The sequence below is a fragment of the Phalacrocorax aristotelis genome, chromosome 6, assembly GCF_949628215.1.
Source record: "Phalacrocorax aristotelis chromosome 6, bGulAri2.1, whole genome shotgun sequence".
Taxonomy (NCBI): Eukaryota; Metazoa; Chordata; class Aves; order Suliformes; family Phalacrocoracidae; genus Phalacrocorax; species Phalacrocorax aristotelis.
In genome coordinates this window covers 25,278,257-25,422,435 of record NC_134281.1, presented here as the reverse complement: position 1 = coordinate 25,422,435, position 144,179 = coordinate 25,278,257, and the positions used below count along the sequence as shown (strand labels likewise).

General features: G+C 38.5%; 4 protein-coding genes across 6 annotated transcripts in view; 1 reads left to right on the top strand and 3 right to left on the bottom strand.

Annotated features, from left to right (window-relative positions):
• LOC142058828 (haloacid dehalogenase-like hydrolase domain-containing 5) overlaps nucleotides 1-9,710 on the top strand; it is a 13,328-nt gene extending 3,618 nt beyond the window's left edge. Inside the window, exons 3-8 of the mRNA XM_075096718.1 lie at nucleotides 211-323; nucleotides 2,150-2,243; nucleotides 3,429-3,462; nucleotides 4,334-4,508; nucleotides 6,581-6,769; nucleotides 7,591-9,710. Coding sequence (XP_074952819.1) covers nucleotides 211-323; nucleotides 2,150-2,243; nucleotides 3,429-3,462; nucleotides 4,334-4,508; nucleotides 6,581-6,769; nucleotides 7,591-7,987 — 1,002 coding nt within the window. The 3' untranslated portion in view covers nucleotides 7,988-9,710. The remainder of the gene's footprint in view (nucleotides 1-210; nucleotides 324-2,149; nucleotides 2,244-3,428; nucleotides 3,463-4,333; nucleotides 4,509-6,580; nucleotides 6,770-7,590) is intronic.
• A 7,321-nt stretch (nucleotides 9,711-17,031) lies between these two features.
• On the bottom strand, nucleotides 17,032-36,754 carry RAB43 (RAB43, member RAS oncogene family). The gene is made up of 3 exons (XM_075096706.1): nucleotides 36,434-36,754; nucleotides 26,216-26,399; nucleotides 17,032-25,305 (listed from the first exon to the last, which is right to left on the bottom strand). Exons 1-3 carry the CDS (start codon nucleotides 36,656-36,658, stop codon nucleotides 25,052-25,054), a joined length of 663 nt encoding a protein of 220 aa, XP_074952807.1. The 5' UTR covers nucleotides 36,659-36,754; the 3' UTR covers nucleotides 17,032-25,051.
• Nucleotides 36,755-53,366: 16,612 nt separating this feature from the next.
• Nucleotides 53,367-57,074, bottom strand: GP9 (glycoprotein IX platelet). Its single transcript, XM_075096705.1, has 2 exons — nucleotides 56,985-57,074; nucleotides 53,367-55,102 (listed from the first exon to the last, which is right to left on the bottom strand). Exon 2 carries the CDS (start codon nucleotides 55,093-55,095, stop codon nucleotides 54,511-54,513), a length of 585 nt encoding a protein of 194 aa, XP_074952806.1. The 5' UTR covers nucleotides 55,096-55,102; nucleotides 56,985-57,074; the 3' UTR covers nucleotides 53,367-54,510.
• A 26,125-nt stretch (nucleotides 57,075-83,199) lies between these two features.
• EFCC1 (EF-hand and coiled-coil domain containing 1) lies at nucleotides 83,200-136,717 on the bottom strand. 3 transcript variants are annotated; one of them, XM_075096702.1, is made up of 8 exons: nucleotides 135,936-136,717; nucleotides 134,214-134,620; nucleotides 97,753-97,895; nucleotides 94,833-94,965; nucleotides 94,364-94,529; nucleotides 87,727-87,885; nucleotides 85,357-85,426; nucleotides 83,200-83,666 (listed from the first exon to the last, which is right to left on the bottom strand). In XM_075096702.1, exons 1-8 carry the CDS (start codon nucleotides 136,620-136,622, stop codon nucleotides 83,533-83,535), a joined length of 1,899 nt encoding a protein of 632 aa, XP_074952803.1. In that variant the 5' UTR covers nucleotides 136,623-136,717; the 3' UTR covers nucleotides 83,200-83,532. The 3 variants fall into 3 exon arrangements, with proteins under 3 accessions (XP_074952803.1, XP_074952804.1, XP_074952805.1); XM_075096703.1 differs by lacking the exon at nucleotides 87,727-87,885 and having other exon boundaries at nucleotides 83,201-83,666; XM_075096704.1 differs by lacking the exons at nucleotides 85,357-85,426; nucleotides 87,727-87,885 and having other exon boundaries at nucleotides 83,210-83,666.
• Nucleotides 136,718-144,179: the final 7,462 nt, after the last annotated feature.

The window sequence follows — 144,179 nt, the reverse complement described above, 5'->3', positions numbered from 1 at the left end:
TACGACAATTTGGCAGTAATGTATTTTTTTCTGGCATATTATCAATATGTTGTCTGTGAAACTTAGGAGAAAATGATATGGTAGGGTTTTAAGTAGACATGTATGATTGGTTTGTAACTCACAGAATGCGTCACATCTGTTAACTAAATCTACATATAAATAACTTGTCTGAAAAACAACAGATTCTTTTTGGTTTTAAATCCCAAACAGATTTCACAAGATCAAGTGATGATGTCACACAGTCCTCTGCGGATGTTCAAGCGTTATCATGAAAAATGTGTTCTTGTATCTGGACAAGGACCACTTCTTGATATTGCTCAAGAGTATCTTTCAAAAAAAAAAAAACCACAAACAACCCAACCCCCCCCCAACTTCCTGTTTAAGTACTTTCCTTAATCAAGCTCAGGGGATCCTGTGGGTCAAGTGAAGACCAAATATTTCAACACTACAAATCCAGTAGTAAGGAATTCCTACTATGATGTCATATTTATGTTTTGATGTGTTGATATTTGCTTCACTTTTTTTCCTTCCTTGTTAAAAACAGAACAAAGAGAAATTATTTTTTTTTTACTCATATGTAAATGACGCTTTAGCTTTATGCTTTACTTTTGAGACTTTCAGATTTTTAGACTTTGGACTTCTACGTTAGTTTTAGTGTTTACTTCAAACACTACTTTTTAGCATTTACTTTAAACACTTTAGGCTTGTGCTCTCCTGAGGATAAGAGCGTGTCATTCTACCTATTATTTATTACATCTGACTTTTAGCTCAGTGTCTGAAGATCTGCTTGTAACCATGTGCTTGAGGATATGGTTTAGTGGTGGACTTGGCAGTGATGGGTTAGTGGTTGGACTCGATGACCTTAAGGGTCTTTTCTAACCTTAACGATTCTATGGTTCTATGAGGCCAGGCCAGGTCACATTGTTTTTGTAACCAACACCTAGAGTAGAACTATACTTGAAAGTATTTTGCTGCTTCTATACTAACTGCCCCCCAAAAACCTTGAATTATGTTGAAATAATGAGCTATCAAAGCTTCAAACTGTAATTTAATGACCTTAACTTTTGCATAATCTTTGCTTATGCTTCCATTAACTCTCTTCTTCACTTCTTCCTTTATTGAGATTTTAATTAAAGTTGGTGTAAATCAGAAGTTGTAAAAAATGGATATGCAACTTTTAAGTCTAAGCTTTATTTCAAATACAATGGTGAGAAGAAGTTACTGAAGGAACATTCCACTTAACTGTCAAAATTTGTTAGGCGTGGCTAAGAGAAAAGTATATTACAAGACTGAATACAAGATATAAAACCCGTATTTCTGTTAGATAGCATTTTCATACGGGATAAGGTTATCTTACAATGACTTTACAAATGGCCTGTGGTATTAATTTCAATACAAAATCAGGTGGCTTAGTTTGTATAACTGAGATATTTCAAGCTCTTATTTTCACTTGCATTGTAAGATTGCATTGTCGTCTTATTGAGAGTAGCACCACAACTACTTTTTACACAAATGAGCAGTTTTAGTTTGATTACCTCTTGTTAACTAAGTTTAAATTAATGGGATATATCAGCATTTAAGAGCACTACTATGCAAATCAGCAGGTTATTTTTTCGCCTTTTTCTCCTTTCCTTTTTTAATGTGTTTTGGTATTTATCTTAACTGCCTGTAGAGTATAATTAACCCTGACTGGTCAGTCCACCATTTTGCAAGAGGCTGAACTTTACAGTATTTATCTAGCAATACGTTTGCAGCTATAATGGCCTAAGGCAAGCACAGTTTGTGGGACAGTATTTTTTCCTCAGCTAGCTCATATTTCTTTCCTATTACACAAGATGTTGCCTTGCTGTCCGATAAATTTCTTGTGCTTATGTAAATATGATCTTGGAGCATTGCAGGTATAAAGCGGCTTCTTACTTTTAATCTCTCATTTTGAGGAAGATTTATGTATAATTTAAGATTTCAGACACACGGGTCTCCCATTTATAAATAATGGGCTGATCATCTTTTTATCTCATATAAGAAAAAGTCAGTCTTTGATATGTTGCTTTCATTCCTACATAACTTGCTTTACCAGATGAATGGAATTACCAATTTTTACAATCTTTTAATATAAGCAATTCTGTATCCTTAACTGGTATTTGCCCAGCCTTGGTTTCTGTCAGCCTATTACCATTGAAACACTGCGGGAGAAACGCCCTTTGCTAGATGCAGTTGACCATGACAGAAGACCTAACGTTCTGGTGAGTATTTTTGTTTAAAAATTCTTTGTTTGCTCATTAGGTTATATTCTGTAATAGGGGTCAATATTTAAACTACCAAGCTAATGCTGTGGTTCTTAGGTTGTATTTTGACATTGCTTTTCTGCTTCTTTATTTGTTTTGTTACAGCATTTTCAAGAACAACTGTATAGACTTTTTTTTTAAATCAGTGGTAATTCTTTAACATAATCTTTGGTTTTGTAACTTCCTGTTGTGGGAAAACTTAAAATTTAGTACAGATACCTAATTCAAAAGCTGTGTTGGAAAGCTTACTAGCTTCCTCAGATGTGTGAAAGATAAAACGAGCTTTTTCCTTCACTATAGCATTGCTTTGGTATTGTTTCTAGGCTGTGAGGTCGCTTTGATTGTAAATTAATGCTTTGCAGATAACTAATTTTTCTGCAGAGGACTCCCTTTCCTCTTTATACCATTATTTAAATATTAACAGTGTGTACAGTATAGTTTCAACTGAGTTGTGCAGAATTTCAGGAAAAGTGAACTCATACACAGTAAATACATGCATGTATTGTACATATTCAGAGTCAATACATAGAATGGATTTTTTCCATGTGAAGTGAAGAAATGCTTTGTGGTTCATAGAATCCGTAACTCAGTTACACTATCACCTTTTGCCTTGCTTCTCAACTGTGCAGATGTAGAAGTTCAAGAAACTGTTAATGTATTTGTCACCAGAGGGGATAAATCATGAAGTGGAAACTTTTATTTCTTTAGCAAATGTATGACAATGTATTTTTCTTTCTTAGCAGTGTTAAAGAAATAAATTTCAAAAACTATTTTTTAAATAGTATCTTGTTGATACTAGAGGCCTCTTCTCCTGTGGAAAATTAAACGGCTGTACTTTCATATACAAATAAATCAATCAATCAGCTGAAGCTTTATTACTTGCCGGGGTAGTTAAGTAGTTAAGTAGGAGGCTAGCGAATGTAGAACACACTAACTTATCTGCTGTCGATTTGCCATTAGATTTCGCTTCAGAACTGAAATACAGGTTTCTAAGTAAGCTGACATCGAGTGTATACAAAAATAGAGAGTGCATTTCCTCTCGGTGCAGAAGGCAACTGTGGGAGCTATATTTGAATTTATTCTGTTAAGAATAGTAAGAGATGTTTAATCTTGTAGAAAACTTTCACTTTTTTCTTATTGCAGTATCCCTCTGCCGTGGAGCTTCCCAAGATTGAGGGTCAGTTATCTTTATTTAACTTGCAACTATCCATTAATAGATGAAATATCTTTATTGTACTTTATAACTAGAATTAATTTTCAGATTGCTGGGCACTTCAGAGAGTTGGCTGAGGCAATTCTAAAATTTCCTTGTTAGTGGCATCTGTCATTAATTTGGAATGTATCACGTGTGATAAAGCTGTTTTTTCTAATGTGTGCGGTTTTTTAAGTTTTGGAAGTAGGTGAGGTCTGTTTTCCTTTTCACCTGCCTTTAACAGGCTATTGTTGCCTTCCTTTCAGAAATGAGGAATGAACTGGCATGTGTTCAGAAATAATTGGTCTTGTTCTTAGAGTAGTCAGGATGGTCATTTCTGAGCTGTAGTGTGAGAAGCATCTTGTTTGAACACACTATATGCACTCTCATCTCATCTGAAGTACAGGAAAATAGAAACCAGACTTCAGGATTTAAAAATATCCATGTTTATTGCTGCAGGCCAGAAAAATGTCTAAAAACAACATTAACATTTTCTTTTAAGGTTAATAGGGTAACATCTCTGATGGATTATTTAAATACTGCATGTAAACATAGAATTCAGAGAGGTATGGAAGACTTAGAAAAACAATTTAGATTTTAATATTTTGTGGTACTATGGAGAAACTTAGCCAATAAAAAAAAATTCTTAAACCTGTAGATTTTTGCAGTGGGGTCTTGTTACTTCTGAGATCTTCTGTGAATGAATGGGTATGTAATATATTAAAACCCTAAGTTAATGTGACTATTTCATCGGTTCATGGTTAAATCAAATTACTTGTTCAGTCTCTTTAGACCAAGTTCTAGTGTCAGAGATTTGGTGCCCAGTTAACTAATTCCATAATCCTTGTTCTCATAGCTGTTGTTTTGTTTGGGGAGCCAGTCAGATGGGAAACCAACCTTCAGTTGATAATAGATGTTTTGCTCACAAGTGGCTATCCTGGAAATCCCTATCACCATGAAAATTACCCTCACATTCCAGTACTTGCTTGTAATATGGATCTGATGTGGGTAGCTGAAGCACAGTCTCCAAGGTAAGTGCAATTATAAGGTGATGTATCTGGGGTTTCCTCATTTCTTCAGTGGAATTCAGAGTCGCTACTTTTATACAAAACGCTTGCTATAGCTTCACAGTAGGTCTCAGCTTTGAATACAATGTCTCTAAAGGAATGCACATTCAGCAAATACTGCCTTATTCCTGTCTATGGTATTGCATTCAGGAAATCAGTTACTCACGATAGAAACTGCTTTTCAGTTCTAAACCTTTTTGTTTCCCCACTCCCGGAAGAGTAGGTTTTTGCCTGAGGGCCTCAGAGTCTCAGTTCGAAGGAAAAAAGATACAAAATTATCAAGGCTGTTGTTACATTTCATTAGGTCTTTCTTTGGTATTTTTCTTTTCCACCCTACAGTTTCTGCTAGTGTAAAGAATTGACCCTGCTAGTTGAAAGCAGAGAGTGGCTTTGAGCTGAGGACAATATAGTGAGCGCTTTAAGGAACATAAAAAACAAGTAACACACACAGGGCAAGGTGGCATGACCTCTGATAGTGGTTTTCTTTGATTTTGTTTTCAACAGAAGGTAGTTCTTTAATAGTTTTGTTCCCCGCTCCCCAGTCTAAAATTTGAACATATGCTGAAATTGTTGTTATCGTGACCGGACTGCTGCCTTGATCTTGGATCAACGATCTTGTCAGATAGCCTTACTTGGATGCAAAGACTATCTCTAATTAGCACATTGGCAAAATACATTTGTGTGATAGTTTCAGGCTCAAGTAAGGCCACCAATATATCTACAATGAATAAGATACGTCATTTCAGTTGTGTCCTTTGGGAAAGATCCAATATAAAGTTCATTTTTTCCTTTGGGTTTGACAGGATGATGAGTTTGTATCTGTCAGTGTTGTTACCTTCATTATTGGAATATAATGCCTTGACTAAGTTGTTTTAAGCTGTTGGTAATAATTACTGGAAATAGTTTTATCTTTATTTATTGGTATTTCATAATACAAAGCAACAAACAGGGTGGAGAGAGGGAACAAAGGGTTAATTCAGAATTCAGAAAAGCTAATTCTGTCCCACATGTAAAAGTGGTACAGCTGCTGCCTCCTTTGTAGCATTTTTCCTTAAAAGACTATTTTGATTTCTAGGCCACTGAGATTTCTTTATTCATACATCTATCTCTGTTGGTTTCTGATTCTCATTATATTAGTGTTTTGGGGTTGTTTTTTTTTTTTTTTAGGCTGTAGACACCTGGTTTGAGCAGCTGTACCAATCTGTGTTCATTAGATGTAGGATTGTTGTATAGCAACCTTTTATTCTTCTTTTGTGTTTTTGATAATTCCATATTTCTCAAGTGATACACATTAATTCATCTCTAATCCCACACCCTGACTTCAGTAGTGAAGTAAAACTGCTTTTTTCATCATAAGATTACATATTCTGAATTGCTGAATTACTGGCTTGGTTGATGACCCATCATCACTCATTCCACCTTGATCAGAATAACTGAGTTATCGAAAGCGTGCTGTAAAATTAGAGTTTGTTCCTTGATCCTCCTTTGCATCTGTTTTTTGGAGAAACCCATGAAGGTGTTTTGTTTCCATATTACAAGTGGGTTTTGGTATTCCCTTGTGTTTAAGGAGAGATTAATTTTCCTTCTGTCTGATCCTAACTTTCCATTTCTCCTCTTTGTTAGTGTAGCTGATTCTGTTAGCTCACTGCAGAGAGTAGGCTAGGCATTGTTTCAAGAAGCATTGGTTTTATAACTAGGGTATCTACTTAAATGCAAGTAACGCTAATACAAACCATTGCTACATTTTAAAAATAGATAACTCTTGTGCTCTCCCAGTCATGTGTGTTTATTGCAGTGTTTATTGTTAAGCTAATTGTTCAGCTAATTTTCAGTGAAACAGCTGTGGAAATGTTGCGTGCAAATGGCAGGAAATTTGGTAGTTACAGGATATGGCTTACTCCTAAAAGATCATGAAATAAAAAAGGCTTGCTTTTTAAAATCTGTACTTAATATAGAAGCATTTAAGTTGGAAAAGACCTTTAGATCATTGAGTCCAACCATTAACCTAACACTGATTTGTCTTTATCTCTGTGTAGGTTTGGGCATGGAACATTCATGGTTTGTTTGGAAAACATTTACAAGAAGATCACTGGCAAAGATCTGAAGTACGAGGCTTTAGTGGGCAAACCTAGTAAGCTGACCTACCAGTATGCAGAATACCTCGTCAGGGCTCAAGCAGCAGAAAGGCAATGGAAGCAGCCTATTCAAACTCTTTATGCTGTCGGGTAAGACATCATAAATCATAAATTTCCTGGTTCATCAGGAAATTACTCGCAACATAAATGCCAGCAGTGAAAAATAACACAACTCCAACAGCTTTGTTTCTCATACCATTGGGACCACCGAACATTCTTGGTGCTATGGTATACTTTTTGTAACGTTTTTGAGCCTCACTATTTCTAATCTTGAAAAGTAATAATAACGTGCGCTTTCTGTGCGTAATTTCTGTAGAAGCACAAAAGGTTTATATGCAACTAAGATTTCTCCTAGGTTTTTTTTTCTGTAACAGGCTGTGTAAATCTAACAAGAAGAATTTGCATAGGTATTTTGTTAGGTTTACTGGTGTAACACCAACAAGCTTTGAGTGAATGATGGTTATTAGGGAATGCAGAGCTAGAATTTATTTGTGAGGTTGTTAATCTTGGTCATACGCTACTGTGTGTCCTGCCACATCATAGAATCCTTTTCACAGAAAGAGATAAAGCTGTATTGTATTAAAGACTGTCCCAGGATCTGCAAGACGTTTGGTAATATAATAAGCTCATTCATGGACTGCTAGTACCTATCCTTTACTTCCTCTCCCCCTGCCCCATTGTGCAATTTCAATATGGAGAGTTATTAACTTTTATCGTATGTCATGCTTACTGAAAATGGTGTAATAAAATAACTATAGGATTGGATTTCTTTCTATCTGCATACTTCCACATAAAGTTATGTAAAGTATAAAATAAACTCTTAAATTGAAACCATAAGAATGCCTTTCACAAGATTGAAATTTGGCAACTAAAGTTGCACTGTCGACTAAACTTTCTTCTTCTATTTCCAGAGATAATATCATGACTGATGTCTATGGTGCTAACCTTTACAATCGCTATCTCAAAGAGAACTCCAGAAAATGTTCAAAATCACGGATTCAGGCCAAAGTTGCTAGTGGCAGAGGATCTGCTGCGCTCTCTCAGGATGATGAAATAGACAACAGTTGGGAGACGGAATTAGCGTCTGCAGCTGCTGCCCACTGTAGGTCTGTTCTGGTTTGTACTGGGGTTTACAACCCTCACACAGAGGTGCCCTTGGATACCACCGAGAGCATAACTGAAACGGTGTTCCATGGCCACAGAGATTTTAGATTTGATCCTGGTTTAGTAGAACCAGATCATATTGTGCCAGATGTTGATGCTGCTGTAGACCTGGTCTTCCAGCTGGAGAACTTTGCACCTAATTGAGATGATGTGATTTCTTAAGGACTACTCTGTGCTATGCCTTTCTTCCCCAAAAAAATAAAACTGTCCTTTAAAATTATGCCACAAACTGCTGCTTTCTAAAACTTTTAAATTTTAAATTAATACAGTCTTATATTAAGTATATTAATAAACCTAGGTATATTTATATACTTAAAGTATATTAAATATCAATAATGCTTTTTAAAGTACTTCAAAATATATAATTTCTTGTTTTAGTTGCCCTTCATTGTCCTGTTCATTATGTTAGGTATTCTAATAGCAATTTTTCAGAGTGGTTTATGGATGTTACTGGTTCTTAAATTCCCACATGATAGTCCATTCTTTTGTTTGCTGAAAGATTTAGCTTCTAGGTATTGGGAATCTTGAGGATATTGGATTGTGGTGCTGGGGTCATTGACGCAGTTACAAATTGGCTGGTACAGAGCACAACATGTATTACTGCTTGGTATTCTGCAAGTAATAAGCACTCTTTCCAATTAGAGCAAAGCACAAGCCTGTTCTGCTACTCTGTACTTGCTCATGTCTAACCCCACAGCCTTTCTTTTTATCCATTTTCCCCTGTGTCTGGAGCTGCTCTTGCTTCTCTCTACTCTGATATGTAAAGCCTTAATAGAATTGCCCATCTAAGATGGAGAAGGCTGACTTGTTAACACCATTTTTGGAACTCCAGCTAAGCTGAACACAGCCACTTAAGGAAAGCAGCTAACATTGCGAGTCCTGCGTGGCATAATGCTTAGCCTTTTTACCTTTTTATCTGCACTTTTTTGAGGAATTTAGAATCTTAGAAAGCTTTAGCAATTATGTTTCAGGTATTTCTGTCAGTTGGACTTTACCACTGAATGAGTGACTATAGTTTGGGCAAAAAGTGCCTAGTAATCTACTTGAAGCTTCATACCACTATGGTAATTAACCAGCTTTCAGTGTAATATATTTCACGTTATGTTGATGTTACACATTGTTTGGTTCATGGATTTTATAGCTGTTCATTTTTTTAAAAAAAGTAATTTATTTTGTGTTATTTTTGTAAAATACTTTTAAAAGTTTTCATCCAAAAGATGTCTTTGAAAATATTTTTGTGTTAATTTGTTATAACACGGTATATGGTGTACTTGTGACATAAGTTTGGAAAACATAAGCCGATTAAGTGTGTTTAAAACCAAAGTCAACTTACACACAAATATCACTTAACATCACCCTGGGGGCTAGTTGAGTTTTTATGTTTGGGTTTTTTTGTTTGTTTGTTTGGGTTTTTTTTCTAGTTAGAAATTGTACAAACAAAAATCCATGGGTCTTCAGTTTTCCCAAGTTCTTGCAGAACTAGCGGAATGCTAGCTTAAAAGCATTGGCAGACAGATGGTGGCATAAAGGGAAATGATCTCCTGGCCATCTTCACGGCTTATTATTCTGAAATCAAAATCTGAGAACTCACATCATTAAGAGAGCATTGCTGCTATGAAGTCAGATTTTTTTGTGTGTGTGTTTTCTCCATTTGCAAACCACTGTAATCACCCTCTGTATCATCAGGTTTGTTGATTCATTCACTCACAATGTTTCATAAGTAGCTTTCCACATACCTTGCTGAATCCAGTTTAAGGACACTGCTCTAAACAGAGTATTTCCTGTTTCTTCTCTGGGAAAGTGTTACAGCAGCACATTCTTACCTTTTTTAATGGGTACAATAAACAGATAAATACCTGTTTCTTTAGCACTTTTCTGTCATATGCCTGTTATTTCAAAGTATGCCAAATCTTTCTAAGTAAAGATTGTAGTTTTGTAAAAAGTCAGGGTGACTGAAGTTGCATTTTTTCAATACTGAAGCATGTTGCAGAGCTCTTTAACCATTGCTGGAAGGGGTTTCAGGCTGTCAGTGAAGCAAGGAATAAAAACGTGAAAGTTGATGAACAGAAAACGTGCAATTTGTTTCTTCTTTTTTTCCCCAGAATATGCATGAGCACTTGACAAGGTTCATGAAGGAACTGTGTATATACTTTTTAAACGTCATCCCTTATGGAGACATTAACTTACAATGCATGTGTAGAAAAAATACTCTCTGGCTGCTACTGTTTGTTAACTGAAAGGAAGACAGGTTTTTAGTCTATATCCCTCTTAGACCATTGAAGCTACATTTGCATTGCAGGGCTGTGAATGTTCCCTGATGAGTCTGCTTGAGCTTTCTTTAATGTGATTCTTTGTACAGAGGTATGACTGGGTCCCAACAGCGGACTAGGGTGCCACTAGATTTGAATCTGTGTCAGCACAAAACAGAAAATAGGCAGTTGTTGCCACAGATGGTGGACAAAGATGATTAATATATGTGGGTATTACTATAAAATGCGAAAGAGAAATGTTAACATAGTAGATACTTGTTGTAGTCTACCAGTGAGCTAGGCAAATATTTTGGTGACATATCATGAAAAATAAATTTTTAAGGAAGGATGTGAAGGAGTATAGCAAGTTACCGTTGAGGATGTTTTCCTGGAGCTCTTGCCAAAGGTGAAGGACCTCACAGCATCCACTTGCTAGGTGGTCCCACAACTTCATTGCAGTGCTAAACTAGGTACCTTGGAATTAGATTGTATATTCCCTAATTAGTACTACAGCCACACGGCATAGATCTAGGTCTAGAGTCTGAAAGCCGACTGCTTCCTCAGTGACCCATTCTGATGTTTATGTGCACTGAGCACTTATGCTGCAGTTAGAGTTTTGAAATATTACTGGTGTTAGTGGTACAGCAAACTCCTTGCCAGAGGTCCTTATGCTTTACAAAATTAGTAGAAGTTCATGTGTGTTCTTCCCTCAGGGAGTCCCAGTCCAGTTTGTGCTTTTACTTAAATTTCTGGTGAGAATATTTGTGCCAAGATGCTAGCATGTGACTCAGGCAAACCTTCCATTCCCTCTGCTTTATTGAATTAACACTGAATTCCAGCAAAAGACTTGTCATCTTTATCCTTATTAATGTGACCCCTCAAAAAGCACATGTTGTTCATTATATTATTATTTAATGTCTTACAAATTAGGATGCTACACTGGCAGACTTCTAAGTTTGAATTTTGTGCTTCCTACTCACTCAGGAAGTGTTACAGATGAGAATTTTTTTGAAAAGAAATGTCGTAAAATATTGCATCAGAGTTACTGTGATTTCTAACATTTCCTGCTATGGTACTTTAAAGTAAAATGTTATGATTCCTTTAGTAACAAGCTAAGATGTGGAAAACCTCAGAAGAAATCTGAACCTCTAGCAGTGGAAAAATGTTTTTTTCAGAGTTCTTAAGGAAAACTGAGTTTAGCAAAATGTTCTTTCTAATTATTCAGCTAAGAGTGACATGAATGAATATTATATTAGGTAAGAAAAAGACTAAGACCTTAACTTCTGCTCCCCTTTCCTGGAATGTCCTCTTACCTGGATTTTCACTTCTTTAGTATGTTTCCAGCTTTAACATTTACCTCTTTGAAATAGACAGTATTTCCCACACTATGTTCAGTGTATTTCACTCATAACAGAGGTAAGCTATTGGATGTTACAATACTTCTTTCAAGTTTAAAATGTACTGTTGAAACACCTAAGTGACCAGGATGTGCAGAAACAGATCACTGAAATCACTTTTTAAAAATACTACTGAGGATCTTGAAGTTGTGAGTAGAACTTGCCCTTTGTTTGTGTAGTAGTGTTTTTATTCTTTATATATTTTATTCTATTAAAAAAAATCAAACTACCTTTCAAAAATATCCTGTACTTATTTTTGCTAATGCAAAAATTACAATATTTTAAACTCTAGTCATGTATTGTCTTCAGTATCACATTTTTCTTTAAAAACATTTTTCAGTTAAAGTGAATGTGTGAGACATATTTTAAGAAAAACAAATTTACAGATATCTCCTCTTCAGTATAAAAGAATTACTTGCATTTAAAATTAAATTTGTCATGTCAAAACTTCAATACTCTTCAATGTAATGAATAATTTTGTAGTAGTTCTTATGTTTATGAAATCGGTCTACTACACCTATTGATTCTACTTGTTACAGAATAATCTTTTCAAATAGCAGATTTATTAAAGTAAAAGATATTCAGGCAGCTTGTCTTTAAGATGTGAGTAATTCACAATAATCTATTACAGCATTTTGTAGTAGTTTACTTCTTTTTATAAACAGCTTGATAATTATTTGTTTTTTCTTCTGGGAAAACCCTCCTTATGTCGCTATGTCTTACATTCTTCGGCAACACAAATGTGATGATATGCTGTGATACAGTGTAATTGAATCATATCTAGAAAAATTAAACCTAAAAATATTTCAGCAGCAGTAGGAGATGAAATGCAGCCTCTGCAATGTGGTGGGGTTGGCAGGCAACTATCGGCAAGAACATTGAAAAAGATCCCCTAAAGTGAATGTTTTCACTAAAGCTTGAAGGATATTCTCGCTGGCTCAGTGTAGTATTTAAACCTAGTATACAAGTTTTTAGACCTCTGTTGGAGTCCATTAGGCTTTGCCTGGTGGGAATCCAGCTGATGTGCTTGGCGACTGCTCTGCAGAGCAAGTGGAGGTGATCAGAGGCTTCACGTCACAAGACACCTTGTTTCAACTAAAGCAGTAGCGCAGACATACCCATAGAGGACCACACACATTGGCAGAGTTGAGGTATATAACTCCAGGATCTATTAAATTATGGGAGAATGTACGTGGGGTTCGGGCTGGGCTGCTGGGTGCAAGCGTATCTGCTTTCATATGTTACCTGGGTCTGCTTCTCCACTACCATCTGTAGTTTTTACATGGGGTTGTCTGCCATTTTGGTGGATTAACCTGTTCTTTTGGCAGAAGACAGTGAAATGTTTAAAGTATAAGATAGTTTTAATTAATCTCCAAATTAATGTCTGATTCTCTGAGAAGATATGTGTGGCTTGCTTCCTAAAAAGCTTCAAAAATGTAGCTGTCCAGGCCAATCTCCCATGAATGTGAGCAGATATTAATAAACTGCTCTTCAAAACGGCAAATGCCTTTCAATAGCCTCATCAGCATGACTACAAGTCCTGAGCATTTCTCAGGTATTTAGTTCAGCCAAGTCCTGGTGCCATCCATATCACCCTTGGGAAACCCCCCTGCCCTGCAGTGTGACTGCTTCTGCAGTTGCCTCAGTAACTCTGTAGGCGGGAGACTGGAGAGTCCCTTATTAAACACACAAGTATGGGATATCTCATTAAGAACTGAATTTATTTGGGAAGCAAAGGTATAGATACCTCCTCCGATGGAGACTGAAGTGGTTTTGGTATGGGGACTGGCAGATTTCCCTCAGCTCCTGAGGGGCTGCTGTGGGTGGTGCTCTCTGCCATCTTGGATTTACCTCAGCCCAGCTGCCTGTGGCAGCACTCATAGCTGAGGCACAGTGCTGGATCGGGGAGAGAAAGAAGTATTACAACCCTCTCCTGTCTCTTTTTTTTTTTTTTCTCTCTTTTTTTCCTTCACCTCCCCAATAACACAGAAGTAGTAAAATGTAAAACCATTGCCCCCATGCAGTTCTCCAAGGCTCAGGGTATTTCAGGTTCTCCAACACCATGGACTCAACTCCAGCTTGGTAAGTGGTAATATGGGTTTGGCAGGCCCTCAAAAAGCCAAAATGCATAAAAACCAGCACGTGAGTGCATTAATTCATAATTGTAGCTTCCTCTTATTCACGCCCTTTCTTGGTTTCAAACAAGTGCAAAACACTTGGTAAGTTTTTCCTGTTAGTGACTGAGAAATTGTGCCCCAGGGTTTGAGAGATGAGCTTTTGCAGTCTTTCCCAGCTGCTGGGAAAAATATGTTAACCCTGCAGTTTTGCTACAGATGGTTTCAAGTGAATCATAAATATGCAGTTTTAGTAAGAGCTATGTTTCATGTTTAGTGATTATATGCTTCATAAAACTGATGATTGCTTGGGTTTCCTTCAGCAAGAAACTAAGCAACTGTCACTTGGATGTGACACAGGGAAGGTTGTAAAGTATGGGAAGGGTGCACAGCTGAAAGGCCCTGGAGCATTTGGGTTTTGTTCCATCAGTGGATGGATGGACCCACAGAGATGGATATTGTACCATGGCCATGCTTTCTCAGCTTTGGATTTTCAGACTTCAATGTCAGCTCATTGTCAGGTTTTTCTTGTTCAAAAAGTGTTTCTAGGTGATGGATGGAAAGGAGGAATACTAACAAAATGATTCACAGAAACGTACTAAACTGTGACTTCTTTTCCAATGTAAGTTAATTTTTGTTCCCAACAGCTAGGATTGAATCTCAATTGAGTCAATTATTTGGAGTGCAGCTCCAAGAACAATATCTGCATGTAGTGGCAGCAAGACATCCACCTTTGTAATGACTGAATATAGTTTTGTATGAAGTGCAAATACATTTAAAATTAATGTACATATGTATATTGCTTTAAATTATATTAATTGCACAGGCAGCTGAAAGTGCCCAGACCCCTGGCTGAGTTAGCTTCACACAAACCCTGTCTTCTGTGTGGTGGTTAAAAGCAAGAGTGCCATGTTGTCAAGTGCAGTGTACCTATTTTGTCCCTCCACCTAGTTTCACCATGGATTAAAGGAAGATAGAAATAGGAACCTGAATAACACAACACACGAAAGGCAGTTGCTGAAAGACATTAAAATCTCTTTCCTTCAGTGTCATAGGCAAGAAGCCAGGATTACAGGAGTTTAAAACTCAGTGGTGTGGTTGTATGTTCTGTAACTTGAACAGATATATGAGAACTTTATCGTATATATCACTGCATGTCTTGCACAGTCTGTATTAAAATCTTTTGTCTATACAAGGCTGAATTCTTGGGTGATTAAATATATCCTGTTTTCAATATTGACTGAAACAGCCTCCACGTTGAAAGTTTCATAAAAGGGTGTTTCTGTGGTCACTTCTGCAAATAAAAGAAATCAGTACATATTCAAAATAGCACAGATGGGTTTACTTTGTGTAAAGTAAAGATGGGTTTATTTTGTGTAATTAAGATCACATGAGACTCAGCTGGTCTTAATTAAAAGTTATCCTCCTTGTATTTTGTTGGTCTTGTATGCCAAGCTCAGAATCCAGTATCAGAATCTAAGATCATGCTAAAAGTGTCTTACAGTTTAACACCCAGCTAGAGTTACTGCAGATTTACCTGTTGACCTCTTTCTGAAGAAGAAGCAGCACCTGTTGTATAGGTAAGAATATTTCTCAGAATAAGAAATGGATTTTCAATAGGACTTGGGTCTTGTGTCTTGCTTTATGGAAGTGTATCTGTGAATATGCTTTCTGATAGTTTAACAGCTAGTTTCTGGACTATAGATGGGAAGAAAAAATATTCCATTAACTTAGACTATTAAAAAAAGGTATTTTTTCAGGCACAAGTAACATAATGAAGTCTAGTTTACCTCACTAACAGGAAACGACAAAAGGTTGTGTTCTCCTCACATGTCCAAACTATTCCACGTTCCTAGAGAATTTAAGGAAGAGTTCCTAGAAATGCAAATAAGTCCCTTTAAAGTGTTTGTCATAGGCACTTACAATAAGCCAACTAAACAGTTGTCATGGTTGTTTTCCACAATAAATTCAGGTTACTGAAAGAGACCTGTTAAGAATATGTATTTTAATTTGCCATGAATGCTTACAAATGATCAGGCAGCCGAGATCAGAGCAGGGGCTTGGGTTTTTTTGTGTGTAGGTTTTTTTTTCCCTCTGCATATCCTTTTATGACCGGTTTAGCCTGTTCACGTTTTCAAGGGTGCACAAGGGTATCCTGGGGAGATTCTGGCCACCCATTGGTTGCCTGGTCTGCATGTCATTTAGTGCTCTGGAAGATGGCCTGGGAAGCAGCTATGAAACTAGATAGTTATATTGGCACAGGTGTGTGTCCTTTCTGCTCTGGAAATACTGTGAGGGCTTATTGGCAGCAAGACAGGCAGGTTCCAAGGTTCATACAAGGTGACATATGACTAGCTTGTCATTGGCATATGCTGTGAAAGTACAGGTTTGCTTTTGAAGGCCATACGTTTTACAGGGTGTAGAGAGAACTGTTCTACATGCTATATTCTAAGACTGTATTATAAAAAAGGTATTACTTACATAAATGAAAGCCATCTTTGTATAAACTGTTACATTCCGTCTCATATCACAGCCTTGGAATTCACAGCTTGCTTTTGCCTTTGTATTTTTTGGGCAAGTTGCTCCACCCCCTTCCCCCCCAGTTTATAAACTAGACTATAAATGTGCAAAACACATGTAAAGTACATGAAAAAAAGTTCAATACCTACGAAGAGTAGGTACATGTTAAGCATGACACTTGCATTATTTATCTCTTACACTGATTCTCTACATCACTGTGCGCACCAGTGACATGAATGTGTCAGTAGTGAAGAATGTGTCGCCATCAGAGAATTAACTAATGAATTCAGCTATACTCAGCACTTGAAGAAACCAGCTTTAGAGCATGGCCATTTCATTGAAATCTACTGATTGCTGTTTTGGTATCTGAGGCTGTAACTGAAGTAGTAGACTGAATACAGAACCAAGTAATTCAATATTTGGCTCCTGGGGATCAAAAACGCTCATGTACTGACATCAAAATTCAAGAGCCAAACAAAAAGAAAGGGGTGTTGCTTTGCTTAATTTACAGCAGTTAAATAAAATCCAGGATCTAAATGTTCCCTTGGGAAGGTACAGTTGTAACTACATTGTTTACACTTAAATGTAAGCACCGAAAAAGTTATTTGCACTTCTCCAGCATCAAGGACTTTGGCTTTCATTCTTAATATTTCTGGCAGTTACGCTGGCAAGTTTACTATTTTGAAATAATTTAATGTACATGCATTTATGTAAGTGATGGACAGTTGTAAGGGTAAGAGGAAGAGCGTTAAGCACTGTTTGTTTAATAAAGAGTACATTAGATCATATCTTGTGTAAGAGTAGACCATACAGCACTGTAGAATAGGATATGCAATTTCTTCAAACTTGATTTTGTTTCTGATAATAAAGCACAGCAAGGTACATGCCTAAAATAACAACAAAATATATTAATTGCCAAATGTTTAATTAAACCTTTTTAATGATACACAGTACAATGTATCCACTACTTTACTAAAACTCACAACAAAAAGCAGGTTTCATATGTTTAAAAATATTTTTCATAATAAATTCATAAATAGATGAAGGAAAAGTATAAAAAATTACTGTAGTATGCAAGCTTGCTCCCTTGTCTCCTCATATTCCAAATGATCTAGTCAGTATTGTGATAAGAAAGTTTAAAAGCTAAGTAGTTACTGATGATTAGAAATGTAGAGCCTGCATCTCTGGAAGAAACCTTGAAAAACAGCAACAAATTTGTCCTAGAAAATGCAGAATAATTTTAACAGTTATAATCCAAACCCCTCGAATAATTTTGGAATGCAGCAAATGAATTCAGTATGAATTAGAGATTTTTATTTTCTCCCCAACAGGTATGCGAGCCAGATTCACCTGAATGCTATTTAGTCTCTGGAGTTGTGGGTTTTATATCTGTCAGATACCAGTGAGTGAGGCACAAAAGAGAGAAAAGCTGGTTGACAGCACTGAGCATATGTGACTATCAAAAATCTTATAAAATAGAAATCTTTAGAAACTGTTACAAATAACTAAATTCACCTTCTGCTCAGTATATGTCTGTATCTACTTTAGTCTGGCAAGCAGGACAGTGTCTGATCTCATCCGTTGGCTTCCCCTGGTCTTGAAATGGTGGGCATATGGAGCACCATGCCAACACTTCACCTTCGCTCTAACTGGTGAATCCCTATTGTTACACCTCCAAAATGTATTACCAAAGTTATTCTCCTCATCAACGTTACCACTCTCTTAAGAAAATGTATACAGCAATATAGCATTTTATTTTGTCAGGTACCAAACTACTTTTCACATTTAAAATAATCTATTTTAATACCATTTATAAAGGGAACAAATGCTTACTTACATCATTGAAATAGGGAATGAACATGAAAAATACAGAGTAATCAGGATGCTCTACCTTTCTCATTAATGTATATTTTTTTCTGCTAACTATTTTTCTTTAGTGCAAAACCAGTTCCACACAACTGCTGTGCTTTTTTGCAATGGTAACTAGATGCTTTTGAATATATTGGTAGGCATCTGTCTGCGGCTTTAATGGCTCTGAAAACTCAGCTCCTTCAGATTGTACCTTCAGATTGTCAAGACAAGTTTGCATGCTGTGTTCAAAGGACAGTCCTTCCTACCATTCTTTTCATGCACAATAGTTTAGATACCCAAAATCACTCCCTCACATCTTCACAAGTCTATAACGCTCACAGAATTTACTGCAGAAAAAACGGGTGTTGATCACTGCGTGTTCTACAGCCCAGTGCAGTGTAATAGGCTGTTACCTAGCAGTTACTGAAAAGAGCCTGGCTTTTGGAAGTATACAGATTGTGTTGGTCAGGTGCCTTAAAAAGAATTTCTAAGGAAATAGTCTCCCATTTAATGTTTTCCTCTGCTTTTATCTGGAGAAAATACTCTTTGTGTCATAAGGGGTTTTTTTTTTATGTATTGAAGAATTAGAAATCATAACAGCTAGCTTGCCACAATTTTGGTCATATGTAAGGTACTTTCTCTAAGCTAAAGTTTACAGAAACTTGGATCCTTTTAGCTAGCTATTACATCTGAGTAGTGTGTACTTTAAGATGTCTGAGTGATTTTTATGGGGGAATTAAGGTTTAAACTTCTACAGAGCAGTCAACGATGAGGTATATGTTCTTACAAAAGCTTAAAACAAGTGACTACTGTTCTTAGTATCCTAGTCTAGGCTTTAAAATTGAAAGATATAGATGTACGATTTTTTAAAATGTTACGTTTATGACTAAGGTAAAAGAAAATAGTTAATTTGTAATTTAGCTGTAATAGCAAATTTTGAATGGGCTAGGTAAACCTTAGACAGAAGTGGCTTAAACAGAAGTAGCTTTGTGAAGCTGCTGTACTTACCTAATACCTTAGCCTGACCTACACTACCTACTCAGGTGTATGATCGCAAAGCTGGACTTGACTGACTTCAGAGTACAGTGTATTATAAACATAAGTAACAGATATTAAGTAACTGTCACAGGAGCATACATGTGCAAAAACCTGTTGGTTATATTTTATCTCGTGACCCTTCAGTGCTTTGTGATATGAAGATTAATCCTTAGTTTTCTGTTAAATTTGAGGTTGAAAGTCAGTAGAACTCAGTCAGCAGTTCAGCTGGATAATCAAATTGGAAATAACTTAACCAAAGTCTAAAAGTATCTTGCAAAAGAAACATGGACAGTGATTTCTTCAATGATGAAGAGAGCCTGAATAAATTTTTATCAAGGTACGATCTTGGATCTTCTAAGGGTTTTCAAATGGTCTCCTGGGGGAGAGAGACATACTTTTTAGCTCATAATGGAAGGAAGAGGTTCTAAATACAGGTTTAAGCCAATTTAATAGCTCTCTAAATGTTACACTATGCTGTCACCATACACTTAACTAGTTTAGCAGTCCACTCGTCTTCTGTCAAATTTCTGTTGTACAAAAAGCTAACAGGAAAACCCATAACTATTTGTGTAGTGTATTATTTTACCTTTGGGAAAGAAAGCATTTTCTTTGACCTGAGTAAGTATTGATTAAACCTAGCACATTTAATCAGACTAAATAGAAAATCTTCCCAGGTTTTACTTTTCCCATTCTTGTGAAGTTATTGTGTTCCCTTGTTCTGCTGGCTGCTGACTCATACGGAAAAACAAGACATTTGTTGACAGTCTGTCTTAAATGATGCCTAAAGTTGCAAACATAATACAGGTAACTGCCTTTACCAGTATTCAAGTAATAGAAACCCTTGTTAAAAAAAAGAGTGAAAAAAAATCACAAGCCTTTTGTGCTTCAAAGAATTCTTTTTAAAGTGCATTTTAATATTTTTCAGTCATGTTAAAAAAAATGCCATCTAAGATCAGGACAGGAGGGTATGCTGGCTATTTTTATCTAACCTCTGGCAACAATTCCATGGACAGCAAATATACTTTTGGGTGGGTTGGTTTGTTTTGATTCTGTAACCCTGCTCTTTTCCAAGTAAACTAAAATGAAATAATAAAAAAAAGCAGAGGGCTAAACTTCTGCTGAAAATCAGAACATCTAGTTGTGAAATAGTTTGGGGTTTTTTTCCTAAAGTGCGTAGTGGGGATTATAATTACATGCTTCCATCTGAGATTTTTTGCTGCTTCAAATAGCTCTAAAACCCAATTCAATTGAGTTAAAAGAAATGTAACATCACCTGGCCAGTAAAAACTAAAATACCCAGGAGGCTGATTCTCTAACTGAAATCTCAGTGAAAAATCAGCACCAAAACATACTACAAAAATAAAACTAAGACAGTATTTCCCAAATCCATTAATTCCTTCTTACAGCATGGAAAAGAATTGTCAAATCTGAGAACAGCCCAATTATAAAGGACTCTGCTCTGTGACTCTGAAGTCACTACGCTTCATTCAACTGTAATTAAATGTAACTATTTCCTCGGATTTTCCCTGTTTGTTAGTTGCACACTCTGCCAAAAACCTGGTTTGTTGCTGTGAGGTCTCCACAGAGAATGCCTGACGGGTTAAACTGAGCGCTCTCCAAGGCTGGAAGTTACCAAAAGGAGAGTAACTTTATTTTTCTGTTTTGTTCTTACTTCATTTTCCTCCAGGACACTGTTCTCCCAAAATAATGCAATAGGGTAAAACTTCAGTGGTCTGTTAATAGATAAATGTTTTGGAAGCAGGATAGGTAAAGATAAACAATTTCTATTAATGAAATAACATACAAAATCATCTTGATTTAGAGAGTCTCATTGCAACATTGAGTAAAACAATCCTATGATGAGAAACTAATAATGTTACTACCTCCCAGTTCCGTCAGGACTGGCATGAGATGGCAAAAGATATTCAAACAGTCAACTGGCTGGGACTATGAGATTAAATAACAGAGGTGTAACTCATAATGGGGCAAATCAAGGAAAGGCTTTAATATTATTTAAAGGTGTTACTGTGTGCATGTGTACATACCGTACTGTACTACTGCAGTAATGCATGTATATTGCACATGACAATCAGCTCTATTATTCAAATAAATATGATCTTTAAAGGCAAAGAAAAAACTGAGCAAGAGCTCCGCTTTTCATAAAGTTCTTAGAACTCTGTGCAGTGTTAGCTGAGCTTCATTTAGTTTTGTAGTTTCCCCCTACCCCACCAAAAGTGACGTGCTTTCCAGTACAGTGAGGGTGATAAAATCATTAGGACTTTTCCTCTGTTCTTAAGTATATTCATTTTTTAAAAAATTTGTTTTGCAAAGCAAGTGTTAGCAGGTTTCTGGGCTGACATTTATTTGGTATTATATTTACATAACTATAAATATTTGTGCAAGTTCCATCCACGATGATGGACTGGATGAGTAACTAGAGAGAAAATTAGCTTAAATCAAAATCAATACAAAGGGTAACAATGCCTACGCTCCTGGGAACCACATTCTGCTGATGATTTCATTTCAGTATTTGCCTCTGCATTCCACTCCTAAGTGTTACGAGGCAGGGATCAACGTCCCTTTCTGTGTTTTTGTAATGTTTTGCATACTTTGGGTACTGCCAAAAAAAAAAAAAGATAAATACTAATGCAAATACATGGTCAGCCAAGGAGATCTGCTTAATAGCAATTACTGCACCATAGTCTTGTTAATGCTCAATTGCCAGTAAACAGGTTTCTTGGCAAATGTTTATGCTGTGAACTCTGATCATGCACTACTGAACTATTCACTTGATGTAGATCAGTGCACATTTGTAACCTGAGGTTTGAAACTGACATTTTACCCGTAAATCTCAGGTTTATCGCTACTTACTCTCTTCACCCAGGTATTCTTTTGGTTTCAATAGGATTAATGGAATTAACCCAACAGGACTGTCTTCCTAATACTTGAATTAAATAGCTATGTGTGTGAATTACAGATTTGATAAAAGTCTTCAGAAGGGGAGTGAAAAGTTCTAAGTTACATTTACTGTTTAATTCTGGTCAAGAAGCTATCAGTCTTGGGAGTATTGTGCTATTACTACTAGACAAAGAAAGGGTTTGGTAATTGAAATAACCTTTCTCTACTGACAGCCCAAGCAGTCATTCATAATTGCTACTAACCTGAAAAAATAAACCAGGTCTTCAGTCTTTGTTCCCTTTTGTTCAGTTAGGTAGGGCATGCAAACTTGCATTACACTTGTTACAGCATAGAAAGGCCAAGAGTCAGAAGACAAAGCCATAGTGTGCTTTACCAGCTGCAGTAAAGAGAATTAACTCTATCCCAACCAAAACCAGCACACATAGTTTTCTACAGCAAAATGAAAACTAATCTGAATTGTTGCCTTCATTTGAAAACACAGCAAACAAATCACCAATGCTGTATTTCACATTTTCTGACTGAAACAGACTAACCTGCAGAATCTCAACCTTCAAGACTAGCTAAAGAGATATAAGGGGGCAAATTGTAAGGAAAAGTATAGCGTTTGCTCTGATTCTACTTGTTTACTAAACAAACCTCAAAACTAAGGAAATGGATGGGTAATTCCTCAGTTCTCCACCTACTGTAAAAACACAATCATTCAGTGACTGCATTGGAAGCAGAATTTATGTTCATTTTGCATCTTGCTCTAGTTTTAAGACAAGTTACAATGTAAACTACTGATTTCAATGAGTAGCAGCAATACTGTTTTTAAATGTGTGTGAATTTTTATTGGTACAGCTTAAATAATTTGGCACTAATTCTGCAAATAGTTAGGTGCTGAGCTTATCTGAGGGTCCACGTCTAAGCATGCAGAACTGCAGGACTATGACCTACAGACTTAAACTACACTATGTTGTGACATAAACTCAAATGCTTGCTAGTATTCTGTATCTTAAGGACCATCTAACCAGGAGGAAAAGCAGTCATCAGGACTGAGTATTAGCTTGGACGGTCTTCATAGTTTCTCCCAGGAGTGGAATAGCGGGTTCACTGATCGCTAACAAGTCTAGAGTTTGGACAATTCTCATTTTCAGAGTCCAGCCACTGCTGGACACTTACTGCCTGTTATCTGTGGATGTAGGAGAGCTGAGAATGTTCTGGAGAATTATCCAAAAATACTACTGAGTATTGCAGCTCAACCTGCCCTTCCATATAAAACATTAGAATTGTGAAAACTATACTAATTGAAAAATGTAAGGCCCTTTTGCTCTTACAACTATGAAACTTGAAAACTAATGCCTTAGATTAGAAGCAAACAGGCTACAAAGCATACGTAACTCCTCAGTTATCTACCTCATAGTTTAAAAAAAACCCTAAAGACCAGAGAATGGTTTAGTATTTTCTGTAGGTAGGTGAATACTATTGAAATCAGGATCCACTAGCCCTTTCTTAAATCTTCCTGATTTTCATACTGGATATATTGAATGGCTAAAAATTGGTGTAGCCCTCGTAGCAAAGCAATCCAATACCTTTTTGATCAAGATTTTCAAAAGGGACAAGTGACTTCACTTTAAGTGGGTGCTTTCTGAAAATGAACTCCTTCAGAGTTATCAGGATTGCAAAAATCACTTGTCACCTCTGAACACCTTTGCTTTGACTGCAGGGTTAAAAATAATCCTGCTTCTGCTCCCTTTGCAAATCCATTTTTGTAAGGTGCTTGAGAGTGTAAGTGCAGAGAGGACCGCTGCCATCAGTACTTCAACTGCATCTACAATGTACAATACAGAGCTGAATCTGAAAGACAACTATATGTAGTTGAATTATGAAATCTCTTTTACTTAAGAGTGTAGACTTTTGATCAACAGTGAAAGATTTTCCAGCTGAGTGTTTTCAAGAAATGAAAAGCAATTGGTAACTTGTGACAGGGAAAGGGAAGCAGTTGAATACAAAGTTGGGAAGGAATCACTTGAAAAGATGCTGGTTTCTTACAACCAAGAAGTTGCAATGCATGCAGTTTTCAGCTATTCTGAGGTCTTCTTTCCCGTTACATGCCCAGATTGTACTTAAAGAGATGGTCTAAAAAAAAATCCCAAAACAAAAACAAAATCCACATATGCCACTTAAGCAATAAACATTCTGGTAACATAATGTCAAATGTATGACCAGAATTAACCCTGTATATGACCATTAGGCACGTGGCAGGAGATCATGGCTACCAGTCAGTTCAAGGTTTCTCTAGTTCCTCTTTCCAGTGGTGCAGGTCTTGAGTTATGGAATGAAATTGAGAGACCTGAGGGCAAAAACTCAATGATACCCACTTGGAAAAGGGAGCTATCACTGTTCAAACAATAACAAATGAAATGCATCTACCCTTTTCTCAAGGCAGTATAACTACTACACTGGTCCAATCCTGCTTGACAGCAAGTCATGTGATATTGCTCAGGTTGATTTTGCTTTTTGTTAAATGATAACTTAAAAAAAAATAATGAAACCTGAGAAAAGGCTCCCCCCCAACTCCCGTTCCAATACTAACTAGCAATCCATATGCCATAGGACAGGTGATTGCTATTTGGTCCTGTAAGCAAAACACTGGGTCATCTGACACTTGAAATACCATTATCAAAGACACTGTCACTTTCTGGTCATTGGTGGAGTGCTGAGGATTTAAAGAGACACTGTCAAGATTGCCTATTCCACAAGTGACCTCCTTTGCTGACAGTTCCATGCTACATCTTCAGAACTTTGGGTATGCATCAGTCTCTTCCCCAACCATCTGCCTCCCCACCCACATCACCAGTTCAAAGTTTTTTCCTCTGCTTTTGTAACTTGTATAAAGGTTACAGAAAAGAAAATGGTGGGGACAAATGTTGAGTAAGTTTTTCAGAGGGCTTGACTTTTAGGACTGCCTCTCAAGAGTCCCTTTTTTAAAAATAAGACACCAAAGCAAACAGGATTGTGTCTAACTTCTACAAAATTGCTGGTTTCACAGGAGGAGGAGAATATGGCTACCATGCTACTCAGCATTAGGTGAAGCACCATCTAAATTCCAGTAAAGTTAGGGATATCACCTAGCTCATATCAGCAACCACACCCCCAGCCTTCTACGACGTCTTTGCTGTCAAGCTTGATGCTGTCAGTATTCTTCTCACTAAACATAGGGCCTCCATGCCTCATCATGAGCTCTGTAGCCATCTTCACAAAAGCCTCCTCCACATTGCTGGAGTCTTTCGCAGAGGTCTCTATGGCACAGATGATATTATCATAGTGTTCAGCCAGACTCTGAGCTTCTTCCAGCTGAACCTCTCGAAGGCCACTTAGGTCAGACTTGTTTCCTGAAGAAAAAGAAACAACAGAGTAATTTATAATGACTATTTATGTCAGAGTAAGCAGGAGATTCTCAGGTTGCCCAGAGAAGCTGCAGAATTTCCATTCTTGGAGATTCTCAAAATTTGACTGAAAAGACCCTGACCAACCTCACATTAGCCTCGCTGTGAGCAGGAGGTTGGACTAAATCTCCTAAGCCCTTTCCAACCTGTGTTTCTGTTTGACTCGTATAAAGAACAGAAAAGGTCAGTAACCAAATAGTGGTGGCTGTAGACCTTAACAGAAGAAAAATGGGCAAGAAATGAAAGCTAAAACCGTTTTGTGAAAACAACAGCAGTCTGCTGATTCCTAGCGAACTCCAGAATCCTACTGACATTGTATTAGTGGGTCTGCAGGCCCCCGAGAGCCATGTCACAGTCAGAAACATTGGGGCTGGGAAGCAGAACTTCTAGCAGAGAACTGACAAACCCCGATTGCCCTGAAGTCCTTCCGAAATTCCCTGTCTGCTGAAGTATGTGGGTGTTCCAGTTCACCAAAACATGTCGGCTTGATATGGTGGAGCTTCTTTGGCCACTGGAAACCTTATGGTCCTTATCATGAGAACAGCTCCATGGCAGCTGTGCCTCAGAACCTGGAAAACTTGGGTACACAGTTCTCTGTTAAGAGAGACGCAAAGGATGCAAAGCTGGCTTCTGATACAAGTTTGCTATTTCTTAACAGAAGGTAATCAAACCAAAACATTTCTGTTTTGATGAATCAGCACTTTCTAATTTAAAAAAAGGGAAATTTCCCATCAGATCTATTACATACATCTTAACTTCAACCAAAAATAAAACTTTTAACCATCTTAAGCAAGTATTGCAACTAATTACATTTTACAGTGACCTGTAACACTTGGTGTTAATATTTTTAACTCACCAATCAGTAATTGTACTATGTTGGAACCGGCATACTTTCTCACATCCTCGATCCAGCGAGGAATGGACAGGAAAGAGCCTCTCTTGCTGATGTCATAGGCTAGGATTGCTCCATTGGCGCTGCGGTAGTAACTCTGTGTGATGGTTCGGAATCTCTCCTGGCCAGCCGTGTCCCAGATCTGCAACTAAACAAAACAAAGCACACAGTGAGACACTGGCTAGCAAGCTCTCCTGAATCAAAAGATAGGACTTGATTTAATAGCCTCATTATAAATCTCCCTTATATGTAATACATTCTGGCATCACATTTTTCTAGTCCTTTGTTCATGATTTAAGGATCATAATATACACTGGAGAACCTTTTTGCACTTGGCTGCTCAAAGTTTATATCTGTATTGAGAAACTCAGTTCCTGCAGGTGAGCTCTGATGCATCCTTCTGTTGCAGATTATGAAATTATCACTTTTGTGTGTCCAGCCCTACCCCTTTGTCACCTTCTCTAGCAGAGTTAGCCAAACAAGATATTAGCCCATAGCCAAGCCATTCTAGCTCATCATCTCGTGTGTCACTGAAACCACAGGTGGGTTTTCACTAGCATATTGTCTGAGGTACAGACATGGTTTTGCCAGTTCTGCTACAGGGGCAGTAATGACTGGAGTACAATGTGCTGGTATCATCTGAGGCCACTGATGCTGTTTTATAAGGAACTATGACACAATTAAAATAATATATATGGATTACATAGAACATATAAAAGAATGTATAAAAGAAATGCCAGCAATTCTATGTTTCAATAAAGTCAGTCAAAGATCTAGTCAGTCTACTTACCTGCCCTTTTTTAGGTGGTAGAACAGACATTACATCTGAGCAGGAAGAAGTGCTTAGCTTACATACTTTTGCCTAAATCCAGCAGCTATGAGTTTAGTACGAGGGTTTGAGTTCCCATTACTAGATGTTCTAGAGGAAGAAGCCGAATAACTCAGACTGGACAAACACAACATACTGCTCATAGTGAAAATGTCTTTTTAAATCCTCTTGTTTTACAGGTTGTCTAATGTCCTGGAACATGACAGCTTATATTCCAGGAGCTTTTTACTAAAGTAACTGTGGATGTTCTCATTCTCTGTATAAATCTCTAATCCTTTCTGAATCTTTAAAAGCTCTTGGCTTCAATATATAGTAGCAATGAAACCAAGGAATTTCCTTTTACAAATTTTGTATTTTCTGTCCCCCTGTTGTACTTTCACTTCTCTATCCCCAAACGATAAACGAGACACCACTGCTTGTCTTTTGGTGACATTCCTTATATTCTGCATCTCCTCTTTACTGAGACAGGACAGAAGCAAATACTCCCGGGTTCTTAAATCTTCCCATATTGTGGACCTGTTATGTATTAGTTCCTCTCTCTGAACTTCTTTCTTTTAAAGAGCTGACAACAACTTCACATAACACACCAGTGACGTTTTCTACCAAATAACATGGAATCATTTTTCCACGTCTTTCTTTTGCACGAGTATTTTGTTTGTATTTTCTGACTCTGCTGCATGATTAAGCAGAACTGATCAGATCACTTTCCTGTGCTGAACAAGCATTTAGATCCCAAATGATGTATGTACAGCTTAAAAGAAATCAATCCAATGAAAGAATACTACTCAATCCTGGTAAGAGTTTTCTCCGAGAAGGGAAAGGGACTGTAATGGACTCAGAGAACCAAAAAGCAATGATTATTAATGGAACAGAAAATGATTTAGAGCAGTCAACAGACAGTTACTAGGGACAAGGAAGTTCATGGCAGGTTTATGTATGATGTTGTCTGTACTTAAGTCTCCCACTAGACCTTTGTGTCTGTTACGTACTTTTAAATCTCAATATGTGATAAGGCCAACTGCAAAACAAGGCTAATAATAATTGCCCAGCTCTTGGGAGAGGTCCAAGAGATCCTGTGCATTCAGAAGAATTATGAACTTATAAAAAAAAACAATATCAAAACCCCCCAAAATCACACATTTATTTATATTGTGTGAAAAGCGTACCATAAACCAAAAATGATTTACCTGCAGTGTGACTGAGCAAGCCAGTCTTAGGCCTTGAGCTGTATACTGGATTTTAAATGGATAATATGGATATGATATCCTATTTTATAGGAAAACCTCTGTATAAATACATTCCATACAATTACAGAATCATTGAGGTTGGGACAGATTTTAAGGAGGTGACAAAGCCAACTGCCTGCTCAAAGTGGGGTCAGAACTTAACTCTTCCAGGAAGAACTGCTCCATGGTTTTCCCAGGGACTGAAATGGGCCTGACCAGCTTGTAGCTTCCAGGATTTCTTGCCCTTTCTGAAGATGAGTACGATACTTGCCTTTTTCTGGTCCTCCCCGATTTTCACAGCCTTTCAATAGTGATAGAGCAACCTCAGAATGTCACTAGCAAGATTTCACAGCACCTCTACACATTTTTTATTCAAGCATTTATGTCTGTGTGTTCACAGGACTGAACATACAAAGTTGCTGAAGCCCTGAGTGTCCTACTGGGAACAGCACATCCCACAAGTTTGACCTTCCCAGGAGCTCAGACAGCAGTCTTCCTCCCAGCTCATACCCTCCAGGTAGGCCATTTCCCTCCAACATTTGAAGTTTGTACCCCACCACTTGTCACCCCCCTTTTGTGTAAGGACTTTGAATATAGCTTTTTACATGATCTTCAATTTGTTGTGGTTTTGCTTTCATTGCTGAGACTACAGTATGTATTAGACCTATAAGCAGACACTTTCTTCGCAAACATATATACCAACTGACACACCTGTTTGTCACTGTTCCCATCACTTCTATTGGCAGACAGAGCTAGGAGTGCTCGCTCTTTCAGGGAAAATCAGTCAAATAAGGGCTTGGCTTAACGACTTGCTTAAGCCCAGCTAAGACCATACTGTCATCAAAGACTTGCTACCCCAGCTGCATATCCTTGCCCTCTCCCTGCATTGCAACTAGCACCTGTTAATCTGATTCACCATATGGTTAATTCACTGATGTAACTGAAAAATAGGGTTTTTCCTTTTGTTTGAAGGGTTAGCGCCAATTATGCAGCCACATGGTACTGAAAGCACGCAGACTGCATGGGGAGGAAGGTGTGACGATCTTTTAGAGCAATGGCAAAGTTGTCTTGAACCAATCATGGATGTGCCCCTTCAGTTTAACTTGTTGCTGACAGTGGGTGTGAACCAATCCAATAACCTCACCTGAACCTGAGTAAGGAGTGCTTGTTCAGTCTCCTCTGGCAGACCTACGCAGAGATGGTAGCTTCAGCTACTAAGAATCAATCTGCCTTACAGCATGCTCAGTGTGCAAAAGTACTTTTTGGGAGGCTAATAACAACTCACTCCTTACAATTTGGAAGCTTGAAAACCTTCCCTGTCACATTGTTTGAAGTTTTAATAACTGTCTTATTTTAAATCACTACAGATACACAAAGAGTATGCAAGAATTATGAACCAGATTACCCAATTTAAAGACTCTGTATTCCTACAGGCAAAACATTTCATTTGCTTGACAGCGTCTTTAGAAAACTTTAAGAAAGCTATTTCTGTATAGCATGAATCAGTCTGATCCATGATTAAAAAAATAATTTAAGTCTTTACAAAAATACCAGTATTTATCCTAAGTAAACACTGTTTTCTCCAGTAGGTGTACAGAGATACATTTCAGACAATTTATTGAAAAAGAAACATGACAACTATATATAAATACCAACCACAACTATAATTTAAAACCACCATTTTATAGTAAAACGTTTACATCCTCTCTTTTATGCTATATTTAGAAGTATGTAACTCTTGACAAGAAATAACAACTGGAAATTCTTTGGAAAAAAATTTAGTCTTAGTATTTCTCATTTAAGAGTCCCTCAGTATAAGTTAGATATTAAAATCAAAATACCAAATGAACTGTACTAGCCACAGGTTACAAAAAAAGAGAGATATGATCATATGTTCTTTTGTGTTGTGTAAATGTATCACATATGCAGCATATGACACAAAGTTGTTCTTTATTTCCTCAATTTAAGTGCTTCAGCTTTGTAAATAACGTGATGGAAGCCATGTCTGTCACTTAGTAACCTTTTTAAGCAACTCCTGATTTTTTTTTGCAATCACTTTGGCAACAATTTTAGTGTAAAACACACAGAGAGAAGGTGGGATTGCTGGAGAACTGTGTTAAGTTCTTTTGAGGATACTAAGGAAAAACAGCTATGAAATAAGAGATTGGTAGCAGGCTTTTGAGGGGGCATCTCTAGTAACAAATTAGGACAGGATAAAGAACAAATACCCATTGTTCAGAAGGAATATGACAGAATACCCTAAGTGAACAAAGACAAGGAGATACCTATTGGATGCCAATTTACTTACAAAAGCTGGTTATTTTAATCTGCTTTTAGCTTTGGATTTTTTGGACAGCAGAGCCCTTAGCACTGGCTGGTACTGAATAGCAAAGTGCTAAACCAACTATTAACTCCTGTGAGACTTTTAATTACTCCATATAATCACCATAGAATTGGAGCTTTCTGTAAGTACATTAGGCAAAGTCTTGAACATCTTTCATATTTGCTTCTTCCCCTTTTCCTGTTGGGAAGGAGTACATGTCATTCACCCCTTGCAAGGACACAGGCTGCGGTCTGACTGGCTGGGGAGCAGCTGTGCTGAAAAGGCCCTGGAGCCAGTGGTGTCCTGGCAGAATCCTGACCTGTATTCACAGGACTGAAGGCAGCAGATCAAGAGAGGTGATTACTCCCCTTTACCTGGCACTTTTTGATTCCAACTTTGGAATCCAGTTTTGGGCCCCCATACGAGACAGACATTAAGTACCGGAGCAAGTTTAGGGGAGGACTGTCAAGATGGTCAGGTAGTTGGAATCTACCCTGTGAGAAGAGTCTGAGGGAAGCAGGCTTACTCAGCATGGGATAGGTATTTGAGATGGCCTGTTAGCTGCTGTCCCATACCAATGAGAGGTTACTGAGAAGACTGAGCCAGGCTCTTCACAGTGGCACAGGATGGGAAGATGAGACACGAGAGAAAAATTGAAACAAGGAGTTTTTCAACTTGATGTAAGGATGAAAACAGAAGGTGGTAAAATTTATGGTGGGGCTCTGGACAATCATTCTGGGATGTCTGATTAGGCTTAAAGAAAGCAGAGTTTCAACTATAGAGAGACACAAAATGTTGAAAATTGTGAGTGATAGTTGACCAAAGAGCACAGTAAACAAGCATTATCAAATGGTTTGATGTGGACTCTTCTTGCATTGATAAACATAGTTTATCAAAGGTTAATGTTTAACAAATGGCCTCAAGCCACATCAAATAATTTCTCCCTCCCTTACTTCCTACATCATTTATTAAGTACTTTACTGATTCTTCTAATCATGGGAGTTCAGGATTACTTTTGCTTGTGAAGCAGCGTTAATAATAACGAAGTACATCCTATAGCTGATACCTTCCTTTACAAAGACAGAAATTGCACTTTTGTGCTATGAATTCTTCAAAATACAGCAACTTCGATAAAATTTCACAGTAGTGAAATGGTGGATGCGAAGACCATGCTAAATGATTCTTAACCTACTGACCATGTCCAAATCCTTTCATCCCAAATGGCAAACAATAATACACATTTCTGTACACTGGCAAATCACAACACTTGCTCCTAAAACGACTTACTGAAACAATCTTGCAATTTAATCAATACAGCTTCTGCCAAAAGCAACAAAAGTAACATAGCAATGTATTTCACTTTAAAGTGATATTCATACACAGAACAGTTAGGATAAACTGCTCCACCTGATTGTTTCCCTACAAAATTTTCAGAGAATGAGGAATCCCTGTTTGCTGGGAATGTGGCACTCCTGTTTGCTCTACCATTATGAGCATCGAAGTAGCTGACAGAGAAGAGCGCTACACTTTCCCCTGGATTTCAAAGAACATTGCTTCCATGTAATAACGAAGAGCTTCATTTGTATTTGTTTAGCAATGTTATTAAATACAACAGGCAGGAGACAAGACAGTTATCAAGTCATAACTTTATATTACTTGCAATTTGGCCAGATAATGACACATTACATTTTGGGCCATTCTGAAAGGAATAGAGTTACAGTTATGAGGCTTGAATAAAAGCCAAGAATCTTGATATCATATGGACTGAAAAAGCTTGTAAATTAAACAGTGTGATGATACATAAAAAAGTATGTTATAAAAGGAATTTATTTGTTTTCAAACGTTCTTCTCTCCTGCTGCTTTCTGAAAGATCTAGTAAGAGAGGAGAAAAACTATGGCATAAAGAAAAAGATATATTAAAACACTATGAAATGACAGCATCAAGTAGACTTTAAAGTCATCCAATTAGTTTATCAGTTCTCAGGAGGAAATTAATCAGAAGAAAAGGAATTTTGTTATTACTATCCAAAATTCATGGACTTGGACTTAGGAATATTATTGCCCATCATTATGTAAAAAAAAATCTTAGTTCCACTGTTTTATAAATATATTTTCTTACAGTGACATAACAGTTACAAAACATTTTTGTTCTGTTTGCCAGATTCTTTCTATCACTCAAAGAACAATTAATTATTTTATCAATAGGATTTTAATCACTATGCATTAAGTCAACAACCACAACTTTTGGGAACTACAGTCTGTACTCTAGGATTTAATCAGCTAAGGAGGATGTATTTTAGAGATTAGTATGTCACAATTTCAACCTGTTAAACAGCATATAGTAAAGCATTTTTTATAAATGAAGATAGACTGTAGACTTTTCAGAAAGCTGAGGGGAGGAGATTCTGGATATATGCTGGTCAGAATTTGCCATTGTGATAAAATTCAAGGTGGGCATCACAGGTAACTTTGACTTTGAAGTTCCATTAGAACCCAATGTGCTAATTCCCTGCCTGGCTCTGTGCCACGCAGCCTGCCTTTTAGCTCCAACACTTACAGGAGCCCGTGGCTCACAACTGCCTGTCGCAGAGGCAACTGGCTTGTATAATCCCAGAGGACAATACCTCAAATTGGAATTGGAGATCTTAAAGAACAAGAAGAGAAACAGAAGACTGGATGACACAGACAACCTTACATATTCTTCCTCTCTGGAACTGATAAATCTCAGCAAATCAGGGTTAGCACATATTGGGGGAAGCTTACACCACCAGCACTCTACTGTTTTATTCCTAAAGAGAAAGTTTCACTTATCAGGACTGCCCATGAATAGCTCCTTTCTCAAGCACTGATGCCTCTTTATATATGAAGTTTAGTCAGCTTCAGTAGCTGATGAAGCAGTAGTGTATGAAATATAATTTGAGACACTTGAATACAGCTTTAAGATGCAAGGAAAGCCTTGAGTTAAAAAGTTATTTACAGATCCTTAACCTTTATATCACGACATTGCTTTTTTTCCCCTTATCCAACAAAAATGCATCAAAAGGAAGACTTAAAATCCTTGGGCTCCAAATGTTTCAGAAATATTACATAACTGTAATTTGAAGTTCTAAACATAAATGGACAGACACTAACACAATTTTAAAATGTTTGCTTCAATCATAAAATAAGCATCTGATTCATACTCATTCAGTTGTGTTGTAATATTATACTCAGCCTGACTAAAAATGAAGCTTAGGCCACTGGGGATGCAGAGCAAGTAGTTTTCAAAAGTTCCTTGGCACTTTTTTGTACACACTGTTGTTCTGAAGGAACTTCTAAATATGAGCTTATGAAACATTACGAAAATGGGAATTTTCTTATTCCTGCACCATTTGCTAAGAAGAACATAAGGCTTTGCATTTCTTATGGAGATACTGTCTTGAGTAGCATAAACCCATAATGAAATCAGAGCAGCGCAGAGAATCCCTTGGCATGCTTTTGTAAGGATCTTTTTGTAAGGTCAAACAAACTTTATTTTAAGCATTCCTGAACACCTCTTGATTTGAGGCATCCCAATCAACAATTTATCTGAAACTCTTTTAAGCAAGTTTGTCTCACGTGACTGAGACAGAAACAATGAGAAACACAGTGTATCTCTCTAAGAGCACATCTACAGGCTTGTTTACTAATGGGTTAGGATACGATCTGTTCAGCTAGCTAAAGCTCTCCTCCTAAAATCACTATAACCTACACCAGAACCAAATTTGTAAAGTGTGCAAGATACACACACCTGATGGTAAGAATTTATTTACCTACTTTATAAGGGAGCTCACAAAAGTATAATAAAATGCCTCTGTGTTTTCTATTTCCTATAACATGCTGAACAAACCTACCCAATTAGACGGACTGCTCTGAAATCTCAACCCAGCTGGAAAAGCCTGACTGTAATTTAAACTTCACATACAACCTTAACAGGCCCAAAAAACTCCAAACCTTCAAGCAAATCTTTTCATATTCTAGCTGTGTCCCTGACTCAGCAGCTAACAAAAATGTCTGTAAGGTAATCAGCAACAATGTTGGATTAATTTGCCTAAAATAATGCTTAAAATACCCTTCTTCAATCTGCGCACCCCTAATTTTTTCCTCAGTGGAAGTACAGAACAATCCAAAGGAAAAGCAAGCATCAAGAGGCTTACATTTTCTTACTTGCTTTTTGTAAAATACTTAGAAATAACCCACAGGTTTTGTTACAGCTGACTACTAATACAGGAATATTCGGGGGTAAGTAGTGACAACATGAAAAAGCACACCTAGGAAGTTTGGGTTTCGTCCTGAACTCTCTCTTACTCTCTCTCTCCTACTCCCGAAGTCTGTGGCTGAGACCCCTGGCACCAGGAACAGACACATTTGTCACTTTCTATGTGCCTGGTATTTAAATGGAGCCAGGTTTCCATCTGAAAGGAGAAAGCCCACTTCTAACAGCTCACTTGCTAGAAAGCCAGATGAGATACTAAGAGCACGAACAGAAAATCTGAGTTTCCTTTTCTACTGCTAACCCCAGCCATACATGACAGGAAAAAGTGTAACGCTACCAAGGAAGGAAACACCTTCACTACGTGTAGAATATCTAGTACCCCTCCTTTCCTAAAAAAAAATGTGAGCCTTTATTTCTTCCTTTTTCTGCAACTTTCTCTGCTCAATATTCTGCTAGCCAAGGTTAATTTATAAGAAAAAGACAATAGAGGAATTTAACACCTACTTTGGTAAACACAGACCAAAATTCAACTGCAATTACCATATTTGTGTCACCTTTCATCTCAAAAGCTTTACAGTTTCATGTGAAGTCCCAGGCAGTGACTGCATTAAGTTCTTTTTAGTCCCACTGGGGACAAGTAAGGATAGCTGTGTGACTCCATTCCAGAGGGGGCTGGTGGAGGGATTTATTCCAGCAGCCCCCTACAAACTGAAGGTGCTTTGAGCCTTTTTTCCTGCTGTTTGATCATGCTTCTGTGCACAGAGGCCAAGTCTGTTGTAGTGAATTTGTGCCACTGAGAGCCCGAGGATAATTCCACCTGGTAAATGTCCTATCCTCCTTCTAACCCTAACAACGAGCTGATTTTCTCCAGCATAAAAAAAAAATCAGAAGTTGATTAGTTATGGTTTGAGAACAACTATAAAAGATGCACTTTGAGACACCCTGTAATCAGTGTCTTAAGATAACTTTTAATATGCCTAATTTAACAACCGCTCCCCCAGCTTCTCTCAATCTGCCAGTTCCACATCCCTTTCTGCAAAACACGACAGTCCAGCTGAGGTTTCTTCTGGCTTGTGAATAAACCATCGCCAGAAGCCTGCCTGAAAAGAGAAGTGCTGCACTTACAGTACAGCGAAGGCATAGTGTGTCCTGAGGGTTTGCAACAGGGCCTTTACCAGCGTCCGTGCGGTGCCGATGAGAAACCAGGCCGGCTTGCGGCTACACAGCTCGTCCTGCCGTAGCAAAACAAGTTATACGATGCGTTTGGTCCCTCCTCGCCCGCAGGAGCAGTTCGGGAAGGCGGCACCGGCGCTGAGCAGCCCGTCCTCCCAGCGCAGCAGCAGCGGGACGGGGCCGCGGGGGATGCCCTCAGGCGGAGGGCACCGCTCGCCGCCGCCTCCTCCGGCAGTCGGGACGGGGCCGCCCGGCCCCGCGCTCCGCGGCGCCGGGGAGGAGGCGGGGGGACAGGCCGGGAGGTGAGCCGCAGCTCCCCGCCCGCTCCGCCGGCCCCGGAACCGGAGCGGTGCGGTGTCGGACCGCTCCCTCCACCCCGGGCGGCCGCTCCGCTCACCTTCACCCGCTTGCCCTGGATCTCCAGGCTTTTCATGGTGAAGTCCACGCCGATGGTGCTGCCCTGGCGCTCAGAGAAGGCCCCGGTTTTGAAGCGCTGTACGAGGCACGTCTTGCCCACGCTGGCATCCCCGATGAGCACCAGCTTGAAGAGGAAGTCGTAGCTCTCCTCCGGGTCGGGGCCGGGCCCCGCCGCCGCTGCCCCCGGCGCTGCCGGACCGGGCATGGCGCCGCCGCCCTCCGGACTTCCGCCAGGCGCCCCGGGCAGCCAGGCTCTGCTCTGCGCAGCGCCTGCCGCGCTGCGCCGGGCCGGGCCTAGCGCCGGGCCCGCCTCCCGCCTGCCCCCTCCCTCTCTCCGCCCCAGCCCCCGGTGGGCTGGTGCCGGTGGGGCCTGATCGGGTCGCCGCCCGTCGTAAACCGCAGTGTGCGGGCAAACAGGGGAGTTAGTCCGCCGGCCTAAGTGGCACTGGTGAGCCATTAACCGCTACCGGTGCCCGAGTCCTGTGCGGGGGACCTGCACATGCGAGTATTCGTCCACATTCCCGCTGGAGTGACATATCTTTGTGATGTATTCCTTCTGATACATTTTACAGTTACTGACACGTAGACATAAACAGGTGCAATTACACCATTAAGTCATCCAGGAAGTGCAGCTGATCTGCTTTGTTGGCTTTTCATTTTTAGGTCTGAGCTGGGGTGTGGTTTGTTTCCAGAGAACAGTCCAAGACTCAGGGCTACAGTTTTTCACCTTTGCAAGGTGCTGCACTGCTCAAGCATGTCTTTAAAACTGTTAACATTGTGCTATGTGTCTTACATATGCATGTGCATATGTGTAGTTATATATTGCATCACAAACCGGTTATGTGTATTGAGGTACACTTACCTCAGCAATCTGGAATTGTGTTTTTACTGCTACCTGGGATATCCACAAAACAAACTGTTCTTTAATAGGTACTTTCCTTTAGATTATGTGGTGAGCCAAGCTGCTAATAAAAATCAGCTTTACTTACAAAATACTTTGACATAGCACATTTCGTTAGTCTGTTCTTTGTAACAAAGATTTGCTAAATTCCTTCCTCATGGTTTCAAATGACAAAATTGTGAAATGAGACTTTTTAATGGCAGAGATTGGGAGTTAAATTTTCCCAAAGGTGGTTGTGCAGGAGGAGAACAACCTGATTTATGACTGAGCCAACATAGGCTAACCAGGCCAGCTTGTCTTGAATTGCCCTGAATCAATGGATATTTGGGTGGCTTTGTCATGATTCCTTTTCAGGTCTCCATATATATTTTTGGTGATCCATGGTAACCTTCCAGCCAGAGCAGAGGTAAGAGTATCCTGTCAGGCTGGAACAAAGGCTTTCTCTTCCTGGTAGCCTGCAACTGCAAATTAAGCAGGCCACTGAATTCTAGGATATTGACCAATGAGGACAGAAAGTGTTAAAGAGGAGGTAAGACATCACTGTGCATATGCTCTCATGTTAATTAGAACATTTAATGTTTTCAGCATCTGAGCAAAGCACTTCAGGAAATTTAGAGTATTTAGGAAGAAACATTGCTAGAGATGTCAGCCTTTAATATTTAAAATTCATTGTATAACCTCATTTTAGTGGAAAAACAGAGGTACTATTTCCATTAAGATAATTATAAATCAGGTATTCTGTTACCCTTGAGGTAGATAATTCTGAACTTTTTCGTATTAACTGTCATTGTTGCTGCTTGTCATTATGAGCCTTTAACTACCAAAGAATTCCTCGAACAAAAGCTATGAATTGTCACATTATGTTGTTAGGCTTATGTGCGGGATTTTCATAAGTCCTTTCAAGTTGTGAAAGCTGTAAATAGTGGTTTGAATGTTAAAATGCTTGTCTTCGATTAATCCCCAGACTCCAATGGGGTTAACAGCTGTTCCATGCAAAGATCAGGAAAAACGAAATGTGTTTGAGTAAATTCCAATTTATATCTGGCTGTATTTGAGAGTCATTCGTCAGAGAAAAGTAGGAGTGCTAGAAAATGCTTTCCAGTAGGGAGTAGTCTCTCTACTATCCCAACTCTGGGAATTACTAGAAAACAGTACCAAAGCATGCTAGCCTTAGTCACAGTTTCCTTTTCACTTAGCTAAGTCAGTTTAATAAGGGAAGTTATATTCCAACTCTAACAAAGGGGTTGAGCTGCAAATGCTTTGCTATGGGTGTAAGGTTCCTTGTAATTTCCACATTTGATGGTGGAATTTGGGTGGTGAGACTGTATTGTATTTCAAAGCAGCTGCTTGAGATTTGAGGTTACAAAGGAAATTAATTAAGTTCTGACCTTCTAAATAAATGTGTATGGTGATCTCATATGAAACACTAAAAAACAAGGAGGTGTCCTAAATTATATTACCCAGTATTTGAAGGAGCAGAGGGTAACGGTTCAAAGTAAATTTTGTAGATATGCAATGACTCAGTAAGTTTATAAATTGTTGTAATTCTGTTCTCAGTAGCAAGAATTAATTCTTAATAACTTCCAGTGTGGATGCAGAGCAATTTCAAAGTTGTTCATGGAAACCAAGATGACTTGAATTATCGTTTGGTTGATACATTGCTGAAAAATTTGTCTTGGAACACAGCATAAACAAAGTTCAACATTTCCTCCTTGAATTTATAATGCAGGCATATTACTTGATACTTCCTATGTAGTATAAAATTTCTTTGGTTAGATTTTGGTTAAAATAATGTGTAAGCATCTGTATTTCTTGATGGCTTTATAGCCTCCCGATTTTACACCTAGGTCAGCTTGAATGGATTGATTTCTCCACGACAATAAAAGTAGTAATATATCATAGTTTCTTTTTTAAAAGAGATGTCAGCTAAGTAGTTAAATGTTTATTTTTTATAATAAATGTAATATATACAAAATAAGAACTAGTTATTTGGGTTTTTTAAAGGTCATAAAATCATACTCTCATACTCACCGTTACCTGACATGGCCCATATATTTGATGCCTAAATTCTTGGTTGTGCATATTAAATCATATATATATTTTGTGACTCTTGGATTTATGAGAGCAAACTGCTCTTCTTCCCATCTTATAATATGTTTTATATTGTTTGAGACTAAATACTTTTACTCGTTAAAAATTTACCTATGTTTATAATCATGTGGACTCTGACTTTGTACCTCTAGTGAGTGTGAGGTTGTCTTGAAGATGTCTTAGATTTCAGTTTGCCACAGGTAAGGGTATCTGTCTGAGTCTGCTGAGTGATGCAGCCTGCGGTATTATGGGCTGTGTTCTTTTACAAAAATTGATTGTTCTGAATTTTAACCAGAAGATTTTGTAATATTATACTGTTTAGTAATACAGTCTAAAATGAAGGACATGCTGATTTAAGCATATTTGCATCCAGAACTTTCTCTCTAAAGTTAAGCAGTGTCTGATATTTGCCAGTTAAAATCTTAGTAGGTTTATTTTTAATTTGTTAACGCTCTACAGCCTTTTTGAGCAAAAAGAGAATTAAGAAAGTTACCTGAGAGTTTCATGTTTACAGGAGAGAGAAAATTTTTTTCTCTCTGTGGATGAGGTTTAGACCTTTTAACTCATTTGTGGAAGGCTGAGACGAATGGGTGTTTTGAGGACTGTCACTAGTCAACAGATACTCTTTCTGTACATGACAGCCACTTTTCCATATCTGTATGGCTGCATTCTGTGTGAGAAGTAATTGGGGAGCAGCATCAACATAGAAATGGTTTTTAAGGTAATGGTAAGAATCATGATTAATTGGGAAGCCCTGAAATTTTATAATGGGTTTTTCCTGGAGAGCCTTACATGCTCATTTTTTCCATTCACAGCCATTTGTCCCTCAAAGCTGCAGTGGTTTCAGCACCTGGAAGACTCCTGGAGTCTTGAAAAATGATGCCACTTCGACCTGGTATCACTTGTGGCCTGATTAGCAGAAATTTTGCTTTTGCCCTGGTGGTCTCCTACTATACTAGCAGAAGTGGCAGTGAAACTGTCAAGTTGTAACGAAGTTGCTGACCAACAAACAGGGGTGAATTTGGGGTCTGAAACTTCTCCAAACAAGGATTTTTACTGAGTACTTCTCCTTGTAAGCTTGCAGAGCCTAGCCTTGCTCTGAGAAATTTTTTAGTGTCTCCTTCATGGGTGATTCCTAGCAATGAAATAGCATCTGTTATGCAGTTGTTCAGCAAAGTCTATGACTTTGTCATGTGTGACGTGTTTGTTACCCAACACGAATATTGAATTTGTTATCAGCCAAGTTTCAGAACAAGCTAGTAATAAAAAAAATTTAATTGCATTAATGAAGTTTTCCAAGTTATGCATTTTGACTATCAGAAGCCATAAGCTATTTCCAATTCCTTTCAGATGACTTGGTTGTGGATACTGGCTTCATTGTAATTTGAAATATTATATTTATATACATAGCTTAGTCATCTTCTGGATGAATGCAATGCAAATTCTTCTCCGCTTAGTTTGTAAAAGCTTTTATCAATCTTAGTCACCCAGCCGTTTTCATTGTCTGTATTCTACAGAGAAAGCAAGCCAGTCATTGCATGGGTTTTATCTCAAAGAGTGAATAGGAGACGTGCCACTTCAGAAACCATGCCAATTAATAGAACAGATTTCTTAAAACACAGCTATTAATCACAGTTTAAAACACTGAAGAGCTGCTGATGAACTAAAAATCTTGGTTCCTCGCAGTCAGGTTTATCTGACAAATCATCATAAGCCAGTCCCTTAGTTTCAGGTATCGGTGTGGTTCCTTGAGTTTTTTGTCGACCTGCATTGTCTTGCCACTGTAGATTCTAGATGCATTCAGGAATGTAGGGTAAGGGGAACGAGTGAAATACCTTTGAACGGTGCGTATGCTTGTTAGTATTCCTCTCTTGCATTTCAAGTGCAATCAGAGTCCCACAGTGCAGCAGTGTGCACATGGACTGAGGATTTACCAGTTGGCCTGTAACTGCACATTCATTAAGTATTGCTTAAAGCACTAAAAAATGAGTAAGAACCACCTGGAAATCTGCATAGTTTGCTGACTTTTTATTCTTCTGAGTGAGCTTAATGTAGTACCTATAAATTGATCAGACATCTTAATATCTGCGTTTTCACAGTCTCCACATGTCTGTTTGAGATTCCTTGATACTTGTCATGATAGCTGGATTTCTTCAGGGTAACTTTTCCTTTTCAGTTTTATGTAATGTAAATTGTCATCCTTATGGTTTTTTTGTTTGTTTGTTTTTTCATGTTAACTCAGTCTCATTGTTTCTCTTTCTGGCTTAGTGATATTTTAGTGTTGATGTAATAAAATGAAATAAAGACTGTAAAACACTTGGCGATATCAGCCTATTTACCTTTATCTTAGTAAGGGCATTTAAGATATCTGAATATGTTTTTGAATATATATGTGTCTATATGTCTATGATATATATAGTCTCTGTGTGTACATGTGTGTACATATTCTTGTACATATATTTACGTACACATTTATGCTTGAATATATGTATGAACATATTTTCTTCCTGAAAAATGCTGTAAAATTAAAAAATATTATAAATCTACCAAAAAGTAGCAAGCCTGTTTTTGATACTGTAAAAATTACCCATGATAAAAACAGAGCTGTGTTAAACCACAGCTCATTCCTGCATATACAGTTCTATAGCTAATGCATCCTGTCTTGTGGCAGTACTTCTATTCTGAGAGTTCTTTATCTGTTGTTTCTGTTCATTAGTTTGTTTTGTCATTTCTCTACCACTGTGTATTTGGTTTTCAAGGCATTTTATCTTCTTCTACTTAGAGTTTTTAAAAGGCTTATTTTTTTTTCTCAACATGAGCCCATGTTTAGTGTTTTCATTTGAAATCTACTGATCTTTCTTACCTTCTGAATTGTGTCAATAGGTTAAGTAGACACTGTGAATACTTTATTTCTTATTCAGCATATTTTCTGTCAGTTTTTATGCTGTGATTGCTGCAGCTTCTCCTGTGTGAAATCTGAAATGTCCTCATTTGAGATTCAAAAAATTAAATGTCCCGTTTTCTTCCTTTAGTACCATAAGGATTACTTCAGCTCTGAAGAGTTAGTTAGTGTAGAGGTTTTCCAAGTTAAGTCTTACATGTCATAGCTTTCTTATTTCCTGAGAATGGTTGCTTTGGCCTTGTGACTTGAGTAAATCTAGTATATATATCCTCCAAACAATTTTTTGCTATATCTAGAAGATGGAAACGAAACACAGCCAGCAAAGCTTCAGTTCAAGTGCACATTCTGGTTTTCCCAAATATAGATGGGAGTTTTGATATAGCATCTTGGAAAAATACAGCCAAAACTATATTTCTCTGTAGTTTCAATTACATGATGTCATGTAATATAAACAACCCACAAGCAACTTATTTCAAGTAACATAATAGTGTGTGATTTAACTTTTGCTTGTTCTATTACATCTTTATCAAAAGGTGGACTGAAAGATGTAACTTTTTGGTGTGTTTTTAGAGTGTGCTAATTGAGCAGTAGGCAGTTAATGCAATCCTGTAATTACAAGAATACCTAGCGTTTACAATGTTCTTCACAATTTCAGACATACGTTTATAAAATTGCAGGTAGTAGATCCTTTTTGACATAATTTTATTGCATTATACTGGAGGAGGTAATGAGCATGGCAGTTGTCACAGTGTCATGATTCCGTCAGTACTCCCCAAAACCTCCTGCAGTTTATTGCCTTGTGAATTTCCCTGGAACTTGTATCTTCCCCAAGCAAAATGGTGAAATCTATGGCATAGTAATTTAGTTGCTGGTTCAATAAAGCTAAGTTAAGAAAACTACTGATTCTAAGCATGGACTGTAAAAATGGTATTAGGAAAATACGGTGTCATTGACTCAATGTGTTTTCAGCCTAAATTTAAAATATTTTTTCCTGTTCTGGCATGTAGCCCCTCTTTATTTTCTGAAAGCAAGCTGGATTTATTACTACTTTTGCTCCAACACCAGTAATAAAAAAGCTGGGGCTAAATTCAACCTGCAGTAATAGTTGTGCCAACTGTTGTCTTTTGAACCACACAGGTGCAGCAGGGATGAGAGCATGTGAAATAACTTTGCCAGTAATGGAATACAGTACAGATCTTTGCCTTAGTTATGCTGTCTCTGGAGGATTTAAACAAATAAGGAGCAAGATCTTGCATATATAAAAGGAGAAAATGCCTTTTTTTCCCATTTTTTAATGGGTAGAATAGTATTTTTGTTTTCCTTTCATAGGCAGCACATGCCAACGAGGGTCTTAAAATGATCATTTGGACGGTGCACACAGCTAGATGGAGGATTGATTTTTATACCTGAATGTACTTGGAAAATGGCACTACTGAAGATCAGCTATGTACCTCTTAAGCATGCAGTTTGTGAGAACACAGGCCAGAGACCTGGCCTCAGACTTCCATTAGTTTCTCTTCTACTTTCTTTGACTCTTTGATGAGAGCTCAGCATTAAAGCAAATGTGTGCCTTTCCAACTTTAATGGCTGTGTTCTGCTGGTTTAGATAGCATGTTCATTTTGCTCAGTTGTTCTCTGTTTCTGTATTTCCTAGCATTTATTTCTGCTCTTCTCAAAGGTTTTGACCTGGAAAGAGTAAATGGAATGAATTTGTATGTTTGACATTAAGATGTAGTCAAATACATGTTTAAACTAGGCTGCAAAAGCTAGGGAATCCTTTTGTATGTTTCCATGGGATGCATTATTAAATCTGAATTTGAATGTTGTTACATTACCATTATACTTCAAAGGTATTTAAGTATAATATTACAGATTTTGCCAAATTCTGTATACAAAGTTTTGATAAACTAAATCCCCACCTGGTATTTGATGGCCTCTGATGCCATCAAAAAGGGAGATGTCTCATACTTCCTCTAATGGTTTACATGGGGTATCTCTGTGTTGGGAAATAGAAGTATAAGTATTTTATTTGCCAAAATCATGCTGTATTAGAAAGAAATCCTCACTGAAATTAAGAGAACAAAAGTATACCTATTCATTAAGGTTAATAAATGTGTTCCTCAATTCTATTAATCATCATGATAGATACAGCTAATATGAAAGTTTGGTTCTTCTGTCAGCCCTCTCATTCTTTTGTCATTGCAGTTCGTAGTGCCACTAGTAGCAGAGATAATTTTCAATGCAGATGTGGCAATTCAGTCTTTTTGGCTTTATTGCTACTTTTGCAGGTTCAGATTCATATGGGATACAGTGTCAGACTTGGAAAGATAGGTATATACATTAATATAGCTACATCACACAGTTCAGTTAAATTTAATGAGATTGGTAAGCTGTCAGCTCTTGTGTAAAGTATGTAAAGAACATAAGCCTTGCTCCTCTGCTGAATAAATTTTTGGTTTATTGTTTTAGAGTAATTAGTTTTATTTATTATATACTTGAGCTTCAGATTCCCTCTACAGCAGTAGACTAGCTCAGATGTATGGAAAAAAGTACATGTGAGATGTGCTTTGTCCTTTATTGTGATACAAAGAGGAGTCGCCAGTGCTCAAAAAACAGAGATTGATTCTTGGTTTTTATATATATATTTTATTGTAAATATATAAAACTTAAAATATTGAGACCCCCTTGGTCATGCTGAAAAGTGCTGCGAAAAAAGCCAGAACAGAACAAAACTAAACAGTTTCTGTTTTAATATGGTAACCAGGACAAAATGAAGTACCTATATCTGTGTTGTAAAGACATATTTGAAGTCTATGAATAAGCAGAGACAAACAAAAAGAGAAAATAAGCCCAAAGAAAGTGAAAACAAAATAATGTTGCATTTGCACCAATCTCTGCTTCACAAACTGTGAGCCTTTTTTGAGTCATAATTGAGGGCCATACCCCTTACAGGAGAAAAGGGAGGTGAAGCACTGCTACAGCTTCAAGGAAGGGGGCTTTTCCAGGGCCACATCACTCTTACTGCTACCATTGCCACGTAAATTAGTCCATTCTTTTGAAACCATAGTTAAGCACCTTAGAAAATCATGGCATTTACTGAAAAAGTGTTGAAACCAGAGTTTCCCAGACTAGCCTAAAATTCACTCAGGTTATCCACAGGAAGGTGGGCTTTTTCACCAATGATAATAACAAAATAAACCAACAGGTTTATACAAGCAGAAAAATGGAGAGTTATCTGTTCTTCTTTTCCCCATGTATTCATGTTGGTTTGCCTAAGATCCTGCACTTGAATTCTCAGTGATAGCTTTTTGCCTATCAAAGACAGCTCATCCCACTAGGCTGGTGGGACTGACTTGGCTGTAAGGATTTGTTTGTGTTGGTCAGGAGACAAGCTGGGGGTCTTAGAATTAGTGTGCCTTGACATGGCTTCTACAGCAGTGTGCACTCAGCCAGCACATCCATAAAACTTTAAGTTCCTTAGCTGAAAGTTGTTGTAAATATGAAACTGCCATCTGTAACATGAACTTATTGTTTTCCCTCACAAGGTTCTTGAAAGTGCATTGACCTAAACTGCTTATTTAAAAAATGTTAACCTCTACCCCAAGAAGTTGCTTGAGAATAATCATACTGTGTATTTTTATGCAAAAACATGAGCCAGCAGCGTGCCCAGGTGGCTAAGAAGGCCAACAGCATCCTGGCTTGTATCAGGAATAGTGTGGCGAGCAGGACCAGGGGGGTGATAGTGCCCCTGGACTTGGCACTGGTGAGGCCACACCTCTAATACTGTGTTCAGTTTGGGCCCCTCGGTAAAAGAAGGACATTGAGTTCCTGGAACATCTCCAGAGAAGGACAGTAAAGCTGGTGAAGGGTCTGGAGAGCAGGTCTTATGAGGAGCGGCTGAGGGACCTGGGGTTGTTTAGCCTTGAGAAGAGGAGGCTGAGGGGAGACCTTATCTCTCTCTACAACTCCCTGAAAGGAGGTTGTAGGGAGGTGGGTGTTGGTCTCTTCTCCCAAGTCATTAGTGATAGGACGAGAAGAAATAGCCTCAGGCTGCATCAGGGGAGGTTTAGAGTGATTATTAGGAAAAATGTCTTCACTGAAAGAGTAGTCAGGCATTGGAACAGGCTGCCGAGAGGTGGTGGAGTCACCATCCCTGGAGGTGTTAAAAAAACATGTAGATGTGGCACTTCAGGGCATGGTTTAGGAGGCATGGTGGTGTTGGGTTGACAGTTGGACTTGATGATCCTAGAGGTCTTTTCCAACCTTAATAATTCAATGATTCTATGATTCTGTGAAAATAGAACAACAGATCATAATTTCTAAATTTAAAATATACCTGAAAACATTTATTTTAGTTTATTGAAGATAGCTAACAGATTGCCACAGAATTTTAAATTTAGTTTTCTTTTTGGATTTATTTTGTTGAGGTTTTATTCTTTTTTAAAACTATCTCAGAAAGATCTCTCAGACTTTCAGGAACAGGGAAGGAATGGTAGGGAAAAAAGCCCACAAAGTGCTGTTTGCTATGATTTCATTATTTTGTTTTACTTACTTAATTTACGGATGTTTTCTTCTTTATTTTATTGCACTTTGATAGGATGAAGCTACAGTACAAAAGTGGCTAGTCATTTTAATTTACATTAACGCTCATCAAGACTTTAGGAGAACAGAAGAAAGAAAAGCTATGTCCAGTTTTAATATAAAGATCGAGTTGTGTCTTTGGGAGTTGTAGTAGCAGAAAACTTAAGGCAGGTCTAAAAGTGGTTAATCTCAGTAAAGGAAGTAAACGGAGATTGTATTGCCATATGTCCAAAAGTATAGTAACTTTAGGTTTCTGTCAATAGAAAACAGTTTACGTCTTGTGACATCTGACATTTCATGACAGAAGACCTAATAGTCTAACAGTAATTGGTAGCTTGTTTGGAAGATCACTTTATCATATCCCATTACTGAGGCCTTGGTATAGAAGGGTCACAAGCTTCAAGGAATTTTTCTCACTGGCAGTTTTCAGCGGCCACTAGGTGACAATGTTGATCCAGTTTCAGATCTGTCTGTCTGACAAAGCTGTTACTGAAGTAAAAGGAAACGAACTCTTCAGGGGCTCTGAGGCTCTGTTATGCACAATTTGTGTTCTTTTATGGACTGCAGTTGCCCTTTTCCTTCAGGTTGTAATTGTTGCTATTTTAGTTTTAGTCTTTCCGATAATTCAGCTTTTGGTAAATGAATCTGAAAATTAAGTTATCAGGTTTTGCGGTTGACTTGCAAAGTCAGGGAATTCAAACATAACTTGCTTCTAAGTTCTCTACTGTCTTGAAGGCAATCTTTTTTGATGTGGCAATTGCCACGTTCTTCCACCACTTTGTACCACTACTGATAGGAATGGGTTGCAAACATAGATCTTATACAGGTGTGTCAGGTTTCATAGTCCTTCTCTGTGGTCATAAAAGGCAATATATGAATCCTAGCCAAAAAATAAATTATTAATATCAGAGGCAAAAACCTTCTGACCCTTAAAAAGGACACAAGAAAAATTATTCAAGGAGGAAAAGGGAGTCTGTAATCCATCCCTGCTGATGCTTCCTTCCCTATAGATCAAGGCCATTTAAGAAGGGGCTTTGTGTGATTTTTTTTCCCCCCAGACTAGGACGAATGCTCTGGATTTTCTTAGCCCTATTTCTTAATACTCCTCAGAGGGAAAAGGTCTCAATTTCCCAGAGAATGTACTTGTGTAAAACAGTGCCATTCAACTTTAATAACTATAGGTTGTTAAAGGACTGGATGCCTGGTCAAACAAGAAAGTCATAAGTAAAGCCAAATGAAATTTGAATGAACTGCTGTCAGGCACCCAGATTTATTTTGCCTAAAATGAACTTGTTGTGTCAGTTAGTAGCTGTGTGCCTGCTAAAGTGACATCAGTGCTGCTGCCCATGAGCAATCGTTTGGATAAACTGAGAATATGCCGCTGGGGAAGGCATTCCGAGAGGGTACGTCAGAGAGCAAATTGCCCCTGGGAAGGAGTTCAGTATAAATAGCAGCCATGTGGCCATTATGCAACCAAAGAAATTTGTTGTCACACACCTATTATTGAGTGTAGTCTAAATTTAATTGGAGTCAATGTAATAGCAAAATATTTACATGGGTTCTAGCAACAGACTCTAAGCACTTTTGAAAATTGTTTTATGTAGTGCTCTGAAGAGAAAAAGCATTAAGGTAAACAGCATTACTAAGCATTACAATAACCTTAGCACCATCATGGGGATCATTAGACAGGAACTGTTAATTTTTCATTGTAGTCATTTCACCGGTTGGCAAATGAAAGAAAAATCATGTAATTGAGGTATCAATCATAACATACAAGTGTGTGGACCTTACGAGTCCAAGAAAAACAGCAGTTTTGTGAAGCCTTAAATTCTATTTTAATAATTCCCAAAACAGTGCATTTACACATAGAACCAGTATGAGAATGTATGCATATTGGCTAATTAGTTTACCTTAAAGAATGTCATGTGGTAGCTTAGACCAATTACTAAGCTTGCCCCATTGCCACCCTACATATATTTTGTATGGTCAATTGGTATTTAGTTCTTACAGTATATGTTTACTTGTTCAAGAATAAAATAAGTTTCCTAATCACCTGAGGGAGTTCCTTTTTGTTGCTAGTCCTGTTAGGCTATGTGTCTTCTTGGGTTTTTGTTGTTTGAAACTTTTTATTGGATGAGTTATTCTAGCAGCTATTAATGCAGTTCTACATCTGGTCAGTGAAAGCAGTAGCTGTGTAACTAAGGTGGAAAATTACTGTAATTATGTGACATGTATCTTATGAAATAGCTGGGGTTTAACTTAACTGAGAAAATATTTTACTTTGTATTACTCATTTTCTGCATACTTAAATAATTCGGATGTATCTTTGCAGCCATCATTTATTACATTCAAAATTTTGGGCACTAGTCACTTAAGTATATTGCACTTGCTTTAGCGGGAGGTATCCTGCTGTTCTAAAGACTTTTTTTCCCCCCCCCCAGTTGATTTATTGAATTAATGGAAAAGGGAAAAGAAAAATCCAAATATGTTAGGAGCCAACTGCCAAAAGGTGAAACATGAATGTGTGACAGTGCTTGTCATGGATGCCAGACGCTGTGACATCAAAGTTGGGGGAACTGGGAAACTTGGAAGCCAAATGTGGTAAGACCTGTTGAAATAAAACATATGCATGTTTCAGCTGTGAATGGGCACTGCATGTTCCAAAACCAGGAAGAGTCTGCCACTGCCTTCCACAGGATTTGAAGGAAGGATGGGTGTGGGATGGAATTGTAAGGCCACAACAAAGTGCCTAGTTTCTAAGCCTCCCTTTATGTTTATTTACATAAGCATTGGTAGCTATTTTCTAAACAATGCTGTACATTTACTAGTGTCAAATGGAAAAGAAAAAAAGGAAATAGCAGCAAACTTCTCTGATGCATGAACTCAAACAATGGATCTGGAATAAACTCTAACTGTAAATCCTAGACAGAAAGAAAGCATTAATCCAAGCAGAAGTTGTTCGGACTGAGCAATGCTTTTTGCTACAATGTCAAGAAAATCTTGAGCATTTCAAGAAAAATGGTGATTCACCTACCATTCTATTTAATAAATGAAGCGAACAAATATTCTCTACACAGAATTGCAGTTTACACAAATCAACTCTGTGTATTACAGTGAACTGTTTAAAAATGATTTTTTGTTCTTGCACAGTAATTCGGAGTATGATTACTTGTCTTGCTAAATATTGAATCATAACTCATAACTTTTTAGTTGCAATTAATCGAAGCAGTTATAGCTATGTTACCAAAGAATGTGTAAACAGATATAGTCATTACTTTGCACTCTTGTAGGCGTGATATTGTAACACTATCTGGGATCTTTACAAACTCCCTTGGGTCTGCATGTTTAATTTAGATAGCTGACGTACTTTCCTGTCTTTGCACATTGTTAGCAACTGCAGCATTATGTATGCAATTTGATGGAGTGTGTGGCTTAAGCAGGACATAGTGGCCTTGCCAGATAAACAGTTGAATGTTGGTCTTGAGCCTTCAGTTAGCAGTTGCAGCTTTCCACTTTTCAGAGTTTTGTTTTTCAGATAAAAGCTAAATGGATCAGAAGTGGTAAATACATTGCTATTTTAGTGGAATGTGAAATAATGCCACGGAAGAGATTTTCTCTTCTTTCCTCTTATGATGTCAGAAAACATATTCTTTCAAATACTTTTTTTTTTCTGTATTCTGCACATCTTACTTAATGTATTGGTTGGTATAATCAGAAATGTTTGCTAATTGTTCTTTTTTGTTTGTTTGTTTGTATGATTAAACCTGTGCAGTAAAGCAGTTTACTATTTTATGTGTATCTAGCTTTACAGGCACAAAAGAGAGTGATAAGCTTTTAGTGTTACTGATTTATTTTATTTTAGGGAAACAAGAAACATCTTTTAGGAAATTCTCCATGAGGGACTGCAAAGTGCATTTCTTCTGTAATATTTTGCATTAATACAAAATGGTCATTGCCTTTTAAAAAATTGAAAAACTCAGTGCAGAGAAAATATTCTAAAATATCTAAGTGTGTACACCACTGTGTTCTTATGTATTTATATGAAATTCTGTCCTGCAGAGGTTATTTATGTAGAATAACATTTAATAAATCTAGAGAAATTCTGAATGTTTTTGCTCACTTGATCAAAATATATACATAAATCTGAAGACACAGTTTTACCCCGGTCTGCACCAGAGGCTGATACAGCCTTACTAAGCCATGCTGTTTCTAGGTTATATGGTTCACTCCCTGCAGCAGGGATGCAGCACTTTGTAAAAAGCAAATTCTTTGCTGCGCTTTGAGTACTCACGGTGAAGAGTGCAATATGCAATTGGAGAAGGTAGAGCGCAATATTACTGCTGCTGTGGAGTGTGGGAGGGTGGCTCAGGTGGCACAGACTGAGTTCCTCAGTGCTCACTAAGGATGTCCCTGTGATGCACTGCCATTGTGGTCTCTCTTTTCACAGCCTGTCCCACCATGAATATTGCAGATGACCAAAGCAGTAAGAATAGCTGTAATGTTTCAGGTGTCTCATACAATTCTGTTAAAATCATTCTCATTTCAGGTAGTGCCTACCAATTTGAAAAAATGCCCAATGTTGGCTGAGCTGTAGGATTCACTGAGACATTTGAGTAGCTGTCAGTGTTTATTTTCACTGTTAGATTTTGAGCCCTGTTTCTAGTCTGATGCCCTAATTTCTACTCCCAGCCCTTTGTTAACAAATTTCTCTTTGTGTACATTCATACAAGCTGTGATGTTGTAATTCCTTAAATTCCTTAAATTCCTCTTTATCAAATGAAATTGATTAAGCTCCTTTTAAGATACATTTTCCAATCCTTTATTTGCATTACAGCTGTTTCTCTGTTTCTTCTGCAGCTGATTATTCTCAACTTGTAGACATTGATACTAAGTTATTGTAGCTAAACATGGAAGTAAATAAATCTTTCTATTCCTAAATGATGTTTGGTATTTTAACAGGAAAAGATCACATTAGCCCTTTGCTGCAGTGTCATACATAGGAGATTGTGATTACTGGATTGTTTGCCTTCTCTGAATCAAGTCCTCAATCCATCTTTTGTTTCTAGGTGTATGATCTTGCTTTCAATTGCTTGGCACTCCAAGTAACCCACCGCTCTTTGCATTTATGACCTCCCTCTTTTTGTTCCCTACTGTGTATCATTTGCAGACTTTATCATTGTGATGGGCATGTTGTCTCCCAGATCATTAGTTATTTTACAGGGAAAACACCTGACTCTATTCCTTCCCTTTTGTCTATCTAAAGCCCCATGCTGCACTTTATTACTAAACTGTATAACCATCTACCCATGGTGCATGTCCTTTCCCCAAGTCTATCTGCGCTTCAGAAGTTCTTTCAGCAGTTCCACCAGACTCAGTGGCCATTCTTTGTGTCACAGAGAGGGGCAAGTGACTCATCCTGAATGGGCGTCAATTTAGGTTGACAAGCGATATCTCAGATTGGCCTTTCCCTGCTAGTGCAGGAGAGAGGACCAACAGTGGAGACAGTAATGTGTCTCTTCTAAAACTGTCTGAGATGTTGCCAGCAGTCAATGTTGACAGTTTGACTCCATATTGCTGAAGTGCTTTGGCAGGGGCAAGAGGGGCCTGGAAGTATCCCTGTGAACTTCTGCTGTCTTTGATTTGGATGTTTGTGGCTAGGAATGAGTCTCATCTTATAGAATTGGCAGCACATGGTAATTGCAAAACCACCTGTCGGAAGAAAGTTAACCACCAACTTTGCTAGGGATATTACATGCTTTAACAAGGAACCCCACTCATGTGGGGTTGCATCCTGGCTTGTATCAGGAATAGCGTGGCGAGCAGGACCAGGGGGGTGATAGTGCCCCTGTACTGGGCACTGGTGAGGCCGCACCTTGAGTACTGTGTGCAGTTTTGGGCCCCTCACTACAAGAAGGACATTAAGTTGCTGGAGCATGTCCAAAGACGGGCAACGAAGTTGGTGAAGGGTCTAGAGAACAAGTCTTATAAGGAGCAGCTGAGGGAGCTGGGTTTTTTAGTCTGGAGAAGAGAAGGCTGAGGGGAGACCTTATCGTTCTCTATAACTACCTGAAAGGAGGGTGTAGTGAGGTTGGGGTTGGACTCTTCTCCCTAGTAACAAGTGATAGGACGAGAGGAAATGGCCTCAAGCTGCACCAGGGGAAGTTTACGTTGGACATTAGAAAAAAATTCTTCATTGAAAGGGATGTCAAGCATTGGAACAGGCTGCCCAGGGAGGTGGTTGAGTCTCCATCCCTGTAGGTGTTTAAAAGAAGGGTAGATGTGGTGCTTGAGGATATGGTTTAGTGGTGGACTTGGCAGTGATGGGTTAGCGGTTGGACTCGATGACCTTAAGGGTCTTTTCCAACCTTAACAATTCTATCATTCTATGATTCTATATGACAAGGTGCTAGGTAAAAAGCCAGGCAGTCTTTAGCGTCTTCAGCAGATAACCTTTAATACCTAGCTCAGGTTTGAGGCTAGGAGGAACATTTGCAAAATGTGTCTTAAATTGAACTGCAAACAGTAGTATTAATTTTAGAAGACCTTCAGATATCTCCCGTCTAACTAGCCTAACTTCACCAGACCAGATGGGGTCACAACATGAACTGCTGTTCTTGAAGTCTTGTGAATAATCAGGTTAGGGAGAAAACAATATGCTTGAGTCACCACAACAGTTTTTCAATGAGAATGGGGGCACAAGAAGAGAAGGGAAGAGAGTACATCCTCTTCAAAGCTGTTGCATAAAATCCAGTGTATCAAATGTCAATGGTGAGACTGGAAGACAAACTCTGGAAATTTCTTAGGATTTTAATCAGAAATGTGTAGAATTGTGAAATAGATCAAACTTGGCTGAGTATGAATGTTCAATAACCATCCATTATTTCAGTTTCACATAGAATACTTTTTTATTGTTCACTCTCTAGGAAATTCAACAATATTTAAAATTGCTTTTACTGGTTACATTCCCATTAGCAGTCTGTTTTTAAACTTATCCAATAAGGGTTATATTCAGTGGCTGGCCTATATAATCAAGTGGTTTTTCTTGCAGGAAGCTCCTGCACCTGAGGAAGAGATGGCTGAATTTGTTTGCACACAAGAATGGTCCTACCAAGCCCAGTGGGACACTGTGAGGGGTTAATGGGTTGCAAACTCACACATCTTCCGAGTGAGAACTGCTGAAATAGTACAATTGGTGTTCATCTCCATATATTAAAAAAGGTAGGAATTGGGGATGTAAATCTTCTTGCTATAAAACCTGCAAATTCAGTGGAAAAATGCCAAGGTAAATGATTTTTAGAAATTTAGAAACTGCTTTTCATACGAGTAGACTGCAGCAGGATGAAACTTGCCTGTCAATACATCACCAAGCTTGTTTTTGAAAGGAAATTAAATCAAACTTGCCTATCTGTTGAACCAGACTTTAAGCCCTGGGACTAGTTTGTAGCACATTCAGCATTAAAACTAGTGTTGCCAGTGCATGTGCTTTTTTTTGTGGTAGATTAGTTTGAAATTTCTGTTCAAGCTAGGGGTAGTGAACAGCTCATCAAACCTTGTGGTTTTTTGGGGTATGCCTCCCCAACAGTCAGCCCCTAGAGTAATACTGGCTTAGGTTTATTTGGCAGACCAGCTTTTTTGAGAATTTCAGAGCCCATGCTACTAAAATAAGTGTAATTATTGTTCCAGCAATTAAAATGAGGTCTCGCCAAAAGAACTCAAGACACTTGATTGGGAGAAGCCTCTTACAAACCCCCAGCTCATTCCCAGTCAGCTGCCTCAAGGGCTTCATCCTCAGCAGAGCTGGGTTTGCGCATCTGATGTTTGCAAGAGAGGGTGCAGAGATGTCTTCTAACCAGAGTTTTAGATACAGAATATGACAGTCACAGTTCCAAGGATTGTCAAATATTTTCACTTCCTCCAGGCTGTGCAAGGTGTCCAGGGCACCGGGAGGAACTGAGGTCAGGCTGTTGTTCTGTAGATAAAGGCGCTTGGTGTTAACCGGCAAGGCAGGCACTTCCGTCAGCTTCCTTGAGCTGCAGTCTACATGCAAACCCTTCATTTCTCCTAGTGACTTACAGTTGCAGGAGGGAGGACAGGCTTCAGTTTGGGTCATGTGGAACAGCAATGATATGGCAAATCCCACAACAGTGATGAATTCTGTCTTGTTCATGCTTCAGCTACCCAGGGAATAAGAACAACAATCTGATAAGTATGGTTCATTAGCATGTTTCTAAATGCAGAACTACAACACAGCTATTTTTTTCTCACTATTTCTTGTGAGATTTAGGGTTTTGGAAGGAAAAATTTTAGCTTTCTGTATTTCCCACAGAGCCATTCTTCCTGATATTAAGTAGCATAAATGCAACTGGGAGAGAGCACAGTGCTTCCATATTGCCTCTAGTTCATTATATATTATTGTCCAAAGTTTTGGAACAGAATGTCACCAGGAGATGATGGTAAAAACTAGGTTACTTTTAGGCAAAGATTTTGATTCCGTTTCTCTGTCTTCACAGGGCTAGTGTAAAATTGTGTGTTCAAGTCAGTTTGTAAAATAGAGTTTAAGAGATTGGATAATGTAAATGTCTAAAAATCTGTTTTCTGAGAGTATAAAGATTCTAACCAGGAAGGATGTATTTTTATGTGACAAAAAGTTATTTTTTTCTGCCTTGTAGCTTCATGCATCTCTGAGAACATGCAGTTTAAGATTTGGATGAATAAAGAATTGGAAATTTTGCATATCTAGTACTGCTTGCCTTTCAGCGATTAAATAACCATGCTTTTGGCTAGCAGGTAATTATCCCTTTTGCTATGTTATTCCCAGTTCTGTAGAGTGGATCCCAATAGACTTCCATGTTAGTCCCTTCTATTTGGCAGTTTAAAACCTCTAAAGCTATTCCCTTCCTGTATTTCCTACTAAATCTCTGCATTTAAAAATACATAGCTAGCCTTGGGACCAGACTGGAATTTGAAGTTCAAACTCCCTTGCACAGGTTGGGGAATTTCCAGTCCTGGAACCATCTTTTTTTTTTATTATTATTTTAATGCATCCCATAATTAAAATGTATTTTCTTCTCTTTTTTTCCCCTCAATTAATTTGAAATAAGTAAGTATTGAAGCAAAAATATTGACTGTATATTGTCTTTATGCTACTTGCAGAAAGGCAGATACTGTAAAAAGCATTGGGTTTTTATACACTATCTACTTAAAGAAAGTTAACTGAAGAAAGTGGAAACAGTTGTATAACTTTGTTTTCAGGCAAGCATTTGAAGCATATTGAGTATGACTTTAAAATTGAACTGGACAAAGCCTTGAAAAATAGCCAGAGGGAAGAACAGACCTATCAACAACAACAAATATAGAGTAAAAGAGGTTTTTACATACTAAGGTGGTAAGGAGCTTAAATTATACTAATGTAGAACAGAATTTGGAAAAAAAATTCTTCAAAATAATGTTTTCAAGTGTAGAGATATATTACAACTCAAAAAAAAAAAGGTTTTCCTCTTAAAAACTTAAAATAAACTGAGGCGCTTTTTTCCTCTGGGAAGTTTCATTTAATACAGACTAAAATTGTAGGAAAAAATGGTTTGATTTTGTTTTAAATTAATTTGCTTCAATTTATTTACAAGGAATATGTAATTAGCTTTTAAAAATTAAGTTAGACAGTTTTAGATTCCTGATCTAAATACTACATTCTTATATTTTTAAATTGGATTAATGCTACATGAAATTATAAGCTTTATTACAGAGAAACTGAAATATTAATCTTAACAAACTCCTATGTCTTTGTAAGTAAGTAGTCAGTCTGAATATCTTTGGTCTGAATATAGATATTTACCAGCTTTTTCTCCAAGAAATCTACTAGAGTTGTTCTTTTAACACCAGACATCTTAAAAGGACAGACTATGTAATCTGAATAAAAAAAGTTAACAATATCTATAGAAAAGACAACCTCTACTGATTTAACATACAAACAGGCAGAAATTCCAAATCAAATAGAACTAAGAACTGTGGCAAAAACACAGAAAGGAAGATTTGGTGAAATGTCTGACTGACACTTACCCTTATTTATTCCTTCTTGATTCCTTTCCCTCAGCTTGGTAAAGTGTTGTAGTACATAAAGCAACTGGAGCTGACTTTTTAAAGAGTCAGTAAGGAAATGTGTTAAAGGAGATGAGCTTTTTCCTATTTAGAATAGGAAACTGCTCCCATTGGAAGATGCTATATATGGTTGACATATGCCTCGGCATATAGTGCTTGGGGCATTTTTGTATTTTCTGCAGATGAGGAAATGCTTTTGAATTTTTTTTAATTACTAATATATTTTTCCCATTAAACCTGACAATGTTTGGAAAACCTGAAATGACTAATCTGAAATCTAGTGGGTTTTATCTCAGTTGTAATAATCTACAGGTATAAAAGTGAGTTTGAGCTTCAGCTGCTGACACATGCAAAGCCAAACAAGATACAAGGGAGCTAAAGTTAGCACATGAAATAGAGTTCTTCTGTTTTAGTCAGAGCCAGGTGTGTTTGATATCTGCCTTTCCACTGATTAAATAAAATTTCTAAAAACACATCATAGCCTTGAAATAACTTATGTTAGTCAGATGAGATCAACTTGTATTAGTCAGATTAGATCATTAAGGGATAGAGAAATAATGCCATTATGTTGAAATAGTGGTGAAAAGTCACCCAAAATAGAGTATTTAAATCTGATCACCCATATTCAAAAAAGATTAAGCCAACAAGTGAAAGGAAGGTTTCTGTGATGATCAGGGATTTGGAGAACCTGTTTTATGCAAAGAGGCTGAGTGACCTGTACCCTGCAATATGGAGCACTGCAGAACGACTCAGGCAGGTAGACGCCCCTGACACAACCTTGGATGTGTAGAAGGGTACTTGTGTATTGATCAATGGATCAGTTCCTGTTTTGGTTCTTGTGATATTTTGTGGAATATAATTTCTTTATAATGTCCTAGTTTGGTTTGGAGTTTAGAAATGGATTCCAGAATAGTCAGGAAAGGTACACTGGGAAAGGCTCACTGTCATGGTCAGCATAGCTCCACTTAATCAGCACAGCCTAGAGGACAGGGACAATCTTGGGCATATTTATAGCCTTTCTTCTCAGTCCCGAGAGCTGTGCATAGCTCAAAAGAGGACTATGATCCTGCAAATTTCTTCACACTCAAGTTACTGAAGAATATCAACTGCTGAATAGTAGCAATGTGACAGAATATGGTCTGTGTGTATTTGGCTGGAAAGCCACTAATTCAGGATGATAGAAGTTTATAATATACATGTATCTGTTAATCTAAATAAAGAACGCCATGTTTGTGTAAAAGAAAAACAAAAATAGAATTTTGTTTTAACTTTTTTTTTTAATGTGAAATATTGGAACAGAAATAAGTTTTCCTTTGCTTTAGCTACTAAACATGAACACTCTAGAATTAAGATAGCAGTTCACATTTGGAAACCCAGTGTGTTGTGGATCTGATGTTTAATTCAGGCCAGTTCTTGTTTAGTGTGTTGTTCTGGAGACAGGCTTTGAGCTGTGTTCTGCGTTTGGAAATGAAGCCCAGGTGAGTTTCAGATGTTGCAGATGTGCAATAGAGCCCTGCTTCTGAGCTGTTGTTTCTTTATAACATGCTATTCTTGGGGGGAAGGGTAATTTCTAACATTTAAGATTACTCTGCTAGAAATTCTTATTGTTTAATTCTTACTTACATTTAAAGTACTTTTCTTCATTAAGTCTAATCAATTATCAGTAGCCTGAAATTTGTTAGGAACTTCCTTAAGATAATTCCTTAATGTGTATCTCTGCTCTTTAGTATTTTAAAAGGTAATTTAGACAGTCCTGGAGGGAGAAGACAAAAATACTTCAAACCCTGTTTGAATTTTAATATTTTCTATAAGATGAAGAAAATGATTCCTCCCTTGTTGAAATGAATACTTCATCTGCCTGACAGATGTTCAACAGCTGGACCTGTGAGTGGACTGCTAATAATGGGAAGATCCTTCTATCCTAGGGATTGTTTCTTTTTTTTTTTTGAAAGTACATCACTAGACCATAGATTTCATAAATGTCTGTCTTCCCTCATGTCTGTTTCCTTTATCACACAATCTATGCCATATGTCTTAAGGGATGCTGCCACACAGAATAAAAATTTTCCTGTTATATGGTGAAATCAAATGATGCATCTTTTTGCACTGAAACAGATGCAAAGTATTTTGAATCCTCTGGAGTCCATACACAAATTCTGTGCTATGGATAATCCTCACAAAGGTAGTCCTACATTCCTCTGGCTGCTGTGTCACACATGGTTGGAGAAGTAGCTGGGCATGCTGAGTCATTGAATCTGTTACTTGTGAAGAGAACTGTGGGCCAGTTTCTTCACCTCTGTGTGGAGGTGAATGTATGTAGGCAGAAGCAAAGTTTAACATACAAGGCATTTACATTTATGATTCTAGGGCTATAGCTTTTGGTAGGCCAAATTAGGATTCTTCATTTAAGAGGATTTTTTAAGAGCTGATCTGAAAAAAAAAGTTATAATCTGCTATAGTTTTGTTATGGTCTGAAAAGATATTTTCGACAGAGTAAATTTGAACTTTCTGTGAATGAGAGAGGCGCTGTCTTCTCTCAGCAGAGAGGTATTTCTGAACACTCTTGTTTCCCAAACAAAACCTCTCATGCTACCTTACTCCCTAAAAGCCCACTTCTCTGGATTAGTTTTCTTTTGAGGCCTTGACTTTTCCAGTCAGTTACATGGGTCCTGCATCTGATTGCTTATATAGGGAGAAAAAAAGAGTTGAAGGGAGATTACTAGTTTCCTTGCAGTTAAAAATAAAAGCTCCAAGTTAAAGATAAATGTGTGGTTCAAATGCATGACCTGCTAAGAGGAAATTCAGGCAGAATATGCCATTAATTTTTGTAGATGGTTTCAAGGAGTTATAGTCATTTATTGCTGTCAATGACCTTTCTTGACCTAGAAAGGCAAAAGGCTTTCTCAAGCACTATTTCCATTTCCAATGCTGAAAAAAACTTGCCACATTGTCCATAGATGGCAAAAGTGCTTCTCATTTAAGTTCTATCACCTTGATTAAATCTGTTCTTTCATGTTTTCAAATTGGTTGGTGAGAACAGCCTAATCAAAATATTTCTTTATAATTGGATGTGAGTCACTGATAATTAATGAATTATACAAATAAATGAATAAGCAAAAAGAAGGAAAAAAAAAGATCAATCATGAAATTCATTCACACATCAAGGAATATTGCCTGCAGAAATGAGTTAAAGAAAATCTGTGTTTTCTCTCACATCAGGAGTTATTTTCGCCCCAGGGCCAAAATACTCCTATTATCTACTGCACCCTAGAGAACTAGCCTGCTAAAGCCTTTTCAGTATTTATACATAGGAGGTGTCTGAATTTAATCCTGTCCATATTCTGCTTATTGTATTGTTTCCCTCTGCACAGTTATTGTAGTTTTACCTGATTTAATTTTGTCTCTGTCAAATCAAATATCCCATTTCCTGGGAAGATTATTAGACAGCCAGATAAACTCTTGTCATTTAGGAAATTCTTCTCCTAAATCGCATTCTCCCCATTTTATAATATAATTCTTTCTCCTCCCACCCATTCTCATAAAGAATCGTCCCCCTTTCTGTTTTCACTGGTCAAAACGGTACATAGTTGCTGTGCAATCTTCAGCTATTGCTTCTCTTTCCACTAGGTGTCATTCAAGTTGTTTTTTGGGTAAATGTTGAGCATACACTGTCTGAATCAACCTTTAGTTATAATTTATCAATTCAAAATAGTTGTCTGAAAGACTGAAGTATTATATTCTTTTAGGATATTACCTTTTCCGTAGCTACCAAGAAAAAATATAAGAAATGTACAAAATGTGTGTATTAAGTGATCTGTCTAAATCAGATAGCTGACCACATGTCTGTGTTTTATGGAACTCTTAGTGTCTTGAGCCTGTTATTGAAAAAAAATATTCAGAGACAATTTGGCTGTCCTCAGGAAAATATTAATACCATTTATGCTAAGTTGTAACAATGGTAGAGTTCGCATGGGGAGGCTTCTAGGGAGAAGATCTCTAAAAGCACCATTAAAAGACCACCATCAAGGCAGTACTTCCCACCACAAGATAGTGCCTAGGTAGTTCCCTGCACTCCTGGCTCAGTTAATTAGCTCTAAATGTGCACTAAGGAACCTAGCCATCCTGAGAGCTGTCAGTGCCGTTGGTGTTTCTGTCATGTTCCATGAGCTGAATGCGATGTTGGCACCTTGGTGGGAAGTGCTGGGCTTGGTAAAATGGAGTCAGCTGTGCCCCTCTCTGCTTTGCTTGCTTTGCTGAATTAAATATTTTGCTCTAAGGAAAAGGAATTAAAATTAATTCCTAGCTCTTTATGCACAGTCACTGTTACTCAGAATACAATACTGTGTTTCAGTCAAACAACTACAATGCAACCCTGCATTTATGTGAATGTTTTATTTAGGATCAGGACTGAACTCTCAGAGCAAATCTCATGATCTCCATTTTCCATGCATGCCTTTTAGATGAAACTAAACTGCAGTATTCACTCTGGAAATACATCTGATTTGTTCAGGGTGCTAATGGAGGTTCAATTGTTGGGACCAGACTAAAGATAGTCCAAAATAACACCTCCTCTTCTAGTATATATGGTCAGATGTGTTGTCCTCGGTTCCAGATGGTTTTGCTGCTGTGATCCAGCCCTTTGGGCTATTCTGTTTATTGATACAGACATTGCTAGTATGACAGCCAAAATCTGTCCGTAATTGAACCATGTTCAAATGCCCTGGTAATTATGCTGTCAAGCCTGCTAAAGATATATAAACATCTTTACCAGGTTACTGCTTAATAGCTGTAGCAGGATTGTAAAATACATGAGATTAAGCAGCACTCTGGTATTGTGGTGTTGTCCTTGTTTAAGAGTTTGGTGATAAACAAAATCAGTCTTCAGCTCCATTAGCTAAAGTCCTGCTACTTTCTGCTTGAAGACTTGGAAATGTTGAAGGCAAGGCATTGAACTTTATGGTCACACTGAACAGTTGTTCTTGGAAAGATCAATTAGAAATTAGTTAGTGTCTGATGTAAAAGACTATATTGGAAAAGCCCTGGTGATGAGTTTACCGAGGTAATTCATTGTAGAATTTAACTCTTTGTAACTGATAAGATGGTTAGTTTTTATATTGCCCTTTATACAGCTATAACTTTACAGGTTTTTTTGAAATAAAACAGTCATGTCTGGATATGTTTTAAATAATGAATTATTTTTTCGAGATGCGAGCAACTACAGTCTCATTACTCATTCCATACTAATGCTGTATTTACATATCATTTGTGTAGCTAAAACTTGCAGATGTGCTCAGTTTTGTTCTTTGTGCCTCAGTGAACTGCAGAAGAGTTTGCCCAGACTTCTGTTCACACAGGGAGAACCACAGAAGTTCACTGCAGACAGATCTAATACAGTTCTGCTGAATTTCTACTGCAAAGCAGATGGATTCTCAAGAGTGCACATCCCAGATAACCCATTTAACCCAGTTGGAAGATGTTGTCAAAATTGCAGTTTTCACGTGGTTGGGGGGATAGTCCTCTGCTCTCAAAAACTGTGTTACCACACAGTAATTGTTTTAGTATGTGAGATAACATTATTGCCAATCCCAATTTTCCAGTTCTTCCATTGCCTCCCCAAAGACATGGTATTTGCCTTTTAAAGCAATATATGTTGATTTTTTAAAAAAACTTTTTTTTAGTGGGCTTGTTTTTTGAGCCATTAAAGTTTACATTTTCCAAATTCTGCTCATAGTCAATAAGGCTAGATATTCCTAATGAAAACTGAGATTCACCTCTAATCACGTGCCTCCAAGTGTTAGGTTCTGAGGGAAATATTTTATATAGCGTGATGTGTGATAAAATCACAAAAGCCAAAAACCCTGCTCTGCTAATCCTATTACTTCCTATCACTGAATCCTAATATATGAGCATTTTGGAGAGTCAGTTTTATCAAGCTGGCAAATGAATTAATCATATGGTCACATGTATCAAGGAATAAATAAGCACTGTTCCTCTGAGGAGGACTGTAGAATTATAAAAAGATGCTTCAAGTCTCTTCCAGCATAATCAAATTCTTTCTTTGCCCTCGTTTGCTCCCTCTAGCTCAAACACAGTGTTGATGACTCTACTTCAGTGAAACTTCCTACATTTAATGGTGCTAATTGGAGGTTATTTATATTTATTTCCACATCAGTTTTGATGAATCTTGGTGGTTTGATGTTGTCCTGCAATGACACTCATGGTGTCATTCTCTCCATGCTGACAGGCACAGAACACCCACAGTATCTCATCCTCTAATAGGAAAAACCAGAGTCTGGGATGAGAGGATAGCACTCTGTCCCCTTTAGTCGATATCTCTCCCTAAGTACACATCTGAAATCAATTGGCATTTGCCTCATACCTTGGCTGGCTGCTTTCTGCAGGTATAGGTGCAGCACCTTTATTTACACACGCGAAAGAACATTGTTCAGGTTTTACGACTACAGAAAATCTGTCTACTTCACTTTTTTTTTCTTTAAATGAGGACTCCTTATATGAGGTATTCTGAAATATTAGGTTCTTTCAGATAAAAGGACAAAGAAAAAAATCCATGGGACTCCCCTTCCCATTAAGTCTTTGTCACTGGCTCTCTTCAGAAGTATTTTATACTTTTCACTGTTTTAAGGGAGACTTTCATTATGATCTAAATGTGTTAGTCAGATCACAGTGTTTTGCCTGAGGTTTTGCTTCTGTGCTTTGCTTTTTGACTTTACTCATTGTCTACATTCTTTTGGATGTTTCAATTTGTTTCCTAGTGAACCCAACTACTTTTCCTTTTCTTCTTCTACAAACTCTGCGGTGTCTTTGATAAATCTCTATGAATAAGACACAATTTATAGTAGTGAGGACCCCTTTCCAGAATATATGGCAAGTTATATGCCTATATACTACCTCCAGTTTAATCACTATTGCTAGACTGGTGCAGCTGAACAGGCCTGTATTGCAAATTTTGCTCAATTCACATGTCTGGCATTTGGGAAAAATGTGTCAAAATTCTATTAATGCTTTCTTAATATTGCTATGAAAGTCAATAGGATGAAAAAGAGTGTTTCACTTCTGTAAGTAAAACTATGCCTGAAGGGCTTAACTGGGTAGATATGGCAGAGACAGATTCTCACCTGTGAGACTTGCAGGTGCTATTTGAGATTACAGTTATACATCCCATATGAAAGAAAAGGTGGGGAGGAGGTTATCCCACCCCTCTACAGCCAGGACTATGATTAAAAAAAAAAAAAGAGCTACCCACACAATAAAAAGAGCTACCCAAGCTAGTGAACTAACACCCCAAGGTTTAGTTATAGGAAGCAGTGCACACGAGAACTCTGTAACCTAAGCACTTTCTTGAGCTTAATATCATGTGCCAACCTCTGGCTGAAAGAGAGATTTCTGGAAGGGAAAAATAAGCTAACTGCTAGGGCTTGGACCTGGGGCTTGAGTGGCCAGGACTTTGCTGAATCACCTCTATATATATAGTCAGTAAACAGGCATATTATTTTTAGGGAATGGGTGAAAAAATGGTACGTTTCCTGTGGGTTGAGAAAAATCCATTGAGATTCCATTAATTTCCAGAGTTCCAAAATGACATTTTTTTTCTGATGTGTCAAGTAGGGCCATCAAACCCTTATGTTTGAAAATACTTGTTCAAGAAGCTTCTTATTTTGACTGTGATTAATAGTGGACTAAAAGAACATACAGTGCAGTCAGCAGTTTTACTCAGAGCAAAGTTCCTAGTGGATATAAATTGAACATCTGAGGAAAGAAGCACAGACTCTAATTCTCAATTCAGTGAAGACTGAGATTTTCTCAGCCTTCAGGTTATCGGATACAGCTAATAAATAGTGCAGATGTCACCTTAGTTTTAGGCTTTTATTGTTTCTAAGGAAGTCTGTAAACAGAAATTCAGTACCTGTCTTTTTTGTTCAGTCAGCACATAGAGTAGTGTCTTGAAGAGGATGAAGATATCTGTGACTCTGAACAAATGTTCTTGAGATGCATCTTTGAAAGGTTTTAAAAGTCTTACTGGGGTGTTGGTGTGATGTGAATATTCATGAGTACAGAGTTGCTAACAGCATTTTTCATTTATATGAAAAAGCCCCAAGAGCAGAAAGCTTAAAATACAATGAAAAGTCTGGGTGCTACTTCATACAGTATAAAAATTTGCAGCAAGGTCATTATGGAACCACTGCAGAAAATCAGATGAGTGTGTAAAACTGCTGGCATGATCTGCCTGTGGCAAAGGCTTATGTGGTAATCTTTGGTGATGTGGAAGAGGAGAGCCCACACATAGCTGACACCACATTCTTCACAACTTTGAAAGACAGTTAGCCATGATGTTCACGTGCCAAAAGCCAAGAAATCACTTACACTCCATTTAAAGCCTTAAGTGTATTGCAGATATATTGATAGTAAGCAGAATTTATTTTTCTTTAGACAACCAGACTGGACACGTAATATGCAGGTGTTGTTTGCACTTGAACCTGCTTGGAAGCAGCTACTCCTCACAAATTCCACATGTGGACACATGCTGCAATAAGCATCTGTTTCCTTTACTTTAAGCCAAAAACATTCAGCAAAGCTGAACAAGAAAAAAGACACCTTATACCAAAATAATAGCCACATGCGGGAGTAGTTATATCTTATGAACCAGAGCAAGTTATCTTTACTTAATAGGGGAGAAAAGGGAAGTTGAGCAGCTTATCTCTCTAAAGTGTTATTCTCAAAAATCTTTTCTTTCTGGCTACTCCAGGTCTTGCTTTCAGCCCTTTGCTGCTACTAGAGATAGATGTATGCTCTTCACCACTTAGTTTTTCTCTTTCATCCTGCCATCTGTTCCACCTATTACAACTCCATTATTTCCAATGCAGACATATGCAATATGCAAATGTATCCTGCAGGCATTGTCCTGTTGTGGGGAGGAAGCATAGCTTGTACTGATTAATAACCTGTTCAGACTTTATGTAGTTCCATTCTTTTAAGTGTTCATTTTGTGAGAGTGTGTGTATAAAAGTTGTCCAGAAAACTCAGCGATGGTTCAGAGCCCTGTTAAAGCCTATTGCTAGGGGTATATTCTAAAGCATGTCTAACTCATAGTCAATGAAGTTGCATTCGACCTATTGCTCTATATTAACCACAATATATCACAGCTTGAGATTTGGTATTTTGTATGCGGTAATTTTCTTCAAAAACTTCTGCTTGGTCAGAGGGTAAGCCAAAAAATCTATCTGCTGTTATTTTCACATGGAGCTGAGTGGGCAAAACCCCCCATGCCATTGAATGAGCTTCCTGTAATGAAATTTCAACAGTATGAACTATATTTGCATTTGAGACCTTTTGAATAGAAGCTAAGGATTGACTCCTATCTTTGAAATCTTCCTATTTTTGCCCAGTTTAGGTAACCTAAAGTGAGGCAGTTTGCCTTGCAAAGTAAGGGAAAGGTAGGGACCAACAGAGAGCTGTATGGATGGATGGTAAGTCACTGGATCCGTTGGAATCTGTACTCTAAATATATTTAGTAAAATTTGGCACTTGCTGACAAAGTTGCTCAGTGAGGCAACTTTGAAGAAGATGTGGGAGCTAATCTTCAGATTAGCTAATGATAATATTGATGGTAATAATTCCAAATCTTACAGTTTAACAAAAAAAGGCAGAAATGGACCTCCTCTGCATGCAGTTTCTTTCCTCGAGTGGAAAGGGCTGATGGCCAGTACTGCAACCTGAGTACCATGGAAGCTGTAATGCCATGGAGAAGTGAGTGCTTCTTACAGGAAAATAAGATCAGATGGTAGATGATTATTGAGGTAGCCTGTTAAGTGACGCTACTGGCATTAACTACTGAGTCCACGTAACACAGCTTTCTGAGTAGGAGTATGTTTTGCACTACACTTTTGAAATAGGTATAAATCTTTTGGCTTTTAATATTCCCCACTAGACTGCCTCAGACTGCTGAAATAAGTGCATAGAATATGAGCGGAATAATATAATCTGTCCGAAAAGCAGATTGTGAAGTAAATTGGCCCCCACACCTTGACTTTGGGAATACCTCTGACAAAGACCCAACATGAGTATATTACCCATCTCTTCAGTCAAAAATCGGTGATAAGGGCTCAATCACTTTTACAGGTTTAAACCATTGATGCCAGTGTTGCAAGTCTCAAGCAAGTTCCTTTCTACTCTTTAAATTTTCATATACTATTGTTTTCAGGCTAGAGGTGATTTTTCTTTATGCATACAGAGCTAGGTAAAAAAGGAAATAAAAATAATTTCCAGATACAGGGTTAAACAGGAAAAAGTTAAAAAAAAATGTTTTTTGTTGTTCAGACTGGAAGAGAATAATATCAAACCACTAACACAATAACATTGTAGCATAGACAATATACAAAGAAGAAATACTATCTTTATTCAGATTGTGCTAGCAGGTAAAATATAAGTATATACCTACTATCCAAGTATAAAAGCTCTCAGGGATCTTTTTACTAATCTTTGGTTCTACATTATGTTTTTCATTAAAAACCACATTGTTTGGGTGAAAAAATACAAGGTCTTCCCCCTACACCTCTTTTTTTTTTTTTTTTTTCCCCTAACTCCATTAGTGACCAAAGATTTTTACTGTCTTAACTGTTTCTTGAAGCCTTACATAATCTGTCTTGCTGAGTTTATTTACTTTTGAATTTTACTTTTTGGTTACGGTATTTCAGAACTATATTCCCAAACAACACCTTCTGAGATAGCGTTACTACTTTCAAAGTCATTTTCAGTAAAGTAGGAAGGGAAAGGGGACTCTCTTCTGCTACTGTTGGAGTTCTACATTATCATTCGTAAAATGCTTTAGCATAGAAATGCTTGTGTTGACCCTAATAGACTGACATCCTTCTCAAAAGGGAATGCCGAATGCTTTTTTTGAAAGGAAATACTTTCATGTCACCATGTTTCCTATCTAAAATGAGAAATTACTAACACCCCTAGTTTTTAAGGAACTGCTGACTGACCACTCCTTGAAATCACTGCCTTCTTAAGCTCTCTTTGGATAAGTAGATAATACAAATTACTATATAATACTGATTGTGTTTCCTTTGGTTAGAAAGACAAACTAATAATCTTATCTCTTTTATTAAGCCAGTAAATATTTCTTAAGTTAATTTTAAATTACCTCTTGTCTGCTACTTTTTTTTTTTATACATATATATGGTAGCACATAAGAAAATGTACAGCTTTCTTGGATCTTAAGTGATGAAGTTTTACATTTATTAAATGAGGTGATGGTGAATGTTCCTACAGGGACGCTGCATTGAAATTACTATGATTTGCAAAAGGAAAATACTAAAAAAAGAGCTTGCTTTTTTGATGATCATAGCATTTATTGTGTTTCTATATGTAGTTGGTTCTTGATAAGAAGGAAAATACTATCTAAATAAATTGCATTTCTATATTGCTATGTGTTTTAATGAATGTTTACTGTGAGTTAACACTGAAGAATACCATGTAAGCCATAGGTAAAAGAGTGGCACTGAGCGAGTGACAGGTAAAAGTATTTAAGATATTTGAAACAATGGAATGGGAATTTTAAGTATATGAAACAAGAATCATTGGAATAATTGAAAAATGTATGGGGAAAGAAAATACATCTTTTTGCAGAAAATATGTTTGAGGTCTACAATAATTTTTAGAGATTTAAAGACCCATAGTGTAGTCTGCAAAATGTGATGAAACTTTTGCACAATGTGGTTTTGGTAGATATAAAGCTTTTCCTTATGTTTTGAATTACTTCTTTTTAGTATGTTATTAAAATGCTTATTACAAATAAAACACCCTTCAGAACTGAGGAATGCCAGTAAATATCATTCTCAGTGTTCTATGGGCCAAATATGCTCAAGCTTTTTCTGAACTAACATGGCTGGATTTTCTAAAAGGAAATGTAATGCTAATGAAGGAGCTGCATACACAAAGCAGATACAGTACAGGCATCCACAAAGCAGCTTTTTCCATTCTTCCCCTTCAACTTTCCCAGCTCTGCCCTGAAAGAGCCCCAGGCTGTAGGATGAAAGGGTAACACTCTTCCTTACCCTTCAATGCCCAGCCTGCCTGGTGCAATGGACACAAAGAAAAAACAGTGACTAGCAGTGGGTTTTGTGATGGGGAGCAAATCATTTCAGACAAGTTTTTTTCTGTGCTAGCAGTTTGCATTGTTCTTTTTTAAAGTCTTATTTTAAACTGCTGTAATTAAACCAATGCAAAAGGCAGTGTGAATAGTTGTTCTGGGGACAAGAAGAGAAGACTGATTGCTTATTTCAGATTTGTTTGCGTTGTTTGATCTGATTTAGATAACTCTTATACCTTATTCAAAAAGCTGATTTAAACTGGTTTAACCCGAGAGGTGTATGTAAAGTTGAAGTGGATACCCCATGTGTCAGGGCTTTCATCTAGGATATGGGAGAACTGGGTTTAATTCTTTGCTCTGCATAACATGCAATTATTCATGCAAAGTGGAACAGCTCCAACAGGAAAGATTAAAAGAGAACCCAGCATGTCAGTAGTGCAACGGTTAGAGAATTCATGATGATATGGGAAAGCAAAGTTAAGTCCCTACTCAATTATATTCAATCTCCCACCTCCTGGGTGACTACCATATCCCTGGACTGTTGGTTATACTGTAGAAATCTTGATGCAATTTATATCAACAAAATAACATTCAATTTAATGAAGTCCACTTTTTCTGACCAAAGTATTTCACTGGTCTGTTCTCCTTGCTAAGTCTGTCCTTCCTCCAACTGTGTGAAGGGAATGATGTATAACCTCCTCTTTCCTCTTCCACCCTGAGGACTTCAGTTGCTGGGTCCTTGTCACTCTCTGGAAGGGAGAGCCATTAACATAGATGTCCGGATCAAATTAATCAACAGTATTCTTTTTATCTTAATATGCTATGTAGTATCCATAGTGTGGGTTAGTTTCTATTTCTTCCCTCAATTATGTAGCATTACTGTTAAATAGCTACCCATTTTGCCTTAAATATGGGTAAACAATCCTTACTGTTATTCCTCCCATCCCACAGAAACGCTGCCAGGCTGAGCTGTTGGGCAACCCAACAGGCCAAGGGACTGCAGCACGGCTGCGCTCTCCTGTGCTCGACTTATCACCTTGCGCTTCTCTTCTGCTTGTTTACAATCTATGACGTTGTTTAAAGGTCACTCTGCTGGAATCGTTCTTCACCACAGCACACAGTGCATTGATTTTCCACATTTCGACGACTCCCTATGCCTGCTGTGAGCTCTCAATTTCCATAGTGATGTGCTTAGCAATCATTACCATGTGCAGGACTAATTTCACATTCTAGGTAGGGCATACTCTCTAGCCAGACCAAAATTTTTAATAGTGTCAGATCTATTGAAATGGCTACATTATTTTCTCCTCTGTCATCTGATAACTCTGCTTGTTTTTCCTCTTTTTGTTTTATTGGAACTTTCTGAACAGAAATAAAGATCTCCCCTCCCTAGTATTCAAGCCAGAAAATTTGTTAAAACTGCAAACAAATTATATTCTTTTTACCCAAGCTGAGACATCTCAGGGTGTCCTAACTTCCTGCTGCCCCTGAAGTCAGATGCTGCCAAAACCCCTGCCCCACGCACACACATGTACGCTCACAACCTCACTGCTGTTTTGAGGTAGCTGGGACTAACCCCTGTGCACCAGGGGTGCCAGTTAGGTCAAGTGGGAACTGATGATCCCCGAGTTCTTTCCCATTTCCCCCTGATGTATTTAGAGGGATAAACAAGCCCTCTGGCACTTCAGCCAAAAGAAGTCATGGAGGATTACTGTGGCCTAAAAAACTCCCTGCAGGAGCTCCCTCCAGGTATTTTTTTTTACTAGTACTGTGCACACGTGTAACGTGGATAGGATTTCTCAGTGTGTCCAGCAGTGCTCAGAGTAGGCCAGATCAGAAGTTTTGATTTATACATAGTAAAAACACAGTCTGAATGAGTAGCATAAAGAATAGTTCTTCTTTTCAACAAGGCTTTTTAGGCTATGAACAGCATCAGTTCACTTGGTAAGTCTCACCAGTATTCTTAAAACTCCAAGACAATTCGCATAATGTGACTGACCTGATGACAGAGTTCTACTAATTTTGAATGTATGTATCAGTGCCACTAGTTTACCAAGAACAGGCGTGTGCTTGCTGTCTTTGCCTTACATTGGCTTTGCTCTTATACTTATCAAATGCTGTTTCTGCACATGGCGTGAAAAGAAATGTTGTCTTGTTCTTGCATATCCAATGTTTATTTCAGTCAGAGAAAAAATATGGACTGGTAAAGCACAATTAGACAGGGAGGTTTCCCTCATGAGGAGCTGATTTCCCATGTAACTTACTGTGAAGATGGTGGGAGTTTTATGAGTTGGTTCATAATAAATACTGTATGTACTTCAGAGCACAAAGATAAATGAGAGTTATTAGAACCAAGGAGGGAATGTAAAACGCTAACACAGGTAAGTGCCCTTGATCAGGCAATGCAGAAACTGTTTATCAGGAAATATCCCTTATCTGTCTTCTGCCAGGCAGAGAACCATTTATTTTGCTAATGCAAAAACTAAGGTCAAAGGAAATAGTAAATACAGGAGGACCTGGAATGGAGAAAAGGCAGAGTCAAATGAGTGGCTAAGTGCTCTAGATGTACCTGAGAGGAATTTATCTTTACATTGGCAATGATGGTTAAACAGAACAAATATGAACATGCGATGCCCAGATTGTTTGAATAGTAAAATTACCTTGTGGTTAATTAGGGGGTGGGGGTGAGTGGAGGGGTGTGTGTAAACACAGCATACCAATTGCTAGGATATTTTCAGAATCATTATTAGACATTTATTACTATGAAAAATTAAACCTGAATCTGAATGACTTGACTATTATGGTACAGTTTTCTTCTCATAATTGTGTAAAATGCTTCCAAAGACCTTTTTGAGGGTCTATTTAGCACTCTTGCACTGTAACATAGTTGTCATAGGGCCATTAAGTGACTTGTCAGCATTCCTTGGTCCATACCTGCTGTAATCCATATGGAAAACTTCATGTGGTAGTGGCTGGACAAGGAGTGATAGGGAAGAAAGGAAGGAAAATGTGACTTACATTTGATATTTGCTTGTGTGACAATTTACGAGCCAGTCAAAAGCTAAACTACAATTCCACTATCCTTCAAAGATCTCCAACTGTTTATTTTCAGCAGAAGTTATGACCAGGTCTCCACAATGTTATCATTCAACAGCAGATGCACCTTTAAAACTATTTACAAAGTTTATTCTTCTGTGCAGGAATGAACTGAACCTGGAGTCTGTAACAAGGAACTTCCAAAGATTTCATGCAAATTTCTGGAGTTAGTTCTTTCCATTTTTAGTAGCAGTAGTATACAGGCCTATATGCTCATTTTTGTCATTAAGTCTGTTTCTGCTTGTAAGGCAATGTCAAATGTCGTGAAAGATTTGAAATGGCTTTAAAAAGTCTTACTACTTTTTAGTTCTAACTTCCTTTTCCTTAAAAAATATAAACAGAATGGTAAGCTTGGGCTGCTGTTTTCTTGCATAAGCAAAAGAATAAAGAAAACCAAGGTTTTTGTATTGCAAAATCTTTTCATTTTAGAGGTCTGTAAATTCTAAAACAGGTTAGGATTCCTCAAGACATTGGTTTTTTTCCATCACAAAATGAGATTGAATTGAAGTGGAACAATTCCAGTGAACACAAACAGGTGTTCTGTGAAGGGTGGTCTTTCTGGTAAGTGAGGGAGACAGATTTCCCATGTTGGGATAGTCAAGGGCTATTGTACTGTTGCTCTGTTTTCTTGCTGTATATTTTCTGTAATACTCTCCTTGTCCATAATGTTACTAATGGAAAACATGAACTGTGGCAACCTTTGTCTCTATATGTAAGAGACTCTGAGAATCACAGAATAGTTGAGGCTGGAGGAGACCTCTGGAGATCGTCTGGTCTAACTGCCATGCTGAAAGCAGGGTCAGGTGGAGCAGGTTGTTCTCATGTCCCCCTGTGCTGTGGATATCTTCAAGGCTGGAGACTCCACAACCTCTCTGAGCAACCTCTTGCAGTGTTTGACCACCCTCACAGTAAAAAAAAAAACCAAAACCAACACCCAACTTCTTATGATTAACTGGAATTTCTTGTATTTCAATTTTTCCCTGTTGCCTCTTGCATGTCAGTGTGTGTGTCTGAGAAGAGTCTGGCTCCGTCTTCATTACTCCCCTCATCAGGTATTTGTACACATTGATAAGGTTCCTCCTTGAACCTTCTCTTCTCCAGGCTGAGCAACCTCAGGTCTCTCAGCCACCCCTTGTATGTCAGATGCTCCAGTCCCTTAAACATCTTTGTGGCTCCATGCTGGACTTGTTCAGCAATTCCAAGAGGACTCTTTTGTATTGGGAGCCCAGCACTGGACCCAGTGCTCCAGATGTCTCACCAGTGCTGAGCTGAGAGGAAGGACCAGTCCCTCAACCCACTAGCAATGCTCTGCCTAATGAAGCCCAGGATGTCATTGGCCTTCATCTAGGTTGAAAGAGATCATCATTCAAGTCCCTCTTGATTCAAAGCACAAACTTGAATTTCAGCTCCCCCTTTCCCAGGTGAGTACCCTGACTACTGGATTATTCAGACTGACTGTGAAGGTGAGTCTTTCTCATTACAGTGCTGCATTTTGAGTGCTAAACCCTGTATCTTTGTATTCCTCCATGTTCCTCTCTGAGGATGAGTCAGTCTCTAAATGGCCTATTGAATATTTAATTATTTAAATTAAACAGATTGTTCAAATATTTGATCTTGTAACCCTTGATGGTTTTATAACACAAACAAGCATGGTCTTCAGTTATTTCTCATATAATTTATCAGTCAGCAATCTCTATTTAAATTTATATTTAATTATACTGATATATATTCTTAATGAATTTTCAAAACCTTTTCCAATATTAGATCAAGTTCTAGTAAATTAGCTTCAGAAACATTCCTCAGAAAAGGAGCAAGCAGGTTTTTATCCTAACCTATTATGAAATCCTTCATATTCTAGACCTTCAAAATAATAGAGATAATAATATAGTGCTGCATTTGTATGCAGTATTGAAGTAGCTTGGACTTTTCAGTTGTTTGAAAAATTGTCCTTCAGCTTTTCTCAGTTCCACCTTCAGTACCTGTTCTCAGTTCCGCACTTGCTGACATCCTTGTCCCTGCAGGAGATAAAATAAAACCAAGGAAATTTCACCCTCTCCTTCTACATATTCTAGAGAGCTTTTTCTTGTACGATTCTTGTCAGCAGAATCTCCTTTTCCATAGTCTCAGCATTGTCAAATATGTTTTATTTCAGAGCCTCAGGCATATTTTTTTTCCTCTCTTCCTGTACTTTTTAATTGCTTGTGATATCTGTCATGCTCCAACTCTCAAGAGTTTGGGAATGACTTGTATAATCAATGAAATAATAGTATAAGGTGAGGTCAGTCTACCATGACTTGCAACAGTTTCCTTTTATAAAATAGTGGTTGCTAGATATACTATTCTTCTTCTCCATTAGGGGAAAAAAGCCAACAACAAATCCAACAGTTGCAAAAAAGAGAAAAAAGGATAGCTATGAATATCACTGTCTTTCTTGAAATTTGTGGCTGTTGGAATTGATGACTGTGCCATGCACATAAGGTAGAAGTCCTGCACTGTAAGTTCAAACTTAAGTTCTTGAGAGCGACTCATTGTTGAAATTATCGCCACAGAAGTAAATTTTCCAGATTTATCAATGTAATATGAAAACTTTATCTTATCATTATGTAGTATGAAAACTTTCTGCTTAGGTTCCCTTCCCAAGTGCTAAAGACACTTCCTTCACAGATCTGAACATCTTGATTCTGTACCTAAAATAATTAAGTTAGTGTTCACTAACAGCTGCTGTAAAAATTCAGTTTCTTCCTCCTGCATTGGAGGTGCACTTTCATGCCTTTGGTGTTCTCTGAACAGAAGAGAATCTGCTGTGTAATTATTTTGTACTTCTTATGGCCTGAAATATTTCTGTATTTCAGCATTTGAAATGCTTCCCGTCTCTTTTCTGCTCTACTCAATATATTGTTGTTCAGTTCAATGGCTCCTTAAATCTGATTTTGTGACTTGAATTATTCGTTCTGTCAGCTATATTTTTCCATAGCTTCAGCCAGATATGTAAACACAGCTCCAGCTGTGTTTTCGCTCTTGGTAGGGTCTCTCCAGTGTTAATGATGTTCTCTGCAGAAGTAGTTTAACACAAGCTGTTATACAGCTTGAGTTACAAAATGGATGCATAGGATCAGGCAGTCATTTTGCTTCCCTCGCTAGAAGACTAGAAGTATAACAACAGAGTCTGAGCCAAGACCTCCTGCATGATATATACGTCCCCACCTTTATGCTGGAGAGAGTATGTCTTTTTATTTGTGGCATATTATGTGTAATTACGGCAAATGTTGGTTACTGCAATCTGCATTGAAAAGAAGTGTGCTTTAATGGTGGAGTTGGTGATGTTTCCTCTGCACTGTTATGTAAAGGTGACCTAGAAATGGTTTCCATGGCAGTAGGATGTGCTCCATGCTGTTGGTGGCTGGGCTCAGAGGAGGCCCCAGAAGACTATTAGGTTTAAAATGTGAGCACATTCGAGACTGACTTTCAAATGACTCTCAAAACCTGGTGACATTTTTGGGTGACTATCAATCCTTTGGTAGATGAGTCAGTGGTGTGTCTCAGCCCTGGGCATGACAGATGTTTGTTCATAAGCAATTAGCAGCCACACTGACTTCTGTCATCCCTAGAGCTGATCTCTGCCTGTAAGAGCTGCACTGCTTGACAAGAAAGAAAGAAGCACTGCTGCATGTGCTGGACTAGCACTGTGAATGTGTAATGAATTTTATTTCCAAGATTAGTTTTACAATGAAGAAAGACCCTCCCATGGGTATAGCATATTCTTTATTTTAAAATAACGTTTTTTACCTAAATAGTAGATTTAGGTCCAGTTGTCTCACCTTCCATGTGTTTTCTTTTTTTTTTTCTATTTTTTGGCAACTCTCAGAGGTAGACAAGCCCTCACAAAATACTGGACCTTGCCTTCATTAGGGTACTTTTTTCCACTTGTAATTGTGAAAAAATCAATGAGAAATAATCAGCAAAAGCAAAACTGCCAAACAATAAAACCTTCTTCAAGTATAGAAATTATCCCTAACTATAATAGCCCACTCAGCTCTTACAACTTTTTTGCTTTGCAGTGAGGATGTGGGTAAAACCACTTGAATACTGATAATTTTTCAATGTCATCCTACAGTCCTTTTTTACTCCTTGACAAAGATAAGTTATCTCATAGTTCTTTGCAGCAGAATCATAGAACAGTCATTTATAATGTAATTTGTGTTGTGTTCGCAAAAGTACTATTCATATAAAAGACCACAGGAAACACAGTGACTCGAGGGGTTTTAAGCCCACTCACACTCACCTAAGGAGAGCTGCCTGGCATGCAGAAATCATGCTACTGACCACCTGAAATAAGGCTGTAGTGAAGATACACCCTTACTAGGAACAGTGCGCGTAGGCCTCATCTGATTAGTAGTAAAGGTATGTTACTACATGGTGTGTTAAATTAAGTATTTTATAAGCCTGACATATGCTGAGCTCACTGAGTAAAGAGTGAGTTCTGAAAAATATGATAGCCAGCTTTAGGTTAGTTGGCACAGACTGTCTTTTGGCAGGACCAGCCCTGTACTGCTTTCAGCCTCGTTATATACCCTGGGCTGCTTACCCTCTGCTGTTTCCTCAGAAATGTGTTGATTTCTGTAGTCCCCACAGAGCAGGACTTGTATATCCCTCGTTCCTCCCCAACAGAGACAGAAGAATCAGCACCTCCCTATTGCAGCAGGGACAGTGTTGTGGTGTGACCTTGTGTTTGTGACAAATCTTGTAATTCAGCTGCATTTTCCAAGCAGTAGTGGATGGAAAGAATGGACTTGCAGGATCACAGATTTCCATTTCATGGCATCCACGGCACTCAGTCAGTATAACACTGAAAAACTAATGCAAGAATAGCTAACATACAGGGTACCTGTGCATTGCTGTTGGGGGACCCTATGGATGCTGGAGTGTGTCTATACTAACTTTATGTTGGTGGCCTTGTAAAAATCAAGGGTTTGTTTTGTTTAAGGAAGACACGCTACCCAGCTGATGCACTAGGCTCTTGTCAGCTCACAAGCAGCTGGTGTGGAAGCGGTTAAACTTTCATTACCAAAACCTTCTAGTGAAGTCTAAACTAAGTAAGGGCTATTTCTTTCATGAATTTGAATGGCAAAGGTACAAAGTATGCATTCTCTGAAGCATGCATTAGTGTAATGCTGAGTTAATTATTTTTTATTTCCTAGACTGTTATTTAACTTAAAAATAAACAGCTATCTGTATTCTGTGCTCCAAGTTTTGGCAAACATGTAGAAGTTTAAGCAGACCTTTGTTGACTGATTCTGACACTCTGCTATCCTTCTGTGGGTTTCATTAGATAAAAATATAGTTGTACTGGCAGGAGGGAAACTGGTCATGAATTTAATTTGATATCTAACTGGCAACTTGTTCTAAAATGCCAGCTAGGATTTCCGGAATTTCCTCTGAGCCTTTTCATTCCTTTCTTTTGTTCTACTGTTAATACACTCTGGAAATGGCTAGGGGATTAAGTCTAGAAGCAGACAGTTCTTCAGCTAGGGTCTGAAATGGTTACAATTCAGAAAAACATAGGCATTTTAGGAAATAATGTCATTTAAGATGTGAGCCTTAATTCAGGGAGGTTTGCTCTAATAGACACCCCTCCTACAGGAGTGAGCTGCATTAAACAGAGATTTGCTAAGAGGAAACGCTTCTAAGAACCTGAGTACCTCAGTTTGGGTGTGTTGTCCAATACTTTCAGCCCGAAGGACAAATATTAATTTGAAAAAATTCAAGGGGACAAAATTAAGTTGAGCTATTTTGACATGCTGAGGCGATGCCAGAAAAGGCCATCTCTAAATCTCCCCAGGATTTCCACAGCTGTTGAGCAGACTGGCCTAGAGCAGTGAGCTACTGCCTGCGGGCAGCCCATTGACACTCCACTGCGGGTATATACATGTGCAGCTGAAACGGGCAGTGCTTGGCTGTGTCATCTGCTGGCTTTAGGTGAAGATGGGAATGCCGATTCTGTCTTCCTTCTTTGGAACAGGCTGCCCAGAGAGGTGGTGAAGTCACCATCCCTGGAGGTGTTCAAAAAGCATGTAGATGTGGCACTTCAGGGCATGGTTTAGGAGACATGGTAGTGTTGGGTTGACGGTTGGACTTGATGATCGTAAAGGTCTTTTCCAACATTAATGATTCCATGATTCTATGATTCTGTGACTCTTTTCAGGGAGGAAGCTGGGCTCGGGAAGGTCTGGTAGCATCCCCAAAGAAATGCATATTCAGTGTGTCCAGTTGCCTGCAAAAGCCACAATTTAGAGCCACCAAATTTCTGTAACTGACAGTACCATGGGAAATGTGTAAGAACGTTTCTGCTGGTGTATTACCGAAGAGCCAGAAAAGTAGAATAGAAACCAAACAGAACTCTGAAAATCTGGCCTCTTGAAAGTAAAGTGTAATTCAGGAAATAAGGATGATTCAATTTTCAACTGAATTTCATGCTAAGAAACACATTCTATAGCTTTTGTTTTATGTGGAATTGTATGTAAAATTAGTAAGCAAATAACATAATGTAAATATTAAAGGATTCAGTGTCTTAAACTCCATGAAATTATAAATCTAAGAGAAACCCTTTGGCTGGTAATGCGATGTGTCACATGTGCTGTGAATGTTTATTGTCATTCTCTTATACCAAGCAATTCTATTTTATGCAGCACTGTTTGAAAGTGTTCCCTTCTTCTTAACAATACAATGGAAACAAAGAATGAAGTCTAAACAGCCTTTCATCATTGAAATGTACCATGTAGTAGATTAATGGACAGTATCGTGGAAGGGAGGAGATTTAATTCCAAGAAATTCAGCAATTTTAAACATAGCGGTGCCAAGGATTATTGCCTTCCAAAAGTGTGTACAAATGCCATCAACCTCTTGGAGTAGCTCTGGCTGGAGACAGCCAAACTGATTTGGTGCGAAAGTTTTGTGAATCAGTGTAATATCTGTGATGAGTGGTCACTGCCAGATACTTCAGAGAGAGCTTCAGTGAAAATAAATTGGACAATTATTCAATAACTTTATGTATCAGGTGGACTTGAATTTCCTAATAATTAATACCTCATATAAAGTAAAAAATAATGGGAGGAGGAAACTCTTCTTGAAAAATGTAACTTGTGCTAGAAGTGTGCAGACCCTCAGGTTATCTCAGTGAGAAATAAGCCAAATGATAAAATGAGGAAGGCATTGGGAGGAGAAAGTAATCTGAGAATGAAGTCAAATCAGAAAGCTTGTTTTGTGGAAACACAGTGGAGATCAGTGGAGGAAATGTCTCAGCTTCCTTGTTAAGGCCAATTTGCAGTTTTAATACAAAATCAATAAATTAAGAAGGTGACTGCTAAGAAAGCGAGCTTGATCACAATTTGTGGAGATCTAATGTTGAACTGCTGAGGCTAAGGAAATGCCAACACAGTATATGAGCAAAGTCTGAGAGCTAAACTGCCAGGTTTAGGTGATGTGAGCAGGAGAAATGGCACATTCCTTGAGACTTGTAGGAGTGGGGATTTGGAGTGCTGAGAACACTCCAGGCAGCTCATTCAGGGAAAGACTGGACACCAGTCTTAAAGTACAAAATCTGTGAGTCTGAGGGAATTATTGCTCTGCAATTAGTGATGAAGGAGGAAAGGACATATAGAAGAGGTGACGAAGAATAACTCTCTTGCTGGGGTGAATTACATTAGGTAGTCCCAGCAGATACAACTGGGAGTAAACTCTTCTTTCTGTAAGACCGGAATTATTCTTCAGAGAAGAAACCAAATCTACTAGAATAAGGAATGGGCGTGCTGGGGAGGAGATAAAATCTCAGGCATGGTATAAGGCCAGAATTCAACAAGAGTGCCTCAAGGTCAGCATAATTAGGTTGCTTTAGCCCTTTTATGGATGCCCATTGGCTTTCTAACTAAAAATCAAAGTAGTACAGGTCCCTTCTACAGGCAAGACCTAAGTAACTCTTACCAGGTGGAAACTGTACAGCAGGGCTCTGGTCTCACCTGGTGACATGTCATGTGTACTTCTCCAGACTTGTTTTCCTACTGAACAAGGAAATGTTGGGAGGATACGGTCTGTTGGCCTTTGTCTATTTATGCAAAATTTTAGATAGGCAATTGCACTTAAGTTTATAGCACATGAATTCTCTCCATGGTTTTTTTTTTCTTAACTGAGAAGTCAACATGCAAGCAAATATCCATTTATTACCATTTGGTAAACATACAACAAAATAAAGTGTTTGCAGAGATTTGAGATACTGGATTTGGGGTTGTACATTTTAAATGAAAGGCTTTTGAGTGTGCTTTGTTATCTTTTCAATTTCTGTCACACAGGGAAATTTTTTTTTGCAAAGTCAGTTTAAACTTTGTATATGTTCCATGTAGAAAAAGGTAGCTGAAATCTGCAGTAATCACTTGACTTAAGGAGCTAGATCTTTTAAAGAACTTAGAGATTTGGGTTTGCTCCCCAGGATTACTGTGTGGCGTCTTCCACATAGTAAATTGGCTGTAGAAGCACCCTTGATTTTGAGGCAGAGCTAGAAATTTCTCAATTATATTGATTTAAAATCACATATATGTACAGGTTCATATGAAATATTTATCAGCCTCAGCAATACTGCCAACAGGCTTAGTATAAAACATTAAGGTAAAAATATTTAAGAAAAAAATCAATTTTAAGGTCACCAAACAAGGGGTCTCAAAGTACAGTGCTTTGCTGTGCTTCTGATTTCCAGCAAGAATTTGACTGAGGACTGTTTCTTGATCCATCCTGAAGAACAGATTCTTTTTATGGAAATACTGCAAGACTGACTTGCTCCATATTAATTGCTTTTTGGAGTTAAAATAATCAGCTTTTTTAATTAAAAGATTAATCAACATATGCTGATGTTTCAAAAATGATTCTACTATAGGCATTTCTTAGAGAAATAAAAATGTTAAGGTATTTGAAGCTAATTTAGCAAGATGTGATTTTGCTGCTTCTTATATCAGTTAAATGCTGTTTATGTATTCACAAAAGCTTCCTTTTATCTAAACTGTTTGCATCTTCCTTAACACCAATTTAGGTTTCCAGTGACATTTTCTAGTTTCTAATTACAGGTCAACTGCCACTAGGATAAGCTGTGCAGTACTCACTCAGACTATATTGCTCCTCCCCCATTTTGCCATTAGGACACCAGTTTACTTAATAGTCTAGATTTCTAGAAATATATTAGAAAGTGAAGTAGAAACTTAGTGGTGAAGAAGATACTAAAAGTATACAATTAGCATAGCAATCTTAAGGTATACATAGTATATGTAATACAAATACACATATATATGTGTATATAGAGAAAGTGGATACAGTAAGTAATATTAATTCAAATGATAAAACAATCCTGGAGTACATGAGGGTATCCATAATAAGGTATGTGTTTGCATTATAATCCTATTCCTGAAGTGTCTCTTCTGTTAACTGTACACACAGATCATGCTTATTTAATGATTTGCTGGCATTTTTTATAGATATACAGTCTAAGAGAGCTGCACAAAACATAAGCTGATACTTGTTTTTTTAGAAAATGAACTCAAGTAGGGAACTAACTTCTGCTCATTTTGATTTTTATCTGTTGCACATGTGTATAGTTTTTGTAGCATATAGTATTAGCATATAGTTTAGTATATACTAAGTAATAGTATATTATGCTTAGCATTAAATTAGTATTATATTTAGTATTAGTATAGAGTTTTTGGTCTCACAGGGTGAATATTGCACTATGTATATATGTCCTGCCTAATTTATCTTAATGAAAAATCTACATTAAAATATATATCTATTCTTAACATCTTCCTCCATTAACCCAGAAAAAAAATCCCCAGGTAAAACACCATTGAACAGAGTTTGTTCCATTGTTTGCAAGATGCCTTTTTTTTCTCTCCTCTAAAATGAAATGATCTATTGCAAATTTTTGTTACCAACATGGGTCTAAATGCTAAGTAATGTATCACAATTTTCGATGGAGGTGTGTGTAAGCTATACAGTGTATTATGAATGGAAATCTTATTCCCCAGATTGTTTTGTGATACAGACCTTATTCCTGTATGAAAACCATTTTCCTGGGAAAAATTCATATATGCACAGTTCTGAATTGAACAGTCTTATTTCATTGCTATTATTATGTTAGGAAAATAATTTCACATTCTTAAAAGATCTACAGTGCATTTCTTAATAATATGAATTCAGTTGGATCATTTAAGAACTCTGCTTCTTTAGTCTCTGTGTTTGATAGTTGAATGAAACAGCAAAAGCATCTTGGAAGAAAACTTTTTTTTTTTTTACTTTTGCCCCAGGAAGTATTTTATTGCAGATTAAAATGTTACATGGCACTGTGATTAGGCCCAGCATTTTACATTAATTTGTCTGCAAGTGGGGCCTAGTTTTGTGTCTCTACAGTTACACTGAGGGAAATTAAATGAGAGACCAATGCTGTGTACTGCACATGTTGTTTGCTAGTGTGACAACGGCAGATGTTGCAAAGTGAATTTTTCAGCCCTTCCTTTCCCTGAGAGCCTGGGAACAAGATTGCTTTGTACCTTTTTCAGGCAGTTAAATGTAACTTTTAATGTAAAATCTAAGACTATCATCAGGAAAGACTGTTGCAGACCTCTAAGTCATCTCTATAATTGCAAATATAAAATTCAGCAGAACAAAACCAAATCTAACTTCAGAGTTAAATAGGGTGAATAACTGAATCATAGACACAAACACATTTTATACATGAGCCCTTAAAACTTGCACTACTGGCATACACTCGTGTGTATGTTTATACCACAGTCATTTTGTCTCTTCTATGTTAAGGAAGTGGTTTACTTGCCAGTGATGACACAGGCTGCCATTTGCTTTTGAACTGAGCTATTACAAAAGCTAGAAACTGTGCCCAGCCAGTGTATAACCAGGGCTATAAATCTAAATAGGTCAGGTCAGTGTATTTGAAATAGTTTTTATTTCGTTAACCGGTACAGTTACAGAGCCATCATAAAAAGATGGTTAGACTTCCATCAGAGACAGAGATTGCTACGTAATCCTCACATCATGTGAATGCTCATTCATGTAAGGGAGGGCTTTGACGTTAGCTGAGGAACTGGCATTCTTCCCAGAAGCAGCATACCTTTGATTTCGTGGCTGAATTATTCTATTACTCTTCTCCATTATTGAGGTCCGTTGAATTGGACAAATCTTATTCATTCATCAGGTGTTGGAATGAATGAGGGCTGTTGTTCAGCTGGTCGTGTGGGTATTAGTTGGCACTGCTGCTCAGCACGAGATGACCAGTGGGTTAGACAAGGACTGGCAACTCTGCGCCTTCTCCAGAGGCTGGCTTTGTAAGAGTTTGCAGGATGTCAGCTCATGGTAAAGAGTATCTAGGACTTCAAATAGATGGGCTTTTCCTTTTAAAAGAAAGTTGCAAACATTATAAATTGAACAAAGACAGAAAGTTGCAGTTTAACAATCGTAATACAAGCCCTATTCTTCACAGGTGCCACTTCAGGTAATTAACATAAAATGTCTAAATTTTGAGACCAAATAATGAATTTCTGTCCCTGTAAAAATGAGAGTGGAACTGGGTTCAAGGACTGTTTTCTCTACTGGTTCTCCTGCTTCATTCACTACCCATTCACTGAGTTCTTGCATACTTGTGTGAACAAAGACTATTTCATATCACAATAAAGAGTTGCTAATCCAACCATGCACTTAGTCTTGTCAAAGAGGAAGAAGACGTTTGGTTACAAAGACTTCAGAAAGCTGCTTAAGTGCACCATATCAAGTGCACAGCCAGAAAATCAAAAGCAGAGAAGATGAGCGATTTATGGCAATGGTGATGCAGAATGGACAGAGCACTTCACAGGGTTACTTCACTTGTTGGTATCATTTTAGGAAGCTAAATTGTGCTGTCATTACAGAGGGAGGTACTTTGTTTCAGCAGCATCACTTGGATTCAGTGTTCCTGTGCAGGATAAGTAGTAGTACGTTCTGGACACTTGTGTGCTGTCTCTTCTTGTTCTCACCAGGAGAATATCTGAGCTTTGGCTCAGATACAGTTTCTCTCTGTGTTGGTATCCTGGAGGCAACAAAAGTCTGTCTTTGCCTTCTTTTTTCTGCTTCCTCTTAAGCCATGCTGGAGCAGCACAGCTTACCTCTGGGCTGCCTGTGGCCTGAATTGCTGGACACTAGTAACAACAAGGCTTTGAAACTGCAAAACCCAGAATGGTTTATATGTTATTCTCCCTAAATCACTGTTAATAATATTCTCCAAAATTAAACCCTCAGGGCACATCAAGTCTTTTATAATCTTGTCTTTGACTACTGGCTGCCTATTAAAAGCACCTCCAAGCCATGTTCTTAGGCTTGGTACATGATGTTAATTTCTTGAAAGTAAGTACAAATGCTCTGCTAATAGGAACACAGTAATCAAACCTAAACCTCCAGGCTGTGATCCCTGTATGGTTCCTACAACGGCAGCTCTGGCACACCAGACCATTATCAAGGGAGAGGAGTTTGCAAGTTTAATTTTCATAAGAGGAACACAAAAGGCTATTATTAGAGCAGTGCAGGTTTGATCTGGTTTCTTTACAGAAGTATTTGGTTTTGTATATTTGTTTGTGTTACAGCAGAGGAATACAGCACACAGTGGATTAGCAAACCTGGTAAATAGGTGCCTTACATACTTGGTCATGTTTTCCACTTTCTCATCTCAGTGAAGACCTACAGATATTAGTGGGACACTGAATTGTTTCCCTTAGGCCAAACTGTAGTTAAAATGGGCTAAGAAAAGCCCTGCATGTGTTCCTGTTTCTGATGTGTCACACTGTAGAAATCATCACTTTCTATAGGTAATCTTCTTGCATAGTACTTCTTTCTCCCTAGCCTGTCCCTCAGTATTTGAAATGATTTTTTTTCTACTATCATGGTTTTAGCTTTTTTCTTCACTCTATTTTTCTTATTTTAAAATTCTTATGAATTTTCTTCACTCTATCCCAGCTAAAACCATGACACCTACTCATCTGTTCATTATCTAGTCTTCTCCCAAAAGGACACTTTTCATGCTTCTTGGTCTTTACACGTGATTTATTTTCTTACCAGGTTGGGGGTCACGGCAGGATTCCAAAGTGCTCAGCAAGATTTTCCCCAAGGCTCGCTTAGATATGTTCTTTAAAAAACAGAATAATATTATGGCACAAATACGTCCTTCACCAGTTTAAATGTATGCAACAATATCTATGTGTAGTGCATTTGCATTTGAAAATTAAAACAAAATGAAACTGAATCCTGATAGCACAAGACCTGGCACTGGCTTTATTTTCAAGCATTTTATCTTAAATACTGCTCAAATAATGCCAGTTTGTGGCTGGCTCTAATTCTTTAATATGGCTGTAGAAAGACAAAGAGCAGTTATTCAGTGAAAAAAAACAGAATTTTCCAAAGTGTGTGCCTAAACAAATCTAGATGGCAAGGAATGTAAGCAGGGCATGTACAATAAAAGCTCATCAGACATCTGCTAGGCCTGTGTTGAAAGGTGAATGGACAGATTTTGTGGTGTAATCTCAGACAGAGGCTTATCAGACCCAGCTGTTCTAGGAATTATTGGGAACCACTTTAGGTACAAACAAATTAGAAGAGATTGTACGTGTCATGTGGCAGGCCCACTGTTAGTTACATATTGAGATGTAATAAACATTAGCCCAAGTGGAAGGATTGTAGGAACCACTTAAGATTTGGACAGTCTTTTTCAGTGGTAATTTTATATTAGAACTCTGTTGGGACATTACATAACGTGTCTGGAAAAACAAACTCTTAATTTGCTGTCGAGACACTAATGCATGCTTTCTGGGAGATGGTCTTGCAATCAGTTTAATTAGCACTTAGAGTGCCTGTATCTGCAGGGACAGGTTGCTCTTGCTAAAACTTCAAGAAGTGAAAATAGATGGAAGTTATTCTGGAAGAAAGATGATGCACCTGCCCGGATGCCAGGCAATACTGCCTTGCGTACTGATGCTAGTCATCTACCTTCTGCTTGTCTGCCCCACTTGGGACTGGGGCATAGTGGAAAGCAGTTTGCAGCAGGCTGGGATTACACACGACCTCTGCAACATGGTGTGAGGTTTTAATAGTCCTAACAGAGCATGCATCTGCCTTTGGGCAGTCATTGCTTTGTAGTAGATTTTGTTGCAAATGAGATGCTTGGGGTATTTAAAACATGAATGTGCATATGCTGGGGAAATGACACCTAAACCCACAGTTTCTGATGAATAAGCTTTCTTTTGTCTGATGTATAGCTCACCAGGGATTTAGGGGATCCTTGCTGAACTCTACTGGGAATGCTGTAAATTATCTTGTTGTTTGACAGCATCATTGCCTGTATTGATGCTATGGGAGTTGGCAGCACACGGTGGCATGTTTCCAGCAATGATTAGCATTAAGTGCTATTATCACTGAGATATGGCACATCATGTGATGCATTGTCTCCTAAGCAGAAATGATTTGCAATAATACAACTGACCGGTGAACGATATGTTGAAGTCTTGACACAAAAGGTTATTATGCTCATTGCCAGTTGTAGTCTTTACTAGTTTAATCCTTCACTGGATTGTTATAGATGCATGTGTCAGACTTGCAATATGAAAGTAGAATTTCCATGTCAAGCGCTAAAATAAGTTACCAGATTATGAGATACTGCACTTGTTCCCTAGAGTCATCAGTGGAACACGAGCGTACTTCAAACAAAGTGAAGTGATCATCTGAGGAAACATTCTCATCTCACACAGATTAGGCAGAGTTTTGCTGAAAATTGAGGAGAACCCTCAGTCATTATCAAAGAAATTAGTTCCTAGCAGTCCAGTGGGGCTCCCAACACACTCTGTGTTCTGCAGATTATGCAATATGCCGATCTTTTGGCCAGCCCTTACCATTATCATTCCCAAGCAGGAGATTTAAACTTACTTTCTAAAGGACTGAACTGCCATACTGGACATGTACTTCTGGGATGTTATTGCATCAGCTTTTATGTTTGGATTGTTAATTGGGTAAGAAACTTGTTACAAAAAATACTTTATTGGTATATAGGAAGGGGTTTTATCCCTTTAATACTTACTCAGTGTCACGTTAGGATGCAGTTTAACAAAAGTCCTTTTTTAAAAGGAAAAATAATCTTCTAAAATCTTTCTGATTACTAGCATTTTTGAGTTCCTTGTTTCCTCTAAATTTTTGTTTAGAGGCTAATGACAGCTTGGATAGCTAGATCCAAGGAGATCTCTAGGCTTCTTTTAGAAAGTCAGCCATTGGGGTCTAAAAGTTTTCTGCAATCACTGGGTATTTCCCAGGGCAAACACATGTAAAAACGTGTTCTAGTGTAAAGGACTTTGATCTTAATAGGATATGAACATCCTTTTTAGTGTGGAAAGGACACTATCAAAACCCATTTTAAGTCTCTGAACTGCTTTCTTGCCATACCAATTCTCGAAGTTGTTGAAGAAGCTGTAAAACATCCATGAGCTTTTCTTCCACCAGTGACAGCCTAACTCTCTCAGTCTCCAACATCTGCAGCTCCATCTTCAACAATTCAGTCTCCTCCACCTTTTGCTGCAACTCACCTAGCAATGGGCCTTTGATCTGGACAATGACATAGGAAATTAAAAGCACTGGAGCTTTTCACTTTCTTGCCAATAATTACAAAGCTAAGTTTTCCCCCTTATCTGGTAAATGTCAGTTCACTCCATAAGATTATCTTGAAAGGAACTACATTTCATTAATGTAGTATATAAAGTGAAGAATCAATAGCTGCTAGGAAATGCATGCTTTGCTCTTGCACATAATGGCTGTTCGTTCAACACTGGATGCAAGCAGATCATGCAGAAATTTTAAATACTGGCATTACTATTTCAGTTTTCTAATCTTTTGCATTCCTGTCATCCTCTATAAAGGATAACTAATTTGTGTGCCCTCACCAACGTAATCATATCTTTGTCTTTCAACTCCTACATATCAATCATGTGTACATTCAGTGAAAACAAGAAGGTAATTAGCTAATTTCTTTTAAGTATTTTTGTTAAGAAAAAAAGGTGTCTTAAGAAGAAAAAATAAGATCCTCGTTCTGCAAAACACTGGCATGTACACTTGGTGAAGCATTGGCTTTCAGCTCAGTGCAGAAAAGTCCAGATTCAGCAAGACTTTTGAATGTTACAACAATCCTGGCCAGGAGGGGTCTCCTCAGACCTGCACCTGCCAGAGCTGAGCTAGTTTGTCCTGTCAGTTGTCTCAGACCTCCTTGTGAAAAAATGTTCAGGACTTGAAATGTTGCTTTTGCTTCAGTGCAAAACCTATGTGACATATTTTGAACTACAAAGCTGCCACACCATTTGTGAAAGTAAATATCTGTTTGTCACAGACCCAGGCCTGTTGCAGATACATCTCCAAGTTGCTAAAATGAGCCTAAAGAGCTTTTCCTGGAAAATATGTCACTTAAATATTAATTTTGGACCTTCAAGAGCACTGACATATTCCAGGTTCATTAATAAAAGTAAACTTATTTCTCAATCATTACTGTGCCCAGCATTCTGAAATGTTACCATTTTTTACAATTTCTTGTTGCAAAAACAGTCTACATATATTTATTAATATTACACTGAGAAACAAAATCATGTGGGGTAAATGCCAAATTTGCTGGCTCTGTTAATTCCTTTTTGTTGTCATCTTTTGCCTCTGTTGCAGTTTTAGAAATAACTACGGAGACAGTTGAACTCAAAATGTTGAAGGCCTTAATATGCACACTATTTAATGGAATTTTTTTTAGTGGAAATTTGTATCCTAATGCATTTTAATAGATGGCAAGGACCTTCAGTTCCTTAAAACACAAGTGTTGCCAGAGTGAAAAAAGAAAACAATCCCTGATCCACACCGAGCCTTCTAGAAGGTCAGTTTAGTTTCTGACTGTGCTAATAGTATGTATTATTTGGTGCTTATACCCCCATCAGATGGATGTTCTATTAATGCTCCGTGAGTCTCCAACTCCTTTGAGCTATACAGCAGCTACTACAGTTTGGATCACTTAATCTGGTCAATCTGCCAAACAATGATTTCAGCATCACTGTCTGAACACCCATTTTCCATGAATCCATTAACATTTTTCCTGTATGGAGAGCCAACTTTGTTACAACCAGTGTGGCAGCGGTCCAACTGAGACGTAACAAATACTCTGTGGGAGGTTTTCAATGAATTAAACGTGGTTTCCTTTATTATACTGGAGATAGCCTCTGCATTGTAAATACCACCTGGCATAGATATGTACTAAACACATGAAGTAGTTATGTTCCCATGTACAGCTGAAGCAGTGTCATATCAAATAACAGAGGTAAAAAGGTCATGATTTTGAAGTGTAAAATAGACTGTCCCAATAGGCAATTAGACAGATGCTGATGGAAATTGATAATCGGTGCTCATCTACCCTGGTCCTGCACCCTGTCAGGCACCTGAACCCCTAACATCACTTAGCTGCTGCTTTTAGCTGCTGCTTTAGTCATGCTGGCAAAAACTGCTGTTCTTGGAAAGCTGCACAGGGACTCCTCTGTCCTCTGCTGGGTGTTACTGAAAGGCTGGGTCACACATACAGACATGAATAGGAGAAGTACAAACTTTTCTCTTTAGTATGCATGCTACTTGAGTTCTCCATAGCTGTCTAGTGTCATGACCAGCTGCTTCATTTGTATAGACAGCACAGACAATATGCTTAGCTGGGAGTGCCACTAGTGATATTTGGACATAGCATTTGTTGCTACTGTGCTTCTTTTTGCTCTTCATTTTGACTGCTCCTACAAAGCCCTTTTTGCTTGTATTTCCTATGCTACAGCTAGTAAACTGCTTTCCACAGCAGTTATACCATAACAGCCTCCTTGTCATCTATAAAGATGCCAGTTTCCCAATACCTTGGCTTCATTTATACGTATGGGTATGCATTTTCTGTCTTCTTATTGTACTTGAAGACAGTTGCTCAGTGTGCCATTAAAACCTTCTACCAAATTGTTTTCCCTAGCTAGGTTACATCTAGCACCTGTTGTTACCTTAACATTTGCAATAAGATAATGGCAATAGTTAAGCATTATTCTCATACTAAATCCAAAACACAGCACTATAACAGCTACAGTGAAGAAAATTAACTCTATCCCAGCTAAAACCATGACAATAAGCTATTTTTAAAACCTAGATACTGAGGAGGGATGGTCAGTAGTTAAGTCACAGAGCTCAGAGGAATGGGTTTTGGTTTTGGCTCTGTCAAAGTCCCCCAGAAAAGCCTCATTTTGGATCTGTGCCTTGTTTGTGAAATGGAAATACTACCTTGCCAACACCAGTTTTGAGAAGTCAGCTGCTGATATCTGACCCTTTTATAAAAGAATGCCATGGGGAAAATCCAAGTTCTGGAGTAGTGTGTACAAATACATCTAGGAAAATGAATAATTAATATGCAAAAATCCCTTAAGGAATGTGAGGCAAAATAATTCTATTGTATTTTCCACAGAAGTTAAGGAGGTTCTTATATAAGAGCCATTTTTACAAGCAATGAACCTGAGAAACATTTTCAAACTGGGAAGAAAACAGTAACAGAATGACAGAATGAAGTGCTGAATTGTGCTTCACAATTTATCTTTTAAACCATTTCACCCTCAAAGGACTGGAGGGTGGCAAATGGAGCACTAGTTTTTAAGAGAGGCTGCAGAGATGATCTGAGGAACAGCAAATCACCTCAAGAGTATCAGTAATTCTGTTAGGCAAATTGATAGGAACTGTAATGGAGGAGGGACTTGGTGAATACATAGATGACCATAGCAAAGAATCTATTAGATTTCTTTGAAAGGGTCTATGAATATATATGAATAATGTTAATCCAGTTGAAAGAGTGTAACTGCTAGAGGGCAGTGACACTGATCCTGCCATGGAGTTAGCTGGTTAAAAGATGGGGGTGGAGCACGAAGTCACAGACCAGGATTGAAGGTTTCACAATGGACAGAGATAATCCTTAGGGTGTCACAAGGAGCTGCTGAACTAAGCTGTTCAGCATATTCATAAATTATTTTTAAACAAGGTGAATGTCAAAGTGTTTAAGTTTGCTCTAAATACAGTTTTTTTGGGGGTAATCAAAACTAAAGCTGCCTGGGAAGAATTACAGTGGAAGTTTGTGATATTGAATAGCTATGGGCAATAAAAGATCAGATGAAATTCAGTGTCAATGATGCAGAGAAAGATGCATAGGAAAGGTACACAATGTCATACATATGCAGTGATGAGGGCTGACACTCAAGAAGGAGATCTAGAAGAGCTGTAATCTCCTGAATGTAGCTCAGCAGTCAGCAGAGATGAAAAGGATACATGCTAGGAGCTATTAGGAAAGGAACTAGGGACAAAACAGAAACTATGATTATGCCATGAAGGACTTGCATTTGAACACTAAGCACGTTTTCAGTTCTTCTCATTCAGAAAGGGTAATAGAGCTTGGAAAGTACATGGAAGAATAAAATAGAATAACAGAAGTAAGTAACGGTTTCTATACCAAAAGGGCTGAGGCAGACTAGGAATGGTGATAACCAAGGCATTATTTCTGGTAGTAAGAGTCTAAGAGTCCCTCATAATTATGAGGGAAAGATCATTTGCTGATTTCCAAGCACAAAAACAAGGCTATAGTGGACGATCAGCCAGCAGATTTAAAGCTAACAAAAACAAATCCTCAAAACCTGTTCCCTTCAGACTAGTATGTGGTGGTCCTTGCCCTGAGATACTGAAAGCATCTGTAGCTTTAAAGGAAAGGCACATTCATGGTAAATAGCTCCAATACTGGCCATTAAACATTATACTCCACGTAACATCCAGTTCAACATGTGTCTATTCCTAGTGTATTGGGAACCAGGTGAGAAATACCAAAAAGAAAATCCTCTGTACTGTTTCTCACTGCTTTTCTCTAAGAAAATTCTGCTTGCTATCAGGTGTGTGATACCAGGATGAACTTTTCATTTGACCCTGTATGGCAGGGCATAAACTAATTGTCTTTTTAATTAAGCTGGCAGTTGCTATGCAAGCTTTTATGGAAATTATATTTTTAGAATTTACTCATGTTTTCTACATCTATTATCCCTAGGACCTGACACCTTCATCACCCTGTCTTCAGTGGAAGCTATTTTTAAACACTCGGTTGTTGGAAAGCAGAACTTTCTAGTAATGACAAATTTCAGAACTCTTTTATCCCCTGGTTTTACAAGTCTTAGACTGAAGCAATTATTAATTAGTATTTGAGAGTGTTGCTCTTCACTTGCCTGAAGTTACTTCATAGATTTGTTGTTATTTGTCTACTTTGCAGCATTGAGCATGTCCAAATAGAATTATATAGAGCAATGTATAAAGTAGTTTTCTCAGGTTATCAGACAGTTAATAAATAATAATAATAAAAAATAATAATATCAGTTTATTTATTAAGCAAATATATTTATTTGGAAGTTGGATGAGAGACAGCATTTCTTAGTCTTCCAGTTTGCTTTGTGTTGATTACAGGAACAGCCATCTTTTTGAAAGGAATTACTTATTACTTGTCTGTCTGTTTTGTAGCATCAGGAAAACCCCCCTAATAACTGCATGCATGATATAAATGCTAGCTAAATAAAATAAATTTACTATTAAACCTTCTTACTAACAGGCTCAAAGGGATTCATCCTACTGATTTTAAATTCATGTCACAGTGAGTTGGCACTACATCTTATTCACCTCCCTTCTTGCCTTTAAATCAAGAGCAATGGATTCCTTTTTTGTCCTGGAATTTTGTATTGATCTATTGATAACGGTACTTTTCTGAACAAGGTGGAGACGACTAATATCCGTCAGCAGAGATTAAAAAGAAGGCAATATGATACTGCAGAAGTACCTCTGAATGGAGGAAAAAAAAAAGAAAACTGGTAGTTCCTTCCTGTAAGTAAAAGAATAAATGTAGTTTTTTATGTGGGCAGTAAGCAGTATAGAAGGAAGCTTTGTGTTGCTCTAAGGAGTATTACAGGAATAAATTGTCACTGACTATGGCAAACTGTGTAAAACACAAGTATTCTGGTTTTAAATTTTTTTCCTCACAAGTAAACTCTTTCATTTGATTTAGTCAAGGGGGAAAATGATATGAAATACTGAAAAAAAATCAAAGGATGGCAACATGTAAAGAAGTTGAATATTTTACTCTCACTTTAAATAGTTTACCCATTAATATAATCCTTCCAGATCTACTGAAATCTTTATGCTCCTTTTAAAGAAGGGGTATAAAATACTGAACAAGCACTAACTGAACCTTAAGACAAAGAAGACTAAAGCAACGGACATGATGAACTATTTTTGTTTCACAGAAAGATTGCTAGCATTTATATCTATGCCCATCAATGGCTGAAGTTTACAGTACTTAAATAGTAAGATCACATGGACTACTAGGATACTGCACTGGGGCTTTCAACTACTGTGGTTATAAGCTCTCCTGAAGGAAAGCTGAACAAGCTGCTAAGCCTAAGGACTAATTTTTTTTTAATTTATAAATATATTAGTCTAAGCCTGAGAACCAGCCAGAGTAAACTTGATTATTTCCTCCAAAGGACTCCAAAACAGTGAGCCCCTGCATCTCAATCACCTAAAGGGATTTCATTAAAAGTTATTGTGCTCCCAGGGGAGCTGGATGTCTTAGGACATGAAGTGTGTTTCATCCACAGATGAGGAACCACTGAAAGCTGCCTATAGCAACATTATGGTTAATGTGCGACTCTTTTGTCTGCAGCGTTATCAGTCCCAAACATAGCATCAGTGAACATCTTAAACCATTTAAATAAAGGTTAGTATTTGAAGAGCCTGTGGCTGGTGTGCGTTTCATCCTCCAAACAAATGCAGTTTCAGGTAGAGCCAGACTAGAAATGCAAGTGTTATAGGAAAACATGAGATGTTTGAGCTGACAGACTAATGGCACAGTGAGAAACATCAGCAACAGAGAGCAGAACTGCCAGAATAAAACATAAATGCACATGTATATAAATACAGCTACTTAAAGATACATAAATAACTCTTTTACACTCTGCTTGGCACTTGTTACCTCTTCCATATTTGTTTCCAGTTTTTTCACTTCATGCCCTTTAAGCTCAAGCTGTTCAGTTAGCTGTGTGATTCTCTCTGCAAGTTCCACAGGGGCTATTTCACAGCCATCAGCATTGGTGGTCTCCAAGAAAGACATTAGCTTTTTCCACATTTTTTCATCACATCTATATATACAATTAAAAAAAAAAAGTAAGTGAGATCTCTACTATGAAGGTCAATGTTTCTAAAAGCCAGTTTTCCTGCAAAACTCTTGGCAGTGCAGATCACAAATTAACATCCTAGATGACACTGGTGAGGGTTTGGTGGGAATACCCAGCGTGTTGTTTCCCATGAACTGTAAAGGATGGACAAAGGGATCTGCTGATTTTGTTACATAGTATTACTACTTCTTACTGAAGCCATGGTGTCTTCAGGTCATGAAATAATCTTTGCAAAGGGCTCAGATAGCATTAATCTCAGAAACCTACCCACTGCCACAACAAGGGAGCTTGACCAGTATTTTCTTCATTTGGTCCACGTGGGGTGTCTGGTCTCCTGCCCACTTCTCCTCCTCTTCATCAGAGGCAGCCTGGCCCTCCACAGAGCGGAACAGCTGATCCTCTGTTTGAGAAACCAACAACCCCTTAACACCAAATCAAAAACCCTAATATGCTGCAACTGTGGCAATTTAAACTCCTGAGGCTGAGACAGAAAGAAGTGAGATTATAAAAACCCCAGTGAAACACAATGCAGGGTCCTTCAGCACTCTCTTGCAGGTAACTTATAGCTACTTCAATTCTTTTAATTCCTTTATGTAACTAATATAACTATGAAGGATCAATGTGTTACTGGGGGACAACTACTGTTTACATATACAGTTAAATATATGCTTTTCAAGAAGACTGAAAAACCATTGTACTATGTAAGATTTTTTTTTTTTTGCATAGTCATTGTACCAGCTGAGCACAGATTCAGAGTGTAGGAATTTGATATAACTGTTCTCTAATTAGCTTCTTTGCTGTGTTTTGTAGGGACAGTGACTTTAATATATTAATGTAACATTAGACCTATAGCTACCTAATGTTTAGTTAGAATTTTTTACCTAAACCTAATGTCTCCTCATATGCCAAACAAATTATAAATGAACTACCTATAATATATGTACTATTGCAGTAACATTTCAACAAATTTTAGCTGTATCTTATAAAAGCTATTGCATTTAACTCCTTTTTATCACAAGAAGATATTTAATGGGACTTAAAGGATTATTAGGATGCCCGTAACTTATTGGGAGCCTTTTGAAGCATTGAATATATGAAAAGCACTAGTCATATATTTATTCTGAACATTTATTTTGAGTTGATATCAGGTTAAGCCAATGTCAACATGATTTTAAATTTTACAATTATTTACCTTAATAGCTGTCTGTCAGTTAAACAGGTTTAATGAATTCTAGCAGAGTGATCAAGCCAGATGCTGTTATTTCTTCAAATATTGAAACACATTTGACCTTACGTAGTGTTACAAGGGTTGTGCATGTTTAGTTGATGCAGCACAGGAAAGATGGGTTCAAGGGGATGAGTCACCCAGCAGAGACTCTCAGGTGAATGATTTTCTGTCTCATTTCAAGGGCACAAGCACCTGCAGTTCAAACTAAAATACCATTTCAGTTGTCACTTTTAGAAGAACTCCTAAGGTAGTCAGTCCCTAGGCCCTTGCCAGCCGGCGGCGAGCGGTCACCGAGACCCGTGTTGTTTGGCAGGATCCCCTTCAGAGGGCAGTCATGTTACACCTCTGCAGAAGTCCTTTGCTGTCGGACTGCTCTCCCACCGGTGTTTAATACTCTCTCAAGTCTATTTTCAGCAACAAAGGAAAAATGGCCCGTTGTTTTTTTCTTTTGGTTAACACTTGGCATATGCTAATGCAATTTCCATTCCAGTAGCATTCAGTGTGCCTAATTTATAGGTTATCATGTTCAATAATTTATTGCCTAAGCTGGAGCAAAGCTTGGTTGCATGCAGCATTGTTCTTTAATCAGAGAATGAATGTCTGCATTTTCATGGTGATCTTTACACTGTACAAACTAATTTATTAGAAGTGGTTTTTTTCTGTGAGGCTGTGCATGGCCGAAACAAACACACATACCCCCCCAAAAAAACCCAAAACCAACCAAACAAAAAAGTTCTATTTTCAATCTGTGATACATTAGTAGTGAACTTTTTAAATCATTTATTTTCCTGCCACAGGAGTTCAAAGGGATAACAATCAGAGTTTACAACTGTTCTGGCAGCCGTGAGAACTAATTGACCAATGCTATGGATTCCTTGAAGAGCTTTGAACTGATATCTTTAATCCAGTAAATTAATTGCAGCATCTGGCATAGCAGACACTTAAATGAGGTTTTTAAAAATGGGGTTTTAAAAATGGAGGAAAAGGCATGTGACTCTGTTATGCAGGACTGGAAACCAGAGAGGAAAAGCCAGCTCCATTCAATATGTAAAATCTAATTTTTTGTCCCTACATACAGCTCTCCAGTCAGCAGTAAAGATGCCTTGTTACTTATAGTTAATGTCAGATAAGTTCTTCTGACTTTGACCTAGATATGTCAAAAAAAAGTTATCTGAAAACGAGTGTACCAAACTCTGCATTTGCTGTCTTACTTGGCATGTAAACTGCCACCTGGGGCAGATGAAGGGGCGGGGGGCAGAAAAGTGTGGCTTCTAACATGGCTATCATAAGTGTGTCTCATCATTACAGCAGCTAAATAACACCCCATTCTCCCACCCCCCAAAAAAAGATCGCCACCTCTTTGAAAGCCCTTGTGTCTGCTCTACAAAAGCCTTGTCAAGGTCATTGATAGCGAGAGGCAGCCTTGGCAAACCCAGTGATTTTAGAAGACTTTCAGAGAATGCTTCATGCAGTCCCATGAGAAATTGCAAGTATGCAGTGTTATGGCAGTAGTTAGCGCTACATGTGCGAAACAGGTTGGGCCTTTTCTGAGTTACTGGAGGGGCCAGAATGTTTCCAAAGAGTGTGACTGTACAGAATATTAACTGCAAATAGTTTTGTAAATTATTTTAGCTGAAGTTCTGAGTTCTTATTTACAAAGAAATGACAATTTTATACTTTTGAGCCAGGAAAAATATTTTGGTGAGGTGAATCATATGGGGGGGGGAAGCAGCTTTAAATCATGGCTCAAAGTGATAGGTTCAGTCTTCTATTACCCCTAAAATTATGTGGGGAGTGAGAAGTAGAAAGTTGAGATACTACCTTTTATTTAGGTCTAGGATTTCAAGATTCACTAGAATTGGTTTGTAGCTTTGGTGGTTTAATGTCTATCTTAGTTTTTCTGCTGAGGATCTTACAAATCAGTGAGGAAATAAAGTAGCTGTGTACTGGGTTTGATACCGTTCTCAGAAATTCCAGCTCCACCTGTGGGAGATCGTCGATCTTGTGCAACAGACAGACAGTATCTTCCATCTGGTAAGGCTGCTCTCTCTCTCTGCTCTGGGCTGCTTCTTGAGGGAAGTGGAAATCTCACAATTTTTGACCTGGAAAAGAAGGGCAAAATAAAGTGGACTTGTAGGAAATCTGAAAAACCAAGGTGAATGTGCACAGCACATGAATGATCAAATGAAATTGTTTGGACTTGCTATAGAAGAACAGGCATATCTGCCTTCAGTGCCCTGAGGGCTGCATTCAGTTGCTTCACTAAGAATCCAAGGAAGGTGGATTTCAGCAATTAGATTAAGGTAATAAGAACTAAATGTCACTTCTGGCTTTTAGTTCGGGTCAAAGACCCCTAGAAAATATATATGGAAACAGTCTACTCTGGCCATGAACTCTCCTTTCTCCACTGACAGCATGCATTGTCTTTACTGTGGAGACTCTTATAATGTAGTAAAAAACCCATAGTTACATTGGATAAATGGAAATTTGGCATATCCATTCACACATGTAAGGTTTATATCAAGCATTTCCTAAGGTAGGAATAAACTATCTCTCAGGCATGGAGCTGAATGAACAGGAAGCCCAGTGCATTGCAAGCCTGTGTATGTTACCTGGATATGTTGTATAATGTAATATTGTACATTTCATATAGAGTACATTCCCATTGCTTCCTTTTCTACTGTTTAGAAGAGTTTACTTTCAACAGTTACATCAGGATATTTTCCTATTTAGACTGTATAATAATGTGGTTATGCTTTTCCCAGCAGGAACTGTCATATAGTTCACAAGGAATCTGTATGTTGAAGAAAGCAAACCAAATTCAGGAGTTTAACAGTAAATCGAGCTCCCTCCAAATTCTGTTTTGGTCTAGTAAATATTGAATATTCCTTGTACTTCACATATTAAATATTCATTAACAAAAACTGAGAGTTAAACCACTTAACAAATTGGTCCTACTGAAACAAGCGGAATGACGTGATCCTTTTGTACAAATCTTCTAAATACTTCCTGCCTGTAAATTGAACTACTGCTAGAATCAGGACTTTAGATGTAGTAACAGAAAAGCTGATGCCAAGTTAGCGATGAGTATTGCAGAAAGCTTTTGTTAGATTAAACACAGCTGCTGTCGGTTCCTGAAGAACCATGCCAATATTAGTTCCCTTGTTGCCTGTGAAAGTATACTAAGTAAATAAGGTCAAGAATTTAACAACAACTGTCAGAATTTCAAAATATCTGTAGGGACAGGAGATGAGGTAAACCATGCTTAGGAACCAGAACTTCTTTTACACCCTTGAGTAGAGCTGACTGCAGAAAAATTAATTACATTTAATTTAAGTTATGGCACTATTTAGCTTAGCAACAGTTGGATTTCCTGTAAAGTAAAGGGAAATAGCACTCTCCAGAATTGAGCCTGGCTAGTAATTTAGGTTGATTAGTTCTGGAAAAAATAATTATGAAATAGTGCACAAATGGCAAGCACTATTAAGCTTGGGCATTCAAAATGGGGGCTTCTGGAAGTGTCCCAGAGTTACTGTGGAATGCAGTAGTATTTCCTTTCACAAGAATGTTATTTGTTTTCCTGAAATGTGTTAATTCCATTCATTTTAAGATAAAAAATATTTTGGGGTCTGGTAATATAAGAATCCTTTAAAATCTCTTGAGGACTGCTGTTGGTACTGTGCAGATTGTTCTCTTAGTTTTGAGCTGCAGCATCATTTAAATCCATTTGGATTTTGGAGATTTTGCGAGTTCACATAATATAGAGATGTTGGCAATTCAGTGAATATTCATTGTAATCTCAAAGTTTTAAACCCATAAAACATTGAGAATATTCAAGTATCATGAAAATCTTTCCTAGCAAAAGTGGGTAAATGCTGTAATGTTTAATGGGAGATCTGCTGGTGCTATTAACTTCCATCTGGCAGCCTAGTTTCAATTTAGCTTGCAGCCCAAGGAAGAACTTTGGTGGAAAAAAACATCCTTCCCATAAAATTCAGGACTCTCTCCATTTAGATGAGATTCAAGACAGACCTAAATAGTGGCTTTCTGTAGTTCTTGTCAAGGCACTGATAATTAGTTGGTGAAATACAAACTCTGGTTATTCTTTAGCTGTTTTCTTGAGAGGTCTTAATCAGCTGTCCCTTAATGTGGAGAAATTAAGGGACCCATACAGGTGGCATGTTTTGTTAGGTCTTTCTGCCCAATATATTAAGACAGCCATATGTGTCTTCTCTGGAGACATTAATCTGGGAAACTAGAAAGAAATATAAGTTCTGAGCAAGGGTATTCAGACCCGTGTGCTCCGGAATTTAAATCTTTGTTCTAGCACAGGCTCTATAATTTTTATTGTGTCTTAGTTTCCCCAACGGAAGAAATATAGCAAAGTTAGTGTACCTTACACCCTAAACAAAAAGGCAGCACAGATTAAGATACAGCCTTGTTTCCTAGAGCCATGCATGGAAATTATTTCAAGGTATTTGGGAAAGGGGCAGATTTTAAATGTACATGAAGAAACATGTGGCCAGACAAGCTGGAATTTCAGAGCTCATCCATGCTAGATAAAAATGAAGGAAAAAAGCAAGCAACAGCATGAGTAGATACCCAAGTGTAAAAACTAAAAAAAAAACCACAAGAGATTTTGTCTGATCAGCTAATATATAATGTCAAGGATATGCTAGGAATAACAAAACTGGAAATTTGTAGTTTTGGTACATCTTGCTGGGAGTCCAGTATAATGTGATGCTGGGCACTGGTTTAGCCACAGTAGTGGCCAGGGAAGATGACAGGGAAGGACAGGAACAACAGCTTAGTGACAGAGTTTGAGGGAGGGGGAGTGTCCTGCACAATAGAGTTCCTAAGAAGGGATGTGTAAACATGGTTGGTTTTCATTCATGTAATCCAAAAACAGTTTAATGCGATAATCTGTTTGGCGCCAAAGATCAGGAGCTACAGCCAGAGATCATCTTGGCTATACAGAAATCGGGGAGGAGTTGGAAGGGGGCTTCTAATATGGCTCATGTAACTGCAAGGGCAAACTTACCATTCCTTTAAACTATAACTAGAAACTAAACATGAGATGGATTGAAGAAGGTTCTCATCAGAAATCACAGAACCAGAAGAATAGTGTAAGGGATATAATGTATCTTGGTTTTCTGTTGGAAGAAAAGGACTGCCATTGATACAGGATCCTACGTTGTCCTTAGAGAATATTTAAAGTTTCTGACTGGATTGTATCTGTTTTTTGAACTTTAAAGAAGATGCAACCAAACAGTACAGAAGGTGTTAATTCATGGGGTTGCTTCATGCTTCTCAGTTTACATTGTGCAGTACACAGCATTTCATCCTTGTTCTAAAGTGAGGTGATGGGGCATGAATGGAGTCATGGTGGTGCTCTTTGGTAGCAGAACAATGAAACACCATGATCTGCTGATTCCTCATCATGTGATTTAACCACCAGGTCATTTTTTTTCCTATCGGGGAGCTTTGAATTGGCTTTAATGCCAAATCTGTACTCTTAATTTTGATCTGGCAGAGGTTTCAGGATTTAAAGAGCATACTGAAAAAGTCCAACCAATATGCTTTCTCTGTCATGGCAATTGCTAAACAGAGGAATCTTCACTCATTCTTAAACATAGGTTTAATTCTTTTTCCATTAGTATTCATACAACATCAAATGGGCCTTCATAAATGAGAAGGGTGAATAAACAGTTCATTTGTTTAGGGCAAAGATCAGAGGGGAAAGTAGAGCTGAAGATGCCTGGGAAGCGTTTGTGTACAGTGCAGTGTGGCAAGGCTTCCATGGAGACAGGCAAACAGTCCACATTCATTTTGAAGTCTTTGTACTGAGGATAATGGGCAGCTTGAGAGAAGGAAAATGGAAGGGGGGAGAGTTTGCAAAGTACTGGACCTTAAAGTAATGTCCATGACTAATTGGCTTTTAACTGGCACTCCTGTTGTTATAAAATTTCGAACTGCCGCACAAACCACCTGCTTCTGGCACTAAACAAATCTTTAATTTAAATAACACTTAACTAATCATAAAATAACTGTGAGGAATTACTTAGCTTCATGTTCATAGACCTTTCTAGTCTCTTTGAGACTATTTGAGGCAGATCAAATAGTCTCAAATATGAATACATACATTGCCCTTAGTTATACAAACTAAGCTATACTTTATTTTAAAAGTGTATGACTTGTGTTTTTTAACCAAGATGAGGTGTGATTTTTATTTTTGTACTATTTTACCCAAGCTGTCAGAGTTCAGGGAACTCAATGGTTTCAGTTTTGGCTTATCCCCTAGAGAGAATTACAGAGTTTAGGAGGTGTGCATATTTTTATTTGCAACTCTTCATTTACTGTTCATATCAAATATGTTTTCACACTGGAGCTAAGTGTCTGTGTAGGTTTTCTGAATACATCTGTCTCTGGTTGGTGCTGTAAGCTGTGAACCTCTCTGTAACAAAAATCATATGAACGAACTTTCTATGATTAATTCAGATTTTAAATTGCTTGATTTGTAAAGCATTAAATACACATTTTTAAAGTATGAATTTTTAGTAGCTATAATAAAGATGACTAAATAGCACGGATTTATACTGAAATAAGTTTATAGTGAAGGAGCCTCTATGTGTTACAGTTCTGGGAGGCTTCCTATTATTAGCTGATGACTTTTATTTTCTTGCCAAAATCACCATCCTCTAGGAAAAAAATTTTTGCTGACGGCAGTGTGTTTTCTTGCTGAATCTTTCCATCTTTCTGCACATTGTATACAAACAGGTAAATCTTGCAATGGTACTGTCACATGTAGCAGAGAGTAGCAGAGTTATGCCTTGATGTTGTGCAGTGCTCTTTCTATGATGATCTCACGCATTTTTGAGACAACATAAACATTTGTGCAGGCATAGTGAAATTATAGAATAGAAATGTGCCTTTTAATGTCCACGCTGCCCCATTCCAAAGAGCAACTTCTGTAAGCTCAGACCGTTTTGGGGGAAATTGTTTTTCAGAAATTAGCTATTCTTAGTACACGTCTTCATTGTTCAATTGTCAACTGCTTTGTTGTTACTCTGTTTCTTAAAATCCGAGATTAGATTAGAAAAAAATTTATTTCCTGGATGGTACATTGGTGTTCCTGACACTTTTGATTCTCAGAGATTCAGAAGCAAAGATCTTCTGTTGCCTATTGTTTTCCCATGCCTTTTGGGTTGAATGTCTCAGAATCCAAATGTTTCTTAGGCTGATATTTTAGGTTTCAGGTAAGCAAGAATAACAGAGGTAAAAGGCCTTGTATCTCTGTCTGGAGCACTGACTGTTTCTAAAAGCTTTAAAGTACTGAACGTGCTGCAGTCCATGGCCATGAAGAAATACATAATACTTTGCCAACAACTGTGAATATCTGTTTATGCTAGGCAAGCTGTCACTAAAAACCAAGAATAAGGTCAGGAAGGTTTTTTCCTTTTGCACTCTCAGTGCTCTATGTGGCAGGGACACTAGCGCAGGGAGTGGTGGCCTTGACATATAGGAAAGACCAGAGGAGTTTTTCAGGCCTGGAAGAGTAGTTCCAATTAAATTTGGAAGAAAACCTCCCTCTTTCTTACCATCTCTATTATATGCTCTGAGTTGTGCAAGTATTGTGCTGCTATGAACTGGATTTATGAAATGAGGTGTGTTTAAAATGTCATCCCTCCCTTTTGGAGAGAAGTTAAAAATATGGATCAGTGCACAGCCTGAAGAGTTGCATCTTTCAGGGGATGGCAAAATGTGGGGCTGTGACAGGAGTGAGCAGGTGGAGAGACTTTTGATTGGTTTTTACTGCTGATGGAAACGTGATTAAATTACACCCTAAATAGGTACAGTGGTTGAAGTGAGAATGAGAATTACAGTGACAGCAGACTTGAACATGGAGTAAGGAGACAGGATTGGGGTAAAGATAAAGAGACAGAAGATGAAATATGCAGGAAAAGTGCTTAAGGGCCAAGCACACTCCCTGATAAAACTTGGGATGCTATCCAAGTTCTTGGAGTCTTACCATTACTCTCATATCGGTAAATGTTTGAGAAAATCATCCACAAATTAGTTCCTCGTTCTTTCCCTGCTGCGGGTCCATGTGGAGGATGATACTGTACTGTGCTGTCAGTTGCTCAGTTACCTCAGAGCAGAAATCTATGCAGAGAATGTAGAGAATCTGACCCTCTTGGTAGAAAACACAGATGTCATGATACAAATTCTTGTGTTTTAAGTGTATTTGTTTTTTTTTAAGGTTCTCAGCTTACAAGATGTCAGGAGGTTGCCTTAGCACCTGGAGCACGTGCATTACAATATAGTTATTTGTAAAACTGCAGTCTGTTTTTCCTATATGATCTTTGCCTCATTTGAGGCAGAGGATGAATGATTTCTGTGGATGAACAACTTTAGAGAGAAGGAAACTTCTGCCAGGAGGTTCCTTTCTCATCTACTGCGGAAGCTATAAGTAGCAAGTCAGGTGAGACACAGGAACAGAATGGATAGTGTCCTTGTTAAAGCAACTAAATCCTCCTTTGAGGAAGTAGATTCTACTCCTGTCTCTGCCAGAGATCCTGCATGATGCTAGGCAAATTACTTTAGGTTTTTGACACATAATTACTGTCACATGCATACTGATAATTGGGGGGTTTGGGTCCTGAATGTTTTTGGTGTTAAATTTGAGATTGGGGCATGAGAACTGCAGCTGAAGCATGGGATCATGGAAGTTATGATTTGTGTGGTTTGCTCTGAAATCCTCAGTGCTGTGAACATTTAGATAAGTCAGAGCAGGCACCTAAAATTAGCAGAAAATCTTGATGGTAATCTTTCTATTCCAATATATTATACTGTGATGAACAGTATACTAAAAACCTCATAATTAGTTTTCAACATAACAGCTAAGGCTACATGTACAGTTAAGATAAACATCAGTGCATAAAGCAAGACCCACCTAAATACAAAATAGTTGCTCTTAAGCATGGATATGTGCGCTCATACATAAATTTATTACAGAAAGAATGAATAAGGAAGCTGAATTAAGGCTGCATGGGCAGGTTTCATTCTGTGACTTACAGGATGCATTTCTTTCAGATCTGAAATGTAGCTCAAGATCTGAGTCTTGCTGTTTGTTTTCCTTAACCATTTTTGGCCTTAACTTCTGTTTACCATTATTAATGACCTATTAGTCATTTGGGCTGTTCCATGAAAAGTAACATTTGATAATTAGGCTAAACAGATGAGAAATTTATAGTGCTTTTATAAATCCTGTACCTAGCAAAGGATTATATTGCATGGCAGTAGTTCCTGAGTAGATACTTGATGAATCAGACTGCTTTTTGCTCTGTGTGTGGTATTTTATGGTTAATAGTCACTGCACTATCCAGGAGAAACACACATCACTTTGGATTTGTTATTTGGACATTCGTGCCCCTTAATGAATTCTTCTGTGACAAATTAAAACAAATGATTTCCAGATGTTGTTCCACTGGAAAAAAGAACTCTATTGCCACACCCTGCTAGCTAGAAATCCAGATATTTGCACTGAAAGTCTAGAGTTTGGATGCACGCAATGCAGACCTAAATAAAGCTAGAAAAAACTAAGTATCACTTATTCTTAATTGAACTACTAGCACAAAAGCTATTTGCTGAAGCTTGCACAAGATTTCTTGGAAGTCTGAATTAAAAACCTGGATACAATTTTCTTCCTAGTAATGTAAATAGAAGTCATAGGTCCATTACTCTCATTTTATCTGTTACACAGCTCTGCTCTTGAATTTCCCTTCCTTCCATATTGGAACAAATAGTTCAGTGTAGTATAACTGAAGTTTGTGTTAAGCTTGCAACATCAGAATTATTCCAAAAGCCCACAAGACTCAACAGAGTGTATGTGGACAAGGGGCTGGTGCTAGACTCCACAAAAATGGTGAGCAGCACAGCAGTCTATCTTAAGAGATAATACTGAGGGATAGCTGAATGACCAGAAGGGCTTTATTCAATATTGTACTGACCTCCTGACTAACTGTTAGTTAAGTAACAGCATTTTCCTGTTACACCAGTATGGCTAACCCTTTTCAGCACGGAGAGCCAAATACCTCTTGGTGAACCTTCCGAATAGGCCATGTGGGTGCAGCAGTAATTTAGAGTACCTGGCTATGTGCAGGTGGATTAAGATGACTTCTGCTGTTGGTCCCCACACCATGCTGTAACAGCTGTTTCCCAGCTACAGCCGAAGAGAGGGCTGGAGGGTATTGCCTGTGGCCTGGCTCCAGCCTGCTGGCTGCTGCTTCAGTACTTGGGTCTGAGCCAGGCTGCTTTCCACAGGATACTTTACATCTTGTGGGTACCCTTCCTCAGGTCAACTTCCTCCAACCCCACTTTGACAAGACATAGATCCTTCTGCCTGGAGTTTGCTGAAGACTCTGTATCAGCAATGTTACAAGCCTGTTTCAGAGAAGCAGTGCAAAAAAATTCATCTTATTAGGAAGTGTGTGTCTGAAATAAGGCTGCAGCTAATATGAGAACAAGCTCCCACTCAAGATTTCCAGCCCTCCTTGCTTCTAGTCAGGCAGACAGTCCCACTGGCAAAACCTTTCTCTCGTCAGTTTTTGATATCTCCTTTCAGCTCAACCCATATGGAAAAGCAACAGAGGCATGTGAAAACAAACACCATCCCACCCCACAACTACATATGGATGAGTTGTGTGTGTGTATTCTCCCGAGTCTGTCCTTCCTGATCTCCAAACTTCTATTTTTACAGTTGCCTCTCTCAGTAACCCGTCTTGTATTTTACAGAAAGGTGCTTGAAAGCCTAAACCCAAAACTTAATGAAATACCACAAAGTTCTAAACCACTGATACATATAATCAAGATACTTGATATAAGGCATATAAGCCAGATAAAGAGCAGCAAAGCTGTGGTCCTGTAGATAATTTCCTTCTGTCATTGCTTGTATAACAAAACAAACCCCTCATGTATTCCTTCACGTAGATGTGTGCTATTTAATCCCAAGGAATCCCTCTCTTATCTCCTGTGTGCTAGAGTGTATGTCAGTGAAGATCAAATGTCCAGTGAGCCTTTTAATGTCTCCTAGATAAAGAAAAGTGTTCTTCCTAAACGGAGTCAGGGAGTACTTACCAGCAGGGTGGAGAACCTACTGAATTTAACTCTTAAAGCTCTCTGCAGAACTGCAGATATCACCGAATGTGGCATAAACTCTGAAAGTACCTATTTACAGGCATGTAAATTCTTTTAGGACTTCTCTCAGAACTTCATAGGTTTAGAACCTTGTGGATTTGGAGTGAGAGAAAAGGAAGGCGGCTCATTTAACAGCAGCATTGTGCCTTAAGATGGCTGCAAGTTATTTCTGACCGGCTCTTACTAAACATTTGGGAAAGTATGACATTAATGTTTATTAATAGGAGGGGCTGCAACCATCCATTTTTGCATCTAAGTCAGATATTTCTTAAGCTCTCCCAGGACAATTGCATAAAGGCCTGTCTAGTTACTTGGTCCCTACAAGTTCCCAAATGGTCTGCATATGAGACCTGTCCTGCGGTTATTGCTGAGCCCAGCAGCTCAGAGTGCAAAGGGAACATGTAGTTACTGTGAGACCTGAGCCTGAAGTGTCAGTGCCAGCAACTGTCTGCTGTGAACATGGGGAAGTTGCAACTTCCATGTTCCTCAGATCCTGTATCAGGAATCAAGAATAACAATTACCTCATACTGTTGTGTTTTCGTTTTACTGATGTTTGTAAAAACATCCTGAGATCTTTAGCATGCTGTTTCTCTATTAGATACCGTATAGTTCTGCATGCTCCTTCATATTTAAGCTTTGTGCCTGCTATTCTGATGATTTTTTGAAATAGTTTTAAGTTTCCTGAAAGCAGCCTGTCCTTTGCTTTCTTGAAGCCTTTATTGTTTTGGTAGGTGACTTGTGAAAAATAACACTGCCTTTATACTAATCCCAAATCAGTTACCTTCCTTCCCAAATGTAAGTTATTTGCCAGTTCACAGAGATGAGAAAAGATTGCCTAGTATTCCTGCATTTATTATGGTCCTAGGTATATTTTGACAGCAAATATAGCAGCTTCTGTTTAGTCTTTTATTGGTTATATGGTTGGAAAAGAAACATTATTTGGAGGTTGAAAGGCCAATGACAGAAATGTAACATAACTGTACGTAGCTGCTCCCTGCATGTAAGAACAGATTTCTAACACTGTTTAGCACTCTACCCAATCCACAATGGGTGGACCTCTGCTTGTCTTAGCAGTACCTCAGATTTCTTTATCTGATGAACCTCAGTCCAAGCAGGTTTGCATTTTGTTTATTGCCAAATTTCCTTAACCTTCATCTAAGTTTAAACTTTACATAATCTTTCCTACTACAGCAGAATACTTAAGCAGGTGCATAATTTTAGCAAATACATAGTCTCATTGACATAAAACCACTTTAATTACATTTTAGTTTCATTGAATCAGTTACAATCCTTCTACAAATTACGCACCTCGTTAAATGTTTTACTTAGTAAAGATTTCAGTATTACTGTTTTCAAATAATTGACTTGATTCATCTTCAGGTTATGGTTTATACACATTCATTTAATAGCTTTCCTCAAGCTTTTGCTTTCACTTTTCAGTTTCTGTGATATGATTATACTGTATTAATTTCAATGATGTTCAATAGCATAAAATAGTGATGATTGCTTAGGCAATCTTTAATAGTCCCCTGGGATGTACTCCCCTTCTATCAGTTAGAATCACTTGGAATTTGCAGGGTGGCCATATGCAACATCACTGAATGTTTGTAGAAAGTCAACATAAACAGAAATATTTAGTGGAGGGAAAAAGGTATGACTACCTTGTTTCTGTCTCTTTCTGAAAAACTAGTTGTTCATAAATGTAGATTAATGTATGAACATGTATAAAAACTGCAGGTTTTACAGATGACTTCCCATAGATCAAGTATGGTATTTCAAGGTACTATAAGCTAAAATGGTTAGGCAACTAGACTATGGGAATAAGCATATATTAAAAGACATTTGAGTGTTATTCGGGAACACAGCAGACCAGCAAAGACAGAGACTAAAAATGTAATCATGGTCATATTAGCTGGACAGTGTTGCTTGATACTAATGGATTATTGGCTAGATCTTGACGTTTTCTCATCTTTTAAAATGTTATTGCACTATTAAGGCCAGTTTTCTTGTACCCTCTTCACGTGCATATAGATCTGAAAGATGTGGCTGTGTTCTTAGACCACAGGGCTGTTGGTGTAGGATGTAAGTGATGCAACTTATTATAAATGTGTATTGTGTCAGTGTAAGTGAATTGTGACCTAACCCGTTTGAAATTAGTAGGTATTACTGGGATAAAAACAAGATCAATAATGGTCTCTATTAGGAAAAGTGAAGCCTAGTGTTGTTGTAATTTACCTAGCACTGATAATGTACGCTGGGATAATGTTCTAAAATTGCACGTATGTAGACCCTTCAGAGCCACCCAGGGTGAGGTGTGTTCCCTATTAATTAGGACAATGGTACAGTGGAATCCTGACAGGAGCCCTTGAAAAGAACTATAATATAAGTGATAATAGGTCGTCTTTTTGCAGGACAAAGAAGCAGGTAGATTTTTAGTAACTTAAAATAACTCTCATTCCTCCCCCCTGCCCCACCCTTACCCTGTGTTTTTAAAACTGCATTTTAACTGAACAAGCAGAAAACTTGAGCAAGTAGTAACTGCCCTGGAAATTGCATATAGATTATTTACCAAGGGTATGAAAAATTGAAACAAAACCAGAATCTGTCCTTTAACAATGCCTGCAGCTCAGTTTCTCTTTGAAACAGTCAGCCATCCTGAAGAACTGCAGTACATGGAGTAAATTTCATCCAGATTCTGTGGAGCCTAGCAGGCTGTCAGAAACCAGAAACAGACACTAAATTATGTTGAGATACATTAAATAAGTCTTCTACTTCTGTATTGGATTTTCTAGCTCCACAGCCTAGAAACTTTGATGTCTAAAGCAAATCAGAGCTACCTTAAAGGTAGTTGAACAGATGTAAAAAAACACTGAGAGTGATTGTTTCAGCTGCTGTATGTATATTTAAGGTGTTGCAGAACTTACTAACATCAGGTTATTAGAAAAGGTATGGTATGTAGGTAAGATCTTTAATCATACATGGCTCAGTGCTAGCGTCTTCCTCCCTGAATAATGGTGGGTCACATATGGCCATTACAGACTCTACTGCAGCCTTATAGTTCCTCTCAAGTAGGAGAGCTAATAAGTGAGGTGAAGAGGGTAGCAGATGGAAGTTGTAACTAGGAAAATTCCACATAGGAAGGTTGGGTAACTGGGATTCATGTTTTCCTAATCAGCATTACTCTAAACTATTTGAACAAAGGACTCTCCTCTATGCAGCAGCCCTGCTGCAACTGAACTGGATGCAGCTTGCTTGAGGACTGTCCCTCTGCAGGACACAGCTACTCACATCACATGCAGCCCTTACCCTCGACAGTGGGTAAAGATGATTCTTTTGAACAATCTTGTAGGTATTTAGGAACAGATACTTCCTTTTGTTTTTATAGAGTTTCCTCAATAGATTTCCACAGGAAAAGAGGGAAATCTGTATGAAAAACAGGAAGCAGTTCTCGGAAGTTCTATGTAACATAGCACTAGAAGGAAGACTTAAAATAAATGCAGTTGTTTGAAACAGTAGGCGATACCAGTTGTATTATCTGACTGTAAAAACAATTAATAAATGTAACATCATAAGACTATAGTAGAATTAAAAACATTAGGTATTTCTAAAAATATATTTAGCTGCTCATTTTAGTTCACAGTAGGTTACTAAAACTTCTACAACCAGGTTTTTACACCATATTTTCTATTTCCACTTTATTGCCCTGGGCAAATCTTGGGAAACTTCTCATCTGCCTCCGCCTTGGATGAGATCCCAAACTTTCTAATGCTGATCCATTCCTCTTGCATCCAAGATGCGACTTAATCTTTTCCCTTGGCTTTTTGACATTCTATAGTAGATTAAAATCCTGAGATTTATATATTAGTAGGAAGAGAGGTTAGGATAAAATGTGACAGGCATAAATAACTGTTAATTAAAACCTAGAAATTTCACATTTCTAGATCCATTTCCTTTCTGATCCATCTTCAAACTCCCATAAAGTTCCACATGTCATGGAGAAGCTGTTCTAACTTTTACTGCAAGCACTTAAAAGGGGTAGGAAAGGTTGTAACTCTCCAACCTTAAAAGCAAGTATAGTATATACTATATGGATAGTAAGTAAGTATAGTCACACTAGGAAAATGTTCCTGTTAACTACTTTGCATTAGGACGCTTATTAGCCTATCTAGACTTAGGTAAGTGGAGACGGCCTGTTAGAAAATGGGGATATAGCATGTGGGATGACAATTATTGAGGAAGAAACCCTTAAATCTGTAAATCCTTAAGAAGAAATCTGAGACTAGTTCTACAGTCACTTTCTATGTTTAATAAGCCAAACATCAGGAAGATCATCATCTGGCCTTTACAGTATGTTGTTTGTATTTGAGAATGTTAGGGATAATATATCCTGCGCTGATTACTAACACAGAAATAGGTACAAAATGAAAACAGAATATGTTCCTGAGTTTTACTGTCAGGTTTTTAGAAATTACCAACATTATGTTTCAAGAGATAAGAAATAAAAATTCAAAATCCTCACAATCCAAAAGCATCTAAAACAAAAAAAATCTTCTATCAATACTAGCTGGCTGGTAATGCCCCTATTTTAATTTTTAAAGCTACACTAGTCGTACCAGAATTTCATGGAAATGTTTCAGGCATGGCATATTCTACGTTTTAAAGTTCCCATTAAAGCAAGTGTAAAGGGCTTTGTAGATCTGAAATCGGAGCAGAAACGGGACTGATATGCTGCCATGTTTCTGTGTTTCTTTCAGCTTAGTCCCACAATAGTGTGATGGTTTTTGTTTGTTGCTTGAGTTAAAACTATTGAACAGACTGGGGTTTGTCTATATATCTCACACAAAACCTAAAGATCCTGTTTTATCTGAGATGATAGACTAAAAAAACCAGTAGTAGGTCTTTGTAGTGAATGTAGATTTTTCTTGATTTTGTTTGCTATAGATACTTTAAACAACTAAATGGGGAAAAAACCCCAATGTAATCTGTGCAAAGTGCAACACTCTTGTATCATTAAACCTGAAATTTATCAGTAGACCCTTTCCCCCTCCAAACCATCAGTTATGGTTCTTAAAATGATCTTGATTTTACTTGCCACAATCTTTCAATACATGCTTGTTTGACACTCTGCAGTGTGCCATGTTGTTCAGTAACTAAGACTCTAATAATTCTCTATGAGGGATTTTTTATATACTGAAGTGGTTAGGCTGGCAACAACAGCTAAAGGTACGATTTAACATGCTCTGCCTGCATTTTTGATTGTAAATTCCTTGAACAGGGCATAAGTACATTAAGCATCATATATCTGGAGGGTCATTAAAAAAAAATGATGCTGGCAGCTAAGTCAGCTGTACATTTATGTCCTTGAAGGATTAATGACAGTATCCCATGAGCATGAAGAAGTCTGGTTTGCATTAGCAAAGGCTCATTGAATTGCATTCATCCTGGCCAGAACTGGGATATTTAGGATGAATACTGCTTATTTTCAGTTCTTCATCCAACTGGGAATAGAAATTACCTTAGTTTCAGATGTAAGGGACACTATTAATGGTTGTTTGAGAAGCGACAGGCTCCAGATTTGATGAAGGGTCTAATCTGGTAAAAAAACAGCTGGCACATAAATTTCATTCTCTAGCAGAAGCAAATGCCAGATCATTCCCAGATCTCTAGTTAAAACCCAAACACATAGTTAGTAACAAAAAGGATATATCACTTGCAGATCTCTTTCAGGTTACTTTAAAATCACGTCATGCACAACTGCCTCAAGCAGCCTTCAGGTGTCTATAGTGGTGATGACAGAATAGCTTGTGGTAAGATTTCTGGCAGCAGCTTTAAAAATTGTTACTTAAACATGCTTATTGGAATAATGGGAATCTAGGCTCTTGGGTGTATAGCAGTGTAGGAGAGACATGATGGCATGCACACAAATTCCCAGTATCCTTGAAGACCACTGTTTGCTTCAGTTCTTAGAAAGGCCATGCAGGATCAAAGGTTCCTTCAGAGTAACCCATCATTACTGTTTAGTAAAGGGCTTAGCAAAATCTTGATCTACAGCAGAACTTCAATGCCTTCTGTCATTTCAAAAGAGTTTCTTGTATGCAGACTTTTAATCAGGTCCAGGCAATTTGATTTTTTGGAAATGTTTCAGTTGCTGTATTTGCCAACCTAGACTCTGCAAGGTTCTAGGAAATAGTTTTTTCTGGCCATGTGCAATTTGACATTGATAGTCTACTTTTGTTCAGTTGAATGTATATTATAACTTTACTGTTGCAAATGATACCTAGATGTAGCACTCTGATAGGTGGGCTGTTAAAATAAAAGCTGCTTGTTTAATGTGTTTGCGTTGCACTGTTGATGGTGACTAACCCATGGTTATAGGTGGTGACAACTGGAATACTGTTCACTGTATCTTACCTTCCCAGTACGTATCTGGTAACTCAGCAGAGCCATACCAATCACATTTGAAATTTTGGGGTCTGTTACTTTTGCAACTAACTGTGTGTGTTTTCAAATCCAGGGAAGAGAGTCCACAGTGACTCTTGCTCATGAAATAATGAGATTGTGCCAGCACCTCCCAGTCTGAGGGATGTGCGCTACTGGTGTGGACAGGATTTATGTGACTTATGCTAACATCAGGGTGACTTCCTTGATAACTCAAAGGGAAACTGGTACCTCTGTGCTCAGGAAATTGTAATTGAATTCTGCTGCTGTCTTGTTGTTGTTTTGTTTTGTTGGGGTTTTTTGTTGTTGTAATTTTTGTTTTGCTGTCTCAAAACTTGGGAGATCAAATAGGGTTTTATGTCCATTCTGCTAGTGCTGCTACTACAAAGAAAGATATTGTTTTCCTGTATTTTACATCGCCTACATTTAAAAAGGGGGGGGGAGGGGGGCGCACGGAGTGTGTTAGCTGAAGTTGCAGAAAGACTGAGGATTTCCCTGTACAATTCTAAACCCAGAGGCACGACTGTAATGTGATGAAACCACTCCCTAAATCTGTACATTCAGAGTATTTGTGAACACGTTCATATCAAGTATGCCGTTGTTCATCTTCCCACTGCCCTATCCATTAAGCAGATACAAGCTTCTGTGAAAGTTAAATTGAGTGATCAAATGTTTACAGAGAACCCCAGAGTGATGTGACATTCACCTTGGTCTGGTTTTTATTGCATTCTAAAATAACAAAGACAGTTCTCCGAAGGACTGATTTGAATTTGAGAAGTGACTTGAAGCAGAGGTTGTTTATAAAGTTCAATGAGGACCCAGTTGTTATTGGGATTTTCAGTTGCTCCTGTAATAAAAATGGTAATCAAATTTCCATACCTTCTTAAAAAGAGAGAAGCCCACAAGTTGGAACTTTAATGTTGTCCTGGTTTTGGCTGGGATAGAGTTAATTTTTTTCATAGTAGCTGGTATGGGGCTAGGTTTTGGATTTGTCCTAAAAGAGTTTTGATAATGTGGAGATGTTTCAGGTGTTGCTAAATAGTGCTTAGACTCGTCAAGGACTTCTCAGCTTCCCATGCTCTGCCGGGTGCACAAGAAGCTGGGAGGGGACACACCCAGGACAGCTGACCCCGGCTGACCCAAGGGATATTCCACACTACATGATGTCATGCTCAGTATATAAAGCTGGGGGAAGAAGAAGGAAGGGGGGATTTTGGAGTTATGGCATTCTCTCATCCCAAGTAACCGTTACGTGTGATGGAGCCCTGCTTTCCTGGAGACAGCTGAGCACCTGCCTGCCCATGGGAAATAGTGAATGAATTCCTTGTTTTGCTTTGCTTGTGCATGCAGCTTTTGCTTTACCTATTAAACTGTCTTTATCTCAACCCATGAGTTTTCTCACTTCTACCCTTTTGATTCTCTCCCCCATCCCACCTGGTGGGGAGTGAGTAGGTGGCTCTGTGCGGTTTGGTTGCTGGCTGAGGTTAAACCATGACAAACATGTAGAACCTGAATTTGATGTCATGAAATTGGTATCAGTGGCTAGATATAAGCCACTCAGAGCCTGATCTGAGTATGATTCATGATGTTACATCACTGTTCCATAAAATAACAAGTTATAGAAATCCAGACAAAATATAAGGCTTACAAGAATGTATTAATCTTTAAATGGATATAAGAAGATAGGAACAACCACACTATGCCTGGAGTTTCATCTTGCCCACTGACCTGTGTCTGACAGGGAGCCATAGTGGATGCTTCAAAACAGAAATACAGGCACAGAGGAAGTCTAGAGCAATTTTTTCCCAGGTTCCAATAATCAGCATTTTGAAATTTCCACACACAGAGTGTGCATATGGACTTCTGTGGTGTTTCAATGGACATAAAAAGCTTATCTCTATAGACGTGTAAAAGCTTATCTGAGTATTTAGACAGTTTTACAATTTCACAGAACCATATAATTAATTTTGACAGTGTTATTCATAGAATCATAAAGGTTGGAAAAGACCCTTAAGATTGAGTCCAACTGCTAACCTATCACTGCCAAGTCCACCACAAAACCATATCCTCAAGCACCACATCTACCCTTTTCCCTCCTTTTAAATACCTCCAGGGATGGAGACTCAACCACCTCTCTGGGCAGCCTGTTCCAATGCTTGACATCCCTTTTGGTGAAGAAGTTTTCCCTAATATCCAACCTAAACTTCCCCTGGTGCAGCTTGAGGCCATTTCCTCTTGTCCTATTGCTTGTTACTAGGGGGAAGAGTCCGACCCTGACCTTGCTACAACCTCCTTTCAGGTAGTTGTAGAGAGCAATAAGGTCTCCCCTCAGCCTCCTCCAGGCTAAACAACCCCAGCACCCTCAGCTGCTCATAAGACTTGTTCTCTACCCCACTGAGAATGATACTGTGGTGGTTAAATTGTGTGGAGTGCCCATTTTCTCTCAATGTTGGCTCTCTTTGCATGCTAAAAAATGAGCCTAGCATGGGTTACAGGCTATTACTTTAAGGGACTCTACAGCAGTAGGCAAACAGCTGACAGTAATTCATGCTGAGTAGAACAAATACCTCCACTTCTTGCAGTATAGTAAAACCAGACTATGCTTATGTACAGTGTATCGGAAGGCCTCAAGGGTCTCATATAGGATTTAAGAAAGAAATCACGTTTACTACTTCCAAGCTCTGTCTATTGCTACGGCTCCACTGAATTGTAAAGACTGCATCTGAGCATTGCTTGAGGAATAGCCTTTTCTACAAGGGTGGGATTAGTTGACGGGTTTTTTTGGTTTCTATGAGGAAAACTGGATTTTTGCACTATAGTCATGGTGCTGCCCTGTTCATTGCTGCTCCTGTTATTGATTTCTCATGTCACTATATTATTATAGAAGAAAACATATGCTGAAAAATCTTAACACATTCATGAGATGCCAGCTTGAAAAATATTTACATTCTACTCTTTAAAACCCTCCCAAAGATTCAGTGTCTGTAATTCTTTACAATTTTTAGGTTTTGTTTGATTATTAAGTAATAAGCACTTTATTATTTATTAGCATTTAATTCTTAAATAATAAGCATTTACTCATTCTTTCTGTTGTCAGTGGACTGCAAGTATCAGCAGGACCTTGGGATGTTTAGCACCTCTCCAAACCACACCTGATGTTCTCTAAGAGGTTCTCTAATGATATATAAGAAATGCTGAAATCAAAGTAATGTCATTTTGAGGCAACATATTTGACTTTTCTTCTCAAGATGTATTAAAAAAAATAAAAACTTACAAACTCCAAGTGTAATGCCAGTACAGATCTCAAACTGCCATCAAACCAATCTCCTCTAGCGCATGGGTTTATTTCCTGAGCAACGACTCTAGAATCCAAATTTAGGTTTTTTAATTAAATGCTTTTTCATTCCCTGTGGGTCTGTGGCCAATTGAAAAGTGCCCTAGAGATAGATTTTTGCATCATATATAAAACCTGCCAAAAACATATATATGTTTTAGTAAAGCTGCATATACTGTTACATATTTATGCTTATTTGGCAGCACAGCACTTATAACAATGGAAAGAAGTTCCCTAAGCTAAGAGCAAAAAATAATCCATAAAGGAAAACTTTGTGGGGATTAGACCTGCCACTTTGTAATCTCATAAAACATGGTATATTTTTAAAAGTTAAACTTCCTAAGGGGGAAAACTACAATGCAGTGTTTACAAAACGGATTAATTCTCCTTATAGAATAGAATAGTTAAGTTGAAAAGAACCTACAGCAATCATCTAGTCCTAGTGTAACTCTTCTAAATTATTATTCACTTTTCAATTTGCCTGTATTTGATATGCCTGATGGAGTTCTCTAGCATTTATAGCATACAGTCTTTTCCAAGACACATATTGATGTGAAAAGATTTTAAATGATATTTTTCTTAATCTAAACAGGTAATTTCATCATACTGTTTTATCACATATATGTTTATCTAGGACTAAAATATTCAGGATATGGTCTGTATTTTATATCTTTGGTTTTGGAAAGTACACAGTAACCTCTATAATAATAGATTTCTGAAATAACAAACATTAACATCAGTGTTCAAAATATACATAAGTCTTTGGCCACACTTGCACAGAATCAAGTAATAAGGTCTATTACACAAAATTACTTTCTTATCTTACCATTTAAACCAGAATAGTTACCATCTGGTGACATGAATTATTACAATGGTTGAAATAAGTCTAATAGCACAGTTTGAGTCATTGTAGTATATTAAAAAAAGCCTACTGCTATGGAAGCAGCAGTACTATTTAAAATCAAATTCTTTCTATTCCTAAGAAATGCTGTTGGTTGAAGTTTGGAATTACTGCTTTGCTCATGAATATTAAGTGAATAATGCAGGTGGTCTGAATGTGTGCCATATATTTAATAATTTGTTTCATGGATTCTACTTAAGCTTTGTGTTTTACAGGACAACTATCTCAGTCTGACTCTTCCATTTGCATGATTAGGCTGCTCTTATACCCTTGTAGGGGTTTTAAAGGAAAAGAGGATTCCCCATTAATACATTTTAGAACCTCTTTATTCAATGAGATACAATGTTGTATTTCTATCTCAGTACTACCTGGACTAGAAATGAGAAAAATCCCTCTTTCCAGGGTTATAGAACACCATTTTCTCTCCTTGACAGTCCTGACAGAGTGTGAGAAACCAAGTTAGACAGGCATTTATCGGTAGATATAGGTGAGGCACTTGCATATGCGTGGTGAAAGCCAGGTATCACACAGCCCTCTAAATTATTGAAAGGAATCTTTAATATTGCATATATATATGCACATACCAAGCAACTTGGAGTGAAATGAGAAAATGTGAACAAATACCAGCATATGTCCATGACAGACAGCTGCAAACAGCATGAAGGCCAAATAAATAGAAATGTTAAAGTACATACTTTATTTCTGATAAACATACAGTATTCGGAAAATGCTCTGCTTTCCCCCAGATCTCAGCCTGTGTTGATAACCATTGGGCTAACACTCCTACAAAATTATCTTTTTCAATTATGTAGGAGAATATTTGTTGTGCCATGTGTCATAAACTCTAAGCCTAGCTTTTCAAATTAAATTTTGCTGTAGGCATGAACAGATAAAAAGGATCTTTGCAATATTGGTATGGCTGTCTCTTGCACAAAAGCTGACATCTACATTGAATAGCATGTGCTGGTTTCCAGCTCAGTGGGGAATTTCTGTGATTTGAATGGAAATTAAGTGATTTGAGACTGGACAATTGGCATCCATCAAGCAGAGTCTAGAATGTGAAAGCATGACCTAAAGGCAGGGACTTGTGCAGGGTTTTGTCATACTAGATTTTGGTTGGACTCTTCATCTATCTAATTCTGTATCCTATTCATTATGTCCCACAAGCAGATGCTTAGGAAGAGAGTGCAAGAAGTCCTGCGGTAGGTTGTTAACAGGGGAAGGTTTCGTCTAAAGCTGAGAGTCAGAGTCTGGCTCTCACACTGAAATAGAGGGTTCAGAGATTTTTCCAAAATTCTAGCTAATATTTATCACTGTAAATCAGAGATTCTTACTAGAGTAACAGTTCATCTATTTTCAATCCTGCTAATCTCCAGGTATGAGTGATATTTTGTAGCAACCACCTCTCGCTCAGATACACAAAGGATTAAACAGCATCTCTAAGTTGTAGTTCATATTTTCCTATCTTAAAGGTGATTGTAGAACCATTAACTAATGTGGGTAATAGCTGCCTACTTCTGTGGTCATTATAATATTAACTTTTTAGATGGAGAAACTGATGTGAAGGAAAACCAATGATTCTTCCAAAGTTACAGTCTCAAGTCTAAGTCAGGGCTAAGCTTAGAGCATGGGTCCTCTTAAATCACAGGTACATGAGGTAAGCTTGGTTCCCAGAGCAATAACCTAGGATTCCTGCAGATGAAGACATGATGATATGTCCTGAAATCAAACTATATTTTGTCATTTCATGTGTATTAAAAATTCAAAGAGAATACTTACATATGCATTTCCCCTGATACTCACATAGCCTAATTTGCATCCTTAGTCCTTTCCTGGCCTTTCCCTCTGTAGTGTCTGTGTAGATTTGCTTGGTGACTCAGGTGGAGATGTCATCTTTCTATTTAATACCTGCTAAGGGTTTGTTGTGTGGTTTTTTTGTGGTGTTTTTTTTTGTTTGTTTGTTTTATCAGTGTTTTAGTTGCTTTCTTAATCCGTGTAACCTTTCATCAAGCTAAGGATCTTGCAGGAAGGTGCTCCACAGCTTGCTTTACCCGCTGAGTAAGAACCACTTTTTTTATCTACTTTGAACCTGCCTCCTGCTTTCATGTGATGACTCATAATTCTTGCATTGGAAGGGACCGAACAATTGTTCCCTATTCATCTTCTTGATCTCAATGAAAATGTTATAGACCTTTCTCACATCTTTCCTCAGCTCTCTCTTTTCAACATCTGCAAGGGGCTAAAATAGTTTCCATACCTTTTTTTTCACGCTTGTTGCCTTTTCTAGTTTTATTCTGGTTTAGGTGAAAGGATCGTAATTTCCATTTTCTGATACAGGTATTCTATAAATGTGCGTAATTATTTTCTTTTTGTTCTCTCTTCCTTTCCTTACAAATTTTAATATTTATTTGCTTTCCTTACTGCAACTCAGCAACTCAACAGATACATCCATAGCATTACAAAGCTCAGAAATATAATTCATGAGCAGTTATTATAAGCCCAGAGTCCATCACTCTGAGTTCCACTGAAGTCAGAACTGTTTGGTTGGGGTTATTGTCCCCAAAGTGCATCAGTTTTCATTAGTGTGGCATGTATCACCTGCCATCATCCAGTCACCCAGTATCCTAATGTCATTCTGCAATTCTTCACAGTCGGTCCTTGTTTTTAACATCTTGAAAATTTGAGTAATCTTCTATTTTTAATTTTCATTGTTATTTTCTCTAAAAACTAAATTATAATCACATTATAGTAGCTTTCCTCACCATGTGACACATAAAGCATATTTTTCTAACTAAAATTCAGACCGAACAAGACATGTTTTCAAGTACTAAGCAAGGCAGACTACCAGTCATGTTTAGAAATAGGATGAAACTGAAGGTATGTATCCAGCTCCCCCTCAGACAGTGGATATTCTGATCTGAATCGAAGCTTTGTGATTCAGATGCACTTTTAGTTGAGACATGAATCAAATTGCTGAGGTGGAACTTTACTGCTTTTAATTCCAGAGATTAATTCAGACTCACCTTGAAGTATGGTATCTTCTGTAGTGTTTTTAATGAGATAGAAACAGCTTGATATATCATGTTTTTTAGTGTATGACAAGGTACCTTTTCTTTTAATGCAAATTAACCTTTTAAAAAATACAAAATCTATAATGCATATCATACATTAAGTACATTAATAATGTATGCAGTATGCATTTGTTTAACTGAGGGGAAAAAAGCCCTTTAAACTTAAGGATACACAATCTAAGCCACAAACTTTTTTACACCTGTTTTACAGCACTCACCTCTGACCTGACACTTTGTATATTATATTCTGAGCCACATCATGGCTTTACAGTTCCATTTATAAAGTGATGGAAAAAATCTATTGTGTTCATAAGCATGGCCAAAGAAGCATATGTTCCTAGGATCCTGGGAGGATTTTTGTCTTTGAAAAGTTGCTTTATTTTAAGCTTGGTTAAAACACAAAACAAACATTCAAATGCATTGGTTTGCTTAACTTCACCAAAAATAATAAACACCCTAAAGTGAACTGGGGCCTCCGCATGTTGAATTGATGGACAATTCATAAGCTTGCTTTTAAAAACAATAAAATACAAGTTTCTTTCTATATTTCTACAGCTCTTCCAGTTCACATTCATCTCACCTATTGTGAGCTGTTATTACCATTCTCCCTCCAACATAAACTTTATTAAAATTAGCCATTCTTGTTGCCAGTATTAAAACTTCATTTTGAAGCACTCGTCTGACCCTTTCTGAAGCCTGACTGATGATAGTTCTGATCTTCGTTACACTGGTCGTCCTACTAATCCTGTTCCCAAAGATAAATATCTACGCATTACAGTTCATTTTATGCATGCAGGAACCTTACAGGCTGTGTTTGCAGATGTTAAAGGAAGGGTCTGTCTTCCCACCATGGCTGTGCAAGCACCAGCCTCTGTCATAATGAAATGAAGGAAACCAACAGCTGAGTGTTGCCTGATGCCTTCGGATGGGCCCCCTTGTTACCGCTCTCAACAGCCTCTTCTTTTGTTTTGTACAAACTATGCAGTTTCATCATTCATTCTGACTGTTTGATTTAAGCCTCCATTCCCTGGGTCAAAAAAAGGCTGGCAAGGGTGGAAGGATGAAAGAAGGTGACACTTTGACAGCTCCTTTTTCACAGTAATGAGCAGAACTGCTCTTTCTTTCCCTGCTCCTGTTCACCATGGCCTTTCCTTTCTTTATAGAGCCCCATGAAGGGAAGAAACTGCTGGTTCAGTTTTGCCTTCCAGGAACTGACTAGATAAACTGGTGGGTTCTGCCTATGGAGTCATTGCTTTGTTTAGGGGTTATTTTCTGTTTGTTTCTGGCATAAAATGACAGGTAAATGAAGATTAATAGAATTAAAGTTTGACTTGAGTACATGAGGCAGCAAAGCCTCAATTACTTCCTTGTGGCTTCTGTACCACGCATCATGGCTGTTGATGAAACCGTGCCCCATTACTTTAGCTAGTCCATGGGAGCCTGCTGCAGAAAAGCTCACTTTGCTTGGAAGTGGAAGAAATAATTGCTACCTTTCCAGCATTAATAATCTTTTCTAAAAAGAACATAATTTAATAAAGAGGTGATTTAGATTGTAAGTAACCTGCATTCTAACTAGAAGAAAAGACTTCTCTGATACAAGACAGTGCTGTTTGCAGAAGCAGAGCCTTAACTGATAAGGCTGAAGAACTGCAATTTAAGTATAAATGACTTTTACTGCATCACAAGTGCCAAACCCTAGGGATTGATGGTTTCTCTGTTTTATATAAATTACAAGTCTAAATACCTCAAAACTCTCAGGATTTTAGATCTTTAATCATGATTATTTGATGCGAATTCAGAGCTTAGATAATTCATATACTGCATAGTATTTACCTAAAAAGGTTTAAATTTATTTACTTTTTAAAGTTTCCTATTTGCAAATGCATTTGAAGCATCATTTGTAAACTGAAAATCATGATGAATAAAAAACCCCATACCAAAGAAAGCAATGCAGGTAGGTAACAACAGGAGAAGGAAGCAGCAAGTGTAAGATTGACAGCACAAAAATAGACCCAGTATATAATTCTGCTGTATAGAGATTATTCATAACTTTTTTGAAGGATACCAACCCCCTGGTTACACTGACTTAATTCAAAGTCAGTGCTTTCACCCAGGAATATCCTGCCAGCAGTATTCATATTTCACAGCTGGAAAACTTCTTCTGCAAAACCAGTCACATCACAGGCAGGGCTCCAGCACCACAAAGATACACAGTCTTTCTGACAGTGTAAGCTAAGAGCATTCTTTTTTTGTTTTTTTCTTACTCTTTTTCCTCTGCTAAAGGAATTGTCCATGGGGACTGTGGATAGTATTGGAAATTAAGCAGATCTATATATACGTTCATTAATGGAAACACAGATCTTTGACTAAGGATCAGTTTCTCTCCTAACTTTTGCTCATAGTGTTCACATTTTTTTGTTTGGTTGAATTAAGAATCTGAGGTAAAAATGTTTTGCATCTAAGGAAACTGCCTCTTCAACATGAAATGAAATACCTCATTTTGGTTTAATTTCTTTTTTATGTCTTAAAATAGTATTTTGAATTTCAATTTAGCTACACTGATTTAAAGTCATGTGGGGAGGAAAAATCAAAACATTCCAGCAAGAAAACATCCAAATAAAAGACCACAATTTTTCTGCTTTTCATTTTATTTTTGTCTATGTGAAATCTTGCCTGATGTACCCTAAATATGCAACTAGTTTAAACTGTTTCCAAACTATGTTTTTGCAGGATGAACGGTTCAGCCTGAGCCCTTTGCCTGGGTCTAAATTAAATCAGAGCCGTCACTGTAAGTATGAGTGGTCTGTCTGTTTACCTCATTCATCCCAGACCTGCCAGGCCACCGCATTAAAGGACTATAAATAGCCCCCTTGATGTCTCTTCATTCTGCAGTAGAGAGCATCTACGAGACCTGTGCTTTTAAGGTTATGCCTATGTTGTGCAGTGTAAAATGACTTGAATTAATTCCAAAGAGCTGATGTTTGTGCTGTGCAGCTCTGTGGCACTCGGAGATGTGGGGTGCTCAAGATGCTGTGCTAATGCAGCTACACTGCCCTCAGCTCCAGAGCAGGCTCACTGACAGTCGACACATTGATGAATGACAAAATATAGGTGTATCCCCAGTTTCATACATACTGTTGGAAATCCCACCTTCGGCTATTTGCTGATACACAGACGAGTAGGATAACCTCCTTTTCTGCAATTTTCATAAGCATCAGCTTTGATTGCTCCTATTTCTGTTTGTGTAATTTTCTGTGGAAATTTCTACTTAGACCTACCAGCTCCAGGAGCGTGAAAATACTATACTCGGAACTCAGCTTAAACCTGACAATGTTCTGCTTTAAACTTGGCCAACCTCACCATACACAGTTCCAGATACTTTCTGTTATGTGAACTAATGCCAAGGACACGTGATGGGGTCAAGCACAGAGAATAGAAGCAGAGCAGATGTGCTGTGAATACCAGATTTTTCAGTGTTATGATTAATGGGACATCATGAATCTTCCCTGAAACATTCTGCTGTGAAAAGAGACTTAACAAAACAAAGCACAGGGCCTGATATTACTCTGTAGATTTATTGAGAAGTTCGGGGTCTCCCCATTGTAATATGGTTCCTAACACTTGGCACCTCTTTTCTTGAAATGGATGATTTGTGATGTGATGGCAATTAGTACCTGAAGCTCAGGCACCCTTCAGATAACATGTTTTTCCACAAAAAAGGAGGGGCTGCAACACAGTCAATCACAGCCTCTACACCTTATTTTCAAGTGGTTATAAGAATGATGTTGTGAAGGCTGAAGTTACTTGTTACGCAGGAGTAAATCTCTAAAGATGTGTCGTGCTCAAAGCTTACAGTTGACGTTTATTGTCCAATGTTTTTGTTTTCATAAAGTACATTCCTATGTGAAACGGCATCGGCAAACAGAATGCAGCCAGCATCCTGTGATACAGGTATCTGCAAAAATGATCAAGCTTCATTCTATGCGACTTTCAGTTGAGCTGCAACTTTGTGATTCTTTAAGGTCACACATATCTATTCATTTTTATCTGATTTTCAGATAGGCATTATGAAAAATATATAAAAATTCCTTTTTCATGAATAATGATCTCTGTAAATAACTCACACCAGGCTCTTGATATATCTTACAACTTTCAGGTTGCTTGAGCACACAGATAGGTTCCACATCTGGAATTGTGGAAATATATCTTCTCTTTAATGGACTGAAGCAAATACTTTGACCAGCTGATCCTCCTGCCCTTCTTCTCCTATTCCCCCTCAAAAATCTCAATCTGTGTTTGAGATTCCAGTTTGGGATTATCTCAGAATTTGAAGCTTTATGATCAGATGCATTTAATCAAAGTTTTACTTATCATGCAGGGCATTCTTTTCTACCTTTTTTCCTAGTTTGAGGGCAGCATTTTCTTAGGTGTGACTGCGGTTTTCTTTTGACTGGCTACAGTTCTGAATAGGTGAGATTCAGATTGCCAGGCAATTCTGACAAATACAGGAAAATATGCTGAGTATCACAAAGCCAAGCACTAGAAAGGCAAATATCAGTCTGGATTTTAATCATTCTGCTAAGCAGGCAGACAAGATGCTGATAAAGGTGTAAAAATGTACTGGAGAATGAAGGGAAGAGAACAGTACAGTAAACACGGGCAGTGATACTACAGGAATTCTGACTATGGTGAGAAGATGGGTAAACAGAACAAACTCCAGGCAATAGCTGCAGGACAGCTAAATAACTGTCTTGTGTTATTGAAAAATACAGAAATCGCCTATACTGCATCTCCTAACATCAGTGACATTTATTAGCTCATCCCACAACTTGCTTAGAGTCTAGGCGGTTTTAAATACAGATTGACTACTTCTATGTGAGTATCCCTGGCAGTGTCCTAAGTAATGTGATGGTATTTTATATCTTTTGATCTTGCCTGTTAGCTATCCCAAGGATGGGGTTTAAGAATGTAGTTTGGCTGTGGGTTTGTATTTTGGCAAGTTCCCAGTGAAGTCATGGAATCAACTAATTTTACTTTCTAGATATTTCCCCAGCTCTCCAGACAAATTAGTATTTATATTACATAGAGGAGCTTTATGAGAGTTAATGATGAAATAGAATGGTTGCCTGTGCATCTATATTAAAATGCTAGATTAATTTCTTTCTCTGGACGGCTAACTCTAATAGACAACTGGTTACAGAAAGCTGCTGAAACAGTACATATTTCTTGCAAGTCAAAGGACAGGTTTGAGTGGGCTGGTCCCTCTAGCATTTCCAGATTTTATCATTCCATGCTTTCTTCTGATCCATAAGTTAAGAACTCTTTTTATTGAGTTTTGATTTGGCTTTTAAGCATAACATACACAAATTTCACCTGCTCTAGGTGTACCTGCTCAAGCAGAGGAGTTGGACAAGATGACTTCCAGAGGTCCCTTCCAACCCCTACCATTCTGTGAAACTTCCTTTGAACTATTCCAGGGTGAATTCATTCACCTTGTCATATCATTGCTGGTTTTGGGATGTATTCAAGAGATAAGGCCTCCTCCCTTGCAGATCATTAATCATTCCATATTCTGTGAGCAGACTATTTTAGCAGAACAAATTTGTTTCACCTGTTTGAAAACCTGGGTTGTCAGCTCCTATCTTACAAACTACCTTGTCTATTTTGTACCCTGAAGGAAAGTGAGGTGAGCAACAGAGAGTAAATAATTGCTGCTTATTGCTTTAGTAGAACTCCTTCTCTCCTCATTTTCATGAAGTAGCTTTCGAGTTTTATGAAGAAAAAAATTCTTCCCTTTTTATTCCTTCAGCGGAATAAAAAGCTTAAAAGAATGCAGAATTCTCCGCTTGTGCCTGAGTGTAGATGATCAGCAGTATTTTATTTTCAAAGTAACTTATGTTGAATTGACAGCAAAAATGACATGTGCTAAACCCACTTGAGATATGGTTGGTTGATTTGTTTTAGTTTTATCTCTGGACGGGCTCAGCGGAGTCATCAAGTACTTTATACTAAATGTGTGTTTAAGTGCCTGCCTGAAGCCCTCGTCAATGCTCTGGTCCTCTCAGTATCTCACCCCTGGTGTTTTCACTTCAGATTTTTGTCAATACCTTTGACATCCAGGGAGGTAAACATTAGAAGCCCCAAGTTTAAGGCACAGGTTACACTTTGAGGTTGTATATTACTACTTTGTCTTATGAAACTGGCCTGAAGAAAAAGTAATTTTTAAAAAGACTGCTGGCTCTTCAAAGCATCTAGTAGAGAGGTTTGGCAAACATCCATTCAGTAAAAGATTTATTGCCTAGTTATGTTCTTGTTACTCCTATGAGCAAAGGAATACTGCTAATGAATTCAACAGGTCTGATCACACGAGTGTATGAGCAGAGAGCAGCACAGTGGGACCTGGTCATACAAAGACCTTTTAGTGAGGCGGGGAAAACTGGAGCGCTCCACTAAGCATCCTTTCCTGCAGGTGTCCTTTTGCATAAAAGCAACTACAAACTTGTCAGGTTTGCTTAAGAAATGAATGAGAGGCCAAGCGCATAACTCTGTAGGCAACGGGTAATGGTCCTCCTGGCTCCCCAGTGTGGTTTGTAATGAGCTGTAACACTTTGTGACAGGAGGCTACAAACTCTTGGCTTATAGATCTGTTTTTCTTGGTAATAAATAATTGTTCTTTTTAGGCAGGTCTCCTATGCTGACGCTAGTTGGCTTTTAGGTCAAAAGAGATGCAGAGATCCCAGTCTCGTCAAGCTGTAACTCCATTCCCAGAATAACCCCAATGCATAGAGTTTTCTGTGCTTCTGTCTGCATGCAGTGGGATCTGAAGTGTCAGGATCTGTCAGACGGATGGTATCAAGGTTAATGAAACTCTAAGGTCTATAAATTGAGCGCAACAGCAGTTCATGGCGGTGACTCCTGTCACCAGCCAGCTAGGCCCAGAAAGTGAAGCCTTTATGGCAGAAAGTGACATACTGCTAGTATTTGATATAGATACTGTACAGGAGTTTACAGGAACCAAGTAATCCAGAGAGTTGCAGCTGAGGGCTATTTATGAGCTAGGTTTGTTTCTGTTTGATTTTCGTTCTTGTAATGACAGTGAGAAAGTGACTTTGTTCTGGGAGGTGTGCTCTCAAAGTGGTCTAACCTCTGATTTGGAGTCCAGTTTTATGAAATAATTTGAAAGGGGTGGGGGAAGTAGTTTTTTCTTTAAAGCTATCTTTGTGTGTGAAATTAATCTTTGATTTTTGCTGGCATAAAACAAGGTAGATAATATGCTGCATAATCTAGAAAGTTTGGGTAGTTAAAGTTGTCCATTTTCTCAGGGAAAGCCTATAAAGCCAGAGAGGTGTGATGCAGCTTGTCAGGGCAGCCAGATGAGGGAGGGAGGGAGGTGCATGGCTGTCACTGAGGGGGTCCACCAAGCTGCTGGCTGAATTTCCAGGCACTAATTCAAGGGACAGTAGCTGCAGAAACACTGACTGCACACCTTCTGGAGAAAATAATCTCTCTGGTATAGGAGGGGTTAGCATGATTCAAATTGCACACTGAAGTGCAGGAGACAGCTTTAAAAGGCAGCTGCATGTGTCAGATACTGTGTATAAGATGACAAAACTAACTCCTTTGGCTTGAACTATCTTTTTGTTACTGCTGACTACAGCAGGGCTTGTAGTACCCTTTTATCTCTCTGTCCCCAGGGAGGTATGTGTGATGGGGTCTGCTAAGTGACAGCTAAAGCAGGTTCAGCAAATCCTCTGCAGAGCTGTGGGAGGAAGCCTGGGACGTGGCAAAAGCATGTCCACCCCAGTGAATGGGCAGTTTCCATATGTGTGGCATTGCTATTGTGCTCACAGTGATTTACTCCCAACACAGCAAATAAGGCAAGCCAAATGAAAAGGAGGATTTAGTGAGAAACTGGAGATAGTCTCCCAAGAATAAACACTGTGTAACTAAGAGCCCAGCACTGAAAAAGTCCAGATAACTGGCTACATTTCCAACATCAGAATTAGTACCCAGGTACAAGCTTCCTTGTGGATAAAAGCACTTGCAGTAATTTGAATGGATTTGAAGTAAAGGTACTTTACTTCTAAAGCTACTACTATGGGAAGCAAGAATGATTAATGTTAAAAAGAACTGAAAGAATCTTCTTGCATTTGAAATAAAACTAGCCCTTCCCTAGAAAGAGATGCTATATCTTTTCTTCAATGCCAAGTTAATGGATTTAAATTGCTCTGTACAGTTCTCTCTACCATGTCTAACAAAACCTTCCATTATCCATTTTTGTGAAATCAAAATGTTCCTTTAAAATGAACAGTAACCTGACTTACTTGCTCAGCTCATGATTCTTCTATGATTGGAGACATGCAAGTAGTCTAAGCTTCATACGGTGGGAACGTACATATATTGCTGCCAACTTCTTGAAAAACTTAAAGTTCTGTGGGTTTTTTTGTCAGACTTCTATGTAATATACAACTTCTTACAGTCTTAAGTAGAAGAAAATATCAAGTACAAGCAGAATTAGAAAATAAAATGAGATTACATCAGTTCATCCAGAATAATCTGCTTGAGCGCCCTTGCATATGAGGTTCTGCAAAGCAACATTTTATTTTACTCTTCATGAGTACAGTTCCCTGACTGTCATCAGCCTTACTGACTCCCGTCAGTCACTGCTCCCTGCCTGTTGTTGCACTCGTCCAAGGACGTACTTATCGTCTGCAGTCCTATCCAGTCTGTTGTGTAGTCCAGCACATATTCACCGACAGTCTCCATTCAAATTTTATGCCATCTGAAATAAATTGCCTAGATGCACTTCACCTTACAACCAGCAAGTAGTTGGCATTGATGACACTAGACAAGCAGAAAGTTGTCGAGATTTTCTTTATTTAATGTCTAATTTTTTAAATAGAAGAACAGTTCTAGAATGCATAAATATAAAACATGCATTATCATTCAGATTAGAAATAACCTACTATATACACCTTCTTTTATGAATTAGTTTCCTTCCTAGGGCTTTTGTTTCTTCACCTAACAGAGCTGAATCTGTATCAGTTAGGAATATTTCCATATTCCTCTCCTGTTCTTGGATTATGGATTTGGATCTATTTGGCCCATCTTGTTATATTTTACAGAGTAAATAATAACCTGAGAAATTATTGAAAAGATCAGGACACTGCCTCCTAAAAGAAGAGAAAAATTGAATTACTTCTGATATAGGATAACCTAAAGCATAACTTTAGAAAAATTAACACCGGTAACTTTATGGAAGAAATAAATGGGGAGAATCATGCTGGAGGCCTCCATCTTCATATTTGTAAGAGAATATGAGAGGATGAAACTAGCCTTTCTGCATTCCATGTAAAAAGGATTCCTACTTATTAACACATATAAGTGCTGATGGATAATTAAGTAATTTGGGAGACAGACCATGCATATGGGAAGCATTTTTGGTATTTTATGACCTTCCACTGACCTATGTAATTACTGTACTGCTGCCTAACACAGCAACATAAAACCTCTGTGAACATCTCCATTATGAAGTCTATTTCAATTCTAAACGACCTTTCTTTTCATTTGTTACAGTGGGATCAGAAAAAGGTTGTTAAATTCTGTTATCCCCTTCAATACTATTAAAGTGAAAAAAAAATCTGTAGACTTTATTAAGTAATCAATTTCTAAGCCACCTACAATGTAGTATAGAAAACAGAGCCAGCTTATATTTGGCAAGAACAATTCACATCAAACCAAACTAATTTCCTTCTCTGACAGGGAAAATGGCTGAATGGATAAAGAGAAGCAGTAGATGTGACATTTTTATTGTAGTAACATTTTTATATTTGGCATTTTTATAAACAATACTTATAAATCATAGGACTATATTAGAATACATGGATGGTGTCACCTTGGGCTTCAGCAAAACTTACTGAAAAAAAATTAGTTTAGGGAATAGCTGTTAACAGTATGCTCTTGGATAGAGTATATCAGGTGAAGGTCACCAGAATCTGTCCTGGGACCTAGCCAGTATGTTCATCTAGGCTTCCAACATTTGAAAGAGAAATTACAAACACGTAGCTGACACCAAGCTGGGAAGTAATGACAGTGATTTGGAGGTTAGTCCCAAATTTCTCAAATTCTTGAGAAACTGGAAAAGTAGTCTAAAAATCAAAAAGCTGGGCTTCAGAAATAACAAATTAAAACTCCTATACCTGGGAATATTAAAACACGTGCACTAGTACAAAATGAGAATAACTCTCTGGGCAGCGCTGCATAAAAAATGGGGCTTGCATAACTTTCTAAACTCTTCCATATACTGACATTGTGAATTGCGCTTTTTTAAATATATAATAGTAATGATAAAGCATACAATTTCTGTGACATGTTGTTTTCCTCAGAAATGAATTTAACTCGTGCTTTTCAGTAAGGAATTACTTGAAATATACCTTTAAAGTATCTGAGCTGACTCGTTAATTTCACAGGGATTTAAAAAAAAAGTACAAATTCCTAATGGTGGAGAAAATAGGGAAAAAAAACCTGACACAGGCATCCAGTGTAGGAAGAAAAGGGTGTGCACCTTGAGACAAGAAGTATCTATAAACTATTTGGTCAGCTAGGTTGGCTTTGGAACACAATAACGTAATAGGGACATTTCAAACCCTGATAGAGGATTCTGTATGCTCAAAAAAATTAATGTTTAAGTAATCCACCTTCAGTTAGCAGAGGTATTATAGCAACATTTTGCATTAAATTTGCAGGAATATGAATCTGTGGGCAGAAAAGTCAATTGTAATTAGATACCCCAATTCACGAAAACATTTAATCACTGGTAGGTACTTAAATGCTTTCCTGAATAGATGCAAACTGTGTTGTTTCCTGAGTTAGGGATTATAATTTAAGGTAATTGTTGTGATTCCAGGCCTAACTGATAGCAAGTTGGTGTAAGGTGAAGGTCTAGAAGTGGGATTTAGATGCCTAAAGAGCTTTTGAAAATCTGAACCTAAAAGAAGAAAGCATTTTCTTCTTTACTTTAGAAATGCAAAGGTATAAATATGAGCAGCATGAAAAACTCATAGAGCAGTCTCATTCTTGAATATGATCCTTTCTGGAAGAAATAAGACTTTGGCTGAAGTAAAATAATGGCCATACCAAGCCAGTTAAGGTGAATTCTCAGGAGACAAATCTGCAACCTTGAACAATTTCTACGGTATACTCAAATCCTCACCCATTTCTTTCAGCTGCAACCTTGCAGCGTTAATTCTTGCCAAACCTAGATCCTGTTTACATGCTTACAAACTTTGTGCGGTACTTGGAAATGGAGAAAACTGCTCACTGGAGTACTAATATACATACTGACTTAAATAACATTACAAGTAATACACTTGCCAATTGACTGAGAAACCTGCAGGATATAGCTGCTGTCCCTCCATCTCTATGATTCGTCTTTCCCTCAACTTGTGCTTCCTAGCACCTCACTCAAACTCTGCCCATGGGTTTTGGACACCTGCACAACAGGAGAAGGTGATTCTCTATAAACAGAAGGAGTTTCTGCCACTTGTAGCACAAGCGTAAGCACGTAGAGTGAGTAGGACAAGCTATGATGGCAATGGTTTCACAGGGCAGAGATAGCCATGCAAGTGTTAAGCTCTCTCAACACAGTAACTCAGAGCTCTACACTGCTTAACTTACCTATTTTCTGCCATTTTCTGTGGCATCTCTGTGCCACACTGTGGAATTATGGTATTCCATATATTGTGGAACTGGAATATGACCACAGGCACGTGAGTCACAATTGTCATTAAGCAGCTTTGCTGTTAAACCGTTTAAGCAAAGAGCTGTATTACATGGACAGGGAGATGGAAGTGCTTTATGGCTGACGTAGAATCAAGACCCATCAAAGGGTCTTGCGTGTGGAAGCTGGCCTGGTCCTGTGCTAAATGTGCTGTGGGGCTAAAAAAGGGGTGTAATTTGCAAATGGTCAGTCTACCACCATTCCTGAGCTTTACATTCACTATAAATTAGCATGCAATTTTAAAACAAATACTACAGATGAACATTATATTACAAAGAACATATAATTTACATTTTTAAATTCACACTTTTTGTTTTGATGTAACCCATAAAAGTTCCTGCTCTGCAAGGCCTAGTTGACATTTCTTGTTGTCTTTGACTAGTTCATCTCTACTTGCTTAAAGGTGATTTTTTTTATGCTTCACCATACTTTGGAAAAGCAATTCTACAGAACAAGAACTCATCTTAAGACTTTGGTGCTCATGCCAGGGACAACTTGACAGACTAGACAAGTAGCATGACCTATATCAGCAGTGAGATTTGTATCATTCATCCAGATATTCCAGTAAATGATAATCATCTTGGACATCATGTGCCCTCACAGTGTTTTTAAAATCCTATAGATGTTTAAATAAATGCTTTTATCTTCAGCAACCACACAGGTATTAATGTACACAATGCTTAGAGAAAGACACCGGATAAAATGATTATTTTTAGAATTTCCTCACTTCATAGAACACTACAATAGCCATGATGCTACAAATAATTCCCTATGAATTCTTCTTATAAGCAAACAGAGGAAGTGTAAGTTTAGGAACAGACACACAGTTCAGAATAGACAATATATTAAAATACTGTGTTTAGTACAGTTAGGAAATAAATATTAAATATTAGCTTTACTTTGGGTCAATAAAAATATAAACATTTAATTCCATAGGTCAGTTTGAAACTTGGGCAGAATTGCCTGGCACTTAGTCACCATCAACGAGTCCAAGTTTTTGTCTGAGACAAAAGGCAACAAAGTTACTGAGCTATTAAATATGTGACCAACTTTCTGAGTTTTGGAAACATATTTGTGCTATGGAGTTTAGTTGCGTGATGTGGTTTTGTCTGAGACTCCCACTATATTATTGTGTGGTTTTAGGAAAGTGTTTTAACTTTTCTCTTCTGGAGTATTATCTATTCTGTCAGTGAAGAAGAGGTAAAGCCACAGCAGAGTTTAAAACTGCTGGCCAGAAGTTGGCCTTGTGTGCTTTTCTCCAATTCATATGACAAGTTGAACATCTTACATAAGAAATGGAGTATCAGCCATCTGATTACAGCTGGTTTCGTATGTGTGACTTAACTCACAGGAAATGTCTGAATTGATATTAGTTAGTTAAGGTGAAAAAATAAGTGCGTTGGATTCTGAAGGTCTGTCAGCAATTTCTTTTGAGGCTTTCTTGAAGTATTACTACATTGTGTACTGTTGCTGTGTGTTTGAGGAGTAACTTCAGGTCTCTGTAGATCACGCATCCTTCTTTTGGCCTACCTCCCACTGAACGGGCCCCCTTCTGTTATGGATCCCTACCAAAAAAATTGGTAAGTAGCTTCTAATTTCCCTCTGGCTACATTTTAGAAGATGTATTTGGAGACATTTAATAAGCAACAACCACAAAACACTGTTATTTTATAGGCCTTTTTTGGCAGACTCAAACTTACCTATAGTGCTGCAGTTCTGATTCCAGCTGCTGAATGTATGTTTGCAGATGTGGCACTTCATTAGCTTTCACTTCTAGCTCCTTCACTTTGCCAAGACTGTTAAGGACAGCGTGTCTTGCCTCTTCAACCTTCTTCCTCATTTCTGCTTGTTCTCTCTTCAGATTACGGTTACAGTCTTCCAGATTGACCACAGCTTCCTGAGAGCTCTTCAGCTCTCTTTCCAACTCCTGATTGAACCTAATTGCTTCTTCAATTTGCCCATCCCTGGAGCTCCGGATAAGTTCCACTTCCTTCAGGACACTTTGAAGGCACTGGGTCTGGGAGTGGTTCTGCGTTACCTGTCTTTTACTCCCTATAAAACAGGTCCCCTCTTCCTTATGGTTTGCATGGCTTTTCCGCAGTCCTACCTACAACGAACAGGAACAGAAAGCAGGGAGAAATGAATGGGTTTTAAAGCAACTGACCTTTTTAATCAAGACTGAAAATGGCTAGATTGGTTTTTGCTGGGTTGTTTTTTTTAATGACATATAGTTTATCAGCAACTAATAAGCTACTTACCTTTGTGAAATACATAGACAAGGAAGCAATCTCTGGAAAGTAGTTTTTAAATATGTATTTATATAAATTTAATTTTAGAACTACTCATTTAAGTGGAAAATTAGGTTATTGCACAAGTTTCTGTATAGCTTTAATGTCATTACCTTAGTCTGTCCTCAAAGGGCAAATAGTACTCTTTAAAAAAATTTTTCCAGTTATGTTTTTTAAGTCATGTTCAGTAGAAGTGAACAGAGGGCAGCTGGTGGTGTTCCTGGACCTCTAATCTTTGTCCTTCTGATTCTTTATGGGGCCTTTGACTGGTAACTTTGTGTTTGCTTCTGATTTCCTTTCACTTTTCAAACGAAAATGGTAAAAGTGGCTTCCACCTGCCATGCTGGACGTTGCGAAGATGGACAGCCAGCTAATGCCAAATGGAAGCGTCATGCTGGAGCAGAGTTCTGCAAGTGTTGTGTTAGTATCTTGATCAGACCTGATCAAGAACCGCTGGTGAACTCAGCCCTTCAGTGCTTTGCCTGCGCTATGCTGTGTTGTGCCAGAGCAGTTAAACTGCTCTTAAATATGTATGCGTTTCACTTGAACCAATACAGCAGAAAGAGGAACCAGCCTCAGGATTAATGGGGCTCTACAGAGGAGCCAGAGACAATTCATCAGCCTGTTTGCAGAACTGGCTCCAACTCTGAATTCTCAGGACCACCCTCTGAGGAGAACACACTTCTGACATTTCTGATGGAGTAATTGCATGTGCTTGTGCAGGTAAGAACCCAAAAGTTTTTACTCTGGAATAAAAGAACCTGCAACGGTGCATTACTGGCCTATAACCCGTTGCATGTGCAACAGAAAAAGCAGCGTTATGCGTTTAGGTCTGTTAAATGGACATTTACAGTTTTAGCAGGGTGGTTTTCAGCGCATCCCTTAAATGTTTATAATGCCACAGAGGTGAAAATACATTTCTCCTTAAGAACTCTGTGTAGCCAAACTTTGCTGAATCTACTGCCGGAGCTGAAAGAGCAGCCACATCTATGCCGTACCCCTTTGATAAGTGAGTCTGGGGCCGGCGGGGTTGTTGACACCGGGCTTTCCGAGCACAGCATCCTTCCTAAATCGCGCTTTGCTGAGGGGTGGCGGGAGCCGCCGAGGGGCGACGCCGGGCCGCGGCGCACCCACCTGCAGGGCCAGGCAGCGGGCGTCGCTGCTCTGCAGGGCGGCCCGCATGTCCTCCACCAGCTCCCGCAGGCTGCCGTTCTCCTCTTCCAGCTTGGCGATGCGATCCTCGGCCTGCTCCAGCGCCACGATCTCCTCGTAGCACTCTGGCGAGCAGGGCCCCGCCGCCGGCCGCCGGCGCCCCGCCGCCTCCCCCCCGGCGGGCCGCCCCGCCGCGCCCGCTCCAACCGGGTCCCGGCGGCGGCGGCGGCGGGGGCTGCGCAGGCGGATCTGGGTCTCGATGTGCTCGCTCTCCCGGCCCAGCGGCAGGCGCGGCGGGGCGCGGCGAGGGGCGCTGCCTGCCGCGGTGCTGAAGTAGCCGCAGAGGCGGGCGTGGAACTGGCGGAAGGTGAGGTCGGCCGAGAGGCCCTCCCACAGCCCCGCGCACTCCTCGGGGTCGGCCGCCGCTGCCTCCTCCAGCCCCAGCACCTGGCAGAGCGTTCGGAAGTCCTCGCCGGGGATCCTGCCCGCCCCGGCGCAGTCCAGGTGGTGGAAGACCTCCTGCAGGTACTGGTCCAGGCCGGTGGCCAGGACGACGATCTCGTTCTCCACGCCGCGGTCCAGCCCGTAGTGGTAGGCCAGGGCGCTCACCAGCCACTGCGTCCTTCGGGCCGGCTGCCCGTACGGGTCCCAGCCCTCAGGCGGCTCCATCGCTCCCGCCGGCCCCGGGGCCACACCGGCCGCGCTCCCCGACCATCCTGCCCCGGGGGCGGCCGCCTCGCCGGCTGCGCCCCCGCCCCGCCTCACAGCCCGCCCCCCGAGGCGGGGCGGGGCGGCCTCCGGGGGCTGCCACGGCCCCTCGGGGCTCTGGGGCCCCCGGCTGCGGGGTCTGTCCTTGCCCCGGCCCCTTCCCGACGCGGGGCGACCCGGCGGGGTTCGGCCGGTGCCGCCCCGCTCCCCGCGTTCGCCAGAAGGGCTGTAGCCTAACCTGAGCTCGCAGTTTATTTTAACTTCCCAACTACTTTCTGGCTCCTTTTTAACGTGAGCGAAACGATAGCGTGGTGGCATCCAGTTTGGCAAGTAAAGCTTGTGCAGGAGTGAGCGGTCCCGCTGCATTAATGAAACTAATGTGCTTAAAAGTTGTTCATCCTTCTGTTTGATCAGGAATTTTGACTCCTGTAGACATGGTGTCTTTATGGTATTGGTATGTCTTCAGCTGTCGGCTGTGATAGAGGTGAATAAAAGTTAAACTGTTTCAAATGACTGAGCTTTCCGAAGCAGTGATTTTGGTCACTTTTTGGCTATGAAGTAGGACCTCTTTGAAAATTACATGTGAATCCAAGGGAATACCCAGGCCTAACCAGTTCTTGAGCATATAAAACCTTCCCTGTGAACATAGCTCCCTTTCCTGCATTGGCAGCCCACCGATTTTAGAGGCTCGCTGCATGCAGCGTCTGACCAGTATTTGTTGAATGCAGCTACAGTCAAGGATCACCCAGAGCAGGGCTGCTCCACCTGCAGGGGCACGCTAGGAGTCAGAGGTGACTGTGGCACCAGAGGTGACCATAGCACCAGCCGCACCCAAGGTCTGAATAGTGTGGCTCCATTAACAGCCCCAGACAAGGCAAGGTGGTGAACCAGGTCTGGGGTCCATCCAAGAAATCCTGTCAAGAGTGGCAGCAGATAGGGCCAGAGACAGGGCTGGTGGGAAGGCTACGGCGCAGGTCCAAGGTACAACCAGTAGGCTGGGCAGAGGACAGATGGGTACCCCTACAGCATCGCTCAGGAAAAGACATGGGGCTCAGCGCTGGGTGCAAATGGCACCCAGCCACGGGGGTCCCACCTGAGGTTGTGCAGGGCAGGTAAGGTCTGCTGGTGCACTCAGGGTCCAGACACTGCATTTACTTCCCACAGTTGAATAGGAACATTGACTGACTTTTGTGTGCTCCACATCATCGATAAAAAGCATCTTTTGGAAGGCTTTTGACCTTCCTCGATTAAAAATCAGGTTTCTGATTATTTCTGTGGCAGGCTGGCAACACGCAAGTCTGTTCTGCTGAAGATCTCACTTTGGCTTTTATGTTAAAAGATCCAGGTTCCCCTAGGGTACTCAATGTTCCACAGAATCAGCCTTGCTGTTCTCGAAGGCTGAGTTTTATCCACCAGTGGTCTTCTGTTTATTTATTATCTAAAATAGTAGCAAGTTTTGTAATTTTGTAGTCATTAGGAATCTCTCATCCAGCTCATGGATTTACTTCTCTTCAGTTTGGTTTTGTTGGTTTTTTGTTTGGGTGTTTTATTGGGTTTGTTTTGGGTTTTTGTGGGGTTTTTTAGGTATTCTTGTACCTTTAAAGAGTGTTTCTCCAATTTTTGTCTTGTTTGAAGTGATATATAACATGTAACACTTGATTGACTATGAGGTCTTTTTTCCCATGGGTAATGTATGTGTATTCGCTCTCATAGCCCTGTATACCTATAAAACTTTAGCTTTTCTTAGGCCGATAATGTTATTAATGCAAGAAACTGACTTAGGGTCAAAATGTCCCTGTAATGCAGCACCACAGAGAGGCAGGAAAGACAAAAACATAAACCCTCAATGCTTTTAGCAGGTACTGTGTAAATCCACATCTGTTATTCACACAGCACAAACTGACTGACCCCAAGCACCAACTAAAGCATCAAGGCTTAGGTAGACAATTAGAGTTAGACAATGCAATAGTCTAAACTTAGTTTTGTCTAGCTAGTTACTATTGTAAAAATATTTATCAAGTGGAAATAATTGATTTAAAGGCTGACAGAGTCTTTACTAGGCTATAAACCTGTCAGTGTAAATTGTGCTTTAGCACCTACAGTTTCCACTTGGGTTTCTTGGAGGTGTCTCTGGGTAGGAGAGAGGCATCATTAACAGTGCTGGGGAGCATTTGGGCATCTCTTGAATTCCTCATTGCCCATCTGCTGGGCTTCTGGTTTGAAAGAGTGAAGGACATAGCATGACAAATCTTTGGCTTTCTATGTTATCAACGTAACAGGGAAATAAGAATGTCAGAACTATGTCAATTCACATTCACCAAAGTTTCATCTTTGAAAGAAAGCAGATACTTGATGCCAGCAAAATACCCAAACCTTTGGCCATTGAATTTTGTTTGATTTTTCAGGAAAAGCTCCAACTGCTGGGTGGTTGGGTTTTGCCTCATGTTTTCTTAAAAAACAACGACCCAACCCAAGACTTTTAAACACTAGACAAGTGCGGAAAAAAAAAAAAAGACTGGACCAGAGACATCTTGAATGCCTCCCTGTGACAAGGGGGTTGGGTTTGGTAGAAGTAAACTTTCATTTTGCAGCTGCTTTTCTTTAAAACTAAACCATGCATTGCTCCACACTTAGCCTTTTTTTCCAGTGCAGTGCTTCTGATACCAGAGGTACAGAAAAGCCTGTCACCGTGTAATTACAATGACTCTTGTATTTACTCCCAACTATAGCAAGACAAAGATTTTACTCCTGACCCAGACAAGGTTTTTGCCTATTCCTTGACTTACTCTCTCAACCTGCCCAGAGAGCTGGCAACATTTTAAGTATTCAAGGACTTTTTCTTTACTAAGTTGTTCACAATTCTCATAGCGTACTCCAGCATGACAGGATCTTGAAAGAGTCCAGCTGTAGAAAGAGCTGATGGGAAAGCAGGATCTGAAGTGAATGGCTGTTTCTACAGTGTGGTGGTAATATTTGGAATTAGAAGTATATTTAAAAACTGCTGTTGATGGAGTACTGATTTAAATTCTATTAAGTAACAGTGCAATTAGTGAAGACATGTAAATTAGGTTTATAGAAAAAAATGGTTTGAGCTTAAGTTAACTGTATTTCATAGTTCAGGTGTGTTGCAGGACCGAGGATCATCACAGTTTGTGTTTCTGTCTGATGATCCAGGACATCAGTAGTCTGGTATCATTTTTGTGGCAGGTCGTCGTTCAGTACACAGAGCCAGCCAGAACTGCGGGGCTGTGGAAAATGCTCATTTTGCCAAAATATCACTTAATTGCAGTAAAAAAAAAAAAGAAACTTTTATTCCTTCGAGACTTCCTACTACCAAAGAGAAAAATAAAAATGTAGTGCTAAGTACCTAAAATTTTTTTTCCAAACCCTTTCCAACAAAGTCATACTGTGATGTTATTGATACTTTTAAAATTGTTGTTTCTGAAGCAGTTGCTTTCATGGGGAACTTCTGAGATGAGTTAAAATAATATTTGTGGTGCAGTGTTGTTCTTGGCATGTTCTTGGGGTTACTTGTAACTCCAAAACTGTTGGGTGTTGTCTTTTTATTTGTTAGGCCCAGTGCATTGGGACAGCTCTGTGTATGCAGTAAGACAAAGAAGGAAAAACATAATTGTACGTCCCTATCTGTCATGTAGTTCTGCTCCTGCCTGCAGCATGTTTTCATTTAATACTTACACCGACAAGATTTTAGATGTATGCATCCAGTGAGCATGTAGATGATTCTGATAAACTGTGCCAAAGGCTGTGAAGATGTTTTATATGTTTAGTAACATGGAGAGCGTGTCACAGAATCACAGAATTGTAGGGGTTGGAAGTGATGTCCATGGAGAGGAAAGAGTTTCAGTAACTAATATGGGGTACCTCAGTAAGCTTCTGAATATAAGGCAAGTGTCTATGTTGGAAACAGGCAAGAACTGGTGTCTGGAGCCTCTCTCACTGTGGAGCTAATGGGAAACCACTGGGGTTAACAAAAGACCTTACCTAACTGCCGTTTGTTTTTTATCCTGAGTGATATTACTAATTACATTGTGGTCTTGGTGTAAACGATTTCAAGAGAAGAAACGTTGTATTATGTAGTCTGCAGAGGAAACAGCTGCAGCTCTCTGAATAACCAGGTGTTGCATCTGACATTTCTTAGCTGTACAGCATCTGGAACAGTTTTAAGGCTCTTCTTCTACAGTAATTAGGAAAGAGAAATCTTTCAACTTTTATTTAGTGGTGCTCATGGGGTAAATGTTTCTTTTTTATGAACAAATTTTGGAGTAAATCAAGGGGGGAGATTGGAAATTCACAGTAGTGTAAGTGAGACCAGAATCTGGCTTGTAGTGCTTCAGTCAATATCACTCCTGGCTTTCTGTTTCTCTAGCAGGTAAGTTTGCCAGCAGTTCCTGTGCAGGCTGTAGGAAGCAGACATGATCTGAGCTGCTGCTGCAACATTTTGATTCCTGTTAAGAATATGTATCTAAATTACTCCAGAAAAGTATTTTTTTTCTCAAACATTGATGCTGTCTTAATTTCCACTGTAAATTAGACTGTAGATTCTTGGGATAAACGTGTATTATTTAGATTTAGCCTTTTAGAGTTCCTTTTCTCCTGGATATTCCTAAATACCAGAGATTACTAAGTCTGTGTATACAGGTGAGGGAACAGAGGTACAGTGACTGTAAGAAGATGCAAGGAGGGTGATGAAAGCTTCAGCCTTGGTGTTGAGACCCATTTTGTGTCCATCTGGCCATCCCTGTATCATATAGAACCTGGAATCCCTGGAAAATCAAATCAGTTTCCTTATGGGTAAGTTGGACACCTTAGCACACAGTCCCCCAAAATGGCATGCTGGACAGAGTGCTGCATAGAGTTAGATGATACAAAGAATGTGGGTGTCCCCTATTCCTTGTTTTCTGAGCTTTTATGCACTTTGCTGAGCATTCACAGCCCTGAGCCTTTGCCTGAGAGGCGTCGTGAGTACAAATTTCTGGCCTGATGGTTTGGCCTGTGCCAGCAAGTGGAGAGTGTGTGTCCTGTTCACTGCTTGCTGATGTTCTTCACATACTGTCAATAAACCATGGTAGATATTTTCTTGTTGAGCTCAGCAAATCTTGAACTCCTTTCACAGTAGTACAGCTTCAGCAGAAGTAGCAGAAAGTGTCCCTGTGCTCTGCCTAACGTACAGCCCTAATAGTTAGCTAGGTCTCACTCTTGGTGGTCAGAAGATGCAGGCACAGCAAGGCCTCATGGAAGGGAAGAAGTAGACATGGGTCTGCTACCTACAGGGTAGGCATGCAGACTGTGGAACTGGTGGTTCTAAGGAAGGTATGACATGCCACTCACAGCCTTTTATTTCCTCACAGCTGTGTTTAAAAAGGAAGTGTTGCAGTTTGGATGTAGCCCAGTCTGGTAGTACCCAGCAGGTCTACCTACAGCACTTTTGAGCTGAGGGCTGAAGCTGAAGACTGGCATCTAGGATTTGGGTGTTGATATAGCATAGGTGTAAAAGGAGCACCAAAGTCTTGAATCATTTTAAGATTTGGATCCTTCTGGGCTTTCTGTGCTTTTCAGTTTCATATGAAAAATTCATGTGCTGCATCGGTTTTGTCTGAGATTCACCAAACCCCACGCATGAAAGCAGTGGCAGGTACAGAAATGGAGTACAGGAATCTATATAGAATACTCCATGAAGTTCTTATCCAACAGGAAAGTGTTTCACAGCAATCATGCTTTATTCCACTGGCATTTTAATTTCCACTCAGCTGCTTCTTCTCAGACAACTGAGATGTCAGCCTGAGTTCATAATGATGGGTTGTGAGACATAATCTTGTGGGAAAACAAAGAGAATCAAAATCTGTGAAATTAATCACCTAACCCTTTTTCACCGCCTTTGTGTGAAATACTGTCAGACTAAATGAAAAGAAAGGGGACTTCAAGACTGAGCTGTTCATATGGTGTGTGGTTTGTGAAGAAGACAAAATATTTATTATTGGGTTTATAATTGTCTAACTAATCCTGTAATGGTTTTGCTGCCATCTAAGGAAGAGGGAAGTTGATATGTAAGTTGTGCATATATGGAATACTATAGTTTAGGCAATCGGGCTTTCTGAAAAGGGAGTTGGTGAAGAATAACTAACATGCCTGAATTCACACTACAATTTGCTGCTCAGTGGTTCAATGTGTAGATAATCATGTGTTACTGTCTCCAAAAAAACATATCTCTTGTTTTGTTTCCTGTCTGGTTTATTCTTATTTCTACTGTGTCACTTGGATGGTAGTGTTCTTCAAAATACTGAAAAGTGAACATGCTTAGAAATTTTCTTGATTTGTTAGCTGTATGCATACTTAATTACATACTACCCTTTGTAGACTATCCTCATCACATTCCTTTGCCCAGTCTACCATAAATATCATTCATGTTCAAGACAACAAGGAGAAATTTATGCAGTGGGGAAAAAAATTGCAAATGTTTGAAAGGGAATGCGATTGCATTTTGCGGCTGGGTTTAATTCTAGGTCTGTGTGGTAGTGCTTACTAAATTTTCAGATTCATAAAAGTGCAAGTGTGATTTGGTCAGGTGTTGCTTAGGCTGCAAACAGACCGTCATGCAGCTTTCTGTGCTGGCGCAAGAGGTTATCACCCCCGCTGCTTGGTGGTGAAGCTGCTGATGTGAGGTCACTGCTGATCCAAGGTCATTGCTGTTGTCCATTGCGGGCAGTGCAGCAGCCTTGTGCCCTGCTCCTTGCTGTGTGAGGCATAGGTGGCACAGAGCTGGGCAGGGTGTGCAAGACGTGGAGGCAATTACTTCTCCAAAGGTTTAGTTTGAGTGGATGGCTCCCCCTATTCATTACAATACACAGTCTATTCAGAAATGGAGAAAAACGTTTTAAAATGAAAGCAAGGCGTAAGCATGCTGGGAAGGAAAGCCTGCACTGTTTGAAGCATGTGGAGTCAGCACTGAGAGGTACAGCTGCTCCAGCATGTACTGTTTTCACTTTAGTTTCTAGGACAAACTACCCAAGTGGGCTGCCGCTGGGGTTAGCGGCCATGCAGCAGCTTTTGGAGCATCCTTGTGCACTACAGCTCATTTAGCTTTAGCACAGCTTTATAAAAAGCCAGCTCCCTAGTATGAGAAGCCTGCTGTGAGGAGCTCCAGGCGGCAGCAACTCGGTGGCCAGCTTGCTGCTGTAGCAGCGATCAGTCCAAGGGCCAGGCTGCACAGGTGCATGGGGAGGCACAGCCACAGTGCCCATCTCTGCACAGGCTGCCCACACCCCGGCAGGGAACCGTGGGGGCAGTGGTGCCAGGTGCAACCATGCTTGGCCCAAGCAGGCGTGCAGGTGCTTGCCCACTGCTGAGCTCCCCTGCTCTGCCAGCGCACTTAGCTGCAGGTGCTCCCCCTGCTTCCTAAAAATAATCTCCTTTCAAAACTCAACTTTCCTCTGCAGTTAGGCAAGAAATGGATAGTTTATAGCCTCAGATGGCACCCCCGCTTTGCACTTTCTTGAGCGT

What these genes read in the sequence shown, in the direction of transcription:
- EFCC1 (XM_075096702.1), bottom strand. Translation starts at nt 136,622, where the DNA reads ATGGAGCCGCCTGAGGGCTGGGACCCGTACGGGCAGCCGGCCCGAAGG. An exon ending in CTCCCTTGTTGTGGCAGTGG is followed by an intron (nt 94,530 to 94,832) that starts GTAGGTTTCTGA and finishes TTGTATATATAG; the next exon opens with ATGTGATGAAAAAATGTGGA. An exon ending in TTCAACAACTTCGAGAATTG is followed by an intron (nt 85,427 to 87,726) that starts GTATGGCAAGAA and finishes TGTTTTTTAAAG; the next exon opens with AACATATCTAAGCGAGCCTT.
- RAB43 (XM_075096706.1), bottom strand. Translation starts at nt 36,658, where the DNA reads ATGCCCGGTCCGGCAGCGCCGGGGGCAGCGGCGGCGGGGCCCGGCCCC. An exon ending in TCCAGGGCAAGCGGGTGAAG is followed by an intron (nt 26,400 to 36,433) that starts GTGAGCGGAGCG and finishes TGTTTTGTTTAG; the next exon opens with TTGCAGATCTGGGACACGGC. An exon ending in CATAGTACAATTACTGATTG is followed by an intron (nt 25,306 to 26,215) that starts GTGAGTTAAAAA and finishes CTTTTTCTTCAG; the next exon opens with GAAACAAGTCTGACCTAAGT.
- GP9 (XM_075096705.1), bottom strand. Translation starts at nt 55,095, where the DNA reads ATGAACAAGACAGAATTCATCACTGTTGTGGGATTTGCCATATCATTG.